Raw genomic sequence first — 142,517 nt, 5'->3', positions numbered from 1 at the left:
TTATCCAGGCTGGCGTGCAGCGGCACAATTACGAGTCACTGCAGCCTTATCCTCCCGGGTTCAAATGATCCTCCCACCTTAGCCTCCTGAGTAGCTGGGATTACAGGTGTGCAGCACCATATCTGGCTAATTTTGTATTTTTTGTAGAGACGAGGTCTCACTATGTTGCCCAGGCTGGTCTCAAATTCCTGACCTCAAGCAATCCTCCTGCCTTCACCTCCCAAAGTTTTGGGATTACAGGCATGAGCCACCATGCCTGGCTTCTGTGCTAGCCTCTAAGTGCTTTTTAATACACTAATTAATAATTATAACAATCATAGGCAGTAAATACTACCATCACCCCCATTTTATAGACGCAGGAACTGAGTCCAGAACAGTTAACATAACTTGCCGAAGAGTCAGCTTGCAGTGGCATGACGAGGATTGCAAATCCAGGCAGCCCCGCTAACCGGATTTGCTCCCCACCACTATACTATCCCTCCTCTTAACATTGCCCAACCTAGCCAGAACATGTTTTCTTGTTCAAACCCAAACAACTTATCATAGCTCTACAATAAATGGCCAGGGAGCTATTAGAAAAAGTTGTAACACTTGGATGACATCTTTAAAGCCAAAATTTTGCTTCCGAAATCAAAGTTTGTTTCAATGGCAGAGGTTTCCCAAAGGAAATGACTATTTCGATCACTGTTCATGAAACAATATTCTTTGGGCTAACAAAGGCTGACATTTCAAACATTTCCCTCTGGTTGAAAATAACTTCAGTTGAAATATTTTGATTCTCAAAAGGAAGTTTCTTTGTAAGAAATGGCAAGAAATGCAGGTGCAGTTAAGGCACACCCAAAACAAAGGCCTCTGAAAATGCAGGGCTTCCTATCCAAATCATACAATGTTTCCAACTGTCTCATTCCCACTGAAGGAGATAAGAACGTGCCTTCCCCAAAATATGCTGCCCTGGCATATTGACTATTTTGAGTTAAAGGCATTTGAAAAACAGCAGGTGCAAGAAGATCATTCTGACATTCCTTCTGTTTCTTAAAAGCAGATGAAATTGCCATGTGAAAGATGCCTTCCCTATACTACAAGGAAAGTAACAGTCTTATTATCAAGAATGGAAGCTTTAGAGGAGAGAATTCTGTACAGACTTTGTTAAAATAACTTATCTTTTTTAGCCTCCCCACTGAATTTACTTTTTCACAACTCTACTATTCTGTCTAACTCAGTATGTAAGTGTTCGACTCTAGCTGTGTCTTTGGGTCTTCAATTCTTTATGAAGGCTCCCGTGCCATGGAAAACTTGTACTAAATATACTTGTATTCTTTTATCCTGTGGATCTGTCTTATGTCACTTTAATTCTCAGGCCCAGCTGAAAAACCTTAAAAGGGTAGGGGTAAAATTCTTCCTCCCCTATACCACACAACTCTAAGCCACATGAAATCTGCAACACATGCACATTAATTTGCTTAATGTTGGAAAATACCAATCCCAGAGGAGAGAGAAATAGAAAAGAAAAATTAAACAAGGAAAAACATATTTTTGCCTAACCATGAATTTGTGGCATGTAAACATGTTACCACAGTGCAGAAGTGACCTAAATGACCAAAGAGCCCCACCTCTCCCTTCTCCACGGCTGAGATACATCACTACCGGGTGCATCCTAAAGCCAGCTCAATCACCACAATGAGGATTCTGTTTTCTGAGGCATTACCGCCCTCTTTAACATTTTATGAATCCATTTGCGACACAATCATTTGAGATTATAATTTGGCCTTGCTCTCCCATAGATTCATCCCTGCTCTGATTTTAAGTGGATAGCCAGGCCCTCTGGAATTGCTTGCCTTTGAGATTTCGCAGCACAGAAAGCTAAAGAGCTTCAAGTCCATGCCTCCTTCGTTGCTAGAGGCAGTAGGGTAAGAGGAATGGGACAAATGTAGTAAAGAGATGTGTCCTACGTGAAGAGGGGAACAAGAGTAGCAAGGGGTATTGCTGAACCAAACTGAGTCTGTTTGCTCATGCATAATGGAAAGCCACACATTGGAGCATTTTTGCAGGGATTTCTGTAGAGAAAGGTATATTGCAAGACCAGCCTTGAAGCAGTATATTTAAGGGAGAGATTCTGAGGAGGAGCTTTGGGGTTGGTTAGTGATTGACAGCAAAGGAGAGGAATTTTGGAAAGGCCCTTGAACATGTATAGTTGTGTCTTCAAGCTTCTTCATGAGTCACACATGCAAATTCAGGGTGAGCTGGTATGAAATATGCAGTGGAAATTTTGGCTGTGATGTCAAAAGTCACCCATTGGGCAAGTAAGTCTATTCCGGGAAGACTCTAGTCAGCCATATTGGTTCCAGTTTCAGCCAGTGAGCTAGTTATTGTTACAACTGAAGGGGATTGTATCAAGCTGTTTCCTTATCTGCCATCCTGTAAGTCAAGCTCAAGGTTTCCGGTCAGTGACCAATTTCTTTTCTTTTCTTTTTTTTTTTTTTTTTTTTTTTGAGATGGAGTCTTGCTCTGTCACCCAGACTGGAGAGCAGTGGCACAATCTTGGCTCACTGCAACCTCCACCTCCTGGGTTCTAGCAATTCTCCTGCCTCAGCCTCCTGAGTAGCTAGGATTACAGGATGCACCACCACACCCGGCTAATTTTTGCATTTTTAGTAGAGATAGGGTTTCACCACATTGGCCAGGCTGGTATCAAACTCCTGACCTCAAGTGATCCACCCACCTCAGCCTCCCAAAGTGTTGGGATTACCACCATGCTCAGCCAGTGACCGATTTCCTTAACCCTGTGGGGCACAGCTCCAGGGACAGGAGATGTTACTGAAATGCCAGGCATCCCATTGCTCGCTGCACAGAATGCCAGGTGTCCCATTGCTTGCTGCACGGAAAGCCAATCACTGAGACTACAAGTATTACCAGAGAAGAATGCTTGATTTGGGTGCTGTGGCCAAGGAGAATGGGAGGTCAGTCTCAAATCTGTCTCTTCAATCAACTAAAACTAGGAGTTTATATAGCAAGGAAAGAATGTAACTATGTGTGGAAAAACAGGAATTAGGGAGGGTAAAAAAGAGTTGGTCAACAGACAGCAGGTGGTCTGTGAGGCAATCATGACTGGTGAGGGATCTCACTGTCCAGATGTGGTGATCTGGTAAGTTTCAGTTCTTTGATACTGTCTGGGAGGCTTGATGGTTGGTTTCCTGAGAAAGGAACTTGAATAAGACAAATGTAAATTCCTCATGTTTTAAGACTGGGAGGGTCCATTCCTATGTTTATTCCAAAGAACCATAAACATCAGTTCCATGGAACAATTGGTCTGGTTTCAAAGAGAGAATCCCCTAGCCTGCAATGGGGAGCCATGCATCTCTTTCTGCAAAGATCTAAAGAGACAGATGGCTATTGGCACACCTAAGGGTGCTGAACTCCAGGCACTAAGGGCCTCAAGTTTTCCCAAGAGTCCCTTGACCCAAGTGTGGCATGGATGCAGCAGGGGCAGGAGCTGAAAGGGACTGTTCAAGCTGAGACACAGAGGTCTCAGAGTGACCAGTGGGGCAGGGGACTGGCAGCAAATCCCAGATGAGTCTTTAGTGCTTAAGGCTTTAAGAACATTGAATGACCTGGGGCAGATGGAACGCTGTCAGAGAGACTCAGTAATTACTGAAATTTAACGTCCCACCAATTTCACAGGTGGGATTAATCCACGTTGACTTGAGGAGTACAAAGAAATGTTATATTCTTGAATATCTGCATTTGTGGACCAACAGTCATACTGAGTCTATATTCATTTATTTGTTCATTTGGCAAATAATTACTGAGCTTCCACTATGTGTTGTACACAGTGGTCCCCCAAGCTTCCAGAGATCACACTGGAAGGTGTCCTTCCTAAACCAAGGAGAGGCCACTGCAGTACTGCTGATATAGGAGAAGGCCGCAGGACATCTTATGTCATTACAAATGACCCCGTTGCACTGATGCTCTTACACTGTTAAATTAAGTGCAGCGTAATGTGATGTAGGGGAGTAAAATTTTACCTCTACCTTCCTTAGGGCTTATCAGCTGAGCTTGCAAATTAAATGACATCATAAAAGAAAATCAACAGGAGCAAAGCACACAACTTCATTCAATACAAATTTACATGGCTCAGGGGCACTCATAAGGAAATGAAGACTCAAAGACACAGTTGAACATTTATATACTAAATTAGGCAAAGAGTAGTAAAAAGTAACAAGACAAAGGGGCTCGGGCTAGGGTAGTTAATTGGGTAAAGGAGTGATTAGGAAGATAAGAATTCGTCTAACAAGTACAGATTTCCCCTGCCTCGACTTCTTATTCTTGATGACAAGAATGATTCTTTCTTTATGGTATAAGGAAGATATCTTTCACATGACAATTTCATCTCCTGCTTTTAAGAAACAGAAAGAAGGTTAGAGGGATCTTCTAGTACCTCCTATTTTTTAAGTGCCTTTAACTCAAAATAGTCAATGTGCCAGGACAGTATATTTTGGGGGTGGCATGTTTGTACTCCTTTAGTGTCAAATTTCAAAACTGTACATCTAGAAATTTATTCCAAGGAAATAATCATGGATGCAATGATTTTGCTGGAAGAATGTTCATCTTGGTGTCATTCATCTTAGCAAAATCCTGGAAACACCCAAAATAGGTTAAATATCTTATAATACATCTATTCACTGGAACACTATGCAGGCATCAAGAATGATGTTGTACAGCTGGGCACAGTGGCTCATGCCTGTAATCCCAGCACTTTGGGAGGCCAAGGCAGGAGGATCACTTGAGGCCAGGAGTTCAAGACCAGCCTGGGCAATAAAGATAGATCCTATCTCTACAAAAACTAAAATAAAATAAATTACTCAGGTGTGGTGGTGCATCCCTGTAGTCCAAGCTACTTGAGATGCTGAGGCAGGAGGATTACTTGAGACCAGGAGTTAGAGGTAACAGTGAGCTATGATCACATCACTGCACTCCAGCCAGGGTGACAAAGCAAGATTCTATCTCTTTTTAAAAAGTAAGTATGTCTGGGTGTGGTGGCTCACGCCTGTAATCCCAGCACTTTGGGAGGCCAAGGTGGGTGGATCATTTGAGGTCAGGAGTTCTAGACCAGCCTGGCCAACATGGTGAAACCCTACCTCTAATAAACACACACACACACACACACACACACACACACACCCCACACACACCCCACACACACACAAATTAGCCAGCAGGCACCTGTAATCCCAGCTACTTGGAAGGCTGAGGCAGGAGAATCGCTTGAACCTGAGAGGCCAGAAGTTGCAGTGAGCCGAGATCGTACCACTGCACTCCAGCCTGGGTGACAAGAAAAAGACTCCATTTCAAAAAAAAAAAAAAATGTATGTGTTACTTTTACATTTAAAAATAAAACATTAAAATACTTTAGAAGAACATTTGATAACATAGAAAGGCATGAGCAGTATACTGTTAAGTTTTTAAAATCATAAAACTCTAAGCAAGTATCACATTTTTATAAAAATGATATAGATATGTGTATGTGTACATAGGTGTATTGTATACATGAGATGCTGGGGGATTAGCATAATATACAAAAAAGAAAACAAAATGGTGATTTCTGCCAGGGTTACATCTGTGAGCCTTAACCACTTTTGCCTTCCTGGGTCCCTTCCTCCATAAAAAAAAGTAGAAAATTATATTTGATGACTGCATTGGTATAAAGATGAACATAACGCAGGCTAGGTTTACTATTATATATTCATTATTATTACACGCACTTTTTTCTTCTCAAGAGAAATTAAAATTAAAACATTTGTGGACCCTGGGTGCTTCCTGTGCCTATTGGGTAGATCAGCTCTGATTTCTGAGTGCTAAGATTGCCTGCTTTTTATGTCCTTCTATTTGCCTATCTGCATTTTCTAAATTTTCAGTACCTAAGATTTATTCTTTTGCTACAAATGGAAAGCTATTTGAACAAAGAAATTTGTAAGCATAAATAAATACTCCATTTTATGCAAACGCCAACACACAAAATTGAGAGCAAATGCAGCGTCTAGGGTCAATGGCCTCTGGCAACTTTAAGCATCCCATTGGACACAGTGCAGCATCCATAGCACTGCTGGCTAGACTATCAGATGACTTCCTGCTATGAACAACCAACAAGACAAAATCACTGGTTTACAGAACAAAGTAGCTCTCTGGCTTTACTAGAAAGAATGGGTCCATGCCCTGTCCTTCACATACAAAAATGACACCACCAACCCCCACTGGTGGATGTACAGTGGAAACTCAATGCTTTCCACTCTCTCTGCCCAGTAGGGCTCAGCCTTCAGAGCCATGCAAATGAGTAAAACGTAAAAGAATTCCACACTGTCCTAGTACTATAGATTTATAATAAGTCTATTCTTCTGGTATACATTTTCCAACTTTCTTTTTCTTCTTCAAGATTGTCTACTCTTCTCGGCTCTTTGTATTTCCATATGAGTTTCAGAAATTAGCTTGTCAATTTCAAAAATTTTAATAAAATCTGCTAGTACTTTGAAAAAAGTTGTATAGAATCTAAAGATTAATTTGGAGAGAACTGACATCTTTGTAGTTTTTTGGTTTTTTTATTTTTTTTGGTTTTTTTTTGAGATGGAGTCTTGCTCTGTTGCCCAGGCTGGAATGCAATGGCGCGATCTCGGCTCACTGCAACCTCCACCTCCCAGGTTCAAGCGATTTTCTTACTCAGCCTCCCAAGCAGCTGGGATTACAGGCATGCGCCACCACACTTGGTTAATTTTTGTATTTTTAGTAGAGACAGGGTTTCGCCATGTTGGCCAGGCTGGTCTTGAACTCCTGACCTCAGGTGAACCGCCCACCTCAGCCTCCCAAAGTGCTAGGATTACAGGCGTGAGCCACCATGCCCGGACTTCTTTGCAGTCTTAAGTCTTCCAATCCATGAACATGGTCTAGCCTTCAATTTATTTAGATTTTAATTTATTTCAATAATTATATGCCATTTTCAATGAAGAGGACTTGTACATGTTTTATTAGATTTATTCCTAGATATACGGTGTTTTTAGGCTATTGTAATTAGCAAACATTAAAGATATTAATAGAATGAGATAATGTCTAAGGAAAATACTTTGCAAAATGCAAAACTTTTTACAAATTTGAGGTATTCTTTCTCACTAAACACATCATTTTGGAAATCTATACATTCGTTTTTAAAAATGTTTTATTGATACATAATTTTTATACATTTATGGGGTACATGTGATGTTTAGTTACATGCATAGACTGTGTAATGATCAAGTCAGAGTATCTGAGGTGTCCATCACCTCAAGTATTTATCATTTCTATGTGTTGGAAACATTTCAAGTCTTCTCTTCCAGCTATTTTGAAATATACAATACAGTGTTGTTAACTACAGCCACCCTATTCTGCTATTGAGTATTAGAACTTATTTCTTCTACTTAACTGTGTGTTTGTACCCATTAACCAACTTATCTTTATCTCCCTGCACCACCTCCCATCACATACACCCCTCCTAGAGTCTGGGATCTATCATTTTTCTCTCTACCTCCATGAGATTTTTTTTTAGTCTCACACGTGAGTGACAACATGCAATATTTGTCTTTCTGTGCCTGGCTTATTTCACTTAATATAATGATCTCCAGCTCCATCCATGTTGCTGCAATGACATGATTTCATTCTTCTTATGGCTAAATAGTATTCCATTGTGTGTGTGTATACACACACACACACACACACAACATTTTCTTTATCCATTTGTCCAGCGACAGACACAAGTTGATTCCATATCTTTGCTATTGTGAACAGTGCTGCAATAAACATGGGAATGTGGGTATCCCTCTGATATACTGATTTCTTTTCCTTTGGATAGATACCCAGTAGTGAGACTGCTGGATTGTGTGGCACTTCTATTTTTAGTTTTTTGAGTCATGTCCATATTCTTTTCCATAGTGGCTGTACTAATTTACATTCCCACCAACAGTGTATGACAGTTCCCTTTTCTCTGCATTCTCATCAGCATGCTATTTTTTGTCTTTTTTATAACTTAAGGCATTCTAACTGGTGTAAAATGATATCTCACTGTGTGCATACCTCACTGATGTGCATTTCTCTGATGGTTGGTGATGTTGAGCATTTTTCTTATACTTGTTGGCCATTTGTGTGTTTTCTTTTGAAAAATGTCTATTTATGCCCTTTGCCCACTTTTTTCAGTAGTGAGATTTTTTTTTTTTACTGTTGAGTTTTTTGAGTTCCTTGTATATTCTGGATATTATTTCCTTGTTAAATGAATAGTTTCCAAATATTTTCTCCCATTCAGCAGGTTGTCTCTTCACTCTGTTGATTATTTCCTTTGCTGTGCAGAAGATTTTTAGTTTAAAACAGTCCCATTTGTCTGTTTTTTGATTTGTTGTCTGTGCTTTTGAGGCCTTAGCCATAAAATCTTTGCCTAGACCAATGTCCTGAAGTGTTTCCCCTGTATTTTCTTGTAGTGGTTTTGGAGTTTTGGGTCTACAATTTAAATCTTTACTCTATATTGAGTTAGTTTTTGTATATGGTAATAGTTAGGGATCCAGTTTTATTTTTTTGCATATGAATAAGCAATTTTCCCAGGACCATTTATTGAAAAGGGTGTCCTTTACCCAATGTATGTTCTTGGCACTTTTGCTGAAAATCAGTTGGCTGTAAATATGTGAATTTATTTCTGGGTTCTCTATTCTGTTTCTTCAGTCTATGTGTCTGTTTTTATATCAGTACCATGCTGTTTTGGTTACTATAGACTTGTAATATATTTTCAGGTCAGATAATGTAATACCTTCAGCTTTGTACTTTTTGCTCAGAATCACTTTGGCTATTTTAGCTCTTTTTCAGTTCCATACAAATTTTAGTTGCTTTTTCTATTTCTGTGAACAATAACATTGGTATTTTGATAGGGATTGCTTTGAATCTGTAGATTGCTTTGGGTAGTATAATCATTTTAACAATATTTATTCTTCTGATCCATGAGCGTGGGATGTCTTTCCATTTGTTTGTGTCCTCATCAATTTCTTTCATCAATGTTTTATGGTTTTTCTTAGAGAGGTCTTTCCTTTCCTTGGTTAAATTTATTCCTAGGTATTTTACTTTTTTGTAGCATTATAAGTGGTATTGCCTTCTTGATTTCTTTCTCAGCTGGTTCATTATTGGTATATAAGAATGCTACTGATTTTTGTATGTCAATATTGTATCTTGCGACTTCCCTGAAGTTATTTATCAGCTCTAAGAGTTTTTTAGTGGAGTCTTTAGGTTTTTCTAGAATAAGATTATATCTACAAAGAGGGACAATTTGACTTCCTATTTTCCAATTTGGAAACCTTTTATTTCTTTCTCTTGCCTGATTGATCTGACTAGGACTTCCAGTACTATGTTGAATAAGAGTGGTGAAAATGGGCATCCTTGTCTTGTTCCAGTTCTTAGAGGAAAGGCTTTCAGCTTTTCTAGATTCAGTATGATGTTAGCTATGGGTTTGTCATATATGGCCTTTATTATATTGAGGTATGTTTCTTCTATGCCTAATTTGTTGAGAGTTTTTATCATAAAGGGATACTGAATTTTATCAAATGCTTTTTCTGCATCTATTGAGATACTTGTGTGGTTTTTGTCCTTCATTTTGTTGATATGATGTATCATGTTTATTGATTTGGGTATGCTGAACCATCCTTGCATCCTTAGGATAAATCCCATTTGGTCATAGTGTATTATCTTTTTGATACGCTGTTAGATTCCATTTGCTGGTATTTTGTTGAGTATTTTTACATCTACATTCATTAGGGACATTTGTCTATAGCTTTCTGTTTTTGTTGTGTCTTTATCTGGTATTGGTATCAGTATCAGGTTAATGCTGGCCTCATAGAATGAGTTAAGGAGAATTTCCTCTTCTTCAATTTTTTGGAATATTTGAAGAGAGTTACCATTAGTTCTTCTTTGAAAGTTTGGTGGAATTTGACAGTGAAGCCATCCAGTTCTGGATAGGAGATTTTTATTACTGATTCAACCTCATTACTCATTATTGGTCTGTTCAGGTTTTCTGTATCTTCCTTATTCAATCTTAGTATGTTGTATGTATATAGGAATTTATCCATTTCCTCTAGGTTTTTCAGTTTTTAGTTTACAGTTGTTCATAATAGTCTCTGATAGTTTTTGTGTCCCTGTTGTATCAGTTGTAATGTTTCCTTTTTCATTTCTGACTTTGTTTATTTGGCCTTCTCTCTTCTTTTCTTGGTTAGCCTAGCTAGCAGTTTATCAATTTTGTTTGTCTTTTTGAAGAACCAAATTTCATTTCATTGATCTTTTGTATTGTTTTTTGGTCCCTATTTCATTTAGTTCTGCTCTGATCTTCATTATTTATTTTCTTATACTAATTTGGGGTCTGTCTTGTTCTTGATTTTCTAGTTCTTTGAGGTGCATTGTTACATTGCTAATTTTCAATCTCTCTACTTTTTTGATTTAGGCATTTATTGCTACAAACTTCCCTCTTTGCCTGCTTTTACTATATTTCATAGGTTTTTGTGTGTTATGTTTTGATTTTCATTTGTTTCAACATTTTAAAAAATTTCCTCCTTAATTTCTTCCTTGACTCAGTGGCCATTCAAGAGCATGTTGTTTAATTTCCATGTGCTTGTACAGTTTCCAAAGTTCCTCTTGTTATTGATTTGTAGTTGTATTCCACTGTGGTCTGAGAAGATACTTTGTATAACTTTGATTTCTAAAAATTTGTTGAGGCTTGTTTTTTGTCCTAACATATGTCTATCCTAGAGAATGTTCCATATGCTGATGAGAAGAACTTATTCTATAGCTGTTGGATGAAACGTTCTGTGTTGGTTAGGCTTATTTGGTCTAAAGTGCAATTTAAATTCGACAATTTCTTTGTTAATTTTCTGTCCTAGATGATCCATCTAATGCTGACAGTGAGGTATTGAAGTCTCCAACTATCATTGTAGTAGAGTCTATCACTCCATTTAGATTTAGTAATATTTGCTTTATATATCTGGGTGCTCTGGTGTTGGGTGCATCTATCTTAAGAATTGTTATAACCTCTCACTGAATTGATACCTTAATCATCCCACAATGGTCTTGTCTCTTTTTACTGTTTTTCACTTAAATATATTTTATCTTATAGAAGTATAACTACTCCTACTCACTTTTGGTTTCCATTTCCATGGAATATCTTTCTCCATTCCTTTACTTTCAATCTATATGTGTATTTACAGGTGAGATGTGTTTCTTGTAAGCAGCGTATAGTTGGGTCATTTTTTTAATCCATTTGGCCAGTTTATATCTTTTAAGTAGAAAGTTTGATCCATTTACTTCCAAGATTATTATTGATATGTGAGAGCTCATTCTTGTCACTTATTTTTTTAATGTTTTTTTTTTTGAGACGGAGTCTCACTCTGTCACCCAGGCTGGAGTGCAGTGGTGCCATCTTGGCTCACTGCAACCTCTGCCTCCCAGGTTCAAGTGATTCTCCTGCCTCAGCCTCCTAAGTAGCTGGGACTACAGGCATGCACCACCCACCACATCCAACTAATTTTTGTATTTTTAGTAGAGACAGAGTTTCATCATGTCGGTCAGGCTGGTCTTGAACTCCTGACTTCGTGATCCGCCTGCCTCGGCCTCCCAAAGTGCTAGGATTACAGGCGTGAGCCACCATGCCCAGCCCTTGTCACTTACTAATTGATTTCTGGTAGTGTTGTATATCCTTTGTGCCTTTCTTTCTCTCTCTTTTATTATTGTGGTTTGGTGGTTTTCTGTAGAAGTAATATTTTAGTAATTTTTCTCCTTTATTGGTATGTTTGCTCTACCAGTGGGTTTTATACTTTAATTAGTGTCTTAATCATGATGATACCTATCATTTCACTTCCAGGTGTAGGACTCCCTCAAGCATTTCATTTCTTGTAGGGTCAATCTAGTGATGATTAATTCCCTCAGCTTTTGCTTGTCTGGGAAAGACTTTATTTCTCCTTGGTTTATGAAGGATAACTTTGCTGGGTATAGTATCGTTCATTCGAATTTTTTTTTCTTTTATGAACTTTGGATGAATTATCCTATTCTCTCTTGGCCTATAAGGTTTCTGCTAAGAAATTTGTTGTTAGTCTGATGAGGGTTCTCTTATAAGTGACTAGAAGCTTTCCTCTTGCTGGTTTAGAACTCTCTCCTTGTCTTTGAGTTTTGACAGTTTGATTATAATGTGCCACAGAGAAAAACTTGTTGCATTTTATCTCCTTGGGGACCTCTCAGCTTCCTGTATCTGGATATCTAAATCTCTTGCTATACTTGAGAAGTTTTCAGGTATTATTTTGTTAAACAGATTTTCTATCCCTTTCATTTTCTCTTTACCTTCTGGGACACTGAAAATTTAAATATTTGATCACTTTATGGTGTCTCATATGTCATGCATGCTTTGTTCATTCTTTTTTATTCTTTTTTTTTATTTTTGTCTGGGTTATTACAAAAGACCTATCTTCAGGTTCTGAAATTCTTTCTTCTGCTTAATCTAATGGATTGTTGAAGGTTTCTAATGTATTTTGTATTTTATTTAATGAATTCCTTTGTTCCAGAATTTGTTTGGTTATTTTTTTGATGTCTCCTTGGTAAATTTCTCATTCATATCCTGAATTGTTTTTCTGATTTCTTTGTATTGTTTTTCAGAATTATCTTGTATTTCACTTGGCTTCTTTAATATCATTAGTTTGAATTCTTTTTCCAGGATTCCCTAAGTTTCTTTTTTTTTTCTTCTTTGAGACAGAGGCTTGCTCTATTACCCAGGCTGAAGTGCAGTGGCATGATCTTGGCTAACAGAAACCTCTGCCTCCCAGTCTCAAGCAATACTCCTGTCTCAGCCTTTCAAGTAACTGGAACCACAGGTGAGCACCACCACACCCTGCTAATTTTTTGTAGAGACAAGGCTTCACCATGTTGCCCAGGCTAGTCTCGAACTCTTGAGCTCAAGCAATCTGCCTGCCTCAGCCTCCCAAAGTGCTGGAATTTTAGGCATGAGCCATGGCCCCTGGCCTAGGATTTCATAAATTTCTTTTTGATTGAAATTTGTTACTGGAGAACTATCATATTCCTTTAAAGGTGTCATATTTCCTTGCTTTTTTTATGTATCTCAGGTCCTTAAGTTGTTATCTGCCTATCTGGTGTAACAGTCACTTTTTCAAATTTTTTGAATTTGTTTTTGTAGGGAAGGTCTTTTTCCTGAAGATGTATTCCTTGGGTAGGACATTTTGGCTTTGATTCTGGATACATGCAGTAGTATATTCTCCAAGATTTATTTTTCTTTTGGCTATTAACAGCATCAGTGGTGTCTATGATTTCCTCAGTCACTTATGGTTCAGTTGTTAGTGGAGGCTATGGTGAAGTTTCCTGGAAATGGAGTCCCCAGGTGGGCCTCTCCTTGGGCCCCAGGTGGGCCAAGCATGCCTATCCTTAGGCGTATGCTGCCACCACTGTAAATGGGTCCAGGTAGGCCAATTCTTGGGCCTCCAGGTGATTTGCTCAGATGCCAGTAGCAGCAGCAGTGGGCCAGGTGGGTCAGCGGGTTCTTTTACCTGGTCATTGGGCATGATGTGGATGATGGCGGTAGCAGTGACAGGACAAACCTCTGGCCCCCAAGCAGTCTGTGCTGGTGTTGGCAGTGGCTGTGATGGACAGGCCAGTCCTCAGGCCTGCAGCAGTCTACACACTCTTGCAGGGCATCCAGAGGTTGCAGTAAGCCAAGATTGTACCACTGCACTCCAGCCTGGGCAACAAAGCGAGACTCCATCTCAAAAAAAAAAAAAGAGTTCTCCATCTGAGTTTTACCCAACAGCCACTACATGGCCTCAAGGAAAAAAAAAAAAACCACATGATTCAATCAAAACCCATGGACTTGATAGAAAGACTTACTCAATCTATGAAATTCTGTTTTTGTTTTTGCTTTTGTTTTTGTTTTGAGACAGAGTTTCACTCTTGTCACCCAGGCTGGAGTGCAATGGCACCATCTCGGCTCAGTGCAACCTCTGCCTCCCAGGTTCAAGTGATTCTCCTGCCTCAGCCTCCCAAGTAGCTGGGATTACAAGCATGCGCCACCATACCTGGCTAATTTTTATATTTTTAGTAGGAGACAGGGTTTCACCACGTTGGCCAGGCTGGTCTCAAACTCCTGACCTCAGGTAATCTGCCTGCCTTGGCCTCCCATAGTGCTGGGATTACAGGTGTGAGCCACCATGCCCAGCCTGAAACTGCCACTTGAAAATTCTCCCACACCTTGACCAGCCCTCAGTGTGGGCTAAGACCCTACTGAGCTTCTCTGCCTCCCTCCTATCTTCACAGGAATCCCCAACTGCAGAACAGATGAAGGTGACACCTGGCTTCTTCCTGGGAATGGTTGCTGGCAATGGGACACTCTCACTTTCAGCTGCCTCTGAGTTTGAATGGTGACTCACACCCCTTGTCTGAGCCCAGCCTCACTTTCACCCTCCTCCACCTGCCAAGCCCTGCCTGTCCCAGACACCACGGGGTTCTCATTTCCTTCCTCTTTCCACCAGTCTGAAGAAGAAAATGGCCAAGAATGAAGTCCTCAGGACATTAAGATGATGTATAAAACACAAAAAGGAGAAAGACTTTGCTGTTATTTACCCCACATCATTCCATTAAAGTTTCTTGGATCTCTTCTTCATCCATGTAGCAATAACCCTAGGGGTGGGAACCAGCAATCCAAGTCCTCCAAATGATTTAGCAGTTCTTCAAGCATTGTCTGACTCCATAAGGACAGACATTTATGGTTGTCTTTCTATTGACTAGGCTATTTTATAACCCTATAAAGACAGAAGTTTAGTTATAGAAAAACTGACAATAATACAAATTATTCTTATCCATAGATATACAAATGAATTTTGTCTAGTAGAGAGACATAGAGTTTTAGAAAAGATAACCCCACTCCAATTTACAGTATATGAACCAGTTTTTTGTCCGTTGGCAAATTCAGCATTACTGGTTATATATATTTCTTTAAATTTACTCTTAATTGGATTTAACCATTTTCTGGCTCCCTCATTAATTAAGGAGTTAAATGAATAAAATCTACAACACAAGTTCATTTTATACTTGTATGACAGTCATAATTTTACTTCTTTGAAAATTATACTTTCGCATAGCGATTCTCAGAGTGAAGTTCCAGACAGGCCGCAGCATCACCTGGGAGCTTGTTAGAAATGCAAGTTCTCGGCCGGGTGCAGTGGCTCATGCCTGTAATCCCAGCACTTTGGGAGGCTGAGGTGGGCAAATCATGAGGTCAGGAGTTCGAGACCAGCCTGACCAACATGGTGAAACCCCATCTCTACTAAATATACAAAAATTAGCTGGGTGTTGTGGTGCGAGCCTGTAATCCCAGCTACTCAGGAGGCTGAGGCAAGAGAATCACTTGAATCTGGGAGTTGGAAGCTGCAGCGAGCTGAGATTGTGCCACTGTACTCCAGCCTGGGCAACAGAGCAAGACTTCGTCTCAAAAAAAAAAAAAAGGTTGAGACTCGCCAAGATGGCCAAATAGGAAAAGCTCCAGTCTACAGCTCTCAGCATGAGCAACACAGAAGACAGATGATTTCCGCATTTCCAACTGAGGTACCAGGTTCATCTCACTGGGGATTGTAGAACAGTGGGTGCAGTGCACTGAGGGTGAGCCAAAGCAGGGCGAGGCATCGCCTCACCCAGGAAGCACAAGGGGTCAGGGAATTCCCTTTCCTAGCCAAGGAAAGGGGTGACAGACAGCACCTGGAAAATTGGGTCACTCCCACCCTAATACTGCGCTTTTCCGATGGTCTTAGCAAACAGCACACCAGGAGATTATATCCCGTGCCTGGCTCAGAGGGTCCCACGCCCACGGAGCCTCGCTCACTGCTAGCACAGCAGTCTGAGTTCAAACTACAAGGCAGCAGCGAGGCTGGGGGAGGGACGCCCACCACTGCTGAGGCTTGAGCAGGTAAACAAAGTGGCTGGGAAGCTCGAACTGGGTGGAGCCCATCGTAGCTCAAGGAGGCCTGCCTGCCTCTGTAGACTCCACCTCTGGGGGCAGGGCATAGCCAAACAAAAGGCAGCAGAAACCTCTGCAGATTTAAATGTCCCTGTCTGACAGCTTGGAAGACAGTAGTGGTTCTCCCAGCACACAGCTTGAGATCTGAGAATGGACAGACTGCCTCCTCAAGTGGGTCCCTGACCCCCGAGTAGCCTAACTGGGAGGCATCCCCCAGTAGGGGCAGACTGACACCTCACACAGCCAGGTACCCCTCTGAGACAAAACTTCCAGAGGAACGATCAGGCAGCAACATTTGCTGTTCACAAGTATTTGCTGTTCTGCAGCCTCCGCTGCTGATACCCAGGCAAACAGGGTCTGGAGTGGACCTCTGGCAAACTCCAACAGACCTGCAGCTGAGGGTCCTGACTGTTAGAAGGAAAACTAACAAACAGAAAGGACATCCAAACCAAAACCCCATCTGTACATCACCATCATCAAAGACCAAAGGTAGATAAAACCACAAAGATGGGGAAAAAAACAGAACAGAAAAACTGAAAATTCTAAAAATCAGAATGCCTCTCCTCCTCCAAAGGAATGCAGCTCCTCACCAGCAACAGAACAAAGCTGGATGGAGAATGACTTTGATGAGTTGAGAGAAGAAGGCTTCAGACAATCAAACTTCTCTGAGCTAAAGGAGGAAGTTTGAACCCATGGCAAAGAAGTTAAAAACCTTGAAAAAAGATTAGACAAACAGCTAACTAGAATAACCAATGCAGAGAAGTCCTTAAAGGACCTGATGGAGCTGAAAACCATGGCACGAGAACTATGTGACGAATGCACAAGCTTCAGTAGCTGATTCAATCAACTGGAAGAAAGGATATCAGTGATGGAAGATCAAATGAATGAAATGAAGTGAGAAGAGAAGTTTAGAGAAAAAAGAATAAAAAGAAACGAACAAAGCCTCCAAGAAATATGGGACTATATGAAAAGACCAAATCTACGTCTGACTGGTGTACCTGAAAGTGACAGGGAGAATGGAACCAAGTTGGAAAACACTCTGCAGGATATTATCCAGGAGAACTTCCCCAATCTAGCAAAGCAGGCCAACATTCAGATTCAGGAAATACAGAGAACGCCACAAAGATACTCCTCGAGAAGAGCAACTCCAAGACACATAATTGTCAGATTCACCAAAGTTGAAATGAAGGAAAAAATGTTAAGGGCAGCCAGAAAGAAAGGCCGGGTTACCCACAAAGGGAAGCCCATCAGACTAACAGCTGATCTCTCGGCAGAAACTCTATGAGCCAGAAGAGAGTGGGGGCCAATATTCAACATTCTTAAAGAAAAGAATTTTCAACCCAGAATTTCATATCCAGCCAAACTAAGCCTCATAAGTGAAGGAGAAATAAAATACTTTACAGGCAAGCAAATGCTGAGAGATTTTGTTACCACCAGGCCTGCCCTAAAAGAGCTCCTGAAGGAAGCACTAAACATGGAAAGGAACAACCGGTACCAGCCACTGCAAAAACATGCCAAATTGTAAAGACTGTCAAGGCTAGGAAGAAACTGCATCAACTAATGAGCAAAATAACCAGCTAACATCATAATGACAGGATCAAATTCACACATAATAATATTAACCTTAAATGTAAATGGGCTAAATGCTCCAATTAAAAGACACAGACTGGCAAATTGGATAAAGAGTCAAGACCCATCAGTGTGCTGTATTCAGGAAACCCATCTCACGTGCAGAGACACACATGGTCTCAAAATAAAGGGATGGAGGAAGATCTACCAAGCAACTGGAAAACAAAAAAAGGCAGGGGTTGCAATCTTAGTCTCTGATAAAACAGACTTTAAACCAACAAAGATCAAAAGAGACAAAGAAGGCCATTACATAATGGTAAAGGGATCAATTCAACAAGAAGAGCTAACTATCCTAAATAGATATGCACCCAATACAGGAGCACCCAGATTCATAAAGCAAGTTTTTAGAGACCTACAAAGAGATTTAGACTCCCACACAATAATAATGGGAGATTTTAACACCCCACTGTCAACATTAGACAGATCCATGAGACAGAAAGTTAACAAGGATATCCAGGAATTGAACTCAGCTCTGCACCAAGCAGACCTAATAGACATCTACAGAACTCTCCACCCCAAATCAACAGAATACACATTCTTCTCAGCACCACACCGCACTTATTCCAAAATTGACCACATAGTTGGAAGTAAAGCTCTCCTCAGCAAATGTAAAAGAACAGAAATTATAACAAACTGTCTCTCAGACCACAGTGCAATCAAACTAGAACTCAGGATTAAAAAACTCACTCAAAACTGCTCAACTACATGGAAACTGAACAACCTGCTACTGAATGACTACTGGACACATAATGAAATGAAGGCAGAAATAAAGCCGTTGTTCAAAACCAATGAGAACAAAGACACAACATACCAGAATCTCTGGGACATATTTAAAGCAGTGTGTAGAGGGAAATTTATAGCACTAAATGCCCACAAGAGAAAGCAGGAAATATCTAAAACTGACACCCTAACATCACAATTAAAAGAAGTAGAGAAGCAAGAGCAAACACATTCATAAGCTAGCAGAAGGCAAGAAATAACTAAGATCAGAGCAGAACTGAAGGAGATAGAGACACAAAAAACCCTTCAAAAAATCAGTGAATCCAGGAGCTGGTTTTTTTAAAAGATCAACAAAATTGATAGACTGCTAGCAAGACTAATAAAGAAGAAAATAGAGAAGAATCAAATAGATGCAATAAAAAATGATAAAGGGGATATCATCACCGATCTCACAGAAATACAAACTACCATCAGAGAATAGTATAAACACCTCTATGCAAATAAACTAGAAAATCTAGAAGAAATGGATAAATTCCTCGACACATACACCCTCCCAAGACTAAACCAGGAGAAGCTGAATCTCCGAATAGACCAATAACAGGCTCTGAAATTGAGGCAATAATTAATAGCTTACCAACCCAAAAAAGTCCAGGACCAGATGGATTCACAGCCAAATTCTACCAGAGGTACAAGGAGGAGCTGGTACCATTCCTTCTGAAACTATTCCAATCAACAGAAAAAGAGGGAATCCTCCCTAACTCATTTTATGAGGCCAGCATCATCCTCATACCACAGCCTGGCAGAGACACAACAAAAAAAAGAGAATTTTAGCCAATATCTCTGATGAACATAGATGCAAAAATCCTCAATAAAATACTGGCAAACCGAATCCAGCAACACATCAAAAAGCTTATCCACCATGATCAAGTGGGCTTCATCCCTGGGATGCAAGGCTGGTTCAACATATGCAATTCAATAAAAATAATCCAGCATATAAACAGAACCAACGACAAAAACCACATGATTATCTCAATAGATGCAGAAAAGGCCTTTGACAAAATTCAACAACCCTTCATGCTAAAAACTCTCAATAAATTAGGTATTGATGGGATGTATCTCAAAATAATAAGAGCTATTTATGACAAACCCACAGCCAATATCATACTGAATGGGCAAAAGCTGGAAGCATTCCCTTTGAAAACTGGCACAAGACAGGGATGCCCTCTCTCACCACTCCTATTCAACACAGTGTTGGAAGCTCTGGCCAGGGCAATCAGGCAGGAGAAGGAAATAAAGGGTATTCAATTAGGCAAAGAGGAAGTCAAATTGTCCCTGTTCGCAGACGACAGGATTGTATATCTAGAAAATCCCATTGTCTCAGACCAAAATCTCCTTAAGCTGATAAGCAACTTCAGCAAAGTCTCAGGATACAAAATCAATGTGTATCAATCACAAGCATTCTTATACACCAATAACAGACAAACAGAGAGCCAAATCATGAGTGAACTCCCATTCACAATTGCTTCAAAGAGAATAAAATACCTAGGAATCCAACTTACAAGGGATGTGAAGGACCTCTTCAAGGAGAACTACAAACCACTGCTCAATGAAATAAAAGAGGATACAAACAAATGGAAGAACATTCCATGCTCATGGGCAGGAAGAATCAATATTGTGAAAATGGCCATACTGCCCAAGGTAATTTATAGATTCAATGCCATCCCCATCAAGCTACCAATGACTTTCTTCACAGAATTGGAAAAAACTACTTTAAAGTTCATATGGAACCAAAAAAGAGCCTGCATTACCAAGTCAATCCTAGGCCAAAAGAACAAAGCTGCAGGCATCACGCTACCTGACTTCAAAGTATACTACAAGGCCACAGTAACCAAAACAGCATGGTACTGTTACCAAAACAGAGATATAGACCAATGGATCAAAACAGAGCCCTCAGAAATAATGCCACATATCTACAACCATCTGATCTTTGACAAACCTGACAAAAACAAGAAATGGGGAAAGGATTCCCTATTTCATAAATGGTGCTGGGAAAACTGGCTAGCCATATGTAGAAAGCTGAAACTGGATCCCTTCCTTACACCTTATACAAAAATTAATTCAAGATAGATTAAAGACTTAAACGATAGACCTAAAACCATAAAAAGCCTAGAAGAAAACCTAGGCAACACCATTTAGGGCATAGGCATGGGCAAGGACTTCATGTCTAAAACACCAAAAGCAATGGCAACAAAAGCCAAAATTGACAAATGGGATCTAACTAAACTAAAGAGCTTCTGCACAGCAAAAGAAACTACCATTAGAGTGAACAGGCAACCTACAGCATGGGAGAAAATTTTTGCAATCTACTCATCTGACAAAGGGCTAATATCCAGAATCTACAATGAACTCAAACAAATTTACAAGAAAAAAACAAACAACCCTATCAACAAGTGGGCAAAGAATATGAACAGACACTTTCAAAAGAAGACATTTATGCAGCCAAAAGACACATTAAAAAAATGCTCATCATCACTGGCCATCAGAGAAATGCAAATCAAAACCACAATGAGATACCATCTCATACCAGTTAGAACGGCAATCATTAAAAAGTCAGGAAACAACAGGTGCTGGAGAGGATGTGGAGAAATAAGAGCACTTTTACACTGCTGGTGGGACTGTAATCTAGTTCAACCATTGTGGAAATCAGTGTGGCAATTCCTCAGGGATCTAGAACTAGAAATACCATTTGACCCAGCCATCCCATTACTGGGTATATACCCAAAGGACTATAAATCATGCTGCTATAAAGACACAAGCACACGTATGTTTACTGTGGCACTATTCACAATAGCAAAGACTTGGAACCAACCCAAATGTCCAACTATGATAGACTGGATTAAGAAAATGTGGCACATATACACCATGGAATACTATGCAGCCATAAAAAATGATGAGCTCATGTCCTTTGTAGGGACATGGATGAAACTGGAAACCATCATTCTCAGCAAACTATCGCAAGGACAAAAAACCAAACACCACATGTTCACACTCATAGGCGGGAATTGAACAATGAGAACACTTGGACACAGGAAGGGGAACATCACACACTGGGGCCTGTTGTGGGGTAGGGGAAGTGGGGAGGGATGGCATTAGGAGATATACCTAATGTAAATGACAAGTTAATGGGTGCAGCACATCAACATGGTACATGTATACATATGTAACAAACCTGCACGTTGTGCACATGTACCCTAAAACTTAAAGTATAATTTAAAAAAAAAAGAAATGCAAGCTCTCAGACCTCACCCAAATCTTCTGAGTAGGAAACTCTCAAGGCAGGGTCCAGCCATCTGTGCTGTAAGGAGCCCCCCAGGTTCTTCTGAGGCACACTCAGGTTTGAGAAGACCTGCTTTATCCAACCCAGCAAACACTAACAAGATGCTACTTTAGTCCCGACTCAAGACAATTTGGAACCTGACCATCTTTGTTGTCCCTAACCCAGCCTGCCTGTGATGGATGTAAACAGGCCACCCTTCTCTCTCATCTCCAGGGACTACCTCAGTGGTCCCGTCACTTGTTCCCTGACTTTCCCCACAGCAATAAGGGAGTGAACGAGAGTGTTCTGTGAGCTGGACAGAAGAGGAATGTCAAGGTTTCCTCCAGGGGGTTCGCCTAGGGCCTGTTTGCACCTTCAGGTTTGACCCTGTGGAGCTAAGCCCCCCACAAGCTTCATAACTAATGTTCCCAAAGCAGGGAGCATCTGGCCATGACCCCAGGGAGAAGGGATGAGGACAGAGGTAAAAACAATCTCAGGACACAGCCTCGGATGTTGTTGCTTCGCTCCTCCTGCAGTAGTAGAGCGTTGTTTCCCTCCTGGCAGATGCAGAATCACAAGCTGATTGTGCACTGGGCTGGAGCACATATGCCACCCATTTGTCTTGCAGCTTGGCTGGGCGCTCTGCCCTGTTCATGGGAAGCCTTCCCTCATTGCTGAATGCCAAGCAGGCTGGATAATCACCCCTCAACGGGGAGAGGATCCACCAGAAACACTGTCTTCCCTTTCCCAGCACAACTGATGGGTAGGAAGGGCACTCTCGTCCCCCTTCACCCCACCCCCACCAAGCCAGCTGGAGCTGGCTGCTGCCTGTGTTCTCCTGTGAGCATATCACAGGGGTACATAGAGCCCCGTGGGCAGCACGATGGGGAAAGGGCATTCTTGGGAGGCAACAGAGCCCAGTAGTGAAGAGAGGAGGCTCAGCAAGGTCTGGGTTCAAGTCCTGCCTCCTCTACTTAGCAGGGTTGTGAATTGGGCATGTTTCTTCCCTCTCCTAACCTTCATTTCCTCCAGAATGGGGATGATAAAGACACCTTTCCTCTAGGGGTGCTATGCAAAGCCCTTAACACAGAGTTAACCCCCAAATGAGTGTCTGTAGTTGGTGGCAGCTGTTGATGATAAAATAGATACCCTAAAAAGTCCCCTGGAAGGAGAGTAGATGAAGGACAGAAAATAGGCATTAAACACAGGCTGAACACAAAGGCCACAAAGGAGCTGGGTACTGAGGAAACTTGCAATGGATGAGAAGCCCCCAGCCTGCATTGCAGCCCACTAGCAACTGTATGTGGCTGTAATTTGCTTTGTAAGTTGATGCACTCAACCACAGGACAAACGTGAAGACCAAACTGGAAAATCTAAGTGGACACCCTTTGTCAAATGGAAAAACACTAGACAAATGAGTGTTTTCTTCCCTTTTTTGTTTGCCAAAATCCTTGTCTACAAAATCTTTATAAGCCTAGGTTGAAGACCCTTTCTTACCTAAAACCAGTGGTTCCCAAGTGGGAGTGAGTGTCACAATGGGAAAGGTTGCCACTGGCATCTAGTGGGTACAGGGCCTGGATGCCACTAGCCATCCTACAGTGCACAGGACAGGCCCCACAACAAAGAAGTGTGCAGCTTTAAATATCAACAGTGCTTAAAGCCAAACACAGTTGCCTAGATTAGAACAAATCACTCACTCTGTGCTCCTCAAACACCTTGTTGAAGCCTGGTTTGGAGCGTTGGCCTGAGTCTGCCAGGTCTTGTGGTTAGCTGGTGGCCTCCTGGTATCGCAGAAAGGGCACAGCTTCTGAACCACTCACTGGCCATGACAGAGGAACAGTTGTTTAGCTTCTCTCAGGCCATTTCCTCATCTAAAAAATGGAAAATAGAATCCCCATTTGCAGGATTATGGTAAGGATTACATAAATGTAGAGCCCTGGCACATGGTAAGGGTTCAAAAAGTTATTGGGATGTGTCATCTTCGATGCAACCTCAGGGGGCCATAGCAGTGTCTTACATATCTGCATCTCCTGCAGCAACTTAGGCTACACCATGCGTATAGTGTTTCTGACAACTCAGAAACTGTTGTCGAATTAAAGTGAAGTCTCCCTTGAGAACCAAGCCTCAAGAAATAAACCCAGCCCACCTCATGGACCTATAGACTTGCCTCTTGTAAATGGTTTTGATCTAGTCTTCAGGATGTACCAGCATCTCAGAACTCCCTCTGTTTCTCCCTGTCTCCAAGTCTGGGTCCTATCCATTGAACAGGGAGGATGAGATCAGACTTTGATTCTTTCGGGGACACCCAGAGCCTTGACCACAGTTTGAGAGCAACTACCACAGCCTGGCCATTCCTGCCTGACTCAATCGCCGATCGCTCCCCCACTATCCAAACACCTGCTGCAGTGCATGGAGAAAAACATTGGGGGAAATACCATGTTTTCTAACAATGGGAGGGATACAAGTCTGGATGAGTGTGATTTGCCTGGAAAAGAGAGTGGCCATCACCCAGTCCTTCAGGTTGAAAAGAGCTTTTCTAAATACACACCCCATCCACAGCCACCCACTGGCACACACGGCTTGGCCACACCCTGAAACAAACATGGGAAGACCTTCTCTCTCCCTTAATGTGGAAGACCTTCTCTCTCCCTTTTGCCACTGCATTGCTTTCAAGGGCTCACCTACTACCAGCTTCTTCCCTGCCAGTGGACACATCAGGGAAGGCAGACTGGGCCAGGAATGAGGAGAGCCCTGAGTTCAAGTGCAATCCCACCACCAGCTGGCTGTGTAATCCTAAATCCTGTCACTTCTCTGAGCCTCAGTATTTTATCTGTGAAATGAGAGTTAGACAAGAAAATCTTGAAGGGTCTTTCGAGCTGTGCTACTCTGCACTCTTATTTTTTTTTTTTTTTTTTTTTTTGAGACAGAGTCTCACTCGGTCGCCCAGGCTGGAGTGCAGTCGTGCAATCTCGGCTCACTGCAAGCTCTGCCTCCCGGGTTCACCCATTCTCCTGCCTCAGCCTCCCAAGTAGCTGGGACTACAGGTGCCCGCCACCATGCCCAGCTAATTTTTTGTATTTTTAGTACAGACGGGGTTTCACTGTGTTAGCTAGGATGGTCTCGATCTCCTGACCTCGTGATCCGCCCGCCTTGGCCTCCCAAAGTGCTGGGATTACAGGCGTGAGCCACTGCGCCCAGCCTACTCTGCACTCTTTCTACCAGCAGTCGTGGCTTTGCTCCCACATGGACCTGCTGAATGAGACGCAGACAAGCCCTGATCCATTCTAAGACCAGCCCTCACTGCTTGTCAAGGCCTGGATCTCCTAATACTGTATAAGGTGGCCCCCAGAGAATGGCAGGGGTGAGATCTCTCTGTTAGAGTTCTTTGGAATGGACACAGTGAGTCCCGGCCCTTCCGAGACCCTGGAGGCCAGGCCAGGCTGCCCAGGAAGTATCAGGCAGAGATCAGATTGCAAAGATACATGGCAACACAGCCACTCTGCCAGCCCACGGGAATCCAGGCCAAGAATAGATAATGCTTATAGCAAGCATGCATCATCATCGCTAGGTGTCTTAGAACTAACTGCTTCGGGCACCACATTGCTCTTAGCTGCTTCTTCCAAATCCCTCAGTAAAAGGAATCGAGGCATAACCATCAACAAAAAGAACTCAACTCCAAATCTGCTCATCTTTCTTATCCCCAAGTCCCGCTTTCCTCCAGGCCCCTAGTACTGTCACTGAGCTCAGGTAACAATTGTCCGGATCATATCTGGAGCTTCACCAGCACGAAGCTTTCTTTCCTATGTGAAGCCAGAGCAGAATGCTGCCATCTGCCAGCTGCCCCACGCTCTCGGCTGTGGGGTAGTTGCAGAGTGGTGTAGCGGAAAGAACATGAACTCTGAAGTTATAATCTCAGCTGTGCCACCTTGAACAAATTACAATCCTTAATGGCTTTGAATCTCAGTTTGCCCACTTGTAAACTGATGTCAGCAATACCTACCCTGCAAGATTGACCTGGGAATTAAATGAAACTCTGCAGGTAAAGCACCTGACCTACACTCGGGGCTTAGTGAAGAGGAGCTATTTTTATAGACTTTCACTCACTTGGCTGAATAACTCAGTTCCAGAAACAAAATGGACAAACAGTTTGAGAAAGAAGTGATTTAAAATGAATCCCAAGCCAGAGGTCCTTTTGGCACTTTATCTGAAGTGAATTGGATTCTGTTTGGATTAAGGAAAAACAGACTTGTTCTCTAAGAATTTAGCAGTCAGCCGGGCGCGGTGGCTCATGCTTGTAATCCCAGCACTTTGGGAGGCCGAGGCGGGTGGATCACGAGGTCAGGAGATCGAGACTACGGTGAAACCCCGTCTCTATTAAAAAAATACAAAAAATCAGCCGGGCGTGGTGGCGGGCGCCTGTGGTCCCAGCTACTCAGAGAGGCTGAGGCAGGAGAATGGCGTGAACCCAGGAGGCAGAGCTTGCAGTGAGCCGAGATTGCGCCACTGCACTCCAGCCTGCCTGGGCGACAGAGCAAGACTCCGTCTCAAAAAAAAAAAAAAAAAAGAATTTAACAGTCAATTCAGACAGATGCCAAATCCATGAAGAACTCTCTGATTTTGTCATGCGAACCCCAGAGCGGAAGTCAGACCCATGCAGATTCAGGTTTTCAGGTGACCTGAAGCAAATTGTTTCACTGGCCAGACTAGATTTCAGTGGTTCCAAGCCCAGCTATCATTCGCATTACCTGGAGAGCTTTTCTAAACTATGGGTACCAAGCCCCACTCCAAACCAGTTTCATCAGGATTTCTGCAGGGTGCAGACTGAGTATCAAGAATTTTAAGAGCCCTTGGAGTGATCCTAATGTAAGCTCCACTGGACAAGAAGTGCTCCAAGATCCCTCCCAGGTATCCCTGGTGCCTACAACCATGTATGATTCAGAATTGACACTTAGTATAGTTTATTGAGTAAATGAATGAAGATTCTCACTCAACTTTTTGCTGTTTTCATGTTCATAATTTATGAGGTAAAAGAAGAAAAGAAAAGGAGTTTAATCCCAAGAAAGAATCACAGAGCAGAATGGTCCAATAGAAATTTCTGCAATGGACCAGGCGCAGTGGCTCACACCTGTAATCCCAGCACTTTGAGAGGCTGAGGCGGGTGAATCATGAGGTCAGGAGTTCAAGACCAGCCTGGCCAATATGGTAAAATCCTGTCTGTACTAAAAACTACAAAAAATTAGCTGGGCGCAGTGGCAAGTGCCTGTAATCCCAGCTACTGGGGAGGATGAGGCGGGAGAATTGCTTGAACTCAAGCGGCAGGGGTTGCAGTGAGCCGAGATTGCACCACTGCACTCCAGCCTAGGTGACAGAGTGAGACTCCATCTCAAAAAAAAAAAAAAGAAAAGAAATTTCTTCAATGATGGACATGTTCTATAATCTGTACTATTCATTACAGTATCTATGAGCCATAATGGCTACTGAGTACTTGAAATACGGCTAGAGTGATTAGAAGAACTGAACTTTTAATTCTATTTAATGTTAATTAAATTCAAATTTAAATAGACACATATGACTTCTGGCTACCATACTGAACTTCTGGCTACCATTGCAGAAATTTCTTTTTTTTTTTTTTTTTTGAGATGGAGTCTCAGCCTGTCACCTAGGCTGGAGTGCAGTGGTGCAATCTCGGCTCACTGCAACCCCTGCCGCTTAAGTTCAAACAATTCTCCCGCCTCAGCCTCCCCAGTAGCTGGGATTACAGGCGCTTGCCACTGCGCCCAGCTAATTTTTTGTAGTTTTTAGTACAGACAGGATTTTACCATATTGGCCAGGCTGGTCTTGAACTCCTGACCTCGTGATTCACCCACCTCAGCCTCCCAAAGTGCTGGGATTACAGGCGTGAGCCATTGCGCCTGGCCCATTGCAGAAATTTCTATTGGACCGTTCTGCTCTGTGATTCTTTCTTGGGATTAAACTCCTTTTCTTCTTTTACCTCATAAATTATGAACATGAAAACAGCAAAAAGTTGAGTTAGAACATCTACCTTTTATAAACACATCTATACCTGTGTGCCTCCATGCCCCTCTTTTACTAACAGCACCCCCTTTACCTTTAGGGCAGTCCTTCTCCCCCAACCACCTGTAGTCTTGGCTAATGAAATTGCTCCATCCTCCTCTAGCCAAGGAGTAGGCCAAGGATCCAAGCTAAATCAACAGACTCTTCTCTCTGGAAATTTCACTCTAGCTTCTGTGTCACAAGAATAGAAAATGTGTCAGAGCAGATTAATATGAGTGTTGATGCCCTAAGACAACATGCGTTCGTTTGCAGACCATTAGTCCAGAGTGTGACAGTAACAAAAGTGACACATGATGTGAGTTAGGCATCATTATCATCATCCTTGTCATCATCAAAGTGACTTGTACGCAGCAGCTCGGATGTGCCTGCTCTTGTACTAGGTATGTAATTTGCCTAGCCTCTCTTATGCATCCTTTCTTCATCTGTAAAATGGAAATCATACTCATCCTAACTCTTCCACAGTTTTTGTGAAGACAGCAAAAGGAATAATTGTCATGAGGGCTGGGCACAGTGGCTCACGCCTGTAAGCCCAGCAATTTGGGAGGCCGAGGCAGGCGGATCACTTGAGGTCAGGAGTTGGAGACCAGCCTGGCCAACATGGTGAAACCCATCTCTACTAAAAATACAAAAATAAGACAGGCATGGTGGCGGGCACCTGTAATTCCAGCTACTCAGGAGACTGAGACAGAGAATCACTTGAACCTGGGAGGCAGAGGCTGCAGTGAGCAGAGATCGAGCCACTGCACTCCAGCCTGGGTGACAGAGGGAGACTGTCTCAGGAAAAAAAAAAAGAAAAAGAAAAAGAAAAAGAAATAATGGTCATGAAAGCTTTGAGCCAAATAAGGAGTTACCCAAGTGTCTGTTGGAGGAGTTGTTCCCAAGGCACAGGTGTGGGGAGTCATGGGAGGGTTTGATGAAGGACCCAGGATCTGAGACCAATTCACAAGCTGTGCCACACCAGGTAAGTCACTTGTTCTCTCTGGGTTTTTGGCTTAGATAAGACTGGGTTATACACATCTCTTTCCAGTTTCACCATTTTCTAATCTATTTGCAAGCCCCCTTGCCTGACGCATATCCTCTTCCACTTCTATGCGTACATGCCAGAAAATTCTCTAGCCTAGTCCATGCTGACCTTGTACCCAACTCATTTCTTCTTTTCCCAGCTCCCCACCTGACTGGGAAGTTGCTCTGGGTATGCACTGCCACAGGTTCCTGAATAACCTTCTGGCAGAGCACCTTATGGAAATCATGCTTAACTATCTCCTCCACTAGTAGACCATTAAGTCCAACTAGGGCAAAGGTCACGTCCCTCTTGTTCACTACTGCTTCCCCAGTGCCCAGTACAGAGCCATACACATAGAAGATGTCCTATGAGTACTTACTCTTTGAATGAATACCCTACGTCTATTTTATTTGTCATTTCAGAAAACACATGGTATTATCTAATGCTGTGTAACAAGTTAGTCCAAAACTTAGCAGCTTAAAACAGGAATAGTCACTTATCCTCTCTCAATTTCTGTGGGGCAGAAAGTCAGACAGGGCACAGCAGGGCTGGTTGTTCTCTGCTCCATGTCTGGGACCTCAACTCTAAGACTCAAAGGCCGAGGGCCGGCAAGATCTGAAGTCTCAGTTCGCCATGCTCTGGTGATTGACTCTGGCTGTTGGCTGAGAGCCCAGCAGCAGTTGTCAGCCAGAACACCCTCATGTGGTCTCACCATGTGGCTTGGACTTCTTCACAACATGGTGGCTGGTGTCTTCTGAGGAACCAAGAAGAAGCTGTCTCCTTTTTATGACCTGGTCTTAAGAGTCATACAGCTTCACTTCCACCACATTCTATTCATTAGAAACCAGTCACCAAGTACATCCCACATTCAGGGGGAAAGGAATTAGATCCTATCTTTTAAAAAGAATGGTCAAGAGCTTGCAAGCCAATTTTAAAACCAGCACCACTTGGCTAACACCAAAGCAATGTATAGAGTGAAAAACAAGTGTCTGAAGTAAGACTTCTGTTCACATTCTAGCTCTGCCACTTACTAGCTGTGTGAGTTTGGGGAAATTACCCTCTGAGACTTGGTTTATACGATACAGGGTGACAGTTGTTGATCCCTAGTGACTTTTCTATGCTTGGAGTCTTCTTGCCTTAGTGAGTTTAAGAAGATCCAGGCTGAACTAACTTTCTTGGAGTCTTGTGATCCTTCCCATCACTGATAACCCTTGGCTTCTGACCCTGGAGGTAGTAACAGGTTGCTACGGGAGCACAGGGTACCCAGAAAATTCAGATACCAGGGACAGCTTTAGCGAACAGATGTGAAACCACTGAGGCCCTGGGGACTCTCTAAGGCCTTTAACCCAGCCCTTGTGTAGTAACCTCAGCTTGTCAAGAAATGCAACGACCCCACAACTAAGGAATCTGAATCTGCCGGCTAAGGCCAAGGAATCTGCATTCTCCCACAAGACTGTGATTCATGCTAACTACAGGTAGAGGAGAGGGGGAGCGTCTTAAAGCACACACTCGGCTGTCTCTTCCTAAAGTTCTTGGCTTCAGCCTAGAGATAGTGCCTTTCCCACCATTTACAACTGTATGGCATGAGGGAGGCGGAGGGTGCGTTCAGTGCCCAACGCTCAGGGGCCACGCACCACGGTCGGTTGTACTTTCACCTTCCTCTAGGCCAGCCGACCCTCCCCAACCATTGCCTCCCACGCCCACGTCGCGGTCCCACCCTGGTCCGCGGGGTCCGGAGCGTCCAAAGCCCGGTCTAGGCAGATGGTCTAGGGGTGAGCTCTGCGCACCCCATTCCCACCAGTGCAGGCAATCGAATAAAACAGGTTGACTTTTACCCTTTTCGTTTCCAGAGGTAGTGACCCCCCATCTCAATCTCTAGATGTCCTCCTGTAAGAACTGTAAGCGCTGGGAGGGACTCTCTGCGCTCACTCACTGTGACCACCTCGGCTGAGATATGGCGAAACTGAGGCCTACAGAGGGAAGGGAACTGCTGAACGTCCCAAAGCAACACAGGCACTGAATCCGGTCTGGATTCTCAGTCTTCCAGGCCAGTGCTCTCGGTCCTACCGGCTGAGGGAATCTGCGAGGAATCCTTTTCAAGAAATTCCCGACCGCAGGAATTCCTTCTGCGCTAGGAATCTCCATGGAGTTTGCGCTCCCTTTGGCACGTTGAAAACGTCCTCCACAGATTGGCACCGGCTCCGCGGTGCCCTGACAGCTAGGTGAGGAGGGAGCGAATGCCCACCGGCGTCCTTGGGGTACCTTGGGGCAGAGGGACCGCCGCGGGGGGCGGAGGACTGGGCGCGAAGGCGCTGGCCCTTTAAGGGGGGGACGGAGCGCATGCGCGGCGCGGGCCGGAGTGGAGCCCGGTGGGCGGCTGGCGGGCAGGGGACGCGGTCGGCGGCAGCGGGGCCCAGGGGCGGCGGGGCTGCAGCAGCGGCGGCCCCAGCTTCGCCGAGCCGCGATCGGCTGGTGGGCTCCTCGTTGGCGGGCTCCGCGTTGGCTAGCTGCTCCCCAGGCACCAGCGCAGCCCGCGCTCGCCCGGCTTCATCACTCGCCTCCAGCTACATCCGCCGGCCGAGGCTGCGCGAGCCTCCGGGCTTGCGGTCCCCGCCCCGCGGTCCTTCCTCCACCCTCAGCCAGGGCAGCGGCAGCCCGAGCGAACAGCCACGGAGCATCCTCCGCCCGCCCCGGCCGCGCCACCGCCCATGCTGCAGCCAGTCCCAGGCAGCGACCCCGCGGCCGGAGCCCGCCGCTCGGTGACCTCAGCCTGGCCCCTGCGCGCCGCCCGGGCCGGTCCCGCTGAGCCGCGGGCCCCGTGCCCTGCGATGGCTCGGCTGGTGCAGCGCGACGCCAGGTGCCAGCCGTCCTCCCGCTGAGACGCGCCCGGCTGGGGACCGGCTGGGCCTCGGCGCTCGCAGCCTTCGCCTCCCCGCCGCGCCCGCTCCCTTTCTGGGGACTCCGCTGCTGTTTCTGGGGACGAGGGAACAGGGGGCCCAGACAAAGCCCACTTTGTGCGGGGAGTTGGCCGCGGGCGTGGAATGTGCGCGTCGGCGCGCGCCCCCTCCCCGCGCCCCGCCAGCTGCGAGTCTTGGCTCCCGGACTTGTCTCGTCGCGTCGGAGAAATCGCCCCCACCCAGCGCCGCTCTCCCGCCCGGGGGTCCTGGTTCGGAGCTCGCGCGGCCGGGAGTTGCCTCGGTCTTCCCTGGGGCGCGCGCAGATGTGAGCGTGCGAGAGTTGTGTAGGGGATTTTGTTCCCTCCGAAACTGAGACCGAGGGCGCCCAGTGGGCACCCGTGCCTTGACTCTGTCCTTTCTGCAGCCGCTGGTCCGAGCTGTCTGGCCTCAGTTTCCCTCCGACTTTTGTCCGCTCTGCCAGCCCTCACTGCTGCCAGTCATTGTTCTCGCAGTTAGATGGGGGTGCTTTGTGACGGCTGCCTAGTTGGGGTGTGTTCTCTTTATTCCGTTTTTCAAACAGAGCAAGGCCTCCAAGGCTGACCCCAGACAACCCACCCCCTCGAACCCCACTTCACCTTATTGCACTGATTTTTTTTATCAAGTAGTATTTTATTGTACGGGAGCCACGCCCTGATTTCTTAAAGGCGCCTTGCACTCTGGCCATGTGTTATCTCTGCAGCTGGTGTGTGGGAGGCCTCTTGTGAGCCACTTGTTTTCCCGCCTCCACCACCCCCCTCAAGGATTTAGGGATGCCAGGGGGGAAGAAGGTGGTTGGGGGTGGCAGCAGCGGTGCCGCTCCAACGTCCGCTGCAGCCACCGCCCCCTCTGGGGTCAGGCGTTTGGAGACCAGCGAAGGAGCCTCAGCCCAGAGAGATGAGGAGCCAGAAGAGGAAGGGGAAGAGGACCTGCGAGACGGAGGGGTCCCCTTCTTTGTCAACCGGGGTGGGCTACCTGTGGATGAGGCCACCTGGGAAAGGATGTGGAAACACGTGGCCAAGATCCACCCCGATGGAGAGAAGGTGGCGCAACGGATCCGTGGGGCCACAGACTTGCCCAAGGTGAGACACACGGGTCGGGGGTGATAGCATAGTCCGGGTTTTAGTGACCTTGGGGCTAAGAGTAAAGCCACACTCTCCTCCCACGGGGCAGAGGACCACTGGCTCGGTAAGATCTTTAAAATGCAGAGATACCATACCTGTCCAGGAGAACTTTCTGTCACTGCCATTCTAGGAGGGAGGTTCACATACCTTGTCTCCAGGAGGCCGTCCCCGCTGTCTTTTAAAATGCCCACGGTTTACAGGAGGGGACAGCAGCAGATGGAACTAACAAACACACTAGGATGGCTTGACGTCTCATTTGCTTGATGACACTTGCCAAGCCAGAGAACTGTGAGCAGACAAATGTAATGAATGACTAAGGAGATGCAGGGCTTCATATGTTGAGAAAATATTTTCGTGCATTATGTCATTGAATTCTCCCAACAGCCTTGTGACGTAAGTACAGTTTGGGTTCCCATTTTACAGATGAGAAAGCTGAAAACTCAAGTAGGAACTCAAGATCCCACAGCCAGTAAGTGGCAGAACTGAGATTCAATTTCAGGTCTTCAGGAGAAGGGGTGGGGGGTGTGGTGGAGGGAAGTGTCCAGGTCCTCTTCTCTGTTGGACACTAGATTCAAGGACATTAGAAGAGGTCTTATGGAGAAGCATAAAATGAAATAATTTTTCTGTGTTGGCTGTAACTCCTCCTCCATGACAGCTATCCTTCAGTTGTGTCACCAATGAAAGCAGAGGCTGTATCTCATTCATCTTTGTCTTCCCAAGGCCTCCTGTGTGCCTGGCACAGAACAAGCACTTGTGTGTGTGTTTGCTGAATGAAAGGGTATTTGAGAGTTTCTGTGCTGTACGCTGCTATATGGAAATACATGCCTGATATTTAAAGAAAAAAAAAAAAACATGATCAAGACTAGGAGGCACTTTGCCAAATGCAGAGGCCTGAAATCTCCAAAAAAGAGCCCTTTGGCCTGAATTCAGAGCCCAGTGCTTAGCCCTGCCTGCCCAGGTCAGAAGGAAGGGGGCTAGGAAGAATGGAAGTTAGTATGAATTAGACATGAGGACAAGTGGCCCGTTTTGTTTTTACCAAGTTATTGGTACAGCTATCAGGAAGTGTCTTCTGGGAAAAAGAGAATCAAAGGTTGAAGGTTAAAATACTGCCTAATGTTTCCAGAGGAAACAAAATGTAGATTGATTTGGAATGGCCGCATAAATGTGCTCTGCACTGACTTACTATTTATTTAGCTAATCCCCTAGAGTTGGATGTTGTTTCCAGTTTTATTCCTAAAATGAATACTATGGTGAACATTCTAAAATGTAAATTTGGGGGTTCATCTCTGATTATTTCCTTGGGAAAAATTCTGAAAGCAAAAGTATTGCATCAAAGGATATTGACATTGGTAGGAGTCATCTGCTTATCTATATGGCCTCTTCCACCTATTCGAGATGTAGTTTTCTTATCAATAAAATGAGGTTGATTGTGGGGAAGAAATGAGAGACTGTGTGTTAAAGTATTTGACAAACTGTAAAGCCCCAAAGCAGTACCTGGTTATTGGATATCAGTTACCTTTTTTTTTTTTTTTGAGACGGAGTCTCACTCTTTCCACCAGGCTGCAGTGCAGTGGCATGATCTTGGCTCACTGCAACCTCCACCTCCCTGGTTCTAGTGATTCTCCTGCCTCAGCCTCCTGAGTATCTGGGATTACAGGCACCTGCCACCACACCTGGCTAATTTTTGTATTTTTGGTAGAGATGGGGTTTCAACATTTTGGCCAGGCTGGTCTCAAACTCCAGACCTCAGGTAATCCACTCACCCCAGCCTCCCAGAGTGCTGGGATTACAGGCGTGAGCCACCACTCCTGGCCAGACATCCATCACCTTTACTCATGTGCTTTATCAAGCGGCAAGACTAGGTTTTGCTCAGATCATTTGTCCCGATGAGGCCAGAGTCACACCCTGCTCCCACATGAACAAGTTGGGCAGCTCTCCAGCCATCTTGCTTATGTCTAAATCAGGCCATGAAAGAGTGTGAATGGTTCCCTGCAGAACTGTCACCACTCCTGGGAACTAAAAAAAAATAGTGAGCTCACTAGTAACTGGTCTGTAATGTCATTTTGTCATCTTCAGTCCTCATGTACAGGAAAGACATGGATGAAGGAAGTCTAGGGGTGGGGACTGTGTTGTGATGGACCCCTAGACTTCCACCGCTAGGGTAGAAGGAATTTTGTGAGCAATTTGGAAAAATTTGAACTTCCCCCTCTTCAAACCACAGATCTCAAATAAATCGCATGAGTCTGCATGAGGTCCCTCCTCTACCTGGGCCCTGAGTAGAAAGGTACCCTTAGAGTCTGAGAGTGCAGTGGAGTCCAGGAGGCCTTGGAGAGAAGCAGCGTGGGTTGGGTGCCTGGGTGCCAGGGTGCCAGTGGCAGAGAGGGCTGACCCCGCCCTTACCATCTCTAGGGGCCATGCCACTGGAGCTGGCACAGGGGCATTCCCTACAGCGGCCACACCGTGTGGGGCTCAAGAAGTGTTTTGTTGGGACTGTACAATGCTTTAAAAGGCCACTTGAGCCAAAATTTAAAATTGGGAGATTTCTCACATAAAGATCCAGATTTTTGGCATCTTTTCAGAAAATAAGAAGACTTGGAAACACATGGGAATCTGCAGTCCCACGTGGCAGCTGTCAGCTGGGGCTGGGAAGTGAGTCCTACTCCCCCATCTTGCCACTGTCTCCACCATTCACCTACCAGGCCTGCCTGCCCCGTGTATGTTACTTGCCCGGCCCCTGCATGTGGTTGAGTCTGGGACCCCTGCAGGCTGGTGTCATAAAAGGAGAGCACTCTGGAGTCAAAGCTACCATGTTCAAATCCTTAATCTCCCGTAACTACTTATATGAGGAAGACAGGTAACCTTCTTATGCCTCAGTTTCCTCAGCTGTGAAACGGAGCTAATAGCAATGCCCATCAAGAGGATATTAGAGGAATTAATGATGCAAAGCATGTGATGCTTCATTAAGTGCCTCTAATAGATACCCAGTAATGAAGCAGGGAGTGAGTGTTCATCGACACCCCACTAGTGCTTTGGAGAAACAGCCTTTACAGGGATGATGCCAGTATGTTATAGGGCAACAATTTCTAGAAAGATCCCAAATCCAGCAACAGCTTAGGCTCCTTGATAAGAGTCTGTCCTTGATGTGTCAGGCTTCACCCCCTCTAAAAGCTTAGTGGCCACTGACCCCAGACCCAGTTGCTGAAGGTCTTTTATGGCTCAGGCCACAGAGCTCCTGCAGAATGGGAATTTGGACATCTCCTCTAGTTACTTATTATGACTCCAGAGTGCTTTCCTTTGATTTATTTATGAGGCAGAGTCTCGCTTGGTCACCTAGGATGGAATGCAGTGGCACAGTCATGGCTCACAGCAGCCTCTACCTTCTGGACTCAAGTGATCCTCCCACCTCAGCCTCCAGAGTAGCTGGGGCTACCGGTGTGCCCTACCATGCCTGGCTAATTTTTTTATTTTTTGGTTGAGATGGGGTCTCTCTATATTGCCCAGGCTGGTCTCAAACTCCTGGGCTCAAGCCATCCTCCCACCTCAGCCTCCCAAAGTGCTGGGATTACAGGCAGGAGCTACTACACCCACCTACTACTACATCTCCTCTAAAAGGGTAACGTTGCCGGGATCAGTATGTGTGGGGCACACTGATCATGATGACAGTGAACACGAATTAAGTCTGTGCTGTGTGCCAGACCCTGCTCTAAGGCCTCGACCTACAGCATCTCATTCCCGCTATAAGGCTGATTTTGTGTTGGTGCCCGCTTTACAAATGAAGTGTCTGAGGCACAGGGGAGGTCAGGAGCTTCACTAAAGTCACGACTAGGCCGGGTGCAGTGTAATCCCAGCACTTTGGGAGGTCGAGGCAGGTGGATCACTTGAGGTCAGGAGTTCAAGACCAGTCTGGCCAACGTGGTGAAACCCCATCTCTACTAAAAATACAAAAATTAGCTGGATGTGGTGGTACATGCCTGTGATCCTAACTACTCTGGAGGCTGAGGCAGGAGAATCACTTGAACCCGGGAGATGAGGGTTTCAGTGAGCCGAAGTTGTGCCACTGCACTCCAGCCTGGGCAACAGGGTGAAACGCTGTCTCAATAAATAAATAAAGTCACGACTGTAAATGGCAGAGCTGAATACCCATAGTGATGATCTAGTTGGAGACTCAGCCCTATTGCCCTCTAGGCCACACTTTTTGGGCACACACATCCAGTCGCAAGCTCTCCCCACCTCCCCCAGGCCTCATTGTGCTAGACTGAAATAGACCCCTCCAGTGAGAATGTCTCAGTAGAACTCAGGCCTAGGAGTTCCTGGAGCCGGGGGAATCCTTGGCCTTGGCTGTGGAGGAGGAGTGCTCCCTGGGGAGATCTGGTGGCTATACCACTCCCCCTTACCGTGCCCCACTTAAACCCACCGCTCAACAGTGAGGAAGTATTTCCTGACTCCTGTTTCGGAGGTGGGGGTGAGGGGCAAGACCTAAAATGGGCCTGGTCATTTGCATGTACAGAATCTTTCTTATTTGTGTTTGAGCGTACGAGTCTATGTGGGTCATGAACATTCAGACAAAAAGGTGTAGGTGCTGTGTGCAGTGCGGTGACATGAGTCAAGGAGCTAGCCTCGGTGATGGTGGCTTTAAGGTCCTGCCTCTGTATCCCCAGGTATTTTCTTGACTCTTCCTTCTCCCAGAGCAGCCAGCTCTTGGGTCCTTTGTCTGAACAGCAGGTGCCAGTGGTTTCGTGGGTACTGCCTGGCCCCGGCCCAGGCCTGGCTCTGGGTGAATGATCCAGTCCTGGGACTGTAGCTCCCTGTTTGCAGCTTCTTGTGGGAGGGTGTACTACAATCTTTATCCCAAGCTCCTCAAGGTCACTGGATCCCCACTTGTGCGTGGGGATGATCTGCCTGCTTCCCTGCCTGGCAGGGGCTGCCACCTGCAGAGATCAGGTGACTGGGTGGATGTGCCATGCTATTTAGAGTAAATTGCTAAGTAATTCCTCTAATTCCTCTTCCACCTCCCCACCCCTGTATCCTTGACATGGGGAGGCCAGGCCAGGCCCTGGGGCCCATTTGCCACAGAGTGGCCAGACAGGAAGAAGGGGGAGCCCCCCACCCCGGTTTTATCTTGCTGTTGACTGTAAGTGGTGGTGGCAATTTGGGGAGGGGGAGCAATGCGAAAGGGAAATGGCTCCCTCCAGACAGCGGTGTCAGCAGCTCAGGAGCCAGGGCAGCCAGTGCGGTTGCTAGGGACTCCCCAGACAGGAAGAAGACTGACGGGAGGGAGGGCAAGGAAGTGCAGGCGACGCTGTGGCCCTGGACCAGGGCCCCTTCCCTCCTGCGTCTCCACCCCTTAGAGTGAGGAGGTGTCTGTCAGACACTGTCCCGTGTGCCTGTGCCATCAGCAACACCCCAGACATGAGTGTGCAGTGATAACTGGAGTGTCACTTCCCTCCTTGTCAGAGCCCCAGCCCCTGCGGTCACATTATTTAAAAAGCTGGGCTGGCATCTCCACCGCTCAAGAGCCTCCCAAGGAAAGGAGGAAAAGAGCTTCCTCCTTCCCTCCTTACCCAGCCCTACCCCCTTCCCTTCACACGTGCCCCTGAGCACAGACTGTGACTCTCAGCAGCCCCGTTGGGTGGGTGGGCTCAGTGTGGCCTTGGAGGGCCAGGTGGAGGCTTGAGGGCAGGGGATGGGACCTCTCTATGTGGGGAGCCTTATAGCTACTGTGCTGGTGGCCAAGGGGGAGCCCTGAGGGGTGGGCCTTGTCCCTGGAAGTCTGGTTCTTCTACCCAAGGAAGTCTGTTGTGAAACCTCGGAGGACCCTAGCTGATGTATCTCTTGGCCTCCTCTGCCTCACTGACTTGTTGCAGCCAAACTGCCAGATCCAGGCTCCCCTGGCTGGAGAGGGGCCCATACTGGCATAATGGTCTCATTTCTGGAGACTGGAGGCTGAGAGAAGCCTGGGGGGTCAGCTGTTCCCCAGCAGCCTCCAGGCTCCCAGGCATCGGGAAGCACTGCCTATTCTCTCGTCCGCCATTTCTGGGCTGGGTGCCGGAAAGTACGTTCTGGGTAGGAAGACTGTCTGGGTACCTGGAAACCTGTACTGATTAGGTGTGGAGCTAGCAGGAAAGAGAAGACTTGGAGGAGGACCTGGGCCCTCTGTGCATGCCCCAGCCACAGAGCTACAGCAAGACCTGTTCCAAAATATGTCCTTCTGGCTTGCTACCGCTGACTGACTCCTTGACAGTTCAAGTTGGCGCTCTGGAAGGCATGGCAAATATGCCCATGATACTGGGTGGGTCCCCTACCAAAGATGCTCACCCCCCTCGGGACCACTCCCAAAGCCTGGGGCACCACCTGAGAAGACAGGACCCCGGATATACCAGCTTTGATCCGGCACTTGAACCAGAGCAAACTTCAAACCTAAAATAACCCCAATATTATATTCTTAAGTCTTGAAACTAATGAATATTTAAAATTTAAAACAGTCAGTGAATTAACCTATGTTTTTCTGAAGTTATTAAAGAAGCATCAAATTGGAACATCAACATACACTCTGAATGAGGAATGCTGTTAAGTCCCAGGAGGGAAGGAATGGCTGGGCTGGGGCCCTGGCAAGAGTCTTCGAATGAGGGGGTGCCAAGAAAGGAAGCTCAAGTGGGAGGGAGGGGAGGCTGTGCCTCCCCAGGGTGGGGCGCCTCTGGGGCCAGTCCTAGGTGTTTGGTGGACTGGAAGCTCCAGGGTGAGCCTCTTCTCGTGACCGGAGCTCTTTCTCTGTCCCCAGATCCCCATACCGAGTGTGCCTACGTTCCAGCCGTCTACACCTGTCCCTGAGCGCTTGGAAGCTGTGCAGCGCTACATCAGGGAGCTGCAGTATCCTCTCTGGTCAAGGGTCATGGCCACCTTCTGGCCGGTGTGGTGGGCCTTGTTTCCGGGCAGAGCTGGAGAGGTATCAGCAGAGCCGCCTCATTCCACAACACCAGGGCAGCCATTCACATGACATCTCTGTGCTCCCTGGTGCTGTGGGACACGGCGCGTATCCCTCCTGGGTGTCAGAGGAATTTTGTCTGATGAGTGCAGGGCCCACTCCGCACTCTCTGCCAACCGCCTCCCACTCCTGCCATGTGATGGAGTAAAGAGAGGAAAATGGGTCCTGAGTGACTTGCTGGTGGGGTGGCCAAGTCTAGATAGATCTCCTGCTCTGTTGTCCACCCAGCCCTAGCAGAGGGGGAGAGAGGGAGCTGCCTTGGTGCTTTTAAAAGTCTGGTTTTGAATAAAGGGAAAAATGGCAGAGAAAAAGGATTTTCTGCTCCAGAAGGTAACTTCGGGATGCTAGAATTTTCTCCTGCTTCTTCTCCTTTTTCTTCCCTGGCAGTAGGATGGTTGGCCAGCAGGGGAAGAGCTGGGCTCCCTGGGTCCAGATTCCTCTGTGTCCCTGCTCTGGGCCCTCTAGCCCCTGCGCCCTGCCCCAGAGCTGTGTGTCCTGGGTCCTCTCTCCCAGGCTTGTGGCTGCAGAGGTCAGAGATGGGAGAGCTAGGCATGGGTCCTGGGTCGGGGGAAGCCAGGCTGATGACTGCAAATCTGGTCCAGCTCCTCACTCTGCCAGTGGGGGAACCGGTCCAGTGAGGCAGGTGGCTGGCTCAGGAGCAAAAGGCTGAGTTGGACCCCCTACCCTAGCCTCCTCTCAGTTCCTGTGGCTTCTCAGCTGGTTGGAAGATGAAGTGCTGTAGGGAGCTGTTCCCAGCCACAGCCTCTTTCTGGCCCTCGCCGAACTGGCCGCCTGCTCCATGTCTCTTGTCCTAAGAAGAGAAGCCAGGGGAGAACAAGGGAGAAAGCCAAGGAAGGTGAGGGAGAGGGAAAGAGAAGGGGGTGTGAGGTGGGGAGAAGCATTCATGCTGTGCCCCCATCTCCCCTCCAGGAGACTTGGCTCTTGAGCTTCAGGATAGGCAGGGAGAGAGCGTCAACCTCCTTCAGGCCAAGATAGGAAGCCCTTAACCTGTGCCCACAGGTACAATCACACAGGGACACAGTTCTTTGAAATTAAGAAGAGCAGACCTCTGACAGGGTAAGTATGGGAGGGCCAGTCCTCTGCCCCAGGGCTGGCTTGGAGCCTCTTGAAAGCCCTGTAGTGCACCTTGGAGTGGAAGTTTATGGGGCAGTCAGGGACTCTTCTGAAGGAAGTCAGCCTTTGGGGGCAGGTGCCACCCTGGGGCCTTACAGATGTCATAAAGAGGAAAATCCGGCTGAGATGAACAGCCAGGGCTGCCTTGATGGAAAGGAAATCCCGGGTCCATGCTGAGCTAGAGGGTGGGAGAGCCACCCCCAGCTCTTGCCTTGGCCAGGAGAGGGGGTGGTCCTAGGTGGATCGCAGGTGAGCCTCAGATCTTTTGTTTTTTGGTGAGAGGTGGACCTTGCAGGAGAGAGCTCTCCCCCTTCTCTGTTCTGCGGCTGCTGCACTCCCCATTGCTGGTCCCCATTGCAGAGTACTTGCATGGTCACCCCATTTGTCTTACTCCATGGACTCTTTTCTGGGCATTGAGTAGAAGGCCCAGGGTCTGAGAACAGGGAGCTCCCTGGAGAGAATGTTGCATCTCTCACTTCCCATCCTGCCACCCCATGTGTAGCCCCCTGCCTGGATTCACTTCCCCTGGAAAGTTTCTGCCCATGAAGCCCCGAGGGCAGAGGAGAGTGAAGAGTGAATGCCACAGCTGGGTCTTAGGGGCTCAGCCCAAAGATGCCCACAGGCTTAAGACCCCTGGGCTTTAAAAATTCATGTGAATTGGCCAGGCACAGTGGCTCACACCTGTAATCCCAGCACTTCGGGAGGCCGAGGCGGGCGGATCATGAGGTCAGCAGTTTGAGACCAGCCTGGCCAACATGGTGAAACCCCGTCTCTACTAAAAATACAAAAATTAGCTGGGCGTGGTGATGGGCACCTGTAATCCCAGCTACTTGGGAGGCTGAGGCAGGAGAATCGTTTGAACCTGAGAGGTGGTGGTTACAGTGAGCCGAGATCACGCCACTGCACTCCAACCTGGGTGACAGGGCGAGACTCTATCTCAAAAAAAAAAAAAAAAAAAAAAAAATTTAATATGAATTTTACATCTTGCCCCACACATAATCTATGTTTGCTTCTTTGTGAAAATGCATTTAAATGGCTTATTAGCAAAATTACTTAATTACACCCTCTCCAAGGCCCTGGGTGGAGTCCACCCTCCCTATCCCCAAAGCTTTGCTCTTGTTGGCCTGTGGCTGCTGTGTGCTGGGGAACCACTCCAGCCTTACTTGGCATAGAGGAGTCTGGGTGCCCTCCTGGGCAAAGCCAGTGACCAGGCTGAATCCCCAGGCTGGGGACACAGGGAGGAACCAGGCCTCAGGGAAAGGCTGTCTTAAAATGGCCTGAATTCCAAGTTCAGGAGCAGATCTGTAGTCAGCAGGCAACTATCTGCCTAAGATCCCACATCCAGGCTCAGGCGGCTGCGGGGAGGCAGTTGCAGTCAATTAACAAGCTCCTGGGAGAAGCCATGGTTGGGTCAGGGGTGTCCACCGTGCTTCAGAAGGGAAGAGATCGATGCTGACGTCCCTCCTTCCCCCCACTGCCTCGCAGAAGGCCCCAGCCTGGTGGCTGGAGAGAAGTTGCCCCCAGCTTCTGCTGCCCTCCCCCAGAGCTCTTTGGAGCAAGAGCCAGGCGTGGGAGGTGGAAGTGAAAGGAGGGAAGAGCAGGGAGAGTGGGCCTTCTTCCTATCAGCAGTGGCCGCCTCTTTCCCACCCCCTCAGGCTCCAGACGTCCGTCGGGAGTGTGGAGGGAGGTGCTGGGCCTGAGCTGAGAGCAGCTTAGGGGGCAGCCTCTGTCCTTCTAGCATTTCTAGTCCACCCTGCCCCCTCCTTCTCACATTCCCCTGGAAGGGGCTGGAGGCGCTGTCCTTACTGACCTGCCTCCCTTTCCCACAGGCTGATGGACCTGGCCAAGGAAATGACCAAAGAGGCCCTGCCAATCAAATGCCTGGAAGCCGTGATCCTGGGAATGTATCCTTCCTCACCTGGAGGGGAGGGGTCCGGGCTTCTCTGGGCCTCAGCTTCCTGCTCTGAAAGTGAGGGTGGGGGAGGCTGAATGGGCTCCAGGGCTCTCCCATATGCAGTCATCTGCTTGTCCCCAAGATGGAGAAGCACCTCACTAAAGTGAAAGAGCCCCCACTAAAGTGAAAGAGCCCCCCTAAAGTGGAAGAGCCCCCCCAAAATGGAGGAGCCCCAAGGTCCCAGTACCCCACCCCTCAGTTGCTACCTTCCCAGGCTTACTGGAAAGCTCTTTTTTGAGTCACGTGGACACAGGGACCCTGTTTTCTGAACCCCAAATCAGGGCACAGTGTCTCACAAAGGCAGTTTACCATTTCCAAGAACTAGACAGTCTGGGAGGCACAGTTGGAATGCCCAGATGTTGGCATTTCTAGAACATGTTGATTTCTGGACGAGATATTAAAGCAAAACTGCCTTTAAAAAAAACCACAAACAAGGTTTTCCAGTCACACCCCCGCCTCCAACCCAAAGGGCAGAAGTGGGGCCTGTAGCTGAGTCACGAGGGTAGCCCTGGAGACAGACCAGCCACCAGGAGAGGCTGTCCTCCCCAGCCCCACAGTCAACAGCGGGAGAGGAGGAAGTGTTTATGGCTGGTTCTCCATCCTAACTGGTCAGTGCCTGAGCCCTGCCTTTTCTTCTCAGTCATTTTATTATTAAAAATGTCATAAATACACGTGAAACCTAGAACAACATCATGAACTCCCGTGCACCCATTACTCAGCTTCACCAACTCAAAGCTAATTCTGTTTCATCTCTTCCACCCTGCCCATATTCTTTACCAGCTTTTAAACATTTTGCCTGCGCCCCTGGGGTAGGCAGCCCACTGGGCTCAGTGCTGCAGAGGAGCACAGATTAGGTGGGAGCCAAGAGGGTGACAGGGAGGGGGTCTGATGGAACAGGAGTCCCATCTGAGGGCAGGTCCTAGGAGGACTGTGATCCAGGAGTCCATCCCCACCCCCCACACAGACATGCCTGCCTGAAGTTCACACAAAGAGGCTGCGGGTGCCCTTCTCTTCCCGCAGAGGTCTCGGAGGGAACTCCACTATGGCAGCCATTTGTTAACAGGGCAGGCCCATTTCTGGAGCCTGACATCCCTGCCCTGTTTATAGGGTTCTTTGCTAGGATAAGCCTGAGGCCACCCGAGAAATTCAGGCTGCAGGCAGTGCCTCCTTCATGTCTCCATGTTCACTTCTCCCTCAGGGGCCACACACCAAAGTGGAGGCTCCCACCCTCATAGGAGAGAGACGGGTCCCCTTCCCCAGGAGGACACAGAAGTCACTCCAGGCAGGGTCCTATGGTCTCGGAGCTTTTCAGGGGTCACCTAGTGGCTTGTGGGCAGGAAGAAAATGGGAACAGCCCCCATCTGGGTGAGGGGCTCCTTCTCAGTGTCCCCACAGCTCCCTCAGGCACAGCACGCGCCGTGGTTCTCACGTCTTGTCCTCGCCGCACTCTGAACCTCTGCAGGGCCAGGCTGTGCATTTCTCATCACTGTATCCTTGGTCACTTACAAGGAGTCAGGCTCAGTAAGCATTGGTGGAATGAGGGTAGCACTGGAGGGACCGTGGCATAATGTCTCAACACAGACTTTGGGGTCAGGTTGACCTGGACTTGAATTGTGGCTGGGCTGCTGACTCACTGTGTGACCTCCAAGCAAGTTCCTTAACACCTCTGAGCCTGGGAGTCCTCCTCTGCAAAGGGGGATAGTGGCAGTGTGTAGAGTTGTTAGGGCAATGGGCCGAGCCGGTGCCGTGAGACACAGCACAGTGCCGGACATGGTGTCTGCTGCACGCTTCTGTCCATTCATCTCCTTCTACCCATTTGTTCAAGAACTTTCACTGAGTAACTGTTGTGTGCCCGGCTTGATGCTGGGCCCTGAAGAACATCACAGACAAGGGCCCTGTGCTTGGGAGGTTTGTATTCTAGTGGAGGAGACAAAATAAGCAAGTAAGGAAAAAGAAGCAGTAAACACTGGTCATGGTGAGAGTGCCGTGGAGGAGGTGGATGGTGGCGCAGGCTCAGCTTCAGTCCTGAGCAGGAGCCAGCTTTGGCAGGCAGGGGAAAGGCCAGTGTGAGAAACTCAGGTGGGAGGCCCCAGGGGCTGGAGAGGCGAGCAGGTGGGGCAGAGGTGTAGGAAGCGGGAGTGGGCCTGGGGCTGGCTGGGGGCACCTCCCAGGCCTCAGGAGTGCACGTGATTGTATTTGAAGGGCCACAGGCAGGGGTGTATGTGGATATGGGGAGAGGACAGGGTGAGGGTAAGAGAAGAGTGAACAGAACTGCCTGCATCTGTGAGGAAATCCACGTGTGAAGGAGAAACAAAACCCAGAAGCCGTGTCTGTGGCCTGTCTGTGTGTGCCAAGGTGTGGGATGGAGGATAAGGGAGTGAGGCAGGGGAGGCAAGGCCTCTCTTCCATCCTTGGGCCACTGGGCTCTGGAAAGCCCTGCAGTGTGGCACCAGCCCTGCTTGACTTTCGAGCGGTGGCCACAAATCCCTGGAAGCCCCGTGCCTATTCGAGGTTCCCTTTATTGAGCTCCTGCTGGATACCAGGCTCAATGCTAGATGGCAGGAATACCAGGAGGAGACGCCAGGCGTATGGAGATGAGCAGGAGTGGTGTCTGCACCCCGAGGCTGGCGGTGCGTGGACCCCGTGGCTCCCGGTCCCAGTCCCTCCCGGTGTGCTGGCCCCGTGCTTCTCCCGGCTCTTTCCTTAGCGGGGCACTGGCCAGTTACCTCACCAACAGCATGCCCACCCTGGAGCGCTTCCCCATCAGCTTCAAGACCTACTTCTCAGGGAACTACTTCCGCCACATCGTGCTGGGGGTGAACTTCGCGGGCCGCTACGGTGCGCTGGGGATGAGCCGGCGCGAGGACCTGATGTACAAGCCACCCGCCTTCCGCACGCTCAGCGAGCTTGTGCTGGACTTCGAGGCCGCCTACGGCCGCTGCTGGCACGTGCTCAAGAAGGTGAAGCTGGGCCAGAGCGTGTCACACGACCCGCACAGCGTGGAGCAGATCGAGTGGAAACACTCGGTGCTGGACGTGGAGCGCCTGGGCCGCGATGACTTCCGCAAAGAGCTGGAGCGCCACGCCCGCGATATGCGGCTCAAGGTCTGCCCGCCTTGCACACCCTCGCCCCCTCCCCCGCCCCAGCAGATGCGATGTGAGGATTGAGAGGACTGGGGAGCTTCTCAGAGGACTGGGGTGCTGGGGCCTTGCTTAGTGGTCGTTATCGTTCAGGTGGTCCCCTGGGGTGGGCAGACCAGGACGGCTGCGGAGGGAGGAGGTGGGTGGGCTGGGTTTGGATGGTGGTAGGTGTTGGACACGTGGAGACGGGGGCTTTGCTGTCAAGGTCATGGTGGGGAATCACGGCCTGTCTGGAGGGTGTGGTCGGGTGCTGTGATGGGCCGCCTCCCTACTCTTCCTGTAACGCATGCTGACTCTGCCCCTCAACCCTAGCAACCATTAAAGGACTAGGGGGTGGTCAGAAGAAAGGGAAGTCAGACCATGTGGAAGACAATGAGGGCAGTGTTCCTTCTTCCTCTTCCCACCCACACTTGAGCAGGAGGTGATAGGGAGTTGGGCTGGGGGCTGTTGTACCCAAAACAGCTGGGCTGAGCTGTTGAGCCCTAGAGCCTGTCAGCGGGCAGAATTCTGACCTCTGCCTGGGTTCTCCTGGGGCTGCCAGGGCCCCCTGCTGGGTATCCCCATAGCTCAGTCACTGCTGCACTGTGACTGCCCCTCCAGGCAGCCTGGAGCCTCCGCCTCAACCACCGACCTCTGCACTCCCAAGTGCACTGCTTCTCTTGACAGCCCTGGGAGGCCAGCAGGCAGTAGGTGGTAGCTCCATTTTCAGGGTTGGAAGCCCAGAGTCTTGCTCGCAGGCAGTGAGAGGCAGATTGGACTGGAGCTCAGCCTCCTGATGGGGTGATGGGGAACCCAGGTGTGTTGCAGGTGCCTGCAGGTGTCCTGGCAGGGGTTTGTAAGAGCTACGGCTGCCCTAGCCATTGCCAGCCCTAGGCCAAGATCTCCTGGGGTGACAGTGCCTTCCCCTAGGGCAGAGGCAGGCTGCAGCCAACCCTGCGTTAGACAGGGGCTGCTCTCTTCTGCCCCTGAGCTGCCGCTCCCCACCTAGCTCTGGGTCCCCCAGCACCCTGGCTCTTGCTGCTCAGTTTGCTATTGTGTCTTTAAGGCATCAGATTGGATCTAGGCTGAGAGCCAATAGTTACCTAGTGTTTAGAGCTGCAATGGATTCCCGGCCTATTCAGTGCTAAACACTCCCCTGTTACTTGCCCCTCTCCAGCACTCCCATGTTTTGAAAACTCAAGTCAAGCTGACGGTGCCATATAAAGGATGACTCTTTTGTTTTTCTCATTTTTTTCTTAAGCAGAGCTAAAGCTACCAGACTGACTTTTCAATGGCTGGAGATAACCAGCATCACCCTTGGGGTGAGTGGGATCTCAGCCCCAAGTTCAGCATGGGCTGCTCCCACAACTGGCACGTTTACCTGGCCTTTGTTGGGGACTTTCTGCAATATTATGGTATCTCAGTGATTTCCCCCACTTCCACTCTGCCTTCAAGAGCCCGCAGGGATTGGACAGCCCCATGGAGGAACTCCTGCCCTGGCAGCTTTAGTGCCTGGGAAATAGGTTGGGAAAGATCCAGACAGGGAAGAGCCATGCTTGAGGTTCCCCGGGCCTTCCCCAGGGCAGCCTCCAGGGATCTGTGGCTCCTGGAAGGGGAGGTTGGGCTCCAGGGCAGCCCTGGAGTGATGCTGTTGCTTCCTCCTCTGCACCTAGATTGGCAAAGGGACGGGCCCTCCCTCTCCCACCAAGGACCGGAAGAAGGATGTTTCTTCCCCGCAGCGGGCCCAGTCCAGCCCCCACCGCAGGAACAGCCGCAGTGAAAGACGGTGAGAGAGGGATCATGCTTGGGTGGGTCCAAAGAGGGTTTTTTTCCTTTCCTCTCATCGTGTGGGTCCCTCTTTTTCTGTATCTCTCTCCCACCCTTCTCTTTCACTCCCACCCAAGGGAGGTGGCTTGGGATGGTGGGTTTAGAGGTTTGTGTATTGACATTTCCCACAGCAAGGCAGTTCTACTTCCCCAGAGAAACCAAACTCTGCTAGCCCACTAGTCTGAGTGTGGGTTATGTGAGAGAAAAGGTGGAAAGGATGGGGCCCCTGCAAGGCAGTGAGCCTCCCAGGAATGTCATGGGGGAGGGCCTGAATATTAGATGGCTTTGAACATAACTTTGCCCCCCACCCAAGAGTTTGGTTTTTGTCTGTATCTAGGTAGCAAGAACAAGCCATTGAAATACCAGCTATCCTCCTCTGATTTCAGCCCCTACACATCACTCTGACTCTTGCTTTAAATGTAATTGTCATTCAGGAGCCACCTCTCTGGTATGAATTCAGGGGTGGGGTACTAAGCAGGCCTCTGGCACCAAAATATCCATCATCTGTGACTTTTATCTAAGAGGCTTTTGTAGATGACAGATTACCCTCAGAGAGATTTATACTTTAAGCTGTTACCTACCAACTGCAGCCAGATTAGCCAGCCTCCAGCAGAGAGAAAGCCGGTGAGAGCGAGCCGGGGCTATATTCAGACAGCACAGGCGGGCCAGGTGTACAGAAACACACTTCCATACGCACTGTGCTGTGCGTTGGAGGGCCACTTGGAGAATGTGGTGGGGAAGCCACCAGGCAGCCGCTGCTGGCTCCCCAACGCCATCTCCCTAAGAGACCACTCACTGTCCTCCCGCTCTGCTCTCTTTCTCCCACAGGCCCTCGGGTGACAAGAAGCCTTCCGAGCCCAAAGCCATGCCAGACCTCAACGGGTACCAGATCCGGGTCTGAGGCGGATGCCAGCACCCCAGGCCCCACCCACTCCTGGGGGCCAGGATCCACCTGCTGGAACCAGCCTCATGCATGGGGAAGGCGGGGCTGGTGACAAGGCAGGGCAAGAGGCTGCAGGAAGAGTGTGTTCCAGCTCAGCCCCCCAACCTGTTCTCGCTCCCACTGAGCCAAGCCCCCTAACTTTGGGCCTATAGGCCATTAGTATTTTATTTGGAGTTTTTAACTCTACAACTGAAGTTTAAGGTATTTGGGGAAAACTTAGTCCAAATGGATCTGCTGATGGTGGGAAGGCCAGTGCTTAACAGATCCATGTGCCATGGGGCCAGGTGAGGGAAATTGCTGGTTCTGCTGGTGCCTCTGCCCCTGGCTTCTCTCTGGGAGTTGGGTGCATCCTATCAGTGGGAAATTTCCCTGCCTTACCAGGCCTGTGGTGGGGGGTGGGGGTGGGGTGGAGATGTTTCTCCAGTTCTGCCTGCCCTGGCAGAATCTTGACCCAGGGAAAGGGAAGCAGGGTAGGAGTCCTTCTGAGAAAGGTCTGTGTAGCCAATTAACCAGGAGCTTGGCACAGGCCACATCTGCCCCAAGAGCATGAGCTTGTGGCCCAGGAGAGCCTTCAGGTTCTTGAGGCCCCCGTGGGCAGTGCTGTGTGGGCAGAGGAGGGGTGATAGGAGAGCCCAGGGAAGGACCTCTGGGCAAAAAGTTCCCAGGCCCTAACTGCGTCTAGTTGCTCAGTCCCAGCTCTGCCTGTTGCTCTAGCCCACAGGCTCCCTGCGGAGGGTCTGGGCTTGGTGGAGGACCCAGAATGGCACTGAGGCCAGCATGGCTGTGGGAGTTGAGCAAACCCTGGGTGCCAGTCCAGGAGCTGTGGCTGGACATGGGGTGATGGGGCGGGATGCTTGGGCCTGGGTCTCTCCCCTGGCAGTGCCAGGAGCCCTTGCTGGAGAAACCAAGACCAGACTAGGATGCTTGTGCCCCAGGCCTGCCTTCCATCCTTTAACAGCCCATCTTGGCTTGGGGTTGCAATGACGGCTGGGCCAGTCACTTGTGGCAGGGCATCACGGCCCTGGCAGGGAAGAACCTAGGCACCTGGGGTTGTCCCCAGCCTGCCTGTCAGCATGAGATACCCGGTGGGAAAGTGAGAGGATGCGGAGAGGTTGGCAGAGCCGGGGGTAGGTTCTGGAGGCTCAAGCAACAAGGAGGTGCAGGGAAAGGGTGCAGTGCAGCCACTGAGGAGGGACAGCTGGGAACTGGGGGATGCAAGTGAGAAAGGGATGTGGGGGAGAGTTTAGGATCAGGCTGCTTGAGGAGTAATGGGTTGCCTACAGCAAAGACTAGATGGCTGTTTGTCAGGAGGCGGTAGAAAGGTAGAAAGGATTTGGATTATGGAAGGGTAAATGGATGAGATGACCATCAAGGTTTTGTTTTACTGAGAGGCTGTAAGTCCGCCAGGGGCAGCTGTCAGTAAGGCTGCAGAAGGGCTGGGGGGCTACATAAGGAAGATCAGAACTAGGGTTGTAAACTCAAATGACGAGCAAACAGTGAGAAGGAGGGCTAAAGGGCTGTGTGGGGACTGTGGTTACCTGAAGAGGGCACACCCTGTTAAAGGGGCCGCAGCTGCTCAGCTGTTCTTAACAGTGCCGGCCCTCTGTTACCAGATTGTCTGCTTTGTCAGAGGCCAGAATTCTGACTTTTTATGTGAAATAGGATTTCTAAATGCTGGTGATCACTTCAAAAAAACTTAAAAACCCAATACTGGCAAAAGAGGACGCCAGTTTGCAATCCCTGAAGGAGAGCTCGTGCTAGGGAGAAGTCCACCAACATGCTTTGAGGTGGGCTGTAGGAAAGTCCTGTTTCTCAGAGCTGGGCTGGGCTGGGGTAGGATCCTTGCAGCTGGGGAGGAGGAAAAGCCACTGAGTCCCCTCCCAGAGCGGGACAAACCAGAGGCCCTTTGCAGTTGCTGGGTCACCAGCAGGGGTGGCATGGAGTACAGACAGTGTAGCTCTTGGCCTGCCAGGGACACGGATGGTGCCTTCGAAGCAAAGAAAAGAGGAAGGGAAGGCAGAGCCAGGGATGCCTTTGCTGATGAGAGTGCCTGTCAGGGAAGGCGCCATAGGCTGGCAGCTCTTCAAACCAGCAGTGCTTGACTGAGAGCCAGATCCAGCATGGCCCGGCCAGAGGCACCCTGGGAGGCCAGCTGGTCAGTCCCTTGCCTCCCCAAGTTCCTCCTGGGGTCAATGAGCCCTGGGAGGATGCCTAACCTAACTCCAGCCAGACTAATAGGGTCATGGTGACCCCTGACTCACCATCCCATCCCAGCTTTCAGGGAGTGGGGGTAGTGTGGTCTCCATGGTCCTACTATGCCTAAGAAGAGATGGCTCACCTTGGGAGGTGCCAGGCTGAAACTAGGTCCTTTCTGGGTCTGGATGCTGCCGCTCTTGAGCAGGGGCGTGGCCTCAGCCGCCTCTGGGAGCTTCCCGGGAATGACAGGGTTTGAGGGGAGTAGATATGAGAGGGAGCTGCTCCTGGTTCTGGAGTCTTAGGAGGTTCTATCCTTTCCCAGAGCCCTCCATGGAGAAAACAGCAAAATGAAGCCCTTACCTGCTTGCTGTCTGCAAGGGAGGGAGCCGAGCCCCAGCTGATAATCCCCCAGCACTCACCCTTCCTGAGCTGAGACTTCAGGGCTGTGGAGACCAGCACAGGACATAGTGGTGCTTTTTAAATTTATTTTTAACTGTTTCTCATATGTAGCAATCCCTCCTCCCCTCTGGGTGTGTTTACACAGGCTCTGCTCTGGGGGCTGGCCTGGCTGTGAGGTTTCTGGGGAGGCAGAGAGGCAGGGACTTTGGGGCCTTAGTCACACCATCCATGGTATCACCTCATCTCACTTCCTGTGAGGGACAGGGCCTGGCTGGTGTGACCCCAGCTCCCCCCAGTTCAGGACTGTCTTCCAGCTCCTTTGCCCCTGGAGGTGGGGGCTGCTGGCTGAGGAGGGGTCAAGGTGAGTTCCAAGAAAGCTACCTGTGGAAAATGGACCAGGGTTGGGGGGTGATTGCAAAGTCTCCCCAAAGCCTGGCTCCTCATGCTCAGTGCCAGGGGCAGAACACTGGGGAGCCAGGTGTAGAGAGCCTTCCTGTCATAACTGCCAGTCCTCTTCCTCCAAGGCCTCTGCACATTCTCATGTTCCCCTCACCCATCATGCCAGCCACCCCTGTCCCTCTTCTGGCAGGGCCAAGTTGGGGACAGCAGCAGCCCTCTGGCCTTGGGATGCGAAGATAAAGCAAGCCTAGGGCCAGGGTTTGGGGAGCAGAGAGAGCCAAGAAGTTGACCACGTGTGATTTCCAGCCCTTCCCGCTGGGACTTGACTTCCTGGGTCAAGGAGTCAGTCTCATTCTGGCTGGTGGAGTGCCCAGGGGCCTGTGAATGTGTGCGCCCGTTTTTCCTGCCTGGAATGTTTTCTGGCTCAGCTGCAGCAACATCTGCAGGCCCAGTGTCTGCCCTGTGTCCCTGGGCTCGCTCCAAGTGCAGGGACATACATGCAGGGCCCAACATGATGATGGTGTGAAGGGCAGGAAACAGTCCTCTGAAGGAGTGGGAGGTGGGCAGTCTGCCCCTGCCAGGTACCATCGCCTCCTGCCAGCTTCCCTAGACCAGGCAGGGGTGCCATGGTGCTAGCTGCAAGTCCATCAGTATTGACCGTCTGGCTCCATCTTGGTCCTCCGGAGTCCCAAGTTTCCCTTTTTCATCAAATCTGATGAGAGAAGAAATATGGGTGTGTTTGGCCCACAGGGCCTGGTGGTGATGGACCTCCCCGCTCCCTCAAGCTCTGGATGGCTGCAGTGCTGTACTAGACTTTGTTCAGGCTGTTCTCATCTCAGTATTGCCCCTTCCTTTCACCTTCACACTTCATCTCATTCCTGTTGTCACTTTCCCCTGAAATGAATAAAGTCTCCCCAGCTCCTACTGTGTGAGCTGGGCAGAAACCACAACACGTAAGCCTTGTCTCCTTTCCTTTGGGGCTGGGGCCCGAGCCCTCCCCCAGCCCAGCGGCATTAGCCCCATTGGCTCTGGGAAGAGCCTGACCTGAGGTGAGCCTGAAGCCAGGGAACAGGAAACCTCCCAGCCCCTGCAGTCACGATGAAACTTCTGGGGTCCCAGACTTTCTCAGCCTGCTGAAGCCACTCAGGCCTTGTTAACCCTGATCTGTAAGCAGCGCTTTCCCCTTCTCTTCACACAGTGGGCCTGGCCTCCAGAGGCTCAAGTTAGCTCCCAGGATGCATTCCAGGACCCTGCTCTTCCAGTCTCAGTCCGCAGCAGTCCATCAGGAGCAAAGGAGAAATGGGGCATGTTCTCCTGGGAGATGAGTGTAGCTCAGGAAACCATAGCAACCTTCTCATCACTATTGACATCCAGAAACCATGGTGTGGAAAACACTTCCAGGTCCCATCCATCACCCCCCATTCTTCCTCTCTCTTGTCCCTCCAGCTCTGGACCTCTTCCCACACTTTCAGACAAGCCCAAACAGTTGAAACCAGACTTGCACAGAAAATATCTTTTAGATTTCACAGCATATATCACCCATAACCTTTCCTGCCCTTGTCTCTGCTCTCCTTTCATTCAGTTTAAGGGTAAAACTCAGACCTGTGAGAGAGGAAACAGTGTAATTTCTTACTTTTCATCCCAGCCAGTCCCCACAAAATCATGGCTAGAAGTGTAGCTTCGCACTGCGAAGACCCCCTCATTTTCAGTGGTGTGGTAGTGACCAGGGGGAGGAGGAGGCATGGCAGCGGGAAAAGATGACCTGCAGGAATCCATAGACATCTGGGACTGTACACCAGTAAATAAAGGCAGTTTTCTTACAGGCTCCCTTAAATCCAGCTAAAGCATTACCCAAAAAAAGCACTTCAAAGTAACCAGAATTTGTGAATACCTTGCATTACACACCCTTTCATAGATGCAGTGTTGTAATTTTCATTTAAGTCCAGCTAATACGATACCAAGTAAAGGGCCTCAGGCTTCAACACGACAGGTTCATACACAGTGGGGCCCTCTGGCCTGCTCTTGTACAAATGAGGGGCTGGGTAAGTAAGTGCTGGGGTGAGAATCTATGTAATGAGTCACGTACGCTCTTTGTGGACACTGGCCATTTTCTTAGAAAGCAGAAGGAAATGTCATTGCAGACTCCTGGAGGATCAGAACCCAACCTGCTTGGGGGTGGAAGGGGTTACCTCATTTCCTGCTGTCCCATTCCTCAGGCTCACAGCATGCACCTGCCGAATTTAGGCACGTGACTAACTGGGTTAGACCTTTGGGTCCAGGTGGCCCTTCTCAGAGGCCTGACGATGAAGGGGTTGAAGCTCTGCTGCCCCATTTACCAGGAGCTGGCATTTGGACCACTACCGTGGAGGTAGTGACAGGAAGCAGTCATACCAAGAATCAAGCAGAATGGCCCAGAAGCAGGCTGCCTGTAACCCTTAGTGTCTACCAGCAGGGTGAGGGGACCAGCTGTTGAGGCCTGGCAGAAGATGAGGAGAGGCCACATCAGGTCAGCTGGCAGGTCACCTCTCTGAGCCCAGTCCAAATGACAATGTGCACACAGATATACAAACTTTTTCCAACCCTGAGCCTGAAAGGACTTGGTTGTTGGAAGCACAAAACCTCCAAGAATTTTAAGTGTCGGCTCTGCTCACCTCTCCACAGCGAGCTGAGGCTTCAGGCCTTAGGGTCATAGGAACTGACTGGGGATAGGACAGAAGTGCAGAGTTCCCTCCACAACCCATGAAGTCCACATTCTCTTGCTTCCAGCAGATCTGCACCCTCACCACCATGCTGCCATCTGGCTGGCCCATACCTGGAACAGTCTTGTCTAGCACATTTGCTCAGGAGTTAGAGGGGATGGACCAGAGTGATGGGAGCCCAGGGCTGCAGGGCAGCTCCCCCTGGTGGAACCTAGAGGTGGCCCCTCCCACTCCTGGGAGAAGAGAAGCCACACTGTGCATTACGCAGACAGTCAAAACACAACCCTCCAATAGAGGGCGGAATGGGGTTACCAGAGGCTGGGAAAGGCAGGGGAGGAGAATGAAGAGCAGGTGGGTGGTACAAAAATACGGTGAGAAGGACTAAGTTCTAGTATTTGATAGTACAGTAGGGAGACTATAGTTAACAATTTATTGTATATTTCAAAATAGCTAGAAGAATTGGAATGTTCCCAGCACAAGGAAAAGATAAATGCTTGAGGTGATAAATGTCCTTAAATATCCTGACTGGTCATTACACTTTGTATGCATGTATCAAAATATCACATGCAGCCCCAAAATATGTACAACTATCACATGTCAATTTTAAAAAGGAAAAACAAAACAACCAGAACATTCCTCTAGTTAGTAGCTACAGCAGGGCAGGAAATGGAGAGAAAAACAAAACAAAAAAAGCAGCAGCCTCCTCACTGGCCATTTCCCTTCTTGGTCTCCAGCTAAAAGGTGCCTCTGAGCTCCCCTAGCCCCAGGCCCCCACCACCAGCCTCTGCCTTCCAAGATAACCTGTCTTGCCTGATCCTGGAAAGGCTTGTGAGAAACTTGGGGTGGTAAGAAATAAACCAAAGGAGATTCTCAAATTCTATCTCTGGGATTTCTGTTTCCTCAGATGTAAAGGTAGAATCTGAACACCACCTAAACTGCCACCACACAGTGCTACTGTCTTTGCTAGCTGACGTGGAAGTACTGTGTAAACTTAACAGAAGTGCTGTGCAGATGCTAACTGACTGTGGCAACTAGGAGGAACCCTCCCTGCCAGGAAGAGGTTCTTGGGGATATACCTCAAAGCTTAGGGCTTTCAAATACTTCCCAGCCAATGGGCCCAACTGTCCAGCCTGGCTGGGGTAACTATCTACTCCCAACTCCTACCAATAATTCTCTGGAATTCTTAGCACCCTTTTCTTGCCAAAGCCCAAACAAAGCAATTTCAGATCTGAAAATTCTTCACAAGTAGAAGTGATTATTAACTTTAATTTCTATTTCACCAAGGAATGTGAACTGAAATACAGAGAGGTTAAGTAACTTACCTACAGTCACCAATCGAACAGGCCAAGAGGACAAATGATGTTTCTAATTCCTAGCTGAGTTTTTTTTTTTTTTTTTTTTTTTTTTTTTGAGATGGAGTTTCGCTCTCGTTGTCCAGGCTGGAGTGCAATGGCACAATCTCGGCTCACCACAACCTCTGCTTCCCAGGTTCAAGCGATTCTCCTGCCTCAGCCTCCAAGTAGCTGGGATTACAGGCATGCGCCATCACGCCCGGCTAATTTTGTATTTTTAGTAGAGACGGGATTTCTTCATGTTGGTCAGGCTGGTCTGGAACTCCCGACCTCAGGTGATCCACCCGTCTCAGCCTCCCAAAGTGCTGGGATTACAGGCGTGAGCCACCGCACCCGGCTGCTAAGTTTTCTTTTTACTAAATCAAGTGAGTGGATCGCAACCCAGGTAGTGCAATGGAAGCAACCAAGTGGCTTTAAATCAATCAGATTCTCAGAGACTGACTCAGAGGCCTGGTGTGGGTTCTGGGAACCTGTTCAGGTAAGACAGAAAACCAGTGGTTTCAGGGCTCCCAGTGGGCACGTGGGCTTGGTTGGTCTTACTGCATAGGGAGGCTGGAGGACAAAAGCACCAGCAGAGTTAGGCCTAGGAAGGAAGAGACATTTTTCCAGCGACAGATGGCACACTGCTCAGCCCTGGCTCCAGAATGCAAAAGAGATCAGAAATAGATGCTCAGCAAGAGGCATGTGCCACCCGCATCATGTCTCATGCAGCTGCCATAGCTTTAACCAGGAAAACACACATCTTATCCCACTTTGCACAGACCCTCCTGAAGTGCAGAAGATACTAGCAGGAGGCATGGGGGGAGCAGATGGAGGAAGAATGAAAAGCAGTCCAAAGAATCATTCTCTCACTTGGGAAGGACAGAAGAAAGCTGTACCCCAGCAGTGTCAAGGCAGGAGGCTTCACACAAGCCCTGTTCCTCCCAGGCCTCACAGCAGTGGGAATTTACCTCAGCTAATAGAGGGAGATCCTACAACACATTTCTCAATCTAGATTCATGTCTTGAGACCCCACCCCAAGATCAAAAGCTCCCTAGTCTCTTTCTCTGCGCACCTCATTCTTCAGGCCCTCTCTCAAGGACCTAATCCCTTCAGGATCCTAATAAAATGACCAACATTGGGGGAAAAAAAGGTAAACCTTTATTTGGAAAAAGAGTTTAAATAACAATTTAAAACCCCATTTCATTTTCAAAACAGAAACAAGAAAGCAAGGAAAAGATAATCTATCAAGCACGTGCCTCTGCTGTCGTTAGCCATTTTAAAGCTACATTTCCCAGCAGAAGAGAACAGTGATGGGCCCTAGTCCTAGGAACCCACAGGGCACTGTCTTGAGACCCTTTTAGGCAGTGTCCAGGGGACGGACAGACAGAATGAATGGTGGGGTGCAGACAGACCTGGGGCTCAGACAGGCACATGCCCAGTACCCAGGAAACAAAGTTTAAAAATATATACACATAGGAAAATAAATTCCCTAGAACCTAGGCATGGGAAGATTCTAACCATGAATGCAGTAGCACAATTCAAACTGGGTCTTTGGCTTTCAAAAAAAGGAAAGAACCTTAACCCCTGGCTCACTGTCCTGAACTCAAGTCTCTTGACCACTGTCTTCAGTCCCACTTTGGAGGTCGACTGAGGCAAGAGCAAGTCAAATCTACCAGGGCCAGCAGCCACTCTAACTTAGGGAGATGTGTGGAGGGGCTGGCCTAGGATCTCCCAAGGCCACACCCCAGCAATGAAAGATTAAGGCATGCAGGTGACACAGTGCGGACTAAGGAGTCCCCTGAATAAGTCAGCGTACCCTTCTGTTAGGGGAGGGAAAGCAGAGGCAACAAGCAGCTGAGGCCTTACTGGACAGAGCCAATCCGCAAGCACTGCCACTTCAAATTCTTGGACCAGTTTTGTCCAAGGCCACCTTTCTGCTGAGGCAGTTTGGCCTGAGCTAAATACCAGGGTTTTCTAGAAAGGAAATGGAAGGGAAGCGGGAGACAGGAGATAGCAGAAAGTAAAAAGTGGTAGAAGGAGAGGAACAGAAAATTGCTTTTTAGGAGTGGAGAGGAAAGAGAATCAGCTTAGGTCTTCAGTCCCAGCTGAGGCAGCTGCAGAGTCTACCTGCTCCTTCCCCTACTGGAACTCCTACCCTTGCCCCAGTTCTGCAGGCTGCAGAGTCCAGTGAAACAAGAGTTTCCTGAAGACTCTTTCTCGTCCTAATCCTTAAATAGTTTCAAACCTCATACCACTACCCTAGCCCAATGAACCCAACATAAGGGTTCAAACTTCCGCCTCCCTCAGGGAAGCCTGGGGAAAGGGATGGCCCTTGAGAAATTACACCAGGTCTGTGGGGAGCTCTGGGTTGGAGGCACAGGGCCCGCTGGGACAGGTAGTGCCTCCCCCAAAATTTGCCACTCCAGGATGTGGGCCCCATTTGTTCCCAGAGCCCAGATGCCGGGCCTGCTCTGGTTGGCAGGAAGAATGCCTAATGAAACACAGAGGCTAAAAGGAGAGATGGGGCCATGCCTTGCTGCCGCCTGCTCAAACACAGGTACTTGGGTAGACTCTGAACCTGCCCCTAGGCCTACAGCCCCAACGTGAAAAGTGGACTGGTCAGAGGCAGGCATGGCTGTGCAAAAAGTCTCACCCCAAGAGGACACATACATGATATGCATATCTCAACATGTGCATGCCTGGCAAGAGGGCTGGGCCCAGAGGTCCTGAAGGCAAGGAAAAGGTCAGGTCAGAAGGTACACCAAGAAACGGCCTGAAAGCAAATAACCAATGAAATCAAGAACTCCCACAACCCTGGTAATTAAAAATCAAGGGGGAGCGCTGGATACATGGAAGGAAGGGGGAGCCCCCCTTCTGCCTCTCCCAGGGCCACTGAGTGTGTGGCACAGGATTAGGAAGAGGTTGGGGTGGGGCAAGGACCACAGGCAGAGAACGCGGCCAGGCCTGGAGAAAATCTAACCATGGGAAAAAGGGAACAAGGAGGGGGAAGGGAGGGGATGTAAGTTTCTTGGATCTAAGTTTCTAGAAGCATGGGATTTTTCCACAGTCTCTGATCCAGTGAGCTCTTCTGGAAGAGAAGCTCTCTTCCCCTGGGAGCCCTGTCATGGGGCGGTGACTTCCATCCCAAAGCTGGCCAGCAGGCAGAGGTGGTCTGAAGAGCAGAAGGGGTTGGGTAAGCCATTGGCAGCCCAGAGAATCTCTTCAGAGAGAAGGGAGAGACGACCCAGGAGCTTGAGAGTTCCATCTCGATACAGCCTGTGATCTGGGGCACAAAGCAGAAGCCAATGGGTAAAAGCAGCCACAGTCACACTGCATGGGCAGGCAGTGGCAGAGCCCTTTGGGAACGCCTTCTGCAGGCTGCATCCCCTTGGCTGCCCACTGCCCCTCACCTCCTCTTGCAGCATCTGGCTGAGGAGGCCTTGTTTTCTCAGAGATACTCCATAATATCATCAACGAATAAAGACAGGTGAGTTCCGGGGGACTGGGGCAAGCTGGAGAGCCCATCATTACAAGATCTTTTGATTTTCCAAGAGAAGCTAGAGATCCAGCTTTTCTATATAAAATCTGATTTTTTTATTTTTTTATTTTTATTTTTTATTTTTTTTAGATGGAGTCTTACTCCGTTGCCCAGGCTGGAGTGCAGTGGTGCAATCTCAGCTCACTGCAACCTCCGACCCCCAGGTTCAAGCGATTCTCCTGCCTCAGCCTCCTGAGTAGCTGGGATTATAGGTACCCACCACCATGCCTGGCTGATTTTTTTTTTTTTTTTTTTGAGACGGAGTTTTACACTTGTTGCCCAGGCTGGAGTGCAGTGGCACGATCTCAGCTCACTGTTAACCTCTGCCTCCCGAGTTCAAACGATTCTCCTGCCTCAGCATCCCAAGTAGCTGGGATTACAGGCACTGTCACCACACCCAGCTAATTTTTTGTATTTTTAGTAGAGACGGGGTTTCATCATGTGACCAGGCTGGTCTCACTCCTGACCTCAAGTGATCCACCCACCTCGGCCTCCCAGAGTGCTGGGATTACCGGTGTGAACCAGTAATACACGTGCCTGGCCATAACAGTAATACACATGCCTGGCCAAAAAGAAACACTCTTTACACAATACAGGCATGGGGCTGGGAGACTGCTATACTGTGCCCATTGGTATGGGGAGAGGAGACAGAAAATAAGGTCTCTAACCTAACCAAGTCCCCCATTCAGTGGCTGTCATTAAACAAACTCAACCACTTCCTAGATCTCTATTTTTGCCTCTAAAATGGGGATTGGGAGTGACTGTCCTACCCTCCTCTCTTTAATGCTGCAAGGGTAAAAAGAGACAAGGCAGGCAAGTGGCCTGTGGGGAGAATGATAAGGATGACCAGTGCAAGGGAGGTGTGAAATCTGCTCCTTTGCTGGTTAAATCCCAGCAGCCCAAGACATGCTACCAAATGCCTGACCTACCATTAGCTGTTCCCAGGGACCTGGGGGTGGAGGAACCCAGGATCCATCAGGCTTACCAGTTCTGTCCCCATTCTCACAGGACTCAGCTGAGAAGAAGATGTAATCTACTGTCATTCCAAGACCCAACGGCATTGTAGTGACCTCTGGGCGGCCACGCTGGGGCAGGAAGTGGGTATATACTGACGTAAGGTGGAGGCAGTGCTGGATGGTACCTACAGTCCTACAGGGATGAAGGGGGAAATATTAGTCAACAAAAATTACTAAATTTTCCCTAGATCACTTTTTCTGTGGGTTTTATGAAGATTTTTTAAAAGGATGATCTCAAATGACTCAATCTCAGCCAATTCCTTCTCATGCTAAGAAGGGGCTGGCAGTCTCAGCTAAAATTAGCCTAGAAACACACATTTGTATTAAGACTCTCTGACACTCCTTATCCCCCACTTTCTGTTTGTTACCTGGTAAAGTATCCCCAGTGTACCCCTGTCTGGGGCCCAGGCCTCTTCTGTGAGGCTTTACCCTCTGAGGAAAGAGTACATAGCCTTTTCACCTGCAGGAACATGGGTGGGTCACCTCTGGCTTCTGTATACCTACATAACCCTCTATAAGCTTAGCAGGTATTAGGGGAAAAAGAGCTTATCAAAAAGTGCTCCCCCAAGTCAACCTCAGGACAACCAATGGGAATCTCTTACACCTAGGCAAGGGCTGGATTGAAAACAGAAGAGAACTGGAGAAGGTTACCTGGAGAAGGCAGGCTCAAGCTCTGATGTGTCTTTCTCAAGGACAGACTCAGCCCAACCCGCAGGTCGCTCTGCAGAGGACCAGAGAGAAAAACGTTTTCTCATCCATAGACAGTGAAGCAGGGTCAGAACCTTTCACCCTAAAATCCCTCTCAGATCCTTGACTGGATTGCTTCAGAAGGATCCAGAAGGAGAAAGGGAGAGAGAAACAGTGAGGAGGAAAAGATGACTATAAACCAAAGTCAAGAACCTCAGAAAGCAGATGTAGGGCATCTAACACAGACATTGTCTTCTGTGGCTCCTCACCTTTGTTTTTCTTTAATTTGATTTTAAAAAATAATAAATCATATAGTCACACGGTACAAAATCAAAATGTAGCAAAAAATATCAGTGAAGTTTCCCTCTCACTTGCCCTCCTCTGCCACTCAATTCCCCTCTCCAGAAGCCACCAATGTTACCAAATTCCTGGTATATTCCTTCAAAGACTTTCTATTACATACCATCCATTGTGTGTGTCTATGTATGTATGCATACATGTATATATACATACATATTACATATATGTATACATCTATAAGCACACACACACATACATATCATACACACGAATGTTAAAAAAGGAAGATACAAATTACCAATATCAGGAAAGAAAGAAGGGACATTAGTACAGATCCTACTAACATTAACAGGATAATAAGGATCAGCAACAACACTGACAAGCCCTTAGCTAGACCAAGAAAACAGAATACTCAAATTACTAAAATCAGAAATGAAAGAGGGGCCATCACCACCAACCATTTAGAAATAAAAAATAACTATAAGTGAATGCTATAAATAACTGTATACCAACAAATTGGATAACTTATATAAAATTGAAAAATTCCTAGAAAGACACAAACTATGCAAAATAACTCAAGAAAAAACTGAAAATCTGAATAGGCCTATAATAAATAAAGAGATTGAGTCTGTAATTTTAAAACATCCCACAAAGAAAACACCAGGCTCAATGGCTTCACTGGTGAATTCCAGCAAACATTTCAAGAGGAATTCATACAAATCCTTCACAAACACCTCCAAAAAAGAGGAGACACTTCTCAACTCATTCTATGAGGCATTACTCTGACATCAAAACTGGATAAAATGTCACAACAAAAACTATAGACCAATACCCCTTATGAATACAGATGCAAAATTCCTCAATAAAATATCAGCAAACCAAATCCAGCAAAATATAAAATGATTATACACTATGACCAAATAAGATTTATCCTAGGAATGTAAGCATGGTTTAACATCTGAAAATCACATAATGTGATATGTCACAATAGAATACTTAAGTTTAAAAAAAAGCCACATGATTATCTAAACAGACAGAGGAAAAACATTTGACAAACTCCAACACCCTTCATGAATTAAAAACACTCAAAAAGCTAGGAATAGAAGAAAACTTTCTCAATCTGATAAAGAGAATCTATGAAAAACTCACAGCTAATATCATACTTAATGGTGAAAGACTGAAAGCTTTACCCCTAAGATCAGGAACAAGGAAAGGGTGTCTGTTCTCACTACTTCTATTTGACATTGTACCAAAAGTTTTAGTCAGAGTAATTATGAAAGAAAAAGAAATAAAAGGTATCCAGATTGGAGTAGAAGGAATACTATTTCTATTTGCAAGATGACATGATCTTATATAGAGAAAATCCTAAGAAAACCACTAAGAAACTATTAGAACTAATAAATGAGTTCAGCAAGATTGCAGGTACACGATCAATACACAAAAATACCCCTATACACTAGCAATGAACAATCCAAATATGAAATAAAGAAAATTCCATCTACAATAGCATTAAAAATGAAATAATTAGGAAAAATTTAATAAAAATAGTGTAGGCACACTAAAAATTACAAAACTTGGAAAGAAATTAAAGATCTAAATAAGGAAAACCAGCCCATGTTCATTGGCCATAAGACAATATTGTTAAAATGGCAGTACTTCCCTAGGCAACAGACTGAGTCCCTGTCACAGAAAGGAAAGAAGGAAAGGAAAGGGGAGACAGGAAAGAGGAGAGGGGAAAGGAGGGGAGAGGGGAGAGAAAGGCAGAGGAGGGGAGGGGAGGGGAAGGAAGAAGAGGGAGGAAAGGGGAGAGGAGGAGAAAAAGGAGGAGAAAAAAGGAAAGGAAAGGAAAGATTTGCAGATGCCTATCAAAATCCCAACTGGTTGATTTTTTGGGTTTTTTTTTTTTTTTGCAGACATGGATATGATGATCCTAAATTTCATATGGGAATGCAAGAGACCCAGAAGAGACAAAAATCATCTTAAAAACAACAAAGTCAGAGGACTTACTCGTCCTTATTTGAAAAGTACAGTAATCTATCTTATCTATGGGGGATACATACCGAGACCCCCAGCGGATGCCTGAAACAATGGATACTACCAAACCCTAAATATACTGTTTTTTCCTAAACATACCTATGATAGAGCTGACCTTATAAACTATGTACAGTAAAAGATTAACAATAATAATAAAATGAAACAATTATAACAATATACTGTAATAAAGTATGTGAATGTGGTCTCTCTCTCCCTCAAAGTATCTTAATGTTTTTGAACCTCAGTTGACCAGGGGGTAACTGAAACCAAGGAAGGCAAAATCACTGAGAGGGCGGACTACTATATACAAAACTATAGTAACCAAGACAGTGTGGCTCTGGCATAAGGACAGATACAGACAGGAAGGCAACAGAACTGAGAGTCCAGAAATCCATACATCTATGGTCAATTGATTTTTGACAAGGGGAGAAGTAAATGGAAAGTGACTTGTGGGTGTAAGGTTTCTTTTGTGGGTGATGAAAATGTTCTAAAATTAGATCATGGTGATGGTCACACAACCCTGAATATACTAAAAGCCAATTAATTACACACTTAAAATGGGTGGATTTTATGACATGTGAATTTCATCTCAATAAAGCTGTTCAAAAAAAGGATATGGGAATGTTACAAACAACTTCACGCCAATATATCTGATAATTTAGATGAAATGAAATACCCCTTTAGGCCAGGCGCAGTGGCTCATGCCTGTAATCCCAGCACTTTGGGAGGCTGGGGCGGGCGCATCACAAGGTCAGGAGATCGAGACCATCCTGGCTAATATGGTGAAACCCCGTCTCTACTAAAAATACAAAAAATCAGCCAGGCGTGGTGGTGGGTGCCTGTAATCCCAGCTACTTGGGAGGCTGAGGCAGGAGAATCGCTTGAACATGGGAGGCAGAGGTTGCAGTGAGCCGAGATCGTGCCACTGCACTCCAGCGTGGGCAACAGAGCGAGACTCCATCTCAAAAAAAAAAAAAAAGAAATGCCCTTTTATTTGCCTTATATTCTTCCTGTTAGATTTATTTCTATATTTTTTCTTTTTGCTGCTCTTACACAGTGTATTTTTTTCATTATATCTTTTAATAAACATGTATTTTTATACAGGAACACTACTAAGTTCTGCACGTTAATTTTGTACCTATCTCCCTTCCAGAATTATCTTAACGCTTAATGCTGCTTATTCTCTTGGATTACCAGTTATAAAACAATGTCATCAGCAAGTAATAATTTACTCCCTCCTTTCCATTTTTATACTTCTATTTTGCTATATTTCTATTTTCTACTTCTAATTCTGTTGGCTGGTATCTCCAAACACAGTTACATTATGATAGTCTTGTCCTTGTCTTGTTCCTAACTTTAACAGGAATGCTATTAAGAGTTTTTTTCTTTAATCAAGATGCTGTTTGGAGTTGAAATAAATATATTTCAATGGTGTACGAAATTATCCATTTTTTTCTTAATTTAAGAGGGTTCGTTTTAAAAGAATCTAGAACAAATGTTGAATGTTAACAGATGTCTCCAACATCTATGCAGAGGATGGCACAGGTTTCATATATTTTAGATTTCACATATATATATAATTATATTAATAGATATCTCAATATTGAACTATCCCTATATTTCTAATAAACTTCAGTTGGTCTATGGTATATTACTCTTTCAATGTGCTGCTAGATTTTGTTTCCTGATCTTCTATTTAAAATTTTTTGCATCAATATTCATAGGTGGAGAACATTAGAGTCTGTAGTTTTCTTTCTGTGTATTTATTGTCAGGTGTCAGTGTCAATATTATACTTGTTTCATAAAAATAACCTGGCCACTTTCTCTCTCTGTGCTTTGTAACAATTTAAATAATAATGGAAATATATGTTTTTTAAAGGTTTGAGGACATTCCCCATCAATCTAATTTTTCTATTTTTCCATTTTGTGTAGAGACAGGGTTTTGCCACATTGCACAGGCTTATTTTGAACTCCAGGACTCAGAGAATCACTTGCCTCAGTCTCCCAAAGTTCTGGATTACAGGCATGAGCCACTGTGCCCAACTTTTCACTTTTAACTTATATGTTTATTGCATGTGCTTTATGATCTAACATATGATCAATTCCTAAGAATTTCCTATGAATACTTAAAATGTCCTCTCTGCTGTCAATGTTCGGTGTTTGATATATATGAATCAGATTTATCATCCGACATGTTACTTAGTTATTCTATATTCTTAGTCATCTTTTATCTACTTGATCTGTTGCAGACTCAGAAAGATCAATTAAAGCCTTCTACCTTTAGTTATTGTCTATTACTCCATGTTACAGCCTACGCTTTCACTTTGTGATTGTTGATGCAATGTTATTTGGAGCATAAACATTTTTAACACTAGTATCTTTGAGTTACATCCTTTATCATTACAATATGCCACACACACACACACACACAAAATCACAGTGACCTGCAGGATCTTAAACATGATTTCCCTAGACACCATTCTTACCATGCAGCACTGTGAACAAACAGCACTGCTCTGGCAGTTATACAGGACTCAAGGCTTCCACCTACTCTGCTCCAGGTCACATGAGCTGCTCCCTCTACATGAGCTACAGCCTCTTCCTGGGCCCATTCAGCAATAGTAGCAGCCACGCATGCAAGTTCCTCTGCAAGTACTTGGGAAGAGGATCCTCAGTTGTATCACACAACAGCCAGTAGAGAAGCTGGATTTAGGACTTTCCTGCTCTTTTATGATGTTAGCTGTAGGCTTGTTAAAAAACAAACAAGCTAAAAAGAACTTTTCTGCTTAGAAAACTGACCAGATAGGCCAGACACAGTGGCTCACACCTGTAATCCTAGCACTTTGGGAGGCCGAAGTCGGGGGATCACTTGAGGCCAGGATTCAAGACCAGCCTGGCCAACATGGTGAAACCCTATCTCTACTAAGACTACAAAAAATTAGCTGGGTGTGGTGGCACGCACCTGTAATCCCAGCTACTCAGGAGGCTGAGGCAGGAGAATCACTTGAACCCAGGAGACAGAGATTGCAGTGAGCTGAGATCGCGCCAATACACTCCAGCCTGGGTGACAGAGTGAGACTCCATCTCGAAAAAAAAAGAAAACTGACCAGATAGCCTTAGCCTTTGCTGTGTGACTGTGTGACCTTCTGGTCAGTTTGTTAACTAGGAGTTTACAAAAATCGCCCATTAGCAATTGCCTTTTCTGTAATGTGCTAAATTGTGCACATGGTTTGCTCTTACTTGTTAAAAGACTTAAAGCTCCAAGATTCAGTGTAATGTGCCAGTGTCTATGAGAAAGAAAACACAGTAATTCCTCTTAATGTCTGCTATGGTCTAAATGTTTGTGTCCCCACAACCAAATTCATATGTTGAAATCCTAACCCTCACGGTGATGAGGTGGCACCTTGGGGGGTGGTTAGGTCATGAGTGTGGAGTCCTCATAGATAGGATTAGTGCCCTTATAAAAGATGCCCCAAAGAGACCCCTTTCCTCTTCCTCTTCTACCATTGAGAAGATGATGCTCATGAACCAGCAAGCAGGCCCTCACTGGACACTAAATTTGCCCGTGCCTTTTTTTTTTTTTTTTTTTTTTTTAAAGACAGGGTCTCTGCTGCCCAGGCGGGGAGTGCAGTAGGGCAATCATAGCTCACTGTAACTTCAAACTTCCGGGCTCAAGTGATCCTCCCACCTCAGCCTCCTGAGTAGCTAAGGCTACAGTCACATGCCACCATGCCCAGCTAATCTTTTTGAATTTTCTGTAGAGATGGGGTTTTGCTATGTTGCTCAGGCTGGTCTCAAACTCCTGGCCTCAAGTAATCCTTTCACCTCAGCCTTCCAAAGTGCTGGGATTACAGGTGTGAACCATTGTACCCAGCCTCTGCCAGTGCCTTGATCTTCAACTTCCTGGCCTCCCGAACCATGAGAAATAAATGTCTATTGTTTAAAAGCTATCCAGTTTATGGTATCTTGTTACAGCAGCCCAAATGGACTAAGATAATATCTTTAAGAACCATACTGGAAAAAAGAAATCATTCATAATAGAAATGTTGACAATGAGGGAGACTTAAAAATTAAATACCCTTTTTACAAATTATTCCATTACAAAGGGGGTTAGGGGCCGGGCCTGGTGGTTCACACCTGTAATCCCAGCACTTTGGGAGGCCGAGGTAGGCAGAAGATTTGAGGCCAGGAGTTCAAGACCAGCCTGGCCAACATGGTGAAACCCCATTTCTACTAAAAATACAAAAACTAGCTGGGCGTGGTGTCACATGCCTGTAATTCCAGCTACTCGGGAGGCTGAGGCATGAGAATTGCCTGAACCCAGGGGCAAAGGTTGCAGTGAGCCAAGACTGTGTCACAGTACTCTAGCCTGAGCGACAGAGCGAGACTCCATCTCAAAAAAAAAAAAAAAAACCAAAACAAACAAAAAAAATAAAGGGAGTTGGAAATAGTAAGAATCACAATGTATTTTATTATACACATTAGATGGCACAGAATGCTCTAGTACAATGCAATGTCAGCTTACGTGAAAATCAAACCATCACTACCTAGCACTTAATCTTCCTTTGTACTCAGAGGCTCCCCATTCAAGCTAGTGTCACAGTTAAGTTGTCATGTTTTGAAATGCACAGTTGGGTTGGATGATTCTGGTACTGAACTGGAAATATTGTTAGCATATGTAAACAGAGCCTCTAGAAAAATAAACTCACACACCAAGATCTCCTTGTACTCCATTCATAACCTTTTTTTTTTTTTTTTTTTTGAGACACAGTCTTGCCCTGTCACCCAGGCTGGAGTACAGTGGTGCAATCTTGCAATCTCGGCTCACTGCAAGCTCTGCCTCCCTGGTTCACGCCATTCTCCTGCCTCAGCCTCCCGAAGAGCTGGGACTACAGGCGCCCACCACCACACCTGGCTAATCTTTCCTATTTTTAGTAGAGACAGGGTTTCACCGTGTTAGCCAAGATGGTCTCGATCTCCTGACCTCATGATCCGCCCGCCTCAGGCTCCCAAAGTGCTGGGATTACAGGCGTGAGCCACCGCGCCTGGCCCATTCATGGCCCTTTTAAAATAAAGATAGTTGGCTGGGCATGGTGGCTCACTCCTGTAATCCTAGCACTTTGAGAGGTCGAGCCCAGAGGATGGCTTGAGCTCAAGAGTTCGGGACCAGCCTGGGCAAGATTGTGAAACCCAGTCTCTACAAAATACAAAAATTAGCTGGGCATGGTATCATGTGCCTATAGTCCCAGCTACTCGGAAGGTTGAGGTGGGAGGATTACTCGAGCCTAGGAGATCAAGGCTACACAGTGAGCCGTGACTGTACCACTGCACTCCAGCCTGGGTGAAACAGTGAGACTCTGTCATGAAAAACAAACAAACAAAAATTTAGATTTGAGATTCATCAAGAGCCCGTTCAGCCCTGGGTAGGAGCATTGAACAAATAGAAGGGTACATTCAAAGTATGTGGAGAATAAGTATGTTTACCCAAATCTAACCTCAATTTTGAAAACACTGTTATTTTGCACCACTGGTGAACTGGCTATTTTGCCCCTATAGAATGAGTCCTTTCTACCTACAAAGTGATTGTCAGTATATATTTTAAAGGTTCTTGGTTTAATTTTGTTACTATTTATTTTATGTTTCATTCAAGTACATCACTGATTTAAATAACCTATTCTTACTATGAAATTATCTAAGTGAGATCTTGTTACTGTTTTTATAATCCTAAATCATTGAGCTACGGCTCCCCTGGCTGAACCTGACTGACACAGAATTTACTTATCCCAGTTCCTGCTACCTGCTGGTTCACTCAATACAGGGTGGCCATCATTGTTATCACTATTGCTATTGCCATAGCTGTAATAATACTTTCACTTTGCAATTAAAATAAAACTGGGCCACTGACACGTTTGTTGCTCTGTGCAAAATGCCAATTCAAGTTAAATTCTTACAAGAAGAAAATAAATTCAGTGTTCATCAGCAGTCCTTTTACTATAGTTTTCCCAGCCATTGCTTGGTTGCCTTCAGTTACTCCTCTAGTAGTTTCTTGAAGAAAGGTTGTTAGTTGAGTATAATATTCTTGAACTATATCTCCTTTCCTAGAAACCTTAATCCACTGTTGTCTAGAGTTGGGTGTCAATATTAAGAAGTCTGAAGTCTTCCGGATGCACTGGCTCACACCTGTAATCCCAGCACTTTGGGAGGATGAGGTGGGCAGATCTCCTGAGGTCAGGAGTTTGAGACCAGCCCGGCCAACATGGTGAAACCCCCCATGTCTACTAAAAATACAAAAAAATTAGCTGTGCATGGTGGCGCATGCCCAGAGCCCCAGCTATTGGGGAGGCTGAGGTAGGAGAATTACTCGAACCCAGGAGGCAGACGTTGCAGTGAGGCACGATCACACCACTACACTCCAGTCTGGATGACAAAGCAAGACTCTGTCTCAAAACAAACAAACAAAAAAAGTCTGAGGTCAACCTCATTACCATTAGGCTTCAAAGTACCTCAATCTTTTAACTGCCCAAAAGATTCTTTCATCTTTGACTTCTAGGAACCTCACTAGAATGTCTTAGTATTAATTTTCCTACATCTTTTTTTTTTTTTTTTTTTTGAGACACAGTCTCACTCTGTCACCCAAGCTGGAGTGCAGTGGTACGAACATGGCTCACTGCAGCCTTGACCTTCTGGGCTCAAGCAATCCTCTTGCCTCAGCCTCCTGTGTAGCTAGGACCACAGGCATGCATCACCATGCCTGGCTAATTTTTTGATTTTTTTGTAGAGACAGTGTCTCACTTTGTTGCCCAGGCTGGTCTCAAACTCCTGGGCTCAAGCAATCCTTCTGCCTTGGTCTTCCAAAATGCTGGGACTATAGGTGTGAGCCAGGGTGCTTGGCTCCTGTATCATTTTTTACTGAGACATGTCTTCTCGATCTGAAAATTCACATCTTTTCATTTTGGGAAAATCTTTCTTGGAAAATTATCTTTAAATATTTCTGCTGTGTTATTATATTATAGGCTTTCTTCTTTGGGAACTCCAATTATGTATATGTTAAATCTCCTTTATCTTTCACTACTGTCATTTTCTCTCTAATCCTTTCTAACCTTTAACTTCTCATTTTTTTTTTATTTGTTTTGTTTGGATTTCCTGGCCTGTCTCTTACCTTGTTTTCGACAGTTATCTATTCCTACTTGTGCTGCATACAGTTTTGTCTTTATTTTTTGTAATGTTTTTATTGTTTATTCCACTTCTTTTCTGAGCTCTGCAGCTTACATTTCATCTTCTGATGTCTTGCCACATGCCTGAACTTATTTTATAAAGGCAGCTATTTTATTTTTGTGCTCTTTGTTTCATAAAGATAATTTCTTGGCCCAGCGCAGTGGCTCATGCCTGTAATCCTAGCACTTTGGGAGGCCAAGGCAGGCAGACTGCCTGAGGTCAGGAGTTCGAGACCAGCCTAGGCAACATAGTGAAACCCCTGTCTTTACTAAAATACAAAAAAAGAAAAAAAAAATTAGCCAGGCGTGGCGGCATGCGCCTGCAGTCCCAGCTACTCGGGAGGCTGAGGCAAGAGAATTGCTTGAACCCAGGAGGCAGAGGTTGTAGTGAGCCGAGATGGTGCCACTGCACTCCAGCCTGGTGACAGAGTGAGACTCTGTCTCAAAAAAATAAAAATAAAAATAAAAAATAAAGACAATTTCTTTATTCATGAGAAAGTAATCGTAACTTCTATGAGCTCCATGGCAATTATTTTTATCTTTGAAGTTAAACATTCTTTATCTGTCTTTTATGTTTCTGTTCCTTTTTTCTTGCAGTATTTTAGTACAGATTCCATGCTTTTCCTTTTTTGACAACCAGCTTTGAATTAGTTGAGGTTTTTCTGCACCAGCTATTTGTACAAAGTTTATATAAGGGAAGGACTGGGTATTTCAAGTAACGGGAATTTTCTTTTTGACACAGGGTTATGTAGGCATCCTTTTAAATCTTTCTCTCTCCCAAGCCAAAAGAGATAGGCAGCTCTACAAGTATCTCATCTACCCTCTCTACCACTTGAACAGATTGCTTAATGGAAATATGGCTTGATCCTTGATCAGTCCCTTCTCCACCACCTCTTAGGATCAAAACGGGTCCAGAGACTCTCCTCTCATGACCCGTGCTTTCTATTCTTGTTGAAAAAAAAAAAGGGATTTGGGTTTTATGCTCCACGTGGAAAAAAGTACTCAGCTAGTTCTTTCTGAGATCCACATATCCCCACAGATAAGTCTCTCTATACTTCCTCTAGCACCCCTGCCCGATCTCCAGTGCTTCTTGCAGGCATTCCTTCTGTGTTGTGGTTCTTGGTGTCAGATATCTTCAAATCTCCCAGTTTTGTCTACAATGGAGTTTACATTTCTTTTTTCCATTCTCCTTGTTGCTTTGAAGTGGTTTCAGAGACAAGAAGGGGAGAATGTCAAGTATACTCTGCTACATTCAATCTGAAATTTCTCAGTAGGAACAACTTTTATTAAAACCAGAACCACTGTCACCTTATGGTTTTCAAAGCCCCATCATATGTAACTTCTCTGCTATATATGCTGTACACATGCTAGTCATTAGCAACTTACGCCTAAAAAGGTTAAATGGCTTACCCAAGCTCTCAAAGCTAGTTACAACCCAGGTGTCTTGATTCCTGTTCCGGTGCTCTTATCACACTGCACATCCATGCAATGGCCACTGAACTCAACTGACCTTCCTTCTAAATATACGTATTACCAGAAGCTAATCTCTAAGAATTACACTTAGAAAAGAGCAGAAAACCACATAACTGACAAACATCAGGAATGAGGAAGAAAGAAGACCAAGAAACTGGGATTAGTTCCCGTTACCTGGCTTAGTATCTGTCACTCCTTCCATGAGGACCAGTCCTACTGGTCGCTGACAAGCGATGCTGCAGAAGCGGAAATGTAGCAGGAAGTCTCGGCCATATTTGCGTCTCTCTGTAAACCAGGAAAAGACATATAGTGAAAGAAAGACGATGAAGCCACATGCTGAGACCTCCTTAGTACCAAGCAACTTCCAGCATAGGTACACAGAGGAAGGATTCAGAAGACAAGGAGATTTTCCAATGGCTATGATTTAAAGTTGTCCATTTTATTGGACAGCCATTGGGAGGATAGTGAGAAAACAGGAATCTGCTAAGAGAAATGAGGGATTACACTTTTTCTTGTCATTGAGACACCAGCTTTCTCCCAAAATGGGCATGAAGACACAGCCAACCAAGAATGTGACATGTGCTCACCTGATCTCTTGGGGTGACAGGAGGTGACATACTGACAGCAATCAGTGATGCCCAGGGAGCTGGGCCACAGTGGGACCTGCAGCTTCCTCTGGTAAAGCTGATGAGAGAAGTCTTCCTGTCCAGATACCTGGGAGGAAAAAGAAGGGTGGGAATAAGGAAACCAAGATAGAAAAAGGAAATAACAGCCCATGTTTTGGGACATGTGGACAAATACAAACACATATAATCACACACTACGTACATGGTATAAGCAAGCATATAAGTCTCAGGGGCAGGTTAAAAATAAGGACCAAATTAAAACCATTACTTTTTCACTGGCAACACTGAAATGTCCATGAAACAGGAGGAGGGGTAAGAGACTGAATCAAGGGGAATCAAATAGTATGAACATGTGGTTCCCTAACTTTTACCTCCGAAAAATCAATACAATTCTCCTCCACAGGGAATATCAACTCTCAGGGGCTTTAAGTTGCAATGGTTAAAGGTTTATCCTCATCTTTGGATCTTCTGGATCAAGGTCTAATATCCTGAACCTATTACTGGGTAACCACAGGGTCAAACCAAATGGGAAAGCACCAAAGCACTTTACCGTATCTACGTCACCATCCTCGGTCAAAGCCAATGAGCAGCCTGGGAACGGACAAAACGTAGTAGGGGAAACATTCGGCAACATCAGTCATCTGCACATCTCCAACGTGTGTAGCAAAAGTCCCTTTATGCCATTTAACAACAACAAGTACTTGAAAGCCAAAAGACACTAGCTAGGTGCTGGGGATAGAGCAGCGATAGACAGAATCCCCTTGCCCTATAAGGGCATAAGTTTTCAATATGTCATCAGAAGTAAAACAGATCTGCAATTCAATGGCCACTTAACAGCTGTGTGACTTACGGCAAGTTAGTTAACTCTCTTGGGTTCACTATCTCCTACTATAAAATGGGATAGGCCAGGTGCAGTGGCTCACACCTGTAATCCTAGCACTTTGGGAGGCTGAGGTAGGTGGATCACCTGAGTTCAGGAGTTCGAGACCAGCCTGGCCAACGTGGCGAAACCCCATATCTACTAAAAATACAAAAATTAGCCAAGCATGGTGGCACACACCTGCAATCCCAGCTACTTGGGAGGCTGAGGCAGGAGAATCACATGAACCCAGGAGGCAGAGGTTGCAGTGAGCCGAGATCGTGCCATTGCACTCCAGCCTGGGCAACACAGCAAGACTCTGTCTCAAAAAATAAATAAATAAATAAATAAAATGGGATAATAATACCATGTACAATTAAGAATCTTAATAATCACTACCAGTTACTGACTTTGAGCCAGATACTGGAAAACACTTTACACGCATTATTTTATTCAATCCACCCAAAAAAACACCACTGAGGCAGGTCCCATTATATCCCTCATCATATAGATGAGGCAAATGGGGTTCAAGAAAGTTAAGTAATTTGCTCAAGGTGGCAGAGCATGAATCTGAACTCAGGACTATCTGGCTTCAAAGCAAGTGCTCTCATTCACTATGCCTAACAGTGCCTGTCATGTGGCAGGCAGTCAGTAAATTCTTTTCCTCGTTCCCTGAGTTCCTTGATTACAGCTCCTTTAGGGCAAGATCATGGCTTTCTCTGCACACATCTGGCTCATTTACATAAAATCCCATGTGAGCAACAGTAATTCAATCGTTTTGTGTCCTTCCACCATTGTGCCTTGCCAAAAGTTAGTCAATAAATTGAAACAGTAGGGGCAAAATAGAGGAACAAGGAGATTAAGTGACATAAAGAAATCAGCACAAGCTGATAAAATTATGAGGTGTTTGTCATCAACACTCAACAGTTAGAAGGAATGAGATCCATATGCAAATTGCTGAGTGAAAAAAAACAAGCTACAAATGAAACATACAATAGTGTATCATGTTTATAAAACACACATGGTAGATTACATATGGGCTGTTATAAGCAATGACAGCACAGTATTTGAGGGTAAGAGCTCTGCAGCCAGACCACCTGGTTACAAATCCTGGCTCCACCACTAACTACTAGCATAACTTAGGGCAAATTACTTCACTTTTCTGAGCTTTAGTTTCCTTATTTATAAAATGGAAGCCATGATGGAAATTGTGAAAACTAATTAGTTAATGAGTATAAAGTGCTTAACATAGCACATGGCACACAGTTAAGTGCTTAACAAATGTAAACACTGATTACAATATCATAGGAACATAGATATCACTGTAAATGCAAAGAAAACAAGCTAAAAGACTACCACCAAACTTAGAACAGTCATTATGTGACTCTAAGAGAATAGAATAGAAAATGTGGGTAATAAAACAGGCCTGTGCCTTACTGCATAATGTTTAAGTTCCTCCAAGTATGTACTTATGTATTACTTGTGAATTAAAAATATTAATGATAAAAACTGAAAAAAATTCCAATATACCAAAGTACTCAAGAATTCTTAACTTCCAGGCTTGGGTACAAGCTATTCAACATAACAAGAAAAAGGAGGAGCAGGCCAGAGCAGGTGTACTGAGGTCCCTGCCACAGAAGAAGCACTGATGCTAACACCTGAATCTCTCTTAGACCATGTTCCCACCCACACCGTGGCCTCTCCCATTTCACCTTCCAGGCTGGCATCCCATGGTACTGGAGCTCTCCATCCCTGATGAAGTTGTAGAGAGGTGAATCAGGGACAGAATTTAGGTCCCCGCATAAGATGATGGGGCAGTGGCTGCCATCTGACAGTCTGGCCACCTTGTCCACTTCCGCCAGGAGAATGGCCATCTGGGCCAGCTTGACATCACCCCGGCGTGGGTTGTAAAGGATATGGGTATTTGCCACACACAGCGGGGCCACCGAGACTTGCCCCAGGCCTTCTGGGACGAGTGGTTGCAGTAGCAACACTAAGCCCACATTATCCCGATTAAGTAGCTCCAAGCCAGGCCGGAAGTACTCCACAGGGCTGGCACAGAGCAGGCGGAATCTGGTAGGCTTGTAGCAGACAGCACAGCCATCGGTTTTACACCCAGTCCTCCTCTTGTAGAAACAGGTAAAGCCTGCAAGGAAAATCCCACCAAAGAGATGGGTCAGAGTCCTTAAAGCCTGAATCCCTTCCAACCAGCACCAACAGTCCCAGTGTATGCCCCTGAGGCATTGTTCCTGCTGCTCAATAAAAGCCTTTGCCACTTTCTTGGTTCAGCAGGTTCCCCCTTACATTGTAACCAGGTGACTGACGGGCTGGAAAGGCAAGGAGGAAAGGGTATGAAGCAATGTAACATGATAGAAAGGAGCACAGAATCTAGTCAGACAAGCTGGATTCCTAGCTCCACATCTACTAGCTTTGTAGCTTTGTGATTCTGAGGAAGTCACACGAATTTTCAGAACTTCAGTTTCCTCATCTGTAAAATGGGAATATTAACAGTCTCACCACATTGGTTACTTCGAGGATCAAATAGCAATGTATGTCACAATTGCTTTAAAACTGCAGAATTCTACCTTCTCAGGCACACATGGAAGGAGCTAGCTCACAGGTGAAACTGAAGGTTTACTAAGACAAAAGGAAAGGATGGGGTCTTCAGGAGAGAGTAGACAAGGCTGTAGAAAGAAAAGCTGGCAAGCATCCCAGGGAGCTGCATTACCCATCATTCGCAGAGAGGGTTCCAGCTGCTCCCAGTAATGATCTTCCTGGACTTCCTGGAGACACAGGATCTGGGAAATTGACAAGAAACCCAATCACTCCAGACTGCTGTAATGTGACCCCCACCCTCTAGGAGCAGGTCCTGAGGCCAGGTGGGAAGCTGCTGGGTCACACTGAAACTTCCCAGAGTCACCAGCAGCAAGAACAGGCCCAGACTTAAGCTGAAGAGATTAGACATCTGCACTGGATTTTCCTGCTCCTTGAATCCCTCAAGCCTCCCTTCCTGCATGAAGGTGCTGGAAAGTGCACACCTAGGGAGATTCTTCTCAGCATCTGCCAACAACTCACTGACACTAGGCAGGCAAGCTCCAGCCCTAGATAGGACTCCAATCATTTGAACAACTATGGGTTGAACTCATCTTCTAAGAGCACTGGGAAACAGCCCAAGTCCAGCAATAATGCAAGATGGCAATTCCCCCTCTTCACTCACATCGGGGTCCCAGTGCTGGAATTCCTGCATGAGGTTCACGAAGCGATAGTTCCAATTGAGGATGTCCGGATGGCAATGTAGATAGAGCTCTGAGCTCTGCTGCATCAGGTCCTGAGCCAGGATGTTATAAGACATCAGAGTGAACTGGAACTGAGGGCCATCTCCTGCCTTCAGGCCCTGAGCATCTGGCTGGGTGGAGAAATCCTCCCATTCTCGCCACAAAATTTCTGCAAAGGGATTGAGAGCATTCCATGGCAAGTACGAGTAACGCAGAGGTGCCGCCATCTCCACTCCTGACTCAGTAATATTATGCCTGAAGTTCCTTTTTCCATCTTCCCTGTCACCCATCCCTCTCTGTGGGGAATTGAGCAGCATTCTATGGACATTCTTCAGATGACATGGTTAGCTCCACAAGGCCAGAGACAATCTTGGCCTGCTCACCACTACATCCCCAGTACCTAGCATCTAATAGATGCTCCATATATGCAAGCTGACACTCTCTCATTTTTGATAAATCCATGAATCTCCAGAGAATCACTCAGATGAGTGTGCTTAACAGTCACCTGGTTAAAGACATTTCTAGAGTAACTGCAGCCCTGGGTATTTTCTGACCCCTAAACCTGGAAGAATCTGTGGGACTAGAAACTATGGTGTTTCCCCATCTCCCCTATGGCATGTGGCAGCATAGTGGATTTCAAATCTATTGACACCAGTCTTCAAATTTTAATGGACTCTCAATATACAACACAAATAAAACTGAGGTGATTGTGACTGAGACAGAGAGTAGAGGCCCTGAGACCTCTCCATCCCTACCCCCAGAAAGCCCTAGGGTTACCACCAGAGAAATGACATTGTGGAGAATCAGAACTAGAGTATGCTTTCAGTTCTTCCCCTACCTGGCTTTATGACTTTAGTCATGTTCTGCTACCTCTCTGCACTGTGATTATTTCACCTTTAAAACCATAGGGCTGGATGAGATGATCTGTAAGGACCCTCTAGATCTGACACGCCAAGATTCTTAGAAAAATAGAATGCAGTGGCAGAGCTCCCTACCATAGAATCTTCTCTTTAGCAATGGCTCTGCCCACACCTGAGACACCGTGCTCCCTTGGCTCACTCAACCAGTTGTCAGACTCACCATGATATGGTATTTCCACTGGGGGAGGCTGCAACTGCCCCAGGCCCTCAAAGGGCCAGATGGGAGCCTCTTCCTGAGGCAAAGGCTCAGGTGCTATGCTCCAGGCCAACACCGCCGGGTCCTCTTCCCACTGCTCTGTGGCCAGGGCACCCACTGGGAGGACAGCACAGTCTGCATACTGGGGGTCCGACTGCATGGGGATAGCTGCCCACATGGGGCCCTCTACCTCCGGCAGTGGCTCCTCTCCTAGCATCTCAGGGAAAGGCTCATCCAGTTTCTCTGCTGCCCGAAGGTCACTCAGCTGCCTGCTGGACCACTTGTCCTCTGAAGCAGCATTCTCTTCTCCAGGATTATCCATCAGAAGTGCCAGGCTGCTCTGGGCTAGTCCTTTATCTATAAGGGGCCCCTCACTTGCAGTTGAGAGCACCTGGCTCGACCCTTCTTCTCGCCACTGCTGCAGCAGGCCCTCACATTCCTCCTGGTCAGGGCCCCGAGGGGCCATGGCAAAGTCGCCCTCTACCTGGGGGGATGAGCTCTTCGCCAGAAGGACATTTTTTCGACATGTGAAGAAAGCATCTAGGAGGAAAGCCAATATACCAGGTTATAAGACTGTCATCCAACCCATACTCTTCTCCCAGCTAAAACATAAGCCCAATAAAAGCAAGACCCATATCCACCTTGCTCATCATTGTACCATCACTGAGCCTGCCCACCTTAATGCCTGAACATCATCATCACCATCAGGGCAAAGTATTCACTATGTGCCAGGCACTGTTCTTTACAAGTGTTGACTAATTCATATGTCAGGGATCTGATAAATATTCAGTGCATGAAAGAACAGCTGTCTCACATAATCTAGAACACAGATGGGCACATATAACCACACTCCTTTTACATGACTTAGTTAAGACTACTATTAACAAACTCTTTGGTTCTAAGAATCACATTACATTGGAATCAGCAACTGACTGTTAATCAGAACTGTGGGTTATGATCTAGCACCAAAATTAATAAAACTGACCTTGAACAATGCCCCTAGTCAGATGGAGTTACTCTTGACTGTAAAATGGGGACAAGAGGCCAGGCGTGGTGGCTCCCAGCACTTTGGGAGGCAGAGGCAGAGGCAGCAGGATCGCTTGAGGCCTGGAGTTAGAGACTAGCCTGGGCAACATAACGAAACTTCATCTCTACAAAAAATTAAAAATTAGCCAAGTACGGTGGCACATGCCCATGGTCCTAGCTACTTGGGAGGCTGAAATGAGAGGATTGCTTGAGCCCAGGTCGAGGCTGCAGTGAGCTATGACTGCCCTTCTGCACTCCAGCCTGGGAGACAAAGTGAGACCTCACCTCAAAAAAAAAAAAAAAAAAAAAAATTGAAAAAAAAATTTTTAATTTAAAACAATAGACAAGAGAAGTTTGAACTAGATAATCTCTAAGAGCTTTTCTAGCTGTATAAATTCCCTAATCTATGAATGTATTCCAAAAGAAAAAGTCCTAAAGCAGACAGTCTCAAAAATCTATACAATTTACATCTTAGCAAGGGCCCTTAAGCCTCTTCTCAAAGCTACTTATTGTAATAAAATCTTCACAAACTTCATTATCTGCTTTCCCATTCCACAACACATCAGAGGCTATAAATTACAAGGCGCCAACAATTGACAGTAAGAGACAGCTGACATCTCTCTGCTACTGCAGCCACAAATGACGGCCAACAGGCAAGAAACAACGTGAGAAAAACTCTAAAATTAGAGCCCCCAAACTCTGAGCACAGTATTTTGGTGAGAGCAAACAGCTCCCACACTCACACACTCAACCATTTATTCACAGCACAGGACGAGTGACATGCACGATGCTGGCCCTCAATCACTAGACTCATTTTATTGGCAATTTTTTTTTAAAGGGAAGAAAACTTAAAAGTGGCTCAAATATTGAAAGACGGTTCAAATATCTTGTTTGGGGTCTATGTATATTTATGTCCTTCTAAACAATGGTTTTTAGCCACGGTGATTTTGCCTGTGGTTGTCACAACTGCAGCAGTGCTACTGGCATCTAGTGGTTAGAGGACAGAGACGCTGCTGAACTTCCAACAATTCACAGGACAGACCCACAACAAATGATCCGGCCCAAAACGTCAACAGTGCTGAGACTGAGAAACCCTGCTCTAAACCTATGGGCTGGGTCGTTGAGCTTTAGTCTCAAGGACTTGCTAATTATCTGCCCCTTGAAACATCCTCTGTGTATACCAGATGGCAGAGGTTCTTTGGTTCATATGCACAAAGTTACTGGCTTTCAATTTTGGTAGATGTCTTTTGGTGGTGGTGGTGGTGGATTTTCAGCAGCAGAATGCTTTTGTTTTTTAAAAATCTTATCTGGAAACCAAATAGGCCAAGTAAATATAAGCGGGACTACTATAATATGTAGCTGGGGAGGAGCCCTCCTCTGAGATCCCTAGAACTCCACCGGTCTGGAAACCTCTGGACTAGTATATCACTAAGGCATTAGAAGAGCTCCAGGAATAACAGCAACATAGTTAAAAGAATATGTTTAGTTCTCTGAAAACAATTACTTCTGTGGAGTTTCCCATTCCTCAGAAATATGGACACACAAGACATTCCTGAATTCACTGAGTGTCTACTATATACCAAGCAATGTGTTAACACCAGAGATACAGTGAACAAAATGGACGTGGCCCTGCTCTCCTGAAGTTTGCATTCTAATGGCAGATACACAGTAAAATTTAAAATATTTCTACATGAAATATACATTATCAATGACACACACATTGCGTATCAATTGTGTAAAGTTCCACAAAGGAAAACCACAGAATATACAATTGGAGCCCTCATTCCTAAGTACTTCTTGGTCCTGTCCCATAAATTAAAGGCAAAAAGTCTGCCAGTTCCATGGGATCTCAGAAACTGATGGTCGCATAAAACCCTCTGTAATTTCAAAGCCCAGGAACAGACAAAGCAGACAAATTATGAAAAAGTAACGAAATAACCACCCCCTCTTTGAGTTATCGACTGGGCCTTGCCCCCACCCCAGCACATCTCCCTCTAAACCGCCGGGGTGGGGGCAGGAATGCTCAAAAGCTGAGATCTAAATGTGTCTGATTGAACGTCCGTTTTTCAACCAAAGACACCGGTGAGAGAAGAGCGAGAGCTGCCAGGTGGCAGTGAAAGGCGAGTGTGAAGTTAAACCTGGGGAAGATCGGTGCGTCCAGTGCTTCGGCCATAAACCTCCCAGAGCCGACCCGCCTCGCCCGCCGAGAATTTGGGCACTCGCCTAGGTCCGAGCTGCTACCCCTTCCCGAACCCCGGGGTGCTGACTTGGCCGACCCCACAATCTCTCTCCACCCCCAGGGCCAGGAAAGGGCCCTGCCCATCCACAGCTCCTCTCCACCTTAACCGCGACCGGACGCCATCTGACAACAGGCGGGAGGAGGGGCCGCCCACGAGGGAGGTCCGCAAGGTCCAGGCCTCGTAGGGTCAGGAGGGGCCTGCGGGGCAGGGGCTCGGGACCGCCTCCCTACACCTCGGCACTGCCCGGGGCACGGTAGTCGTGAGGCCCGGCCAACCACACGCCGCCCCAGGCCCGCGGAGCCCCGCAGAGGCGGGCCCCGGCCGGGCTCCTGTCTGTCGGTGCGCCTGGCCGGTACCTGAGAGGGCGCGGAAGAGGCGCGTGGCCGGCAGCAGCAGGTAACACAAGCACGACGCGATCATGGCCGGCCGCCCGCGCCCGCCTCCGCTCCTCACTGCCGCCAGCAGCGCCTCCCTCAGCTCGGCCCCGCCCCCGGCCCGGTCCAGCCCACGTGGTGCCGCCGCCGCTACCGCCGCCGCGCTTCAACAACAACTTTATTGGGAGCGCAGGTCTACGGGTGCGCACGCCGGAAGTGGGAGGAGCCGGTTCCCATGGTAACTAGCCTCGCCTAGCTCCCGGCTGCCACCCTGGCGTCCCGGATTAAAATTGAGCGCCTCACTGGAGGCTCCATAGTGTTATTCAAAGGCCACAGTTTATTCCCACTTCTGCAGCTGACTAGGTGTCCACCTTGTGACCACACTATAGCCTCTCCGCCCCTCAGTTTCCTCACCTGTAAAATGAAGAGCTGGACTTTCTCTAAGGCACCACTTAACCTTGACTTCTAGCCCTTCTCAACCCAAAAAGGAAGTGAGTTATTCCCCCATTTTCCCGTTTTCCTGCCTCTACTTCCCTGTCTCAGATTCTAGATCACAAATTGACTCCCACTTTGCTTCAGAAAGTAAGATTTTGTCTCCTTCCCTACTTTCTAAATGGGCCTTCTTTTCCCTAATCTAGAAAAACAGGGTTTCCCATTGGTAAGGGAGTCAAGAAAGAAAGAGAGGACAAAGAGAGGAGAGAGCGAAGGGAGAGAGGAGAGAGAGAGAAGAGAGAAACTTCCACAAGGCCAGGGACCAGTTCTGGCTGGTTGTTTGCTCACCTTGAGGTATCTCTAATACAATCCAAGCACCTACTGTAACCAAGTACCCAGCTTGAAAGTTATATTCTTGTTATATTCTTTTATTTCTTTGTTTATTTTTGTTCAGTTAACCACTAGGCACCCCCCGACACCCCAGCCCCCCCACACACACTGTTAGCATATCTAATTGTATGTTTGCTTAAAAGTTCCAGAGACTAAATCTTGAAACAATATAGGCATCTGTGGAAATCTCCACCAGGAGATTGCTTCAAGGCTACAGTTAATTTATAACTCAGCCCAGCCCGAGATGATGCCAGCGCATTCACCAGATGGGCAGTAACTCAAGACAAGTCATCAGAACTCGTCATGAAGACCTGCACTGCCTCACCCCTTGCATACCCTCCATGCCAAAACTTCTTAAAGCCTCGCATTTCGCTTGGAAATGTGAAGCAGTTCCATTAAAGCAAAAGCCTGGATCATTTTTCCCCACTGATAGCTTTGGTTTATAATAAAGTCAGTCTCCTTCTACCGTACCACGACCTTGCTCATTGGTTTTGCAAGCGGCCGAATCTGCATTCGCTAGCACTACTAGCCACCACATAAGCCTTTGTTGACTGGTTGAACAAAGCATATGTCACTAAATGAAGGCCAGTTCTGCCATCACTTCTGTGCCACCCAGTGACCTCTTTGAGTCTCTCTTCCCCAGTCCCCCTCCCCCAATCTTCTAACCCAAACAGGCTCTGAAGGAGGGACTGGACAATGCACCCAGTTTCAGTACCCAGTGTCTGAGTTGCGCGATTTCCAGTTTGTGGCTGGAGCCTTGGTTGTTCAGGGAAGCCTTCTGGGGAGTCACCAGATCCTGGACCAGCTGGGTACATCATAACACTGAAAGGCTAAAAGGAGGAAGAAGGAGAGAGTTAGTATTGTGGCCTTCCCACTACTTACCCTTAGTTCTAGAGGTGGCAATGTCTGCCTGCCTTCAGGCAACAGCACTCATCCCTTTGTTTGAGATGAAACAGAGGCCCAGCAGTCTGAAGGTTGGGAAGCTGCTTAGAAATTAGTGCACAAATGGTGGATCTACCAAAGGCGCTCCCGAGGTCAGGCCCCCTCCTTTGATGTGGCTTAAGTAAAACCCTCCTTGTACCCTCCTTCCATTTTGTACCATGAGTTATCCAGAAGTCCAACTTCCAAATCAGATCCTAATCAAGGGTAATGGTTCCCTTATCTCCACTGGGAAAATGCTTTCAAAATACAAATTTCTAAGCCCTACTCCCAGAGTTCTGATTTAGCAGCCCTGGAATGAGGCCCTTAAACACTTACTTATTCCAGTGCACGGTTTGGGAACCTCTGCTAAAGGATCCAGTCTCAACTGGGCTGTTCAATGCACATGTGTGGGCACAATGTGTCAGCCCAACTGATCCATGTTCTTTCAGAGGCTTTTTCTGCGGCCAGTTAAGTGAGGCTTCCGTCTTTTTGTTTCCTGGTCCATAATCAGCTGTGTTGGAAGGTGTAGGGTGATATGAGGATCACAAGCTTTGGAGTTAGACCACCTCAGTTGAGATCCTTGCTCTGCCACTTTTTACCCATGGAACCTCTCAGGTTGCCTAAGCTCTTGGGGCCTCGGTTTCCTCACTGTGCCTGACCCAGCATAAACTCTCAATGTTTACTATTACATTTTTGGATTTGGGCAAAAAAACAGCTCCGGACGCTGCCAACAAAGGATCTTCTTCCACAATTTCTGGCTAAAATAGGGCTCCTGCCCACCAAATTGTAATGGGTATTACTAAGCAAGCCAATAACTACAGGTTCCAAGGAGACTTGACCTGAAGGAGTGGAGCCTTAGGCTTCCCCCGTCAGAGGAAAATTACAAGTGCAATCTGCACAGTCTCCAGCCTCATTGTTTCAGAAATATCCCAAGAATAGAGACGATTCCCTCAATTCATTCCAGCTGTGCTAACAATGAAGACAAGTATGAGCACCTGCATCCATCACTACCATGGTTTCCAGGGTGCAGAACCTATCTAATGGAGCAAGTGGGAGGTTTTGCAATACTTTCAGAGACTTAAGATGCTCTCTTAAAGGGACATTTCCAGTGTATAAGAAATTTAAGCCATTGAGGGCTCAAATTTTACTTATGACAACAAGTATATGTGGAATTCCAATAGAGTGGCTGCATTTATTAACTTATTGGTTGAACATGTGCAAATATTGTGGCAGCATAGTGCTTTCTTCAGGATTACAGAGGCTACTGACCAATGCCTGGAACAATGCTGCTCAAAATAAATATATTGTGAACCACATATGTAATTTAAAATTTTCTAGTAGCCTCATGTAAAAAGTAAAAATAAATCAATTTATAAAGCAAGTGAAATTAATAATATTTTATTTTACCACATAGATCCAACAATTTTGTATTTTAACTTGTAATCAGTAATTCTAGATGAGATATTTTATGTTCTTTTTTTGTACTAAGTCTTCAAAATCCAGTGTGTGTTTTACTTGGACATCACATCTGAATTTGGACTAGCCTTATTTCAGGTTCTGAATACTGCAAAAAGCTGATGGCTACTGTATTGAACATGGGCTGGTCTAGAGAGCGCAAACAGCTTCTCAGATAGGATAGGCTGAAAAGATCTGCTCATCTTCAACTCTTATGATAACCTGAGGCCTCTACACTCCTAGTAATCTGCCTTCTCTGAGCCTAGTGTTTTCTTTGGGAATCTCAAGATTTATGGCTAGGTATTTCCAGAATGTTCCAGATTAGTCTGAATTAATGCATTCATTTGCTCACTTATTCACTGATTCATGCATCCATGTGTTCATTAGAGATTTATCAGGCACTCATCAATGTTTATCCCAACCTCACCCTTGACTTTCCTTGACCTCCTGCCCACTCCCCGATTCCTTGAAACTTCAGCCCTGGACTCAACAGTCTTCTTCCCTACCTCTAGTCCTCCTGTCACCAGTGTGGATGAGCCATCCTAACCCCTGGAAGCTCATTGCCATGACCTCCTCAATGACCTTCATTTCCATGTACTTCAGACACTCCCTTCCTTGGCTTCACCTTGGATATGTCATTACTGGGCACTGTTTCCCCTCTGAAATCATAAATTCACACACCCATTCTGATGGCATGGCTTTCTCATGGCTTTCTGCCTCTCCCACTTCTACTTCATCTTTTCTTTTAACTCCATCAAAGCTTGTCTTTCTCAAGCTTTCCCTCAGTAATCATTTCTTTCTCTATCCAACATGGAATTCCCATGAACCCTCTTTTAAATCACTCTTCCCAATATCATCAACTCTCCTGCCCACTGTTCTTGGATTATATCTGCGTAGGTCAGTAAAACTATTCTTCTTGGCTCCCACATCTGGGCTGCTGAGCAACAATGAATAAAATTACCAACCCCAAAGATTGAGGCCATTAGTGTGCTAGTCTCCAACCTCTCTTCTGCTTGCAACCCTCCCCAGCAATTCTATGCTCTTTAATTAGCTTTCTCTCCCATTCTCACAATGATCATTCTTCTCAAACTTTCTGCCATATTGCCTCCCTTCTTGCTCTCAGGAGATTATCTCCCCATCAACTTTAGAGAAAAAAATAGAGCCACCAAGTGTAAATTCTCTACTCCCTGTTGCCACAACAATGCATTGACCAGCATATCTAACCACCTTTTCCTCTTCTCCCAACACAGCAGTTGGCACTTCCACCATGCTCTGGACCCCCTCCCGCCTGCCTCATCTGAGATGATGCTCCTTCTACTACCCCTTTCCTTTCCTTCACTGACCCCTTCTCATCAACATTTAAGCATGCTCAAATCACTCCTGTCAAGAAGCCCTCCTTCAGTGCCAGGTCCCCTCCAGCTAGCCCCTGCGTTCCCACCTCTCACAACCAATCTTCTTGCAAGAATTGTCTGCAGCTGCTGTCTACAATTCCTCACTCTTATTCATGCTCATTCCACTGAGATATAGCTTCCACCACCATTACACCACCAAAACTCCCTCCTTACTGTTCCTGATGCTTTCTTTGTTGAGGATAGTAGGGTCCTGCAGAAAGAACACGCCCTAGGCACTATTATTTCTTGAATATTCTGTAATTTTGCATAACTTCCCCCTTCTTGTAAGATTCTCTTCCCTTGGTTTCTGTGACATTCTTGTTTTCTGCTTGTCTTGGTGGATGTCCTATCCTTGTGTCCTTCACTTCTGTTCCTCTCACCACCATCCTTTTCCTGATGATGTTCCTAGGATTTCTCCTTTGGCCTCTCCACTCCTCTTACTCCACTGTCCCTTCTTGAGAAAGTCTCACCACTCCAGTGGCTTCAAATACTGTCCATATGCTGACAACTCACACATGTACATTTTTAACCCAAATCCTTTTCCTGGGCCACAGACCCATAAATCTTTTTGCCTGTGGACCTCTCCCAATGGGCACCCCAGCGGCAACTCAAAGACTCAACCCAGCCAAAGCTGTACTCATCACCTCCCCACCACCATCCTCCAAAAGACCCCTGCCCCAGCTCCTTTGTTCTCTCCTTTAGGAGTGGCACAACCATTTACTGAGCTATCCTGGTCCCTGCTTTTTTCTTCTCTGCTTTCTCTTATATATCTGATTGATTCCCAAATCCATGTGGTTTGGCCTTCTTTGTATTTATTCAATGGATCCACTTCCTCCAGCCACTCCTAACTAGCGTTGATTCTCCCCTACCTCGATCCATTTTCCACACTGCAACCAAAGCAATCTTTCCACTGTGTGAATCGTACCAGGTCACTGCTGCCTAAGACCTTTTACTGCAAACTCCCACTGTCCTCAAAATGTAAGCCAAGCTCCTTGGATTAACTGTACAGTCAATGCACCTCCCACCTCTAACTGCTTTCAGACCCACCTCTCAGTACCATGATGGCTTACCTCACAAACCAGTAGTTCAAAAGCACAACAGTTTAATCAGAGGGTACAGCACATGCTGGTTATGTGGTTTCTGAAATACTAGCCCCACAACAAAATTGAAAAGATACAAATTCAGCTGATTTTCAACAATGGTCAAAAGACAATTAAATGGCAAAAGAATAGTCTTTTCAATAAATGGCGATGGAGCAATTGAACGTCCACCTGTGAAACAAATGAATCTCAACTTATAACTTCACACCTTATACAAAAACTAGCTCAAAATGGGTCACAGGAAAAGTTCTGGTAATAGGTGGTGGTGGTTGTACAACATTGTGCATATACTTAAACTCACTGAATTGTACACTTTAAAATGTTAAATTTAATGGTTAAAATGACAAATTTTATCATACATATTTCACCACAATAAAAAAATTAAATTGATCATAAACCTAAATGCAAAAGCCAAAACTATAAAACTTCTAGAACAAAGCAGGAGAAAATCCGCATGACCTTGGGGTAGGCAAATAATTTTTAGATGTGACACCAAAAATGTGATCCATAATAGGAAAAAAAAGATAGTATTTGTATAATTTTGAAAAAATTTGGCTTTATTAAAATTAAAACTTTTACTCCGTGGAAGACATTGTTAAGCAAATGAGAAGACAAGCCACAGACTGAGAGAAAATATTTGCAAATCACATTTCTGACAAAAGTCTTATTTCCAGAATATATCAAGAATTTGCCAAACTCAGCAATAAAAAAATAAACAACTCAACTTAAAATGGGCAAAAGGGCCAGGCGCGGTGGCTCACACCTGCAATCCCAGCGCTTTAGGAGGCTGAGGCAGGCAGATCACCTGAGGTCGGGAGTTTGAGACCAGCCTGACCAACATGGAGAAACCCCATCTCTACTGAAAATACAAAATTAGCCAGGCGTGGTGGTGCATGCCTGTAATCCGAGCTGCTCGGGAGGCTGAAGCAGGAGAATCGCTTGAACCCAGGAGGTGGAGGTTGTGGTGAGCCAAGATCGCACATTGCACTCTAGCCTGGGCAACAAGAGTGAAATTCCATCTCAAAAAAAATAGTAAATAAAATGAAATGAGCAAAAGATCTGAACAAAGAACAAAGGGAATATATAAATGGCAAATAAGCATACGAAAGGATGTTCAACATCATTAATCATTGGGGAAATGCAAATTAAAACCACCATGAAATACCACTACACACTTACTAGAATGGAAGAACAAAACCAAAAACTGGAAATGGTAAATATTGGCAAGGATGTGGAGCAACTGATGCTGTCATACATTTCTGGTGGGAATTCAAAATGGGCATACACGTTTGGGCGTGGTGGTTCACTCCTGTAATCCCAGCACTTTGGGAGGCTGAGGTGGGCGGATCACCTGAGGTCAGGAGTTCAAGGCCAGACTGGCCAACATGGTGAAACCCTGTCTCTACTAAAAATACAAAAATTAGCCAGGCGTCGTGGCACACGCCTGTAATCCCAGCTATTCAGGAGGCTGAGGCAGGAGAATCGCCTGAATCCAGGAGGTGGAGGTTGCAGTGAACCAGGATTGAACTACTGCACTCTAGCCTAGGCGACAGAGCAAGACTCTGTCTCAAAAAAAAAAAAAAAAGAAAGAAAAAGAAATGAGCCCACAGCACTCCCACTCCTAAGTATTTACTCAAGAGAGAAGAAAGCTCATGTTCACACAAAAACCTGCACATGAATGTTGATAGCATTTTATTCATAATCACCAAAAAAGAGGAAAATGTGAAGATGTCTTTCAGCAGGTGAATGCATAAGCAAAGTGTGGTACATCTCTGTAAAAGACTATTAATCTGCCATAAAAAGGAATTCTGCAGCAACATGGATGACTCTTAAATGCATTTTGTTAAATGAAAGAAGCTAGTTCAAAAAACTACACATTGTATGGCCTCATTAATATAATTTAGAAAAGGCAAAACTATTAGGATAGAAAAGAGAAGACTGGTTTCCAGGAGACATGGAGGGATGGGGGGTAAAGGAGGCAGCATGAGGGGCTGTTGAGGGTGATGGAACTCTTTTGAATGGGACTGTGGTGGTGGTTATATGACTTCATGGATTTGTCAAAACATATAGAACTGTACACCACAAAGAAGGAATTCTGCCATATATCAGCCACAATAAAATCAACCAGGATATGTGGGGAACGATGAAATGCAGACTCTGACAAATGAATCTAACTGTATTACAAGTGAATTAAATAACCCACTGAAGGGGGTGGGAAGAAAGAGTTGACCTAAATAACTGGGGAAAAAAGTATTTTGACTGGATACCATAAGGATAAACAACCACAACCTTATATACTAACAGACACCATGCTTTAGTTAGTAAATTTGTTTCTAGAACTATGGCTTAGCAATTCTGAAACGAATTACGTATATATATTAGAGATGAACAAATAAGCAGATATATGATAGAAAACAAGAGCCAGGTTTCTGGCCAGGAGAAAGAAATGACAAATATGAAAAAGGAGAAGCCATGAATGAGTCATGCAGTGCTACGCTGGGGATCAGGGCATCAGTATAGATGGTTTTTGTTCAATGTACATATATAGATAAACTGGTATGGAAATAAATATGTATGTGTGTTATGGGTGGGTTAGTTTGCATGCACACACACACATTTCCTAGCTCTGTTCACCAAAAAGTCTAGAAGTAGTGATACTCACATGGTAATGAATGCACAAGCTCCCAGATCTAGGTTTCCAAATATAATTCTCCTTGGAAAAATAACTTCTTTTTTTTTTTTTTTTTTTTTTTTGAGACGAAGTCTCACTCTCGCCCAGGCTGGAGTGCAGTGGAGAGATCTCTGCTCATTGCAACCTCCTTCTCCCGGGTTCAAGTGATTCTTATGCTTCAGCCTCTTGAGTAGCTGGGACTACAGGCACGTGCCACCACACCTAGCTAAGATAGGGTTTTGCCATGTTGGCCAGGCTGGTCTCAAACTCCTGACCTCAGGTGATCCTCCCGCCTCAGCCTCCCAAAGTGCTGGGATTACAGGCATGCGCCACCGCGCCCGCCCACAAAAGTAATTTCTGTGACTCCAGAGAGTGAGGAAGGACTCAAAAAAAGGGGGAGGAGGATGTCAAAAGGGCACAGGAGCCCACCTGAAGGAACTCTCAATGGCCAAAGTTGGAACTTGAACAGTAAAATAAATGATAGTATTGTATTGTAACCCAAGGAATAAAATAAACCTGAGTCCCTATAGATACAAACAACTGAATAAACAAGGGGCAGAGAGGGGCAACTCCTATAGAAAAATTCCAGTTGATAAATGCAAAAGGATTGCAAATACAGAAAATAACCATGAGAACACCATAGTAATTGTTGAGGCACAATCCATTAATAGATGCTAACATTAGTGGGCAAAAATTTAAGCAGAAAGAGGATATTTGCAGAGTCTTAAAGTATCCAAGTCTGTATTCTGTAAAAAAGGAAAAATAGCAACTTTACTGTAGCAAAAGCTGGCAGATACCACTTTGACCAAGTGATCAATATAATACATCTTGACATCATGTACTGCTGACACACACCAAGAAGGGTACATCAACTATGTGGCACCATTCCCAATAATCATGACAAAAACATCAGCCAAACCAAAATTGGGGACATTCTAAATATCTGACCAGTACTCTTTGAAAGTGTAAGGTCATGAAAGACAAAAGAAAGACTAAGGGGCTGGACGCGGTGGCTCACGCCTGTAATCCCAGCACTTCGGGAGGCCGAGGCGGGAGGATCACGAGGTCAGGAGATCAAGACCATCCTGGCTAACACGGTGAAACCCCGTCTCTACCAAAAATACAAAAAATTAGCCAGCGTGGTGGCAGGTGCCCGTAGTCCCAGCTACTCAGGAGGCTGAGGCAGGAGTATGGCGTGAACCCTGAAGGCGGAGCTTGCAGTGAGCCGAGATCGCGCCACTGCACTCCAGCCTGGGCAACAGAGTGAGACTCCGTCTCAAAAAAAAAAGAAAGACTAAGGAAATGTCACAGGTTGGAGGAGATCAACAGAGCCACAATAACGAATGTAATATGGCATCCTGGCACCAAAAAAGGACATTAATGGGAAAACTAGTAAAATACAAATATAGTCTGTAGTTTAATTAATAGCATCGTACTGATACTTAGTTTTGATCATTTTTCCACGGTTATAGACGTTAACATAAGGTGAAGCTGAGTGAAGAGTAAATGGGAACTTTGTTATGTTTGTAATTCTGTTATCTAAAATTGTTTCAAAATAAAAAGATTAATTTTAAAAAATGTGGCTGTGGTCGGGCATGGTGGCTCACACCTGTAACCCCAGCATTTTGGGAGGCCGAGGCAGGCATATCACCTGAGGTTGGGAGTTTGAGACCAGCCTGACCAACATGGAGAAACCCTATCTCTACTAAAAATACAAAATTAGCCAGATGTGGTGGTGCATGCCGGTAATCCCAGCTACGCAGGAGGCTGAGGCAGGAGAATCGCTTGAACCCGGGAGGCAGAGGTTGCAGTGAGCCAAGATCATGCCATTGCACTCCAGCATGGGCAATAAAACGAAAGTCTGTCTCAAAAAAAATAAAAAGTGGCTGGGCACGGTGGCTCACGCCTGTAATCCTAGCACTTTGGAAGGTTGAGGCTGGCAGATCACTTGAGGTCAAGAGTTCGAGACCAGCCTGGCCAATAGGGTGAAACCCTGTCTCTACTAAAAATATGAAAAATTAGCCAGGCGTGGTGGTGCGCGCCTGTAATCCCAGCTACTTGGGAGGCTGAGGCAGGACAATTGCTTGAACTCAGGAGGCGGAGGTTGCAGTGAGCCAAGATCATGCCATTGCACTCCAGCCTGGGCAACAGACAGAGCAATACTCCATCTCAAAAAAAAAAAAAAAAGGATACCCTTTAATAATACAGAAATTTTCAAAAATAACAACTTATAAAAAGAGGTTACAGGTATTACATTTCAGGGTTTTTAAAAAATACACATTTTTGGCCGGGCGTGGTGGCTCACACCTGTAATCCCAGCACTTTGGGAGGCCGAGGCAGGCGGATTACAAGGTCCAGAGATTGACACCATCCTGGCTAACACAGTGAAACTCCATCTCTACTAAAAATACAAAAAATTAGCTGGGCGTGGTAGCGCATGCCTGTAGTCCCAGCTACTTAGGAGGCTGAGGCAGGATAATGGCGTGAACCTGGGAGGCGGAGCTTGCAATGAGCCGAGATCACGCCGCTGCACTCCAGCCTGGGCGACAGAGCAAGACTCCGTCTCAAAAAATAAAAAAATAAAAATAAAAAATTATGGTCCTTAAACATTTTTATTTTTTCCAGAATTGACTATTATGCAAAACACATTGCTGTCCACCATTCTAAAGAAAATATCTGATGATGTCACTCTCCTGTTCAAAAATCTTCATTGTCTCCCATTGCCTTTTAATTGCATTCAGATCCCTACCTGAAGCTGCCCTGGCCCTGGTGGCCTCCCCTTCAACTACTCATCTTCACAGCCTGCACAGCTACGTGGGGATCTGCTGCCTTCCTTCATCCTGACCTCCTGGAAATGCCTTTTCCCCAGACTCTACTTGTCCAGAGCCCACGCAAGTTCCCCAATGTGAAGAAACCTCACCCTCCCCTGAACTCCCAGTGCATTTCCCCAAAGACCCTTCTCAGTTTCCCTGCTGCTGTTGGACCCAGGCTGGTGGTGCCTCTATCCAGTGGCTTAGTTGGAGCACCTACCTCTATATTTTCTCACTCACACTTCAGTACCTGAGATCAGATGGTGCCATCCGAGTAGAGCACCCAGAGCCCTAGACCAGGACACGCATGCTCTCTGATCCCTCTTTTTCCCCCTTAATGCTTCCTTATCCTCTGCAATAGTGTGGGCCAGCCAGATGCCCTGAGGATCACCAGGACTCATGTCTACCTGATCATTCTAGGAGCTTATCACTCTCCCTGGCCTGTTTGGTATTTCTTTAGAAGGACCACATGAGATTGGGCCACCAGAATGGTGCTGCCATGCCGATTTAAGGTGACTCAAATTGTTTATATGAGCAAGAACTCTGCCAAAAATATTTGCCCAGGACCCTCACCCTAGGGTGGCCTTGTCAATTTCTATCATGCATTGCACACGCCTTAAAAGGGTCCTGTCTTAATCATGTCTGCATCCCTTCCCCACAGTGGTGCCTATTTTAGTGCCCGTACGTAATAGAGACTCAATGAGTATTTCTCAGCATGAATGCTTGAAGGAATAAGTAACATCTCAGGCATACATATTTCTTTTGATCCACGTTCTAATCACGTTTTCCTTGCACACATTTCTAGATCTTCCTCATTCTGAGTGGCAAAAAAAAAAAAAAAAAAAAAGGAATTTTCACAGCCTCAAACCCTCCAGTCACTGACCTGACTGCTGATGTCCTGAAAACTTATCAAGAAAGAACAAATTCTCCCGAAACCGAACTGCAACTGGACTTCAACTCCAACACATGTGAGAATGGCCGAGTGTGGGAATGCTAGTTGAACGGTCTCAAGGTAGGCAGCCCCGTAGTTTGGATTGAACAATGCTTTGGCTGCAACAAACTGTAGTAATAGGACATATGTTCATTGCACTTTGCTTTTGATCTTCAGCTCCAAGGTTAAGATGCTCTCCCACGGGGAAAAGAAAAAAGGAAGAAGAGCTGAGCAGAAGAAAACTGACTTCACCCATCACTGATATACTTCATACCTGAAGCACAGCTCTCTTGCGAGAAGAACATGATGGCAGCTCTTCACAGTCACCTAATTAAGGGGCTGGGGTTGGGTCCTGACTCAGAGGGAAATACAACACCACTGAGAGGCCCCCCCCACAGCACCTGAGCACTCACAGCCAAGCCCAGGCTTGGCCCCAGTAGACATATGAGAACAGGTGCCTGCCAGAACCACCCAGAGGACGGGAAGCCTGCTGTTGCCAGGTCCACCATGTGAATCACAATGACTGCATGAGGTCATGGAATGTTGAAGATGAAATGAAAGTGGCTCCTGAGTCACAAAGTCACAGGCGGATGGGGATCCTTTCAACAGGGTTCCCAGTAACAGAGCAGTCCCACTCTCCCGGATGAGCTGGAGAAGTAGCTACCTCTCGCAGACAGAGTTGGGGTCAAATTCATGCACATCCAATTCCCATCAAATCCCACTCTTCCCAGGGCTTGCTGGGAGGGAAGGATAACTGCAGGCTCCCCTGGGATGCCCCCAAGTGAGGGAAGTTCACAGAGTTTGAGACAGAGGTGAATGGACAGGTGTGCTTCTTAGGGAAGCAGTCGAGAGGTGGCAAGAAGTTGGCAGCTGCCCTCAAGAGGGTCCTGGCACCATGGACAATGACAAGCCTCTTCAGCCTGAGACAGAAGGTGAAAGGGCATCCCATCTCTCACCACTCAGGCCCATCCCCGCTGCCTCAGTACAACACCTGGTGATCACAGGACCCTGAAGTCCACTTCTTTCCTCACCTGGGACCCTCTAGAAGTGGGATGATGTGTTATACTGACGGGTTCAGGGCTTGGCAAACAGGAAGAGTTGGCTGCAGTGCTATCCCACAGCTACCTCATACTGGCTCTAGCCAGCTTTAATTTTTATTGTGTGGGCTGGTAGATACCATATTTATAGTTTGAAATCAGCCACATTGGGAATATTTACACCATATGAATTGGCTAACACTATAAATCAGGATGTTTTTGGTGTTGTTTGTTTGTTTTTTTCCTGGAGAATCAATTGTTAAATATTTACCAGCATTCTACTGGTTGAATGGAATTCCAAATTGTTTGACAAGGAAATTAAGACTCAGAAATTCATCACTTTTCTAAGGGCACTCAGCAGTCTGGCAGCCAAGCTGCTGTCTGTCTTCTAACTACCAGGCCACTGCTACCTGCACTGTGTATCCCAGACAAAGTTTCTTATCTTCTAAATGTTGGAACCTGGGTCTATGGATGAGGATTAAGAAAGACCTGCATGGACTCATTAGGAACCCCACCATCCTAGAATCTGGGTGGTCAAAACTTGGGACCCCTGCCACAAATGCTCAGCCCACCCAATGAGTAGTTTGGCTAAATTCTGACAGGTCATTCAGAGGCATGGCATGGCTTCTTGAAACTCCTGAGTCCTGCTGATGGCCCGAGGATTGAGCTCTGGATTTTATGTGTGGCTTCCAGAAGCCCATGGCTTTCAGGAGCCTATGGCTGATCCCAGGTCAATGGCCCAGAGGTGGTAAAACCACATCTAGCAAGCGCAGAGGACTGGCATTAGGGAAGCTCTGTTCCCAGCAATGAATATGATTAATTCATTCCTGTGAATTAATCATAGTAATTCATTCCGACCCAAGGGAGATTTTCAAGCCCCTCCTTCTTCCTGATCACAAATCAATGTTAGATTGGAAGGAAGAGAAGCTAAGTCAAATTCTTAGGAATCAAGTTCTCTCTCTTGCTCTCTGGAACTGCTCCTGGTCCATTTTATTTTCTATTTGACCTAAGTTGCCACCTGCCCTGCCCTACCCTGCCCTGCCCCTTATACTCCCTGGCACCATTTGTGCCTGACAGTAAGGAAGCCTGTGTATCAGGACCCACCCTTTCACCTGAAAGAGTAACAGCACACCCCAAAACCCACCCAAACACATAAGAAGGGGAAAGTGTGAGCAAGGAGCCGATCTCCAAGGCAGGCCTCAGGCAGGGAAGGGGGCAGGAGCAGCTGGTCTCCAGGGAGGAGAAGGGAGTTGGTTTCACAAGCTCCCGTGGACCCTGCAGCCAGAGGCAGCACTATTGGGGAAGGGAGGTTTGTAGAGCGGACTTGCCCTGGCAGGGCTTGGCACCTTGAGGACCTGGGACTCAGAGGAAGGGAGCAGAGACGGAGGGGTGGCAGCGGCAGGCTTTATTGGAGAGGCCGGCAGGTTTTATTCCTGGCATCAAGGAGATGAGTTTTTTTCTTCCAGATGAGACTGAAACTGAGCCAGTACCACAGAGCAGTGATAAAATGCTCTACTGTGAGGCCGAACCCCCGCCAACTGTCGAAAAAGTGAAACCAGCCCGGGAGAATTCGGAAACAGACCTGGAGATTGAAGGTGAGCATGGGCATTTGGGGGCAGTCAGGGCAGCTTCTCCTCAGAAGCTGGAGAAACCTGGTTTCCAGGAGCTGTCCTCTCACTCCTTTCCAGAGTCTGCCCTGCAGATGGCCTGTGGAGGAAATGTGGCAGAAAGGCCTGTTCGGTTTTGCCTGGAGTCCTCCTCCAGGCTGGCAGGGGAGAGCAGCTGCAGCTTCCCACGCTTGTCACCTGCCTCAGGAGCAGTGCCCTCACGTCGGCTTGTTAAAAGCGGAATCAATACACAAACAGGATTTTCTGATCTTCTAAATGTTTCCACATGGGGCATCCTATGCAATCTTTGCAATAGTCCTAGGAGGTAGGCATCATTGCCCGTTTTCAACAGAAGAGGAACTGGGCCTTAAAGAGATTATAGGCATTGGCCAGGGACAGCGGGAGTTTGCCCACCACATTGGCTGATCCCGTGTTTGACTCACTGTGATGGTCCTGCCTTCTGTATTCCACATTCCAGGCCCCTGGACTGTTTCTGTGGCCTATCTTGCATCCCAGTGACTTTCCACACTCACCTTAGAGCTCTGGTTTCCCCTACTATTCTTGGTAAATCTAAGCATGCCTGGGTATCCGGACTGGCTGAGCTGAAACAAAGACTCTGTTAATGCAAACAACATCTCCACTCTCTCTCTCCTCCCAGTTTCCCCAAGAAGGGAAGCATCAAAAGAGAACACTTGTGAAGCAAGGGGAGAATGACACTGGTTCCATCTTACAGGGCCAGCCTCAAACTTCCCAGGCCAAGGCTAGCCCAGTTGCCCTTCCTCCCCTGTGGCCTTGCAGCTGGCTGGTGGGCCGTGATTCACAGGCAGCAGAGATGGAGGAAGGCCAGTTCTGCCAAATTAAACTGTGAAGTTCATCTGCATAGGGTCAGTTTATAAACCTCCCCACCATGGTCAACATACAACATACATCTTCACCCTTCTACACAGATCTCTTCCCCACTGTCCCCCAGGAAGTTTGTTGCTCTTTTTCTGACTTCTTGTCTACTTCAAGTCTGTTGCCAACGTTGCTTCCAACACCCGACTTCATTCACCCGGTTGGAGAAGGTAGCAAAGGACAACACTGGATGTTTGGCCAAAGGGTCCTGTTTCTATCTCATTCCCCCTACCTCTTCCCCTGACCACAGCAAGTGCTAACATTGTCACAGGCTGCCCATAAAATATAACAATAGGAAACACAGCTAGAAAGGGTCAGCATCAAACCCAGCAGAATTAGTCCCAGGGACAAAACTGGGGGTTACCTTCCCTGCTTTGGTCAACAGGAACCTCTAATGGCTGAATCTGGCACCAAAAACTCTGTCCTGAACGGAAACTTGGGGCTCAGCAGCCCTGGCTCCTGGTTTCCCTGCTGTGGGTGCTGAGACACTGGGAATGGGCAGGGAGGGCATGGGAAATAGGCCAGCTGGGAGCAGTGCCGGCTGTGAGTCTAGAGAAGAGGGGGAGACGAGCCTGGTTTGCTCACTTGCCATGAGCTGTTTTTCTCCACAACAGTGGTTCTCACCTGGAAGCAATTTTGCAACAAGGGGACATTGGGTAAACTAGGGGTGGGGGGTTGCTACTGGCATCTTGTGGGTCCATGCCAGGGATCCTACTAAACACCCTACTATGTACAGGACAGCCCTCAGAACAGAATTATCCAGCCCAAAATACCTGCAGTGCAGAGGCTGAGAAGCGCTGCTGTACAAGCGTCCCTAAGAGAAGTCTAATTTATAGTTGTGCCTGCAAAATCAGCTTCCCTGTAAAGTACTTGTCCTTTCACCAACAAAGCTCCCATTGTCAGCCTTAGATTGTTTGGAGAGGGAGGGCGTTGGCCAAAGGCCCTGGGATCTGAAGGAAAAACAGATGCAGACATAGACGCCAGCTGGCCTCAGGAAGCCCTGCCATAGGCTGGACTTGCCTAATGAGGACACAGCTGTGGGGCACCCAGAATCCAGGGAGGCCCGATGCCCAGTGACCATGGGCCAGGCTGGCCTAAAGCCTAAGGAATAAAGGCCCCCAGGGGTTAGAATGGAAAGGTGCAGTCCCTACTTCTATTAGCTGGTTTTAGCACTGACCAACTGTGTGTTATTTGAGGCTAGGTTTATTGTCGATAAAGCAAGGATGACAGTCCCTTTTATAAGGAAAATGACATGCAAGCTTTTGAAAGAAAAAAGACCATTCACATGCAAGCATGCTTGTTTCTCGCTGATGAGGAGGTCTTTCCATATTCACTGGTTTGCCATTTTGAGAAGTCCACTCTGTCCTAGTTGCGCTTTTTAAATGTTGGTGCCTCTCTAAGTCTTTGGTGAAGCTTTTTTCATGACTCACAACCTTGTGATAGTGGCGGTGAAACTAAAAGTGAAATGGAGACTCCATCAGCCATCAAAAGTCATCTGTGTTTGGCCTTTCAGAATTGTCCAAAGGTGGGCAAGAGGGCTTGGGCCTTCTATGTCCTTGATGACCAGTCACTGGATGTGGCCAACATGGGCAGGTGGGGTGAAGCACACTGCTCACTTCTAGGAAAGCTTCTGGCCTAAAACCATGGGCCTCATCTCCTACCCAAAGGGAAACATTCATCTGCGACTTTCTGGAGTTAGAGTCTCCCTCTCCCACCATGGACTGACTTCCCAGACAGGAGCAGGCTTCTTAGCACATACCCACAGGGAGAGATCCTCTGGCAGAGGACAGTCTAGACATGAGTGAATGTCACTCGGGCTAGAGGGGAGAGAAGGCAAAGGTGGAAGAGAAATCCTACTTCAGCCCATCTTTCTCTGCAGATGATGAGAAATCTTTCACCACTGGACAAAAGGAGCTGTACCTGGAGGCCTGCAAGCTGGTGGGTGTAGTGCCTGTCTCCTACTTCATTCGGAACATGGAGGAGTCCTACGTGAACCTCAACCACCACGGCCTGGGCCCCAGGGGTACCAAGGCTATTGCTATAGCCCTGGTGGTGAGCATGCTAGCGGGGGCTCATGAAACCTGGTGGAGGTGGAGGGTTGGCAGAGTGGTAGGCCCAAGATTCAGAGGGCCCCTCCTATGGAGCCTAAATAGTGACCTTTATGCCCACACTGCCCTGGGCTCTGCTTGGCTGCCAGATGATTTATTTAGCTCCTGGTAGGAGGCTGCTAGCAACCTGGGCCTTAGAAGTCTATGCTCCTTGCAGAGACTTTGGGGAGAAAAAAAATAGAAGTCTATATACCCTTTACTGTTCAGGAAGCAAAGGCACCAGCCTCTGGGCCCAGGAAAAGTGACCAGGCCCAATTATCAATGCAAGAGCACCAACAAAATGCCAGCCTGGGTCTCCATTCCAAAGCTCACCTTTGCCATAAATGGGTTTATTACTGACCCGTTCCATTCAATGTCTGCCTTGTGCAACATTATAATTCATAAACACCATGGTGTAGAGTAGATCAAGTTTTCCGACAAAAGCAGTGTTATCTCTCAGCTTGGTATGACCAAACAAGGACTTGACCTTGAGTTCATCATGACTTTATATAATTATAACTGATTTACACACAAAACTGACTCCCATCACAGAAAAACAGAAAACCTAACAACTGCCTGTCAGCACAACACTGTTTGTCCACTTAGAAAAGTAAACAGAAAATTCCATTATAAAAAAGCTCAGTAAGGTAGAGAGGTAGATGTGTCTTTAGAGGTGACATTTAAAATTGGTAATAGTTAAATTATCCATGGAAAGAATGAACAGAGAAAAATAAAGAGGATTTACAGGACCACCAGGTTCATATGCTCACTGTGCGGTAAGGACCAATACACTGAAACAGAGTTTGTGGCAAAGAAAGAGTTTAATGATCACAGGGTGGCCAAGCAAGGAAATGAAAGGAACCCTTCCATCCATTTCCCTAAGGAGTTCTGGTCTAGAGTTGTTTGTTTGAAACAGGTTTTCTCTGTTGTCCAGTCTGGAATGCAGTAGCATGATCATGGCTCACTGCAGCTTTGACCTCCTGAGCTTAAGTGATCCTTCTGCCTCAGCCTCTTGATCATTTAGGACCACAGGTGTTCACTACTGCACCCAGCTAATTTTTGCATTTTTAGTAGAGAAGGAGTCTTGCTATGTTGCCCTGGCTGGTCTCAAACTCCTGGGCTCTGGTGATCCACCCACCTCAGCATCCTAAACTGCTGGGATTACAGGCTTGAGCCACTGGACCTGGCCTGGCCAACAGTTTTTAAGTGGATCTTGGAGGACAAGGGGCTGAAAATTAGGGTCGTTGATTGGTCGGGACAAGGGGAATGAAATCATCAGGAGGTAGCAGCTGCATGCTTTGGTGAGTCAGCTCCTCTTGGGGTCCTTCAGACCAGCTGATGTCAGTAGTAGTTTCACCAGCATCTCAGATGGAAAACTTAACATTTCACAATGCTTGCACTGTTATCTGCAGAGCAGTGAAAAGGAACTATGATCCTGTGATAGAGTCTATGTGATTCTGGGGCAACAGGCAGCAAACAGCTCTGGGGAAGGGGTCAGAGAGCAGCTGACTTCATGACCAATGCTGTGTGTGCTGCAAGCTGGGCTGATTCCCATTTCTCCCCTCCCTTCTTCCCTGATCAATTTTATAAAGTTGATAGGGACAGTTTCAGGACTGAGAAAGAATTCTTTAAAAATATTATTTATAAAGGATCTGAAAGAAGAAAAGGAGTCAGTGAATTCAATAGGGAATGAGTGACTGAAAGACAGGAGAAGCTACGGAATGGTAGAGACAGCCAAAGACAAGCTGCAGGAAGACTGAGTTGGCCAAGTTCAATGATGCAGACATCTGAGAGAGTGATGAATGAGGAAGGCAATTCTGTGGGTCCATATCTATTCACTTATGAAATACATGGCAAGCTCCAAAAAGTCTTGAAATACACAGACATTGTTTGTTGCTAGAAGGTATAGTAGTCCACCCTTACCCAGAGTTTCACTGTCTACTGTTTCAGTTGTTCTTACAGTTCAATAAGGTATTCTGAGAGCGAACGAGAGAGATGCCACATTCACATCACTTTTTTTTTTCTTTTTTTTTTTGAGACAGAGTCTCACTCTGTCTCCCAGGCTGGAGTGCAGGGTCATGATCCGAGCTCACTGCAACTTCTACCTCCCAGGTTCAAGTGATTCTCCTGCCTCAGCCTCCCAAGTAGCTGGGATTACAGGTGCATGCCACCACGCCCTGCTAATTTTTCATATTTTTAGTAGAGACGGGGTTTCACTATGTTGGCCAGGCTGGTCTTGAACTTCTGGCCTCAAGTGATCCTCCCACCTTGGCCTCTTAAAGTGCTGGGATTACAGGCATGAGCCACCGTGCACTGGCAACATATATTATAATAATTGTTCTATTTTATTATTATTAACCTCTTATTGTGCTTAATTTGTGAATTAAACTTTATCATGGGTAAGTATGTATAGGAAAAATACATAGTATATTTAGGGTTTGGTACTATCTGTGGTATCAGGCATTTACCAGCGATCTTGATATTTTCCCCCAAGGATAGGGGTGAACTACTGTAATCACTGTTAGAATGTAAGTTCCTTATATGATAAGAGGGATAGGCTTGTGTGCTATTCATTTTAAGTGCCTAGCCCCCAGTTGGCATTGAACAGTGTATTCATAGAATACGTGGTCTCATTTTTCCTCACTTTCCCCAACACACTCATTCTTTCTTAAAAATATAACAGCATTTGCGTTTAGCATATGCCCTTTAAGAAGTGACACAAAATGTGAGATTGCACTGTTTTCCGGGGATGGGAAGAAAGGAGCCGAGAAAGAACAGAGCCGTCTTGAGATTTATCGAGGGTGGAAAGGCTGATTAATGAAGTGTTAGGAACGCACCATTACCTCATGAGCTTTGTGGGAAAAACATGGATGATAATGAAATCCTCTCAGGACTTGGACCACTTGTTTCTTAGTAACAGCAGTTTCTGTTTAGGGGGAGTTTCTTCTTCCCCCATTCTCTGTATCATTCATTTGACAATTAATCATCGTGACATTCTGGTAGACTGAACTTCTATTTGCTCTTTGTACTGATTAACTTTTCACATGTTTGTGTTTCCCCGGCCTAGATTAGGAGCACCCTAATAGCAGGCATCGTATTTCATCCCTGTGTGTATCCCTCAACGGCCTAGCACCGTGCTCTTGCATGTGGGGGCAGCAGGTGGGGTGAGAATGGGAATGTTCTTTGTTAATCCTTGTTTCCCCAGCAGTGAACACAGATAGTGACAAATAGACACTGGCCTGTGTGGAATAAATGTGGATGGATTTGGGGACTGGGCCTCCTGCTTCCCCCTAGAATGTGCTTGTCCCCAGTATGAATCTGGCAGTGGTGATTCAACTGATGTTTCTAGACACTGCTAAATAGCACCTAGACTGGGAGGCCCCCTGAGCCATCTCCCTCACCTTTGAGCACAACTCAAGGCAATTGAATTTTGCCCAGCCCAGAGAGCTGAGACCAGAAGACAATTCAGGAAGCCCTAGAGTGAACCATCCTGCATTGCAATAATTTGGACTATCACATTTTCCTTTTTCAGGGGAGAGGGTGGGGGAAGACCAGCATTAACACTCCTTCCACCTGCTACTTCTCTTGCTCCTTCGTGGGCCTTGAAAATGGTCAAATCTAGACCTGTGTCTGTTCTCTGTACCTGTGTGTACTGGGAACAAGGTGGGGAAGGGAAGATCAAAGTTCTGATTAGAGCTAACCCAAGTCCTTCATGCTGCAATGCGAATCCTTTCCTCTCTCTCCTCTTGCCCCTCACAGAAATGCAGACTAGTGGCTCACGCCTGTAATCCCAGCACTTTGGGAGGCCAAGGCCTGAACACCTGAGGTCAGGAGTTCAAGATGAGCCTGGCGAACATGGTGAAACCTCATCTCTACTCAAAAAAATACAAAAATTAGCCGGGTGTGGTGGTGGGCACCTGTAATCCCAGCTACTCAGGAGGCTGAGGCAGGGAGGATTGCTTGAATCCAGGAAGCAGAGGTTGCAGTGAGCCGAGATCACGCCACTGCATTCCATCCTGGGTGACAGAGCAAGACTCCATCTCAAAAAAAAAAAAGAAATGCAGACTATCTTGGATCTAGATATTCACCAAAGATTTATATGTCCAATTCCTTCCAAACAGACTTGAGGTCACCTCCTAGTAAAGAGAGTACCAGAGCAAGGTGTGGTGGCTCACGCCTATAATTCCAGCTACTTGGGAGGCTGAGGCAGGAGGATCACTTGAGCCCAGGAGTTTGAGATCAGCCTGGGCAACATAGAGCCCATCTCAAAAAATAATAATTAATAAATAAATACAAATTAAAAAGAGTGTCCCAGATAAGACTTAAGTGTAAATTAGAAGAAAGGCCTCTGAAGAAAGCAAAATCAATGCTTTAAAGGACCTCCTTGCAAGAATCTTTATGTTTAAATATCCTTATTCAATATATCAAGTTTTCCTTAATCTTGGAGTAGGTCACAGTTCTCTCTCTTTAGGGCTAAATAGTTAAAATCTGTTTAGCTCATCCTCGTGCCTCCGACTTGTCAGGGTTTTAATTGCTTTCAGGATCCTTTTCTAAATTCTCCCAGAATCAGCGTATTGTCCTAGCAAAACTCCACGGGTTGGTTCGGCCCCTGTTCTGGTCTCCTCGCCCTTGCCAGGCCTTCAGAATTCCTAGCCTGCATCTCCACGCCCACTCACATGGCTGGCCCAGGTCGAGCAGGGAACTGACTGGGTCATCAACCACTTCTGTGTCTCTCTCCCTCCCCTTGTCCTGGCTGAAGTCCAACACGGCTGTTACCAAACTGGAGCTGGAAGACAATTGCATCACGGAGGAGGGTGTCTTGAGCCTAGTGGAGATGCTACAAGAGAACTACTACCTCCAGGAGATGGTACTGTGCCCCCCTGTGCTGGCTCTTACCATCATCCCTGGGGATTCACAACCCATTGGAGACAAGCCAGAGGCCCTGCCACGACCCAGGATGCCTCCAGGCCCCTGCCGGCCCCTGCCCTTCCCACGTGACTTCTTGGAGGAGGGCCACATGTGAGAGGCTGTGTTTCCTATGGCTGTAGGAAATCCTAAGAAACAATTTATGGCCGGGCGCGGTGGCTCACACCTGCAATCCCAGCACTTTGGGAGGCCGAGGCGGGCGGATCGCCTGAGGTCAGGAGTTCGAACCCAGCCTGGCCAACATGGTGAAACCCCATCTCTACTAAAAGTACAAAAATTAGCCGGGCATGGTGGGTGTAATCCCAGCTACTTAGGAGGCTGAGGCAGGAGAATGGCTTGAACCCAGCAGGTGGAGATTGCAGTGAGCTGAGATCACACCACTGCACTCCAGCCTGGGTGACAAGAATGAGACTCCATCTCAAAAAAAAAAAAAAACCATTTCTGTCTGGACCTTAGAAGCCCTTAAAAATGATAAATGTGGCCAGGCATGATGGCTCACGCCTGTAATCCTGACACTTTGGGAAGGCAAAGTGGGCAGATCACCTGAGGTCAGAAGTTCGAGACCAGCCTGGCCAACATGGTGGAACCCCGCCTCTACTAAAAATATAAAAACTTAGCTGTGTGTGGTGGTGTGCGCCTGTAATCCCAGCTACTCGGGAGGCTGAGGCAGGAGAATCACTTGAATCTTGGAGGCAGAGGTTGCAGTTAGCCGAGATGACGCCACTGCACTCCAGCCTGGGTGACAGAGTGAGACTCTGTTTCAAAAAATATTGATAAATGTAGCTCTGCATAGTTGCCTTAAAGTGAACTTTCTTAAAGAAAGTAAAGACATGAAATAATGTCATAAAAGACAATGTGCCTAGAGATGGCTGGCAGTGATGGTTACACAATGTGAATATGCTTAATACCACACCACTGGACACTGAAAAACAGCAAAGATGGTAAATCATATGTTATGCTTATTTTACCATCATAAAAAGAAATTCAAAGAAAAGGGGGAAACAACCAATTAAGACAATAATGGCCACTTTATACAAAGTCTCTCCCACTAGCTTAAAAGGACAATTCATACTTCCCGAATCAATGAGTGGAATTTACAATGATTATGCACTCTAAACTCATTTTTCACTGTTTCACTGCCAAGCTCTCCAAATGAAGCTGTTTTGGGTTTTAATACAAAGAAACAAAATAGTGTGCTTATCTGAAGCACCAAGGCTAAATTGGGAAAATAGGGAGTCCTTGAAGCCAACTTCAAAAAACTGAGACCAGCCAGCCCACGGGTCCCACCGGGAGGCCCTGGAAAAGACGGCTCTAGAGGGCTAGAAGGGCTCTATTGCCCTTCTCTTCGTCCTTGGCACCTCCCTAATCCTCCTAATCCTTTCCCACCCCAACCCTACTCCCTCAGCACAGGACTCAAGAAAACCACAAAAGACATCATTTGTTCATGAGAGCCCTTTGGTGAGCTTTTTTACATACCGAAGTGTTTTCTTGCCTTTTAGAATATTTCCAACAATCACCTTGGTTTGGAGGGGGCCAGAATCATCTCAGATTTCTTCGAGAGAAATAGTTCTTCTATCTGGAGCCTTGAGCTTTCAGGTGAGCACATGGAAAGGGAGGGAGAAGACACTGGGAATGCAGAGGGAGGGAAGAGGGGAAAAACAGAGAATTCAACGTCTCGTTGAACCAGACCATGTCCTTCTAGTCTTGGAGACCAGAATACTGCATCTATGCCTGCTAAACCCTCCCAGTCACACTCCCCTAGCCCCCGCCATTTATCATCCATATCTGACATTATAGATGATATATAAACAATAATGTATCATATACTTTACCACCCAAACTGAATAGGGCACTATTAATTAACTGGAACCACAAGCAAACTGAGATATCTTGCACCCAGTCATAAACTATGTTTAATATGATTAAGAACATAAAATAAAATCATAAAAGAACAAATCACTTAAGAAAAAGACCTCTCCTCCTCTCCACACCAAGAGTTTCTTACAGTGAAAAATTTATAGTCACTGATATTAAAGGCTCAACAAATAAATTCAATGGCACATTAGTTACAGGTGAATATAATTAGTGGAAAACATTTTATCTATCTATGCAGCATAGAAAGATAAGACATAGAGAATATAAAAGATAAAAGAATTAAAAGAATGAGTCGTTTCCAGAAGGAGAAGAAATGAATGAGCAGCAATATTTGAATAACAGCTAACATGTTCCCTGAATTGATAAATTTGCAGATACAGGAATCCCAGTAACTCCTAAGAAAGGTGTATAAAAAGGAATCTACACTTGAATATATCTCTGAAAAACCCTTAACATACAGAGAAGATCTGAAGAGTGTCTAGGAAAAAATACAGAAATAAAGTTTGTATATTTTTCTTTATAAAGATGAGGTCTTGCTATGTTGTCCAGGCTGGTCTCGAACTCCTGACCTCAAGTGATCCACCTGCCTCAGCCTCCCAAAGTGCTGGGATTACAGGCATGAGCCACTGTGCCCAGCCAATAAATATATTTTGTATGTGAGTGAGCAAAAACTACCCCTTTTTTTCAAAGTAATCTTGGATCTTTTTTTCAAAGTAATCTTGAATCTTTTTTTCAAAATAATTCTGCAATCTTGGCTATTAGTATTGTAAGTAATAGTAATCTTGGCTATTCTTGTACAGTTTCTCCTCCAGGTGAATTTTAGAATCATTTTGTCAAGTTTTATTTAAGAAAAAAAGAAAAAAAGAAAAAAAACACCTGTTGGGGTTTTGGTTGGGGTTCCATTTAATATTCTAGATTAATTTATGAAAGAACTGACATATTCGCAATATTGAGTCTCCTCATTTATGAACATGGTTTATCTCTACTCCTTCAGGTCTTTTATATTCTTTTTTTTTCTTTTCTTTTTTTTTTTTTTTTGAGAAGGATTTTCACTCTTGTTTCCCAGGCTGGAGTGCAATGGCGCGATCTTGGCTCACCACAATCTCTGCTTCCTGGGTTCAAGCGATTCTCCTCCTCAGCCTCCCAAGTAGCTGGGATTACAGGTGTGAGCCACTGTGCCCAGCCCCAGGTCTTTTTATATTATTGAGTAAAGTTTTAGTTTCTTCTATTATAAGCCTTGCATTATTTATATTAGGTTTATTTCTAGGTCTTATTTTATTTTATTTTATTTTATTTTTTGAGATGGAGTTTCTCTCTTGTCGCCCAGGCTGGAGTGTGATGGCACGATCTCAGCTCACTGCAATATCTGCCTCCCAGATTCAAGCAATTCTCCTGCCTCAGCCTCCCAAGTAGCTGAGATTACAGGCATGCGCCACCACGCCCAGCTAATTTTTTCTATTTTTAGTAGAGACAAGGTTTCTCCATGTTGGTTAGGCTGGTCTCAAACTCCCAACCTCAGGTGATCCACCAGCCTCAGCCTCCCAAAGTGCTGGGATTACAGGCGTGAGCTACCGTGCCCGGCTGTATCTTCTATTATTTTATGTGAACAGAATGTTTTTTTCTATCACATTTTCTTTTTTTTTTTTTTTTTTTGAGACGGAGTCCCGCTCTGTCGCCCAGGCTGGAGTGCAGTGGCGCGATCTCGGCTCACTGCAAGCTCCGCCTCCCGGGTTCACGCCATTCTCCTGCCTCAGCCTATCCGAGTAGCTGGGACTACAGGCGCCCGCCACCACGCCCGGCTAATTTTTTTGTATTTTTAGTAGAGACGGGGTTTCACCGTGGTCTCGATCTCCTGACCTCGTGATCCGCCCGCCTCGGCCTCCCAAAGTGCTGGGATTACAGGCGTGAGCCACCGCGCCAGGCTTCTATCACATTTTCTGATTGGTCATTACTGGTGTGTCTGAAAGCTATTAATTTTTGTACATTGATTCTATATCTAGTCACTTTATTAAATTATCTTATGAGTTCTAACATTTTGTTAGTTAATTTTATAGAATTATTTAGAGAGGTGATTATATCTGCAAATAATGAAAGTTTTTTCTTTTCCAATATTTATATCTCCTAATTATTTTTCTGGTTGCACTGGCTAAGACCCCTAACATAATGTGTTAACACAGTACAGAAAGCTCTTTGTAAAAATACAAATCACCCAGTCCTATCCCAGACTGGTGAAATCAGAATCTTTAGCAGGAGAAATCTTGGAATCTGTGTTTTATCAAATTTCACAAATAATTCTCTTACAACCAGTTCTGTACTATCTGTAACCACTGATTTAAACACAAGAATTTGAATAACTAATCACCTAGTTTTATGCGTTGACTAGCTTATTATCTCACTTTATTGCACTGCTAATAGACACAGCCAAACAAGTATTTGTGTTCCTGTGAATGCATTCATTCATTCATTCATTCACTCACTCATTTTATTAAGGACCTGTTATGTGCCAAGCACTATTTAGTTGGTAGAGATACAAAGCTTATTGAGGGTTCAAAGGAGGAAATTTGGGAATAAGGCTCCATGTCATGTACTTCCCAGAAATCACCAGTGTCTTACATTGCTTAGCAGGGCCACAACTCAGGTAAGGTGAGTGAGCCACTTGCACTGGTCACAAAATGTAAGGAGTGCCAAAATATCATGACGAGCAAAATATCAAGACATTAAATAAAAACAGCATCCAACAGGGACTGAATGGACTGAGGTGAATAAGTTCTAGTCATGTGTGTGCAGGGTCAGATCCTGTCTTTATTTAAAATTATAAAGACACCAGGCGCGAATCCCAGCACTTTAGGAGGCTGAGGTGGGCAGATCACGAGGTCAGGAGTTTGAGACCAGTGTGACCAACATGATGAAACTGTGTCTGTACTAAAAATACAAAAATTAGCTGGGTGTGGTGGTGCACACCTGTAATCCCAGTTACTCAGGAGGCTGAGGCAGGAGAATTGCTTGAACCCAGGAGATGGAGGTTGCAGTAAGCCGAGATCACACCACTGCACTGCACTCCAGTCTGGGTGACAGAGCGAGACTTCATCAAAAAAAAAAAACTTTTCAATATAGATGATTTTGCACTAATTTTGATTTTTTAAAATGTTGTATTAGGATATTCTTCTTCTTGATTACTGAATTTTCAGGCATCTCTTAAATTTTGCACGCATGGCAAGTGTCTCACTCACAAGTGTCCCAGTCCTGCTGCTTGAACTTGGATGAGCATTTTTAGGATGTTATAGACTCTAGGCATTAGGCTGGGAGTTGATGCTGCTAATGAATGCACAGGGTATGCTACCAACTCCTGGAATTTCATGGCAGAGAGAAAAGGCAATGTTAAAAGAGAGGGTAAACAGTTGCCTTGTTCTCTTTTGTCCGCGTAATACTTGCTTTAAGTCCCTTCCCGTCCTGCTCTTTCCTTTCCTTTTTTATTTGATTTTATTATTTTATTTTATTTTTGAGGTGAAGTCTTTCTGTCACCCAGGTTGGAGTGCAGTGGCATCGTGATCTCAGCTCACTGCAATCTCCACCTCCCAGGTTCAAGCATTTCTTGTGCCTCAGCCTCCTGAGTAGCTGGGACCACAGGTGTGCACCATCATGCCTAATTTTTGTATTCTTAGTAGAGACAGGATTTTGCCATGTTGGCCAGACTGGTCTCGAACTCCTGACCTCAGGTGATCCACTTGCCTTGGCCTGTAAAAGTTCTGGGATTATAGGCATGAGCCACAGTGCCCAGGCTCCTTTTCTTTTTTTTAAAACAGGATCTTGGTCTGTCACCCAGGCTGGAGTGCAGTGGCACCAACATGGCACACTGCAGCCTCGACCTCCTGAGTTCAAGTGATCCTCCCACCTCAGCCTCCAAAGTAGCTGGAACCACAGGTTCATGCCACCATGCCTGGCTAATTTTTAAAAAAATTCTTTGTAGAGACAAGGGCTCACTATGTTGCCCAGGCTGGTCTCAAACTCCTGGGCTCAAGTGATCCTCCCACCTCCGCCTCCCAAAGTGCTGGGATTACAGGCGTAAGCCAATGCGTCTGGCACCTGCCACCTTTTTTCTGTTTGATTGTTCTAAAGAGAAGTGGACTGGGAGGGGCAGGGGGTGGGAGAGGAAGGGAGCCATGGTTAGCAGTGCATCGCTGACACACCACCCTCACTACAGGAAATGACTTCAAGGAAGAATCTGCAGCACTGCTCTGCCAAGCCCTGTCGGTAAGAGGCAGGGAGTGCAGCCAAACCAGTGGGCGATGTCCCTGGGAGATCTGGGCAACCTGGGGCTGCTATGGGCACAGTAACGTGAGGCTACTTTCACATGTTAGGGACTGGGGAGTGTTTAGACCCTGCCAACCCCAACAAAAGCCACAGCAAATGGTAGAGCTGTTTATGTGGCACTAAGTTCTCCCAGCAGCCATCCACAGTCCAACAAAAAATGCCTAAGACACTGTCTTCACCTAATTTTTGGTACATCAGAGTCCCACCATCATACTGCCCTGAGATAAGTAAGATATTTGCAATCAGAAGACAAAAAATCCTTCTCTTTCCCCTGTTTGTTTCTGTAGACCAATTACCGAATTAAGAAGCTGGATCTCAGTCACAACCAATTCTCTGATGTAGCGGGGGAGCACCTGGGCCAGATGCTGGGTGAGTCTCCCTGGAGGAAGGGACAGCAAAGGGTAGGGATAGGGGAGGATCGCTTGACAGAGCTGAATCTCCCTTTTTAACATGATTTTTAAATGTTGTGATTATAAAAGTGATGTAAACCATGCCCAAAATACATTCAGAATTTGGGTGCAGTGGCTTATCCCTGTAATCCCAGAACTTTAGGAGCCTGAGGCAGAAGGATTGCTTGAGCCCAGGAGTTCAAGACCAGCCTGGGCAACATAGGGAGACCCTGTCTCTATAAAATGTCAAAAAATTAGCCAGGTGCGGTGGTGCACACCTGTAGTCCCAGCTATTCGGGAGGCTGAGGTGGGAGGATCCCTTGAGCCCAGGAAGTTGAGGCTGCAGTGAGCCATGATCGTGCCACTCCACTGCAGCCTGGGCAACAGAGAGAGACCCTGTCTCAAAAGAGAAGAAGAAGAAGGAAAAGAAGGGGAAGGGAAAGGGAAGGGGGAGGGGGAGGGGCAGCAGCAAACACCTGGACATGGGAAGTAAAACTTTACGATGATTAGAAGAACATAGCGAGAAACAACTAACAACTCAGGAAGGCTAAGGACTGTTAAGTATGGTCCAGTAAGCATGAATGGTTCAAAAGCAATTGAAAAAGTACCTTTTGGGTACTATGCTTATTACCTGGGTGATGAAATAATCAGTACACCAAACCCCTGAGACATGCAGTTTACCTATATAACAAACCAGCACATGTAGGCCTGAACCTAAAAGTTTTAAAAATTCCTGTATTTGACAACAATACATTTGAAACATGCATATGATAAAAAGACACACGACCACGAACAACCTTAAAAGACAAGCAACAGGCTGGGCGTGGTGGCTCACGCCTGTAGTCCCAGCACTTTGGGAGGCTGAGGTGGGCAGATCATGAGGTCAAGAGATCAAGACCATCCTGGCCAACATGGTGAAACCCCATCTCTACTAAAAATACAAAATTAGCTGGATGTGGTGGTGCGTGCCTGTAATCCTAGCTACTTGGGAGGCTGAGGCAGGAGAATCACCTGAACCCACAAGGCGGAGGTTGCAGTGAGCCGAGATGGCGCCACTTCACTCCAGCCTGGGCAACAGAAGGAGACTCCGTCTCAAAAACAAAAGACAAGCAACAGACAGGGAGTAGATATTTGCAGCATTTGTAGAGTACAAAAATTAGTATTCAGAATGTTGATAAAAGATCCTTAGCTCAATTAGACAATGATAAATAGCCTCAATAGAGCAATGGTCAAGGCATTGCTCTATTGAGGCATAGCAAAAGAAGAAAGTCGAGTGCTCACATCTCTTTACTAGTTAGAAAATGAAAGGTTCTCCTTGTCATCTATTAAAGCTGCGAAAGTTTAAAGCCAGTGAATGTCAAAGGCTGAGGACAACTGAGCGAAATAAGAATACTTCAAGCTGCCAGGCACTTTTGAGAACAACTTGACAGTCCTTGGTAAACTTGAAAATGTGTCTATTCTATGATGCAGAAATTCCCTCCCATCAAGGGGAATTGTCTCAGAGAAGCTCTCACACATACACAGAGAAATGTGTGAGGAGGTTATTACAGCATCGTCATAAAAGAGAAAAAAAATAGTAACAACCTAAATAGTCATCCCCAGGCAAATGAGTACAAAACAGGAAGTTGTCACAGGAGTCTAGGCAAGACAGGAAAATAGCTTGAGCTCAGGGAGGAGGTGGGGATAGAGAAGAGTGAATGAATTCAGAATATACTTTGGGGGTAAAGCCAAAAGGACTTGCTGATATGAAGAATGGGGGAAAGAGAGAGAGAGATAGACTCATGGTCATTTTGCTTCAGCTATTGGTTGGATGACGGTGTTGTTTACGTGGATGGAGACAACTCAGGGAGCAACAGGGACAGGAGGGACAGGAGATAGGAGCCCCGTTTTCCATTTTGGCCACGTGATGTTTGCAATGGCCATTTGACACCTACATAGAGAAGTCAGGTAGATGGTTTGCTGTATGAGTTTAGGGCTTGGTGAAGAGATCAGGACTGAAGATACACATTTGGGGCCATAGGTATATAGATGTATTTAAAACCATGAGGCAAGCTGAGGTCATCTAGGCAGGGAGTGTAGACAGAGTTGAGTAGGTGGCCGTTGAACTGACCTTTGGGTCACTCCAACATTTTTAGGTTTCACAGAGGAGGAAGAGGAGTCTGAGGAGTGGTCAGTCAAATAGGAGGGAAACCAGAAAAGCGAGCTGGCAGGAGCCGAGGAAGGGAGCAGTTCAGGAAGAAGATCGACAGTTGCATCAAACGCTGTTGAGAGATCAAATAAGACAAGGATAAAATAGTAACCATGGCACTTGGCAGCATGGAGAGTTAGTGGCTTTGAAAGTGCTATTTTAACTATTCACAGTAACAAAGACATGGAATCAACCTAAATGCCCATCAGTGGTAGACTGGATTAAAAAAATGTGGTGCATATACACCACTGAATACTATGCAGTCATAAAAAAAACCAGTGAAATCATGTTCTTTGCAGGAACAGGGATGGAGCTGGAGGCCATTATCCTTAGCAAACTAATGTAGGAAGAGAAAACCAAATACCACCTGTTCTCATAAGTGGGAGCTAAATTATGAGAATACATGAATACAGAGAGGGGAACAGACACTGCGGACTAACTGAGGGTGGAGGCAGGGGGGAGGGAGAGGAACAGGAAAAATAACTGAGTACTAGGCTTAATACTTGGGTGATGAAATAATCTGTACAACAAACCCTGTGACACAAGTTTACCTATATAACAAACCTGCACATGTACCCCTGAACTTAAAATTTAAAGAAAAAAAAAAAGTGCTGTTTTAGTGGAGTGGGTGAGTATGGAAACCCAACTGGAGGAGGTTGAGTTGAAAATGGAGGCCTGGCACAGTGGCTCATGCCTGTAATCCCAGTGCTTTGGGAGGCCAAGATGGGAAGCCAGGAGCTCAAGACCAGCTTGGGCAACATAGTGAGACCTACTCTCTACAAAAAATTCAAAAATTGGGCTGGGTACAGTGTCTCACACCTGTAATCCCAGCACTTTGGGAGGCTGAGGTGGGTGGATCACCTGAGGTCAGGAGTTCAAGACCAGCCTGGCCAACATGGTGAATCCCTGTCTCTACTAAAAATACAAACATTAGCCAGTGTAGTGGTGTGTGCCTGTAATCCCAGCTACTAGAGAGACTGAGGCACAAGAACCGCTTGAGCCTAGGAGGCAGAGGTTGCAGTAAGATGAGATCCTGGGGTGGGGGGAGAGGGGAGGGATAGCATTAGGAGATATACCTAATGTTAAATGACGAGTTAATGGGTGCAGCACACCAACATGGCACATGTATACATATGTAACAAACCTGCACGTTGTGCACATGTACCCTAAAACTTAAAGTATAATAAAAAATAAATAAAATAAAATATTACTTTCAATAAATAAATAAATAAAGTCGAGATCTTGTTATTGCACTCCAGCCTGGGTGACAGAGTGAGACTCCATCTCAAAAAAAATAAAAATAAAAGATTGGCTGGGCATGGTGGCACATGCCTATAGTCCCAGCTACTTGGGAGGCTGAGGCGGGAGAACTGCTTGAGCCCAGGAGTTAGAGGTTATAGTAAGCTGTGATCATGCCACTGCACTCCAGCCTGAGATACAAAGTGAGACCCTGTCCTCCAAAAATAAAAACAAAATAGGATGCAAAGCAAAAAGAACACTATCCGCAACCACAGAAGTTCTGCTGGGAAGGTTGGAACAGAAAGAGGGGGCAGGAGCCAAGGGAGACAGAGTCCAAGGAGAGTTCTTAAGGATAGAAAATGCTGAGAGGAAGAAAGAAGAATAAACTGATGCTACAGAAGAAGGAGGAGGTAATTACAGGAGCAAAGTCCATGAGAAGGCTGCAGGCAATAGAGTCCAGAACAAAAGTGCGTAGCTCACTGGCCTGAGAGGGCAGGAGGGACAGTTCATTCATTGAAAAACGGATGAGGAAAGGGTGGGTGCAGGTGCAGGTAAGTGGGTAGATTTCATGGTGGCATTTGAAGCCTGCCATTGCTGCTATTTTCTCAGTGAAGTAGGAGGCAAGATCTTCAGCTGAAAGTTCAGTTCAGACCACTAGGGTTGATGGGAGGGCAGAAGGTATAAAATACCATGTAGGAGGGAGGAGCAACATGTAATGGAAGCACCTTTCCATGTGGGGCAGTTTGAATCTGTCTGAAAACTGAGGTTATAAATTTAACATGAGACAGACTGTGCTCTCTCTTTTGTTTTGTTTTGGAGGCGGAGTCTCGCTCTTTTGCCCAGGCTGGGTGGAGTGCAGTGGCACAATCTCAGCTCACTGCAGCCTCTGCCTCCCGGATTCAAGCAATTCTCATGCCTCAACCTCCTGAGTAGCTGGGATCATACGCCCAAGCCATCACACCCAGCTAATTTTTTGTATTTTTGGTAGAGATGGGTTTTCACCATGTTGGCCAGGCTGGTCTCCAACACCTGACCTCAAGTGATCCACCCTCCTCGGCCTCCCAAAGAGCTGGGATTACAGATGTGAGCCACTGCGCCGGGCCTGTGCTCTCTTTTAAAATTGTTATAATCGTACTGCAAATGCAGCTTTTAAAAACACTTACTGTTGCTGGGCGGGGTAGCTCATGCCTGTAATCCCAACAATTTCGGAGGCCAGGGCGGGTGGATCACCTGAGGTCAGGAGTTCAAGACCAGCCTGGCCAATATGGTGAAACCCTGTCTCTACTAAAAATACAAAAAATTAGCTGGACGTGGTGACTTGGGTGTATAATCCCAGCTACTCGGGAGGGTGAGGCAGGAGAATCACTTGAACCTGGGAGGCGGAGGTTGCAGTGAGCAGAGATTGTGCCACTGCACTCCAGCCTGGGCAACAAGAGCGAAATTCTGCCTCAAAAAGAAAAAAAACCCAAAAACAAAAAAACAACACATTATTTGAAGTGATTGCTATGTGACAGGCATCATATTGGGCATTTTACATCAATCCTCATTAAAAAAAACTCTATATAGGGCCAGGCGCAGTGGCTCACGCCTGTAATCCCAGCACTTTGGGAGGCCGAGGCGGGTGGATCACGAGGTCGGGAGATCGAGACCATCCTGGCTAACATGGTGAAACTCCGTCTCTACTAAGAATACATAAAATTAGCCAGGCAGGGTGGCAGGTGCCTGTAGTCCCAGCTACTCAGGAGGCTGAGGCAGGAGAATGGCGTGAACCCGGAAGGTAGAGCTTGCAGTGAGTGGAGATTGCGCCACTGCACTCCAGCCTGGGCGACAGACAGTGACTCCGTCTCAAAAAACAAACAAACAAACAAACAAAACCAAAAAACTCTATACAGGTTGATATCTCCATCGTACAGATAAGAAAACAGATGTAAAGGAAGGATAAGTAACCTGCCTGGGATCACATGGGTAGTAAGTGGTGAGATCAGAATTATAATCTGACTTGTGTGGCCATTTGAGTGATGCAGGTGTGCAAGGTGTAGCTTAAATGAGGGAACTGGCAGAGAAGAGGAAATAAGGGTAAGAAGAGAGTGAGGGAGACGGGGGAGGGGGTAATGAAGGCAGGAGAAAGTTTGTTCCCAAAATTATATAAGGTGTTGTGCACTTTACTAAAAACTCACACCCAGGGTTGACACAAAGAGAAGCATGATCAGAACATAGTGCACTGTCCATAAAAAATAAGAAATAGACCCATGTGGTGACCCATGCCTATAATCCCAGCACTTTGGGAGGCCGAGGTGGTGGATCACCTGAGGTCAGGAGTTCGAGACCAGCCTGACCAACATGAGGAAACCCCGTCTCTACTAAAAATACAAAAAATTAGCTGGGCATGGTGGCGGGCACCTATAATCCCAGCTACCTGGGAAGCTGAAGCAGGAGAATCGCTTGAACCCAGGAGACGGAGGTTGCAGTGAGCCGAGATTGTCAAGAGCAAAACTCCGTCTCAAAAAAAAAAAAAAGAAAGAAAAGAAATAAGACACTATTCTTGGGCCAGAGGCCTAAAGGCAATTCCTCCCATTCAGTAATGGTTCAAGAGGACTTTAGCCTTTCCATCAATGGCCTCCTTGGCATAACTGCCCTCCCCAAATAAAAACAACAATAATAATGTGTTTAAATAGGATGTTCCAACCCTGTGGAACATGTAAGCAAAATCATCTTCAGGTCAAAACAAAAGTATGATTTCTGTGCAAACCCAGCTTCTCCCCAAGCCTGGTGCCTCCGCACTTCCAACTGATTGTGCCCCTGAGCCTCTCCTGGAGATAAATTCTGGAGTCACCACTGCAGCCGTGGCCTGCCATGATAAAGACATCATGTGACGTAATATGCCAGGTCCATCACAGCCTTCCTGTGTAAATACAGCCCCTGAAGATGTTTTCCAGCTACTTCTGTCTATTTTAATTCATAATATTCCACCAGATAAATAATTCTTGCTTTTATTTATTTATTTATTTTTGAGATGCAGTCTTGCTCTGTCACCCAGGCTGGAGTGCAATGGTGCCATCTTGGCTCATTGCAACCTCCACCTCCCAGGTTCAATCAGTTCTCCTGCCTCAGCTTCCTGAGTAGCTGGGACTACAGGAGTGTGCCACCATGCCCAGTGAATTTTTGTATTTTTAGTAGAGACACGGTTTCATCATGTTGGCCAGGCTGGTCTCAAACTCCTGACCTCTGGTGATCCACCTGCCTCGGCCTCCCAAAGTGCTGGGATTACAGGTGTGAGCCACCGTGCCCGGCTAATTCTTACTTTTATAAATGATGCCATGGTAAACATCTACAAGCACCTTGCTCTTCCCATATTCTGTGCTGTCATCTTAGGTAGAGTCTCAGAGGTGAGTGATAGGGCATGCACATTTTAATGGGAAAATATCTGTGATCAGATAATATCTGCCAAATAGACTATACCAATTTCCTTCCCACCTAAACTATGTAAGGAGGATTATTTCACCACATCTTTGCTAGCTTTGGGGATCATCTTACAATTTTGTGTTTAAATGAATAACTAAAAAAATTATTATCTGAGAATTTTACTTTGCATGACCACTGAGTGGTCTTTATCCCCAGTGTCATGGACATCTGTTAACTCTGAGAATGGGTTTTCTGGGCTGTGGGAGATGCTAAGCCGATTCCCTCCCTGTTTCAGCCATCAACGTGGGGCTCACGTCCCTGGATCTGAGCTGGAATAACTTCCACACAAGGGGAGCTGTGGCCTTGTGCAATGGTCTCCGGGTAATGCACTCTCCAGCAGTGGTGTGTGGAGCCCAGTTGAGGGCAGCCAGGGCCTCCCATCCTGCCATCCTAAGCCTCTTCCTCATGGTCACCATCAATGAGGACATACTGAGCTCTCATCAAATACTTTTCAAGTTATCGTTCTCCCTCCCACAATTCCTGGATGCACGTTATTATTATTTTTTTTTTGAGATGGAGTCTTGCTCTGTGGCCCAGGCTAGAGTACAGTGGCGTAATCTCGGCTCACTGCAACCACCACCTCCCTGGTTCAAGCGATTCTCCTGCCTCAGCCTCCTGAGTAGCTGAGACTACAGGTGCCTGCCACCATGCCCGGCTAATTTTTGTGTTTTTAGTAGAAACGGGGTTTTACCATGTTGGCCAGGCTGGTCTCAAACTCCTGACCTTGTGATCCACCCACCTCAGCCTCCTAAAGTGCTGGGATTACAGGCGTGAGCCACCGCGCCTGGCCTGCACATTATTCTTTAGTATAAATCGTAGCTGCTGAGGCCAGGGTGGCATCTTTGGATACACTTCAAGAGGACAGTTTAATTAGTGGGTAGGGAATGACCAGAAGCCAAAGGGAGGGAGTCTCATGAGTACTTGAGACTGAGCCCAGCTGGGAGCTCTGAATGATCTGGCAGACCCATCGGTCCTGGGGACCACTGAGCACCCAGTCTGGATGCCAACAGGGGGTAGAAATCAGGGCCCTTTTGGTTGGATGGGTCATGCGTAACCTTGATGCTGGTGCTGTTCTCCCCTCTTCCTGGAGGGTAATGTGACCCTGACAAAGCTGGATCTCTCCATGAATGGCCTTGGGAATGAGGTGGCTCTGGCCCTAGGGGAGGTCCTCCGACTCAACAGCTGCCTAGTCTACCTGGATATCGGCGGCAATGACATCGGCAATGAAGGGGCCTCCAAAATCAGCAAAGGACTGGAATCCAATGAAAGCCTCAGAGTTCTGAAGGTAGTCTTCAGCTAGAAAGGGGCTATTTTGTGTGTGTGTGTGTGTGTGTCTCCGTGTGTCTCCGTGTGTGTCCGTGTGTGTGTGTGTGTGTTTGTGTATGTGTTGGGGTGAGTTGGGGGCTGCATAGTACTGGAGAGAATAATTGGGAATATCTGTACTTCATATATGCATGTATTTTCTACCATCTCTTGGCTGTAAATGCAGTGACCATTCTCTATTATAAAGCCAGTGTCACCCTCAGTGCTCCCTGGTGCACTGCAAATCTTCCTAACAGGTCTTCCTTCCTCCCATCTGGGTCTCCTTCAGGATCTTCTCCACATTGCCACCAGAGTGTGCTTTTTCTTTTTTGTTTTGTTTTGAGACAGGGTCTGGCTCTGTCCCCCAGGTTGGAGTGCGATGGTGCAATCGGCTCACTGCAACCTCCGCCTCCCAGGTTCAAACCATCCTCCCACCTCAACCTCCTAAAGTGCTGGGATTACAGGCATGAGCCACTGTGCCTAGCCCTCAGAATGTGCTTTTTGAACACAAATCTGACATCCATTCCCCTTCCCCCAGCCCCTCAGTCTCCTGTCTTTCGGCTTAGACCCCTGCATGGCTTCCTGTTGCTCAGATCCCGTTCGCTGAGCCCCAAGTGCCCCTCCAGCCTCAGTCCACCCCGTGCTCTCCCTTGCTCTGCACCCAAGACCCCCTGGTCTTCTCTCCACTCCTTTCCTCCTACCACAGAGGCTTGGCCACTCCGCCTCCACTTGCTTGCTGCTGGGATCCTCCGTCTAGGGGACCTGCTCCCAGAGCCCTGCTCCCTACTTCCCATGGAACTTGCTGCCCTTTCTAATTCCATGTATGTGAGGGCTCTTTGCTCGCCTGTCATTCCCTCAAATGTGAAAGCTTCATCAGAATGAAGACTGTGTTTGGGCCAGGTGTGGTGGCTTATGCCTGTAATCCCAGCCCTTTGGGAGGCCAAGGTGGGTGGATCGCTTGAGGTCACCAGTTTAAGACCAGCCTGGCCAAGATGGTGAAACCTTGTCTCTACTAAAAATACAAAATTAGCCGGGCATGGTTGTGCATGCCTGTAATCCCAGCTACTTGGGAGGCTGAGGCAGAAGAATCACTGAACCCAGGAGGTGGAGGTTGCAGTGAGCCGAGACCATGCCACTGCACTCCAGCTGGGTGACAGAGCAAGACTCCATCTCAAAAAAAAGAATGAAGACTGTTTGGTTTTGCCCATCATTAAACTCCTCATACCTAGTCCCTCATACCCAGCATAGTGTTGGGCACACGGTAGAAGCCCAGTGAATATTCATTAAATGAATGAATTAATGAATACATATTTCATTTTAAATTAATTTACTTGTAGATGCTAATTTATAATATAGATGCTATTGAGCAGTTGGAAAATAAATGAAAGGTGAGGACTTCTATTAATCATCCCCTTTCTGGGGCTCCTGCCAAAAGCCAGCTCTCATTATTCATAGCCTCACCTGGTAATGTGGGCTCTGTTAGCCCCACTTGTCAGATTTGAAAACTGAGGCTGTGTGACTTGCTTATGCCACACAAGTAGCAGGAGGCAGAGGGAAGCCTGCTCTACGTGGTTTTCCATGGCAACTGCAACTCCCTCAAGATGTGAGGGTGGTTGGAGAGACCACAGATGTGAGGGTCCTGAAGAAGAAAAGCAGTGAGGAGACAGTGAGGAAGGGGCTGCCATCTGAGAGGACAACCATGAGGAGCTGCTAAGAGGACAGGAGGAAGCCAGATTCTGAGAGGCAGAAGGAGCACAGTGACTACAGACCAAACAGACTGGCCATCTAGTGACCAGGAAATCTGGGAGTCCCAGCTGGGGTGGAGCGGGGCCAGGCACAACTCAGACAGAGACTGACCCAGCCTGTGGGTGGCTCAGCCCCAGTGGCTGAGGAAGCCAGCGACAGTCTGAGAAACTGAATTTTAAAAGATTAAGCAGTTGCCTCAGCAAAATGGCAATAGGAGTCTTTGCTGTTTTGTGGGTATACATGGTTTAAACCATTTTTTACTGCTTTTCTCCTTTTTCCACAATGACCATATGTAATGAATATATTTCAATTTTCTAAAATGTTTTAGAAGTAAAAGAGAAAAGTTTAAGACAGAACTCTTAGTTTGGCCACCATGGAGACCACATCAACTTTGCCACAGGAATTATCTATGGGTCTCCACATCCAGCCCTGGTGCCCCTTGCCCTAAGCTTGGAAAAATAAGGAATTCCCATTAGGAAGTGAGTCCAGCAAAGGATTCAAAATGCTGAGCTCCATGAGGTCCAGGCCCTAGTCTGCATTTCCTCACTGGAGTACATCAGAGCCTGGGACACAGCTGACACATACGAGGGGCTCAGTAAGAGTTTTGGCTGCCTCATCATGAAGCCACTTAGCTGAAAGCCTTCAATAATAAGAACTATTATTCATTGACAGCATACTGCATACCAGGCACTCATTTTAATGCTTTGCCTGAATTGATATGGTAAGTTCTCAGAGCAGCCATAGGCGATAAGTACAAAGTGATCAGGGAATTAATGCAAGGCCAGGCAGCTGGTAAGCAGAGCCACCGGGCTCCACAGTCCCTTCCATTAACTTCCATCCATGCTTCAGCAGCTCCTAGCACCACTGGGATAATGTCCTTGTTCCTTCTCCAAGCCTATAAGGTTCTCCATGATGTGGCCCATCCCAGCTCTGTGGCCTCATTCTCTCTGCTTCTGCTCACAAACATCTCTTGCTGTTTCACATCCCTATGCCTTTGCACTTGCCTACTCTTTTCTTCTTTGGTGAATCTTGTTTCCTCCTCTGGTTTTGCCCCCCTTCCTCAGACCTCACTAATCCTCATTAGTCCTGCAAGGCTTAGCTCCATGGTCCCCTCCCCTATGCTGCATGCTCCGTTCCTTGCTCCTGCAGTACCCAGGTATACCTCTGTCACTGCTGTCATAACACTTCTGATGCTATTGGCTTGTTTGCCTGCCTCCCCCAATTACAGTGTTAAGCTACCCGAGGGCAGAAACCTTGCCATGTCTGCCTGTGTGTCCCTCAGTGCTTAGTCCAGTAGCTGGCGTATGGCAAGCCTCTAATTAATATGTGCTGGGTGGATGGATGGATGGATGGATGGATGAGCAGTGAGATGAACAGATTGCTGGCTGGCTGGCTGGATGGATGACAGGTGGATGGATGAGTAGATGCACAGGTAGATGAATGGATGGATGGATAGATAGATGGTTGGATAAATGAGCAGTTGGATGGACAGATGCATGGGTGGATGGATGGATGAGCAGTGAGATGGATAAGTGAGTGGATGGATGGATGGATGGATGAGAGATGGATGGATGAGGAGATGGACAGGTGGATGAATAGATAGATAGATGGTTGGGTGGATGAGCAGTGAGATGGATAGATGGGTGGGTGGGTGGTGGATACATGGAGGGGAGAGCAGTGAGATGGATAAGTTGGTGGTTGGATGGATGGATGGATGGATGGATACGCGGATGGATGAGCAGTGAGATGGATGAGTATATAGGTGGATGAATGGATGGATAGATGGTTGGATGGATGAGCAGTGAGATGAACAGATGGTGGGTGGGTGGGTGGATAGATGGATGGATGGGAGAGCAATGAGATGGATAAATGGGTGGGTAGGTGGATGGATGAATGGATGGATGGATGGATGAGCAGTGAGATAGGCAGACAGATGGATAAACAAACAGATGGACAAGGAGATAATCACTTATAGAGAAGTCTGCGTGTGAGACAGAGGTTATGATTTGATGAGATGTAGAAACTGTGCTCTGGGCCAGCCTCTCCTCCCATCTCAGCCTCCTCTTGTCTTGATTCTCCCTCTATAGCTTTTCCTGAATCCCATAAATATGGATGGGGCTATTTTACTTATCCTGGCTATCAAGAGGAACCCCAAATCCAGGATGGAAGAGCTTGATATTTCCGTAAGTGATCAAATGGTAGTTGCTTGCGTCTGGGCTCAAGCCAGTGACCCTATCCACTCTATACTCTGTGTTGGCTGGAGCCCTAGAAACTTAGGGCTATGAAAACCTGAGAGTAGAGACAAGAAAATGCTAAAAAGAAAGGCAGGAGGCGGCCGGGCGCGGTGGCTCAAGCCTGTAATCCCAGCACTTTGGGAGGCCGAGGCGGGCGGATCACGAGGTCAGGAGATCGAGACCATCCAGGCTAACACGATGAAACCCCATCTCTACTAAAAATACAAAAAATTAGCTGGGCGTGTTGGTGGGCGCCTGTAGTCCCAGCTACTCGGGAGGCTGAGGCAGGAGAATGGCGTGAACCCGGGAGGTGGAGCTTGCAGTGAGCCGAGATCGCGCCACTGCACTCCACCCTGGGGGACAGAGCAAGACTCCGTCTCAAAAAAAAAAAAAAAAGAAAGGCAGGAGGACTCCAAAACAGAATTCTTTAACATCAGCTTTGCTGATGAGTGGCCCTGGGTCCCAGAATGGTTCCAGAATCACAAAATTTGTAGAATCTGGGTATTAAAACACATACTTTATTTTCATTTCATGAGTTGGCCTGTTAGACTCAGAGCAGTATTTCTGTGTGAAAATCTCTTCATAAAGGAGGAAAGCCCCAGGAGGTGACTTCAAATCCTGCTGGGAACTCTTGCCTGAATCAGCACACAGGTGGCATCTGATGATAGCCTATACTTGTCTACCATTTTATACTCTTTTTTTCCCAAAGTGATTTTATATATGCCAGCTCATTTTTATCCTACTCTAGAAGGTAGGTAGAATACTGTATTAATTTCCTAAGGCTGCTGTGAGGTACCACACACTGGGTGGCCTAAACAACAGACATGTATTGTCTCACAGTTCTGGAGGCTGGAAGTCCAAGAGTAAGGTGTCAGCAGGCCTGATTCCTTCTTACGGCTGTGAGAGACAATTTGTTCCTGACCCCTCTCCTGGCTTCTGATGGTTCCTGTCATGCTTTGGTTTTCCTTAGCTTGTAGAAGCATCACTCCCATCTCTACCTTCTGCTTCACATGGCATTCTCCCTTTCTCTGTATCCAAATGTCCCCTTTATATAAGGACACAGTCTTATTAGATTAGTACCCACCCTAATTACCTTATTTTAACTTGACCATCTGCAAAGACCCTGTTTCCAAACAAATTCACATTCATGGGTCCTAGGGGTTAGAACTCCAACATCTTTTTTTGGGAGGGGGCAAAATTCAACCCATAACAAGTACTTTTCCTCATTTTCCCATTTTACATCTAAAGAAACTGAAACAGGGAGTCTCACTCTGTTGCCCAGGCTGGAGTGCAGTGATGCGATCTCAGCTCACCTCCACCTCCTGGGTTCAAGCAGTTCTGTGCCTCAGCTTCCAGAGTATCTGGGACTACAGGTGTGTGCCAACATGCCAGGCTAATTTTTTGTATTTTTAGTAGAGATGGCGTTTCACCATTTTGGCCAGGCTGGTCTCAAACTCCCGACCTCAAGTGATCCACCCACTTCAGCCTCCCAAAGTGCTGGGATTAGAGGTGTGAGCCACTGCACTCGGCCTCCAGTGATGGCATTTTGAATATTTAAACCCAAGCTCCTTAGAACTGAATAGTTAATAATGTGGGTTTTTACTTGCCACAGATTTTGAGACGTCAAACATAGCTGCTTTTCTTTCCCTTTGTTCTCTCACCTGTCCTTCCTGCCCCAGGGCCTTCTTGTGCTTCCTGGGTCTTCCTCCCTTTCCCCATCCTCATGCTCCGGTTTTGAATCTGCAGGCCAGGATGCTGCCTTCACCACTGAGTCTCCACTGCAGATTCAGATTTTGTTGGCATCTGTATTTTCCTCTCCCAGGCAGTACAGGTTGGAAGGCATGGACCCAGGCACTGCCTTGCTGTGTTTGAGAGAATATTAGAAATGTTCTCTCAGGCACAGTGGCTCACGCCTGTAATCCCAGCACTTTGGGAGGCCAAGGTGGGAGGATCACCTGAGGTCAAGAGTTTGAGACCAGCCTGACCAACATGGAGAAACCCTGTCTCTACTAAAAATACAAAATTAGCTGGCCATGGTGGCACATGCCTGTAATCATAGCTACTTAGGAGGCTGAAGCAGGAGAATCACTTGAACCCGGGAGGCGGATATTGTGATAAGCCAAGATTGCGCCATTGCACTCCAGCCTGGGCAACAAGAATGAAACTCCGTCTCAAAAAAAAAAAGAAACGTAAAAGAAATGGTGCTGTTTAGGCCCTAGATGGCGCATAAACCCGTAAGCTGTGACCACATGGGCACTTAACAAGCCTACCAGAACAAATAGGTCTGAATTGGCCTTTTTTTTTTTTTGGCGGGGGAAGGGGGGGATGGAGTCTCACTCTGTCACCCAGGCTGGAGTGCAGTGGCACAATCTCGGCTCACTGCAACCTCTACCTCCCAGGTTCAAGCGATTCTCCTACCTCAGCTTCCTGAGTAGTTGGGATTACAGGCACCCACCACCACACCTGGCTAATTTTTTTGTATTTTTAGTAGAGACAAGAGTTTCACCATGTTGGCCAGGCTGGTCTTGAATTCCTGACCTCAAGTGATACACCCACCTCGGCCTCCCAAAGTGCTGGGATTACAGGCTTGAGACATCACGCCCGCCCTGAATTAGCCTTCTCCTTCCCTTTTGTCAACAATGCTGCCATAACTCTGAACGGTATAGAAATTCCTCTTCAGTAGATGCTCCTAGAACTTTCTCCAGAATCTCTACAAAGCCTTCTACCCTTAAACAGGGGTTTAATTCTTTGAAAGGGCAAAATGTACTCTGAGCCACATCTGAGGAATGAAGCAGGCTAACCAAATTGGTGGAGGCCAGGTTTGATCAAACACTATTTCACAGGACACATTTTCTCCCATGTCCTACAAACCAGCTCTGAGGGCACTTCCAGAAGGGGAAGTTTCCAGTTCGTCCCTGGTCACTTATTGGAATCAGGGATCCTCTTCCAGGGCACTTTCTGTGACGAACAACACTCAGGTAGACATGGACATTTCAGGGCTTTGTTTAAGGACCGTCTTGCCACTCCAAAGCTGTATCTCATCTGTCAGATGCAGATGCTATCTGAGAGCAGAGCTGAGCTGGCAGCAGATGACAAGCCACCAGCACTCAACAAAAACATCCCATCAAAATTACACAGGAAACTTACAAGTCAATTTACAAGCTCTAAAATACCCGAACTATCCCAGTCCAGGAGCAGTACTGAGAGCAAACTGGAAGAGACAAAACTTCCTGACTTTGGCTTGGGTGGAAGGGGTAGGGTGCACTGGTTGGGCAGGCACGATGGCAGTGCCCTCGTCATCATGGGTCCCCTCTCTCCCTGCCACAGAACGTGCTGGTGTCCGAGCAGTTCATGAAAACGTTGGACGGAGTGTATGCCGTTCACCCGCAGCTAGACGTGGTATTCAAGGCAGTACAAGGCCTCTCTGCCAAGAAAACCATCTTCTTGTTGACAAACCCCATAAAACTGATCCAGGTGAGCTCCTGCCTTCCTCTCGGGGCCTCCAGAGAGCCCTGGGGAAAGCTGGCTAATGGCTCCAAATCAGTTTCCAGACTTTTCCCTCCCCACAGTGTCTGTACAGCCCTCTCTGATAAGGAATGTCTCAGTCCCTTGGACTGCAGACATGGAATGAATATTCTCTGTGGCTACTGGATCCCTCAGCAGTGCTTCCTGATCCCCAGAGAAAGCTGGGATCTAGCTGAAGGGGGCAGGTGAACAGAATGGATTCTCCCACCCGGGCTCCTCCACCTGCTAGCGTATGACCAAGGGCAAGTTACTAAAGCTCTCTGGGTCACAGTCTCTTCACCTGCAGAATGGACACAACAGTAGCCACCCAGTAGGATTGCTTGGAAAATCAAATTAGGTAAAATGCATGAAGTGCTTAGAAGGATGCCTGGTATAGAACGAGCACCTGCTTATTATAGTTTCCTTCCAACTGCTGGTAAGGATGTCAAGACAGCCCTGTGGTCAGGATGGCTATTTGGCAGCTTCAGCCAAAGAGAGACACTTCAGTCCTTTGTTTCTAATGGTAACTTGCCCCCGACTCATCTTTTCTTAGGTTATCTCTGGCAACCACAGGAGGCAGAGGTAAAGCTGTTCTTTCCAACAGCTGGTAAGGATGTCAAGACATCCCTGTGGTCAGACAGCTATCTGGCGGCTTCAGCCAAAGAGAGACACTTGAGTCCTTTGTTTCTAATGATAACTTGCCCCCAACTCGTCTTTTCTTAGATTAGCTCTGCCAATCACAGGAGGCAGATGTAACAGTGGAAATACAAAATCAGAGAATATTAGCACCGAAAGGGATGTTATTGCTCCTCTAGTCCCATTGTCTTGCAGAACAGTGCTCAGACCCTGCTTCAGTGTTTCCACGCGGGCCTCTCACCCTGCAGTGGGGGCAAGGAGCCTGCTGCTTGCCGCAGAGCGGTTACTATCTGGGGAGCAGGCATGGGGATGCTGCTGTGCCAATGCACGTGCTGCAGGGTGTGTCCCTGGGCTTCTTCCTGCCCCCGATGGGTCTGCTCTGTGCCTTGGTTTCCAGAACTAAATAAAAGAGCTCCCACATGAAAATTGTTACGTGAAAAATTCTAGAAGGCAAAGCGGTGTCAAGTATTTGTACAAGTAAGGTGACTTCAGATGGAACCAAGGCAAACCTGTTTTGCAAGGGGAGCAGGGTGCTCCAGTGAACAGGAATGGAGCTGTCTGATGCAAAGTGGGGACCCCACCTCCTGTTTTAAAGACGCACAGAAAAAGAATCCTGGAGACCAAACAAGACATGCAGAGTCAAACACAGCTCTTCCCCTCAGGGGACCAACAATCTCGTTGGAAAGATGGGATGGCTACAGTGATGACCCACAGACCATAGAAAGTTTCATATGGCCAGGCGCGGTGGCTCATGCCTGTAATCCCAGCACTTTGGGAGGCCAAAGCAGGCGGATTACTTGAGGTCAGGAGTTTGAGACCAGCCTGGCCAACATGGCGAAACCCCATCTCTACTAAAAATACAACAATTAGCCGGGCGTGGAGGCAGGTGCCTATAATCCCAGCTACTTGGGAAGCTGAGGCACAAGAATCGCTTGAACCCAGGAGGTGGAGGCTGCAGTGAGCTGAGATTATGCCACTGCACTCCAGCCTGGGCAGCAGAGCGAGACTGTCTCAAAAAAAAAAAAAACAAGTGTCATGTGATAAATAATAAATAAGTGACAGAGACAGAAAATGTAGTCGGAATCCAAATAAGAGATCAATGTAGGATTCGGCAACCAGAAAAGGATGACTTCTTGGAAGAGATGGGAGTGGGTAAGGGCCTTGAAGAATGTCAAAGATTGAGGTGAGCCACAGAGAGTGGGAGGGTGTTCCAGCGAGAGGCTCCCGCCAGCAAAGGTGCCGAGGTGGAACCACACGCAGCATGTTCAGGGGACACTAACACATGACTCCAGGTTCATAGAGGAGCCCAAGAGGCAAAGCTGGCAAGGGAGGCTGGGCTGCAAGTGGCAGCCCTCAGATTTTAGGCTCTGAGTTCGAGTTTGATTCCATCGGGAACAGGGGGCCGGTGAGAGCTGATGCGCAGTGGATGTGATGCGAATCCATCAGGATTGAGGGGTTCTGGCAATGGGGAGTGAATTGAAGAGGGTACGAAAAAAGAGTGGGAAACCAAACGAGCACACTATTATAGCACTCTAGATGTGGAATGATGGCTTGGCTGAGAATAACAATGGAATCGAAGGGCAGATGTAAAAGCTATCATTATGGAAACATCTCCAGGACCTGGCGAATGGTTGGGTATGTGGGGGTGTGTATTGCTTGCATGTGAGTCTGTGTGCGTGTGTGTGTGCTGGGATAGGAAGGCCTGTGATGATAAGAGAAACCCAAAGATAACCCAAGATTTCAAGGCCAAGGGACTGAAGGAAAGATTGCCAGAGGCAAAGAAGTGCAGATGGGGAAAGTGCCTGCCACCTGGCCCTTCCTGTCTCTCCACGTTCCAGCCCCACTGGATTGCTCCCAGATCCTCTTTGCATCAGCTCTCCCTTCACTGCAGGCCTGTGTACGGTCAGGGCAGGTCCTTCCACCTGGAACACTTTTCTTCTTGCCCTCTGTGTCTCGCTCATTCCTACCCGTTCTCAGGTCTCTACACAATGTCACTTCCTGGGGAAACCCTTCTTGGATTCCCTGGTCAAGAGCGAACACCCTTCGTGTTCCCAAAGCCCTCGGCTTCACCCTTGCATTGCAACCCTATGAACTCCTCCAGGGCAGGGCTGTGTGGGGTCTTAGCAGGAGCACCTACCAAAGTAGCTGGGCAAGGTTCTTAGTTGCTGGCCACAGAATTTACTCCAACCAGGTTAAGCACGCAGGGGATTATTACAGGAGAGAGATCAAAGAAATGTCAGGAGGGCTGAACAAACAGACTCCTGTTAGATTCCAGAAATGGCTCTCAGAGCACCCCAACTGAGTTGCCAAGAGGGTTGCTGCTTCTGCTATAATCAAGAAGCTGCATGATTGTGGAATGCCCCGCTCAGTCAGGAAGCAACCACAGCCGCTGCCCACCACCTGCCTCTCTCAAATCAGACACAAGCCTCACACTTACATCTCAGGCAGGTGCTTGGCAAAGGCCATCCATTCTGACCCCCAGCTGCAAGGGGACTTGGAGAATGTCGCTTTCAGCTTTCCAGCCTCTGCATGGATGAGAAGCCTGCTGTGAAGAAACAGCAGTGGGTGCCGAGGGCTCACCCATGTCATCTGCCATAGCGCTCAGCAGCAGTGTGCTGCTTCAGGGCACAAGGTGCACTTTGGATGTGTTGATTGAAGTGCCGGTGGGGTGTCCAGCAGCTGTGGAGGATGGAGAACTGGAAATGTAGCTCTAGGAGGCACTCCGGAAGGGTGGGAGGCTGTGCACTCCACAAGGGGAAGTGTGGGGAACAAAGAGCAAGGGCCCCAGGGCTGAGCCCTGAGGAAATGCTTCGGGAGCAGGACGTTGCCAGAAATAGCTATCGATACAGCAGGACGCTGTCTGGGAGTTTCTGAGAGTGAGAGGAAGGGGGGGTGGTGGGGGGAAGGGGGGTGGCAGGGTGGAAGAGAAAAAAAAATACTTAAAAAGGACCCAAAAAAATATTGTAATATCGTAAGGCCGGATGCAGTAGCTCATGCCTGTAATCCCAGCACTTTGGGAGGCCGGGGTGGGAGGATCACTTGAGGTCAGAAGTTCAAGACCAGCCTGATCAACATGGTGAAACCGTCTCTACTAAAAATACAAAAATAGGCTGTGCATGGTGGCACATGCCTGTAATCCCAGTTACCTGGGAGGCTGAGGCAGAAGAATTGCTTGAACCTGGGAGGCGGAGGTTGCAGTGAGCCGAGATTGTGCCACTGCACTTCAGCCTGGGTGACAGAGCGACACTCTGTTTCAAAAACAAAAAAAAAAAAGAAAGGAAAAGAATATTATAATGACATTGAAAAGGTGTTCACACGTGAACAGTGGGTTCTGTAAAACAGTAGGTTTAGTAGAAAGATGAGAGATTAGATAGATAGATAATGTTATACAGATAGATAGAAGTTAGACAGACTGATGTCAGACAGATAGTTAAAAAGATAAAAGGGTCCACACCAAGACGTTACCTCTGTGTGGTGGTATTGGATTTATGGGTGATTTTTAAAATTTTCTTCTGCTAATCTAAAATTGCCTTGCAACGTGAGTAATAATACACTTGATCCTTGAACAACATGGGTTTGAACTGTGCCATTTCATCCACTTTTACGTATTTGGATTTTTTTCAATAAATACAGTCAGCCCTTCGTACCTGTGGGTTCTGCATATGCAAATGTGGATCCAAAATACAGTATTTGAGGAATGAGAAACCCACAGATATGGAGGGCCTGCCTTTTCATATTGGTGGATTTTGGTATCTGAGGGGGTCCTGGAACCAGTCCCTTGCAGATATCAAGGGATGACTATATTTTTTAAATGAAAAAAATGAAATATCCTTTTAAAAATATTCTAAGAAAGTATATTTCCATATAAGCATTGACGTGAAACTGTGAGAATCCCAGGAATTCACAGAGCCAAACCATCACATTATACAGCTGTGATTTAACCTTTTGATCTCTGAACATCCGCCCGCCATCCACAGCACACCATCTATACCAGTGTTAACAGATCGCGTATGTAGATAATGACCACTGTCCCATCCCCTTGGCACTGCGGCGCCTGAACAGCCTTGACTTCAGTCTTTCCACCTTTGGAATGGAGGGAGCGTCTGTGCGGAGCCAAGGGGCTCCTAGAAGCATGGCGAGCACACAGGAACCATCCCGGCATGCATCTTTGCCAGGCCTGGTGGGTCTGCACTCGGCTCTTGGTCTTAGGGGACACCCAACACCCAGGAGACGCAGGCTCCTCACCTTGGCCTTCTGCCCTTCTCAGCCTTGCTAGGCCTGGAAGCGTGGGCCACCCTTTTGTGGGAGGGAAGGGGGACCTGCGATCGTTGTTAGAAGACCAAGTGTTTGCTCCTGGTCTCTCCTGCTTCTCTCAGAGCTATGCAGACCAGCACAAAATCACGGTCGTGGACTTCTTCAAGAGCTTGAACCCTACTGGGACAATGAAGATGTCTGTGGACAAGTTCCAGAAAGTGATGATAGAGGTGTGCTGGGTCCTAGTGGCAACAGGCTGTGTGTGAGTGTGAGTGTGAGTTTGTGTGTCAGAGAGAGGGGAAAGGAGGAGAAGGAGCAAAAGAGCTTGTGAGCACTTCCTAGAGCTTCCTGGGACAGGTTATGGGACACTCCCCTCATTTATCTAGACCCAGAGGGGAACCTAAGACCTCCCTCAACCCCTGCTGAAGTCATTCCTGTGTTGTGGCTTGATGCCACCGGTGACCCGAGATGCCACCCAGAGACACATGTTCTATCTTGAGGTTTTTCTCCCCATTGCATTTTACTACTGGGCAGATAACAAAGGGAGTGAGAGAGGAGACCACATCCCAAAGTCCCAACATTTCCACCTTGGGCCATATCATTTTCCTGAAATCTCACATTCCTCTCACTCCCCATGTAATAAAGGTACTGAAAGCCCCCTGTAATGCATACTTGAAGGGGTCTACCATCGGAGCATCCCAGGAGAGACCTGGGCCCTGCAGGAATAGGACTCCAGAGGAGAAGTTCCTGGGGCCCAGGCAGGGACGGATAAGGCAGTTGGTGCCCAGTGCCCGGTGCCCAGGCCAGGGGTGAAGAGGCCGGCCAGGACTCAGCAGCAGGAAGTGAGAATGAACTTCACAGGATGCAAAGGAGAGTCCTGTTCCCTCCCCTGGCCACTCGCTCCACCTGACTCTGATCTCCTCCTCCCTTATTGCCCCCAGAAAGGGGAGGCCCTTTGGAGTCTGGACAATGACCCATGGGCAGGGTGCTTTTTCCAACCCCTCCATGCTGTGGAATCAGTTTCCCCTGGGCTCTCAATCAGTTGCCCTCCACGATCCCAGGAGGAGTGAGGCATTGTGTGGGGTGTGTGTGTTGTGGGGGAGTGGTAGTGTGTGTGGGGTGTGTGTGTGTGTGTGTTCGGGGGGGGTGTGTGGTGTGTGTGTGGGGGTGGGGTGTGTGTGTGTGTTGGGGGTGGGGGTGTGTGTGTGTTGGGGGTGGGGGTGTGTGTGTGTGGTAGTGTGTGGGGGGGTGCCTAGGGAGGGGTGAACAGAGTTCTATTAACTGCACATGTTCCATCCACCTCCTCAGCAAAACAAGGTCCCTCTGAACCAGTACCAGGTCAGGGAGGTGATAAAGAAGCTCGATGAGAAGACTGGCATGGTGAACTTCAGGTTAGCCCAGGCCCCGCGACGCTCCCCGTTCTCCGCAAGGGGCCCTGGCTGGGCTGATGTGAACTCCTCCGGCTTCCCTGTCTATACGTTATTACTTGGGGCTTCACCCACCCGCCTGTTCCCTGCATGCCAAGGCTGGGCCCCACTGTCTACCCTCCTTCTCATCCCCAATTCACTTGTTTAGCGAAACGAGCCCAATCAGGCACTGCTGGCTGCTGGGCCAGATGCTGGGGACGCCAGCAGGAGGAGCCAGAGCCCACACTCACAGCCCAGGAGGAGGGCAGGCAAGGGAGCAGATCTTTAAGCCCTGGTGAGGTGAGAGGAGCCATAGGGGTGTGTAACTGGCGCCCCTGCAGCCCAAAGAGGAAGTGTCGCTCAGGCTGGAGGCAGCAATGTTTCAGCCAAAGTCTGGCGAGACAGAGACCTAGACAGAGGGCGGAGGCACACAAGCACCAAATGCTAACGGTGTGTTAGGGACTACAGGTCCCGCCACTCTGCCATGGCTTGGTGAGTGAGGGATGCTGTATCTTAGACTGAACTCCTTGAAGAGAGAGGACCGGTCCGTGATGATGGTGTTGCCAGTAAGCAACCCATAATGAGTCCCCGCCACATGCCTGTCCTCTCCACTTGCCCAATAGGCATGCTCTGCAGCCTCACGGTGCCCCATGGCAATGCTGCCATCACCCCACTTAGCAAGTGATGAAACAGAGCTCTAGAGAAGTGCAGCAAAGAAGCCAAGTTCACCGGGCGCAGTAGCCCATGCCTATAATCCCAGCACTTTGGGAGGCTGAAACAGGAGGATCACTTGAGCCCAGGAGGTCGAGACAAGCCTGGGCAAGATAGCAAGACCCCCGTCTCTACTAAAAACCAAAAAACACATTAGCTGAACATGGCAGTGCATGCCTGAAGTCCCAGCTACTCGGGAGGCTGAAGTGAGGGGATTACTTGAGCTCAGGAGGTAGAGGCTACAGCCAGCCAAGATTGCATCACTGCACTCCAGCCTGGATGACAAAGTGAGACCCTGTCTCAAAAAAAAAGAAAAAGAAAAGAAAAGCAGCCAAGTTCTCACAGCTGGGAAGGGCAACTCTGGCTGAAACTCCAGGCCTGAGGGGTCCACACCTGTTCTGTCTGTCACTGCGCTAGACCTCCCAGCCCAGGCGCAGGACACAGTTACCCCTGCCAAGCCTGGGTCTGCAGCTGGGCTCCCATCTGTCTCGGTGGCCCTGTAGCTGGCCTGTGTTCTTAAGAGCTTCTGTGGAACAAGTCCTCCCATCCGGCCCTGCCCCACGAGCCTTCTCCCAGTACCTCTTTCCTTTGCTCCACTCAGCGTCGTCCATGTGGAGAAACCGCGATGCAGACAAGAAAGGCAGCCAGACCCAGCTGCAAGCCCTGCTCTGCGGAACAAGGCTGCAGCTGTGCGTGGATCGCCTCTCCCTTTAAAATGGGGAGATAACCATGGCACCTGGGAGGGGGCTGTAAGGAGTGAGTGGGGGAAATGCACACAGCGGCTGGCACAGGTGGCGTCACTCAGTAGTGACACTGGCATCCAGCAAGAGGGCCCCAAAGATGGCTCAGGCCCGCCCTGCTACCACCGGGCCTCCCACTCCTGTGCTGCTCAGCGACCTGTCCCATGCCTCCTCGCCTGCCCCCCACCTAAAGTGGCACCTCTTGTTCCTGGGGAAGCTGCTGGCAAGTGCCCATCTCAGAGGCTTCAGACCAGGTTCCATGTCCAGCAAAGTCCCCAGGTTTGCAGGCAAGGTCACATGGCTATCGAGAGACAGAACTGGGGTCTGGGTCCCTGAGTCACAGCACCTGAGCAGGGAGCTCTTGGGGCCACTTCAAATTGCCCTTCAGATCACACACTGCCACTTTATCAGCTGTGATTGAACAGCAGAGGTTTAATTTTTATTGTTGCATGATCCTTTTCATTTTTGTTTTATGTTACAAATAATATCTCATTGTAAAAATTCTAAACCCGGCTGGGCACAGTGGCTCACGCCTGTAATCCCAGCACTTTGGGAGGCCGAGGCTGGTGGAGCACAAGTCAGGAGTTCAAGACCAGCCTGGCCAAGATGGTGAAACCCCACCTCTACTAAAAATACAAAAATTAGCCGGGTGTGGTGGCAGGCGCCTGTAATCCCAGCTACTTGGGAGGCTGAGGCAGGAAAATTGCTTGAACCTGGAAGGCGGAGGTTGCAGTGAGCTGAGATCACGCCATTGCACTACAGCCTGGGTGACAGAGTGAGACTCCATCTCAAAAAAAAAAAAAATCTAAACCCACAGAAGTATAGCAAGGAAAAAAAATGAAGGTCCATTTTTATCTCCCTCCATAGTTCACTCTGCCTCCCCAAAGGGCTCTTGCAAATGATCTTAGGTGCACATTTGCATACCTTTCCCACATACTTATCATAAGTGTGTGTGTGTGTGCGCGCACACACACATGCACATATGTGTAGTAGGGGAGATACAATGGTTAACAGCATGACCTCTAAGGCCAGAGATGGGTTTACAAATGGTCTCCTTTGGATCTGAGCCTGTCTTAACATTCTCACCCATCAGCCGTGAGGCTGTACGGGTGCTCAGCATCTTTCCCTTGCCTTTTGTACCAGTTTCTTGAACACAGTGAAGCCATAGCAACAAGTCTGGTCTAGAAAGAAGTCTCGGCGAGAGGAGTCCTGGCAAGTCGGATGGTGGCAGGGAGGGAGCAAGAGGTGGCTGAAATCTTGATGGACAGATGCCGTGGCAGGGGCTGGGCACAAGCAAATAAAGTCTGGCTTGGTTCTGGGTGTCTTGGGCTGCTGGTGGTGTGCCCGTCACCAGGGGGGCCACCTTCTGCTTTTAGTGACCACCAGGGGACATGTCAATGCAGCCTCCTTAAGAGCTGCACAGACAAATTGGGAACGGGATGGGGTTGCTAGGCAGCAGGGAAAGAGCCTCAGAGAGCAGGTCGGAGCAGGAGGGCAGTCCTCATAGTGATTAGAACCTGACTCCAGGGGAGACTTCCTTGGTGGGAGGCAGCGGCAGGGGGACAGATGCTGAGGGAATGCGGGCAGGGGCCTTTAAGAAGCAAACAAATGCTGTGGGGTCACAAGGAGGGAGTCGGGACAGGAGACCAAGAGAGCGGGCATCTCATCCTGGCCACATGACCTTGGAGCCCCAGTGGCTCCCCTTGAAAATGGAGCAGCTGAAATAAAGCCTTCCCAGTCCGTTCTAGGAGTCTATCATTCTGCATTTCACCTTTAAATTCCTTGAGAAACTGGGGAGACAGGAAGAGCTTAGCGAAGGAAGAAAAGGAATAGCCAAGAACAGCATTCACTGATTAAGTGGGTGGAACAGGCACCTTTGGGAGTTTTGATTGATCTTACCAGACACCATTGTAGATTAGCAAGGCAGGAACTTTCTTGTGCCCCTCTGCAGTCCCATGTAGTGCTTGGCACATAGTAGATGCTTAATAAACACCTGTGAAATGAATGAGCACATTCACCTGGTGATTGTTTGGGGTAAGTGGTGGAAAGTTGGGAAAGTTTAGGGGGCGAGGGAAGGCTGATATTTGGTAACCCACGCTTTGGAGCACCAGCGAAGGGTCTGGGAACCAAGTCACTATCCCTTGTGTTTCACTTGGCTTCACCAAGTGTAGAGGTGAACACCAAGACCCCTCTGCACATGCAGCGGAATCATTATTGGAAATAATTTATGTCCCCACTCATGTGCCATATTCCCCCCCTTCCTCTTCCTTATTAAAATCTTAGCCTTTGTGAGGTTTAGGGCCAGGATAGAAGTTTCTAGCAAGATTCATCCCTCCCTAGTGCACATTTCCTCCCACCTAAGCTCACTGGGGAAAACAGAACTGAGGAGAAGAGTGAGAAGGGTGGGTCACAGCAGCCCTCAGAGGAGCTTCCCCAGCACTGCCGGGAGGAGAGGGAGGCCTTCAAGTCCGGCAGGACCTCAGAACAAGTAGCTGAGCTGTGCCCTGGAGGCTGACTCTTGGTCTGGGCTCCCAGCCTGGCAGAGCTCCCCTGCCCCAAACATGGCATGAGGGCATCAGAGCAGCAGCTCTGCAGGGACCCCCTGGGCTGGGACCAAAGACCCCCAGCAATAATCAGTGTGGACTGGTGACCAATAAGTAGAGGGCCTCTCTGGACAAGTGGGCACCACAGAGGCTCAGTGGCACCACCCTGAGCATGTTCCTGAAATGGAATTTCCATCAACTGGGTGGATTAGGGGCTCAGAGTCAAAATGACGATGATAAAAGGAATATAAACAAACGCAAAGGCCAGGCGCAGTGGCTCATGCCTGTAATCCAGCACTTTGGGAGGCCGAGGCAGGCTGATCACCTGAGGTCAGGAGTTTGAGACCAGCCTGGCCAACATGGTGAAACCCCGTCTCTACTAAAAATACAAAAATTAGCCGGGCATGGTGGCGGGTGCCTATAATCTCATCTACTCAAGAGGCTGAGGCAGGAGAATCGCTTGAAGCTGGGAGGCAGAGGTTGCAGTGAGCTGAGATCACGCCATTGCACTCCAGCCTGGGTGACAAGAGCAAAACTCCATCTCAAAAAAAATAAATAAATAAAAGAAAATGAAATGCAATAAGGAGTCTATGGGCTGAAACATATACCACAACATCGGGTGCTCTGTAGATGTCTGCTCTATCTCCCCAAATAAAGTGAAGTCCTTGTCGTCTGGGATCATGTCTTTTTTTTTTTTTTTTTTTGAGAAAGAGTCTCACTCTGTCACCCAGGCTGGAGTGCAGTGGCGTGAACACAGCTAACTGCAATCTCTGCCTTCCAGATGCAAGCAATTCTCATGCCTCATCCTCCCGAGTAGCTGGGATTACAGGCTTGCACCACCATGAGCAGCTGATTTTTTGTATTTTTAGTGGAGACAGCGTTTCCCCATGTTGGTCAGGTTGGTCTTGAACTCCTGGCCTCAAGTGATCTGTCTGCCTCGGCCTCCCAAAGTGCTGGGATTACAGGCGTGAGCCACCGTACCCGGATGGGATCATGTCTTTTAAATCTGTTATAATCCATAAAATTCTCCAAGTTCCCTGCCTGTAACTGAGTGCCCAGGTGGAACCCTGAGGGTTATGTGTGGGCAAGAAGGAGAGGCTATGAAGTGGCAAAACGTGTGATGGACAAGTTATAAATTTGTAATGCTTATGGATCAATAAAAACACATTTTTTCAAGATAATCTTGTTCTCATCTTTTGCATAAAATGGAAAAGGCAGCAGTTGTTCTAATCAAATCTTATTTTTGTTTGGGTGGCTTTGGCGAAATGATGAAGATTACAGGGAAGTTAAAATCTCCCCCACCCCGACCCCAACGCTCCAGGCCACCCCTTGACACTCAAGAGATGGGTGGCCAAGCCCAGCTGCTCAGCGGCCCTGGGAGCCTCCAAAGGTGGAGTAATTCCCACTTGTGGCCGCTAGGTGTCAGGTCAGCTCCAAAAGTCATCGGGAGAATTGTGCTTTGCCTTCTCCTAAACTTGGGGTCTTAGCAAGTTTCTCTGATCTCTCAAACTTCTGCGCCTGAGGATCGCCGACTTGAAATCTGAGCCTCGAAAGGCTCAGCAACCCAACCCCTGGGCAGACCTCTCCAAGGCTCCGTGTCCTCATTGTGACCACCTTGCACCCTTGTTGTGAGGAAGAAAATCAGGCACCCAGAAAGAGCTCCATGAATATTTATTCCTCTTCTCCAGTGAGCCTGCCCTGGAGCTGGGCAGACCGCAGTGAGGAGTCCTGCTCCATGAGGGCAGGACTGCACAAGTGCTTCGTCAGTTTGGCAGGTCAGGAGGCTGGCAGGTAGGAGGACCCCAGCAGCAGCTGCAGCGTTCCCATGGAGGACGAGGCAGAGGTAGAGCGGACATGCAGGAGCAGGAGGGGCATCGAGGTCAAAGATGGCTCAGAGGCGCTGGCCCAGCCTCCGAAGACAGTCAGGCTGCAACCCAGGGAGACGGCACCCTGTGCTTGCTGTCCTTCCTTACCCAACTCAATGCGGCTTCATGCACTCACTCCTAGCATCCTCACAGTGATTCTGCATAGTGAGTACTGTAGAATCCCCATTTTGCAGCCAGGGAAATGTGGGGGCGTGGAGAAGTTAAGCATCTTGCCCAAGGTCCCCCAGCCAGTAAGTAGCAATGCCAAGATCCAGGCCCTGGCAATACAGCTGTGGCTCCCTGAGGGCTTAGCCACGATGCCTCCCCCGCCCCTCTGCCAGGCTGGACTGGCTAATGGGAGGGGTCAAAGGCTGAGATGGTGCTCTATGTGGCCAAATTCTCAAGGGCAAGTTGAGGCACTCTCCCCACCAGCCGCATGGCTCAGAAATTGTGCTGGGAGCAGGTGGGAGAAGAGGAGTGTGGATATCTGTGTACTAGAACTATGAAGGGATTAAGCCTGTGAATTCTGGCATTTGACACTCTTGGGATTGAATTCTGTTTGGCTTCACCAATTACCATCTCTGACTGAGCAATTCATTTATCCTCTCGGAATCTCAGTTTGCTCATCTGTAAACAGGACTGTTAGTGGTACCACCTCCTCTATAGGGTGTGTCCTCTGTGGCTGGAGCAGATGGAAAGAAGGAGAGCATGGTGGGAGTGAGTTCAGAGGGAACGTGGCCAGGTCAGGTGGGGCCTTGAAGGCCATCGGAGAACATGGCTGTGAAGATTTAATGAAATCACACACATGAATCACCAAGCCCAAGGCCTGGCATAGAGTAAGTGCCTAATATAAACATGCCCTCCTTACCGTGGTGTTCCACTCCTAAGAGGGAGAGGTATGGGGAGCTGGAGGACCAGCAGAGCACAGGAGGGACCAAACTGAACAGCTATCTTTGAAACACCCAACTAATAGGTGTTGGAAATACCATGGCGGGGGGTGTTCCAATCTCAGGCCATGGCTTCAGGCTGGCATAAAAACAGAAGAATTTGTCCATGGTCTTGGAGGGTGGGGTGGGAAGACCAGGGGCCAGCAGCACTCGGGGGGTGTGGTGTGGGCAGCGCAGGATCATAGGCCTGAAAGAACAGGAGACACAGAGATATCTGGCATTTTTTTTTTTTTTTTTTTTGGCTGCCCGCCTGGGCTGAAAAATGCCCCACCTTACAAGTCTTGGGGAAGGCAGCTGGGACATAGGATCATGCCTACCCAGATGGCCACTCCAGATACAGGAGCTGGCACCAAAGAACCAAGGGCCACAGAGAATTCCCTGTGGTAGCTGCAGCGTTGAAGCTCAGTGGAGTTCCCGGGGCAGCAGTGGTAATGGTGCAGGATGTCATTCATGGTCCCGGGCCTGCAGGTTCACGATACAAACTGCAGCCTCTGGTGTCTGACTATGGTGGCAGCTGTGGTGTCCTCAGGGGACCAGGCCTGCCTTGCCAAGTGGCGACTTGGGATTTGTTTTGTTTTGTTTTAAACAACAGAACACAATGACTGGCAAGGCCAGCCTGTGCCCTAAACACGAGCTCCTGCCCAGTGGCCTTGAACCGTTCTTCAGGAAGCAGGTGTCCTGGAGGGGAGGGAACCCAAGGGCAGCTGGGGTGAGGCTGCCCCAGGCCCGGGAGCTCCTTTTATGGAAGGTCATCCAGGGAACCCTCAGAGGGCTTTGGCTTGTTTTGCCACCACCCTAGGCAGTCTGTGGATGAAACAGAGGGACTGACTCAAGCCTGTGACAGGCTACCTGAGACATGACTTTTGTGCTTGTGTGGATGTGTTATTTGATGATAAAGAATATAATTGGTCTTCTTCCCGGTTCTTGGCACAGAGCTTCAAAAACCCTTGGAATTTCCTGAGAGATGAAAATCTTTGTTATGCTAAAGAGGTGGCTCAGGGTGGACCCCTAGATCACTTTAGGCCAGGGGCTGGTTACCAGAAAGACCACCCACAGGATTAGAGGTTGGTACTTTTGGCCAACAGACTTCCAGGAAGGAGACAGGGGACTGGAGATTGAGTTTAGTCGTGTGGCCAGTGTTCACTCAATCAAGCCTAGGTAATGAAACCCCAATAAACACTCTGCACACTGAGACTCTGCAGAACTCCCTGGTTGGTGAACACATTGAGATGCCAGAGGCTGGCAATCCCTGATTCCATGGGAAGAAAACATGGAAGCTCTCTGCTCCCTCCAAGACCTTGCCCTCTGTCACTCTTCGTGTGTCTGTTCCCGAGCTGTATCTTTATAATAAAGCTGTGATTTTGTAAGCACAGTATCGTGCTTTCAGTGAGCTTTGAGTCATTCCAGCAAATTATCAAAACTGGGGAAGCAGTGGGGATGCTCAGATTTGTAGCTGGCTTGTCGGAAGTGCAGGTGGTCTAGGTACCCAACTTGCAGCTGGTACTGAAACAGAGGCAGTTTTGTGGAGGACTGAGTCCGAAAACAAATCTGCTGCCACCTCTAGGGGGATTAGCGTCAGAACTGAATTGCAGTTACTCCTGTTGGTGTTCCTCCAGGTGGGATGGAAATGGAGCACATGTACACAGCAGCATACTCGCATTTGAATTTCAGAGATGGGGTGTGTGTGCTCCAACGTGCCCATGCCCCAAAAGAGGGGCTTGTCTGTGAGCTAAGTCCAAGCCCCTTCTGCTTCCTGACCTGAGTCTAACAACCCTGGTTCAATGCAGCCACTCCCGGCTGTACCTCTCCTTTCCCAGCAGAGGGTGCTCCAACCTCACAAGTACCCCATCTCTGTAGCCTTTCCCAGCTCCCTAAGGCTCAGTGTGAGATGCACAGAAGAAAATAGGACCCCACACTGGCTCAGGGAAATCAAATTATCATTTAGGTGCCCTCAGAAAAGCAGCAATGCAGCTGGCTTCAGTGACACAGATTGCACCGGGGGAGCCTGGGCCATAACCTTCAACCTCCCTGCAACATCCAGGTTCTGTGGAAGCTGAGCTTATACAGCTTAGGGGCCTTCTTTAAAAAAAAAAAATACAGCCAGGTGCAGTGGCTCATGCCTGTAATCCCAGCACTTTGGGAGGCAGAGGCGGGTGGATCACCTGAGGTCAGGAGTTCTAGACCAGCCTGGCCAACATGGTGAAACCCTGTCTCTACTAAAAATACAAAACCTAGCCGGGCATGGTGGCAGGCACCTGTAATCCCAGCTATTCGGGGTGGCGGGGCTGAGGCAGGAGAATCGCTTGAACCCGGGAGCAGAGGTTGCAGTGAGCTGAGATCACGCCATTGCACTCCAGCCTGGGGGACAAGAGTGAGACTTCTTCTCAAAAAAAAAAAAAAAAAATACAAATTCACAAATACAATGTTAGGGATAGAAAGTGGATGTTTAGAATGAGGGGGAAGAATCACAACAAATGACACATTTTCTTAAAGCTGACAAGACCATAAGCATCTAATCCCCCCAGAGCCTTGGAAGGGGCCTCATTGCAGTGCAGGTCCCTGCAGCTTGAGTTTTCTTAGCTTCTCAGCAATTCTTGCCCACCTGCCACATCTAGAAGCTGCAGGAAGGGAAGTCCAGGCAGCAACCAGACACCTTGTGAATACAGCTACAACCTTGTGAGTAGCTTGTCTATTTCTCCAAGCCTCTCTCTTCTTCCTGTCCTTGGAGCAGCCAGCTGTGGTCACATAATAAACACGGGTGAGATGCTATCCCTTCTTCCCTCTCTGTCAAACCCAGGAGGCTGCCACCCACCCCCTCTGATTTTGAGGAGCATGAGGCAGTTCTCTGGGCTTCTCTCTCCTTGAGTCCTTGCCCCGCAGTGGGTCTTCAGTCTACTAAGTGTT

At 47.0% G+C, this 142,517-nt stretch overlaps 3 protein-coding genes across 8 annotated transcripts; 2 read left to right on the top strand and 1 right to left on the bottom strand.

The window, feature by feature from the left end:
* The first annotated feature begins 31,137 nt into the window (after positions 1-31,137).
* Positions 31,138-52,750, top strand: VASH1 (vasohibin 1). The gene is made up of 7 exons (XM_003260792.4): positions 31,138-32,803; positions 39,624-39,712; positions 40,848-40,904; positions 42,791-42,865; positions 45,638-46,019; positions 47,708-47,820; positions 48,690-52,750. The coding sequence occupies exons 1-7, from the start codon at positions 32,495-32,497 to the stop codon at positions 48,760-48,762; spliced, it is 1,098 nt and encodes a 365-aa protein (XP_003260840.2). The 5' UTR covers positions 31,138-32,494; the 3' UTR covers positions 48,763-52,750.
* A 3,345-nt stretch (positions 52,751-56,095) lies between these two features.
* ANGEL1 (angel homolog 1) lies at positions 56,096-83,215 on the bottom strand. Of its 5 annotated transcripts, none has more exons than XM_030804307.1 (12): positions 81,592-81,787; positions 77,934-78,509; positions 76,796-77,022; positions 76,307-76,376; positions 75,291-75,724; positions 73,780-73,897; positions 73,270-73,310; positions 72,681-72,807; positions 72,268-72,378; positions 61,037-61,106; positions 60,355-60,518; positions 56,096-56,319 (listed from the first exon to the last, which is right to left on the bottom strand). In XM_030804307.1, the coding sequence occupies exons 1-12, from the start codon at positions 81,653-81,655 to the stop codon at positions 56,096-56,098; spliced, it is 2,226 nt and encodes a 741-aa protein (XP_030660167.1). In that variant the 5' UTR covers positions 81,656-81,787. The 5 variants fall into 5 exon arrangements, with proteins under 5 accessions (XP_030660167.1, XP_030660166.1, XP_030660168.1 ...); XM_030804308.1 differs by lacking the exon at positions 56,096-56,319 and adding an exon at positions 56,967-59,114; XM_030804306.1 differs by lacking the exons at positions 73,270-73,310; positions 73,780-73,897.
* An 11,074-nt stretch (positions 83,216-94,289) lies between these two features.
* LRRC74A (leucine rich repeat containing 74A) lies at positions 94,290-135,580 on the top strand. 2 transcript variants are annotated; one of them, XM_030803187.1, is made up of 14 exons: positions 94,290-94,642; positions 96,214-96,342; positions 99,128-99,300; positions 104,095-104,202; positions 105,761-105,857; positions 110,338-110,387; positions 110,735-110,816; positions 117,961-118,046; positions 118,816-119,010; positions 122,861-122,956; positions 126,335-126,481; positions 131,524-131,631; positions 132,710-132,792; positions 135,402-135,578. In XM_030803187.1, exons 1-14 carry the CDS (start codon positions 94,606-94,608, stop codon positions 135,424-135,426), a joined length of 1,416 nt encoding a protein of 471 aa, XP_030659047.1. In that variant the 5' UTR covers positions 94,290-94,605; the 3' UTR covers positions 135,427-135,578. The 2 variants fall into 2 exon arrangements, with proteins under 2 accessions (XP_030659047.1, XP_030659046.1); XM_030803186.1 differs by having other exon boundaries at positions 94,316-94,491; positions 135,402-135,580.
* The last annotated feature ends 6,937 nt before the right edge of the window (positions 135,581-142,517 follow it).

Source organism: Nomascus leucogenys, chromosome 22a (assembly GCF_006542625.1).
Source record: "Nomascus leucogenys isolate Asia chromosome 22a, Asia_NLE_v1, whole genome shotgun sequence".
NCBI classification, from domain to species: Eukaryota; Metazoa; Chordata; class Mammalia; order Primates; family Hylobatidae; genus Nomascus; species Nomascus leucogenys.
Note: the sequence above shows the minus strand (reverse complement) of the source record. Positions and strands in the feature narration are given on the sequence as shown.

What these genes read in the sequence shown, in the direction of transcription:
- VASH1 (XM_003260792.4), top strand. Translation starts at nt 32,495, where the DNA reads ATGCCAGGGGGGAAGAAGGTGGTTGGGGGTGGCAGCAGCGGTGCCGCT. An exon ending in CGCTACATCAGGGAGCTGCA is followed by an intron (nt 39,713 to 40,847) that starts GTATCCTCTCTG and finishes CTGTGCCCACAG; the next exon opens with GTACAATCACACAGGGACAC. An exon ending in AACAGCCGCAGTGAAAGACG is followed by an intron (nt 47,821 to 48,689) that starts GTGAGAGAGGGA and finishes TTTCTCCCACAG; the next exon opens with GCCCTCGGGTGACAAGAAGC.
- LRRC74A (XM_030803186.1), top strand. Translation starts at nt 94,404, where the DNA reads ATGCACATCCAATTCCCATCAAATCCCACTCTTCCCAGGGCTTGCTGG. An exon ending in AACAGACCTGGAGATTGAAG is followed by an intron (nt 96,343 to 99,127) that starts GTGAGCATGGGC and finishes CTTTCTCTGCAG; the next exon opens with ATGATGAGAAATCTTTCACC. An exon ending in AAAGCCTCAGAGTTCTGAAG is followed by an intron (nt 119,011 to 122,860) that starts GTAGTCTTCAGC and finishes CTCCCTCTATAG; the next exon opens with CTTTTCCTGAATCCCATAAA.
- ANGEL1 (XM_030804307.1), bottom strand. Translation starts at nt 81,655, where the DNA reads ATGATCGCGTCGTGCTTGTGTTACCTGCTGCTGCCGGCCACGCGCCTC. An exon ending in ACCCTCTCTGCGAATGATGG is followed by an intron (nt 75,725 to 76,306) that starts GTAATGCAGCTC and finishes TTTTCCTTGCAG; the next exon opens with GCTTTACCTGTTTCTACAAG. An exon ending in ATGGGATGCCAGCCTGGAAG is followed by an intron (nt 73,898 to 75,290) that starts GTGAAATGGGAG and finishes TTTTTGAGACAG; the next exon opens with AGTCTTGCTGTGTTGCCCAG.